Source organism: Chelmon rostratus, chromosome 12 (genome assembly GCF_017976325.1).
Source record: "Chelmon rostratus isolate fCheRos1 chromosome 12, fCheRos1.pri, whole genome shotgun sequence".
In the NCBI taxonomy this organism is placed as follows: domain Eukaryota; kingdom Metazoa; phylum Chordata; class Actinopteri; order Chaetodontiformes; family Chaetodontidae; genus Chelmon; species Chelmon rostratus.
Window position 1 is genome coordinate 7953501 of NC_055669.1, and position 122763 is coordinate 8076263.

The 122763-nt window shown below is 43.6% G+C and overlaps 10 protein-coding genes across 15 annotated transcripts; 4 read left to right on the forward strand and 6 right to left on the reverse strand.

The window, feature by feature from the left end:
• Positions 1-16219: 16219 nt before the first annotated feature.
• On the reverse strand, positions 16220-31897 carry LOC121615334 (SUN domain-containing ossification factor-like). 3 transcript variants are annotated; one of them, XM_041949650.1, is made up of 24 exons: positions 31656-31897; positions 28654-28768; positions 28424-28543; positions 27838-28070; positions 27512-27616; positions 26711-26858; positions 26506-26623; positions 26238-26362; positions 26070-26137; positions 25858-25965; positions 25609-25714; positions 25089-25109; positions 24605-24660; positions 23741-23823; positions 23405-23470; positions 23232-23297; positions 22707-22779; positions 20884-22221; positions 20716-20803; positions 20287-20391; positions 19801-19958; positions 19329-19420; positions 19140-19195; positions 16220-19016 (listed from the first exon to the last, which is right to left on the reverse strand). In XM_041949650.1, exons 1-24 carry the CDS (start codon positions 31718-31720, stop codon positions 18549-18551), a joined length of 3981 nt encoding a protein of 1326 aa, XP_041805584.1. In that variant the 5' UTR covers positions 31721-31897; the 3' UTR covers positions 16220-18548. The 3 variants fall into 3 exon arrangements, with proteins under 3 accessions (XP_041805584.1, XP_041805585.1, XP_041805586.1); XM_041949651.1 differs by lacking the exon at positions 25089-25109; XM_041949652.1 differs by lacking the exons at positions 27512-27616; positions 27838-28070; positions 28424-28543; positions 28654-28768; positions 31656-31897 and adding an exon at positions 26993-27079.
• Positions 31898-33740: 1843 nt separating this feature from the next.
• dnm3b (dynamin 3b) lies at positions 33741-53417 on the reverse strand. Of its 2 annotated transcripts, XM_041949424.1 has the most exons (22): positions 53170-53417; positions 52420-52778; positions 50247-50320; positions 49952-50101; positions 48960-49163; positions 48092-48190; positions 47715-47875; positions 47208-47350; positions 46879-47014; positions 46374-46441; positions 45419-45557; positions 45174-45260; positions 44491-44561; positions 44243-44297; positions 43451-43480; positions 42579-42692; positions 38419-38528; positions 37507-37621; positions 37039-37203; positions 36642-36877; positions 36130-36303; positions 33741-35378 (listed from the first exon to the last, which is right to left on the reverse strand). In XM_041949424.1, exons 2-22 carry the CDS (start codon positions 52578-52580, stop codon positions 35336-35338), a joined length of 2535 nt encoding a protein of 844 aa, XP_041805358.1. In that variant the 5' UTR covers positions 52581-52778; positions 53170-53417; the 3' UTR covers positions 33741-35335. The 2 variants fall into 2 exon arrangements, with proteins under 2 accessions (XP_041805358.1, XP_041805357.1); XM_041949423.1 differs by lacking the exon at positions 43451-43480.
• Positions 53418-62468: 9051 nt separating this feature from the next.
• On the forward strand, positions 62469-65205 carry LOC121615413 (myocilin-like). The gene is made up of 3 exons (XM_041949765.1): positions 62469-63086; positions 63648-63752; positions 63885-65205. Exons 1-3 carry the CDS (start codon positions 62612-62614, stop codon positions 64673-64675), a joined length of 1371 nt encoding a protein of 456 aa, XP_041805699.1. The 5' UTR covers positions 62469-62611; the 3' UTR covers positions 64676-65205.
• A 2050-nt stretch (positions 65206-67255) lies between these two features.
• LOC121614842 (phospholipid phosphatase 6-like) lies at positions 67256-69277 on the reverse strand. The gene is made up of 2 exons (XM_041948930.1): positions 68899-69277; positions 67256-67677 (listed from the first exon to the last, which is right to left on the reverse strand). The coding sequence occupies exons 1-2, from the start codon at positions 69275-69277 to the stop codon at positions 67256-67258; spliced, it is 801 nt and encodes a 266-aa protein (XP_041804864.1).
• A 584-nt stretch (positions 69278-69861) lies between these two features.
• On the forward strand, positions 69862-72546 carry LOC121615231 (peroxiredoxin-6-like). The gene is made up of 5 exons (XM_041949496.1): positions 69862-69996; positions 70609-70765; positions 71167-71316; positions 71454-71600; positions 71738-72546. The coding sequence occupies exons 1-5, from the start codon at positions 69905-69907 to the stop codon at positions 71864-71866; spliced, it is 675 nt and encodes a 224-aa protein (XP_041805430.1). The 5' UTR covers positions 69862-69904; the 3' UTR covers positions 71867-72546.
• A 477-nt stretch (positions 72547-73023) lies between these two features.
• On the reverse strand, positions 73024-82264 carry fggy (FGGY carbohydrate kinase domain containing). The gene is made up of 16 exons (XM_041949440.1): positions 82177-82264; positions 81657-81850; positions 80429-80540; positions 79727-79878; positions 79373-79461; positions 79016-79131; positions 78739-78867; positions 77839-77942; positions 77512-77619; positions 76894-76955; positions 76392-76554; positions 75742-75816; positions 75470-75590; positions 75194-75288; positions 73857-73918; positions 73024-73550 (listed from the first exon to the last, which is right to left on the reverse strand). The coding sequence occupies exons 2-16, from the start codon at positions 81837-81839 to the stop codon at positions 73469-73471; spliced, it is 1653 nt and encodes a 550-aa protein (XP_041805374.1). The 5' UTR covers positions 81840-81850; positions 82177-82264; the 3' UTR covers positions 73024-73468.
• Positions 82265-85802: 3538 nt separating this feature from the next.
• Positions 85803-87825, forward strand: LOC121614891 (transcription factor AP-1-like). Its single transcript, XM_041948986.1, has one exon. The coding sequence runs from the start codon at positions 86106-86108 to the stop codon at positions 87111-87113; it is 1008 nt and encodes a 335-aa protein (XP_041804920.1). The 5' UTR covers positions 85803-86105; the 3' UTR covers positions 87114-87825.
• A 385-nt stretch (positions 87826-88210) lies between these two features.
• tada1 (transcriptional adaptor 1) lies at positions 88211-93313 on the reverse strand. The gene is made up of 8 exons (XM_041949624.1): positions 93223-93313; positions 92505-92596; positions 92335-92400; positions 91816-91910; positions 91414-91626; positions 90473-90624; positions 90072-90228; positions 88211-89371 (listed from the first exon to the last, which is right to left on the reverse strand). The coding sequence occupies exons 1-8, from the start codon at positions 93294-93296 to the stop codon at positions 89219-89221; spliced, it is 1002 nt and encodes a 333-aa protein (XP_041805558.1). The 5' UTR covers positions 93297-93313; the 3' UTR covers positions 88211-89218.
• Positions 93314-101254: 7941 nt separating this feature from the next.
• On the reverse strand, positions 101255-110771 carry angptl1b (angiopoietin-like 1b). The gene is made up of 5 exons (XM_041949162.1): positions 110641-110771; positions 106320-107159; positions 104636-104829; positions 103276-103546; positions 101255-102438 (listed from the first exon to the last, which is right to left on the reverse strand). Exons 2-5 carry the CDS (start codon positions 107119-107121, stop codon positions 102251-102253), a joined length of 1455 nt encoding a protein of 484 aa, XP_041805096.1. The 5' UTR covers positions 107122-107159; positions 110641-110771; the 3' UTR covers positions 101255-102250.
• A 2679-nt stretch (positions 110772-113450) lies between these two features.
• On the forward strand, positions 113451-121688 carry LOC121615045 (protein zyg-11 homolog). 3 transcript variants are annotated; one of them, XM_041949179.1, is made up of 14 exons: positions 113451-113631; positions 114157-114322; positions 114672-115471; positions 115689-115823; positions 117339-117515; positions 117778-117842; positions 118107-118206; positions 118461-118511; positions 118969-119130; positions 119241-119288; positions 119757-119957; positions 120120-120172; positions 120665-120762; positions 121347-121688. In XM_041949179.1, the coding sequence occupies exons 1-14, from the start codon at positions 113629-113631 to the stop codon at positions 121487-121489; spliced, it is 2202 nt and encodes a 733-aa protein (XP_041805113.1). In that variant the 5' UTR covers positions 113451-113628; the 3' UTR covers positions 121490-121688. The 3 variants fall into 3 exon arrangements, with proteins under 3 accessions (XP_041805113.1, XP_041805114.1, XP_041805115.1); XM_041949180.1 differs by having other exon boundaries at positions 118972-119130; XM_041949181.1 differs by lacking the exon at positions 119241-119288.
• Positions 121689-122763: the final 1075 nt, after the last annotated feature.

Consider the following 122763-nt stretch of genomic DNA (forward strand, 5'->3'; position numbering starts at 1 on the left):
TTCCCTCCCCATCACTTCACTCCCGGCATTGATTTGATGTGAACTTGGACCATCTGTCCTGTGTTAATTGCACATGTGCTGCTATGTAGCCTCGTCGGTGGGCTGACTACAGAGGGACCCGTAATAAAAGTCTGTGTTTTCTCTCCCAGCAGGCAGTCCCCTATGTTTTCCTTGATAATGGGTGAATGTGAGTGGCTCATTTACTCCCAAAAACAGTTGGTCAAGCGTCAAGCAGGAACATGAAATTCAACGACCGATCCAAATGAGGAAATGACCGGACAAAAAAGACAATGATTGTTATTCCCATTTTGCAGTCTGTTGCATTTATGGCAGACGATACAGATACAGTAGGAATCAAAGTTCATAATCAATCAAAAAGGTCTAAACCTGTCCTCAGTCTCAGCCTTGCCTTTAAAAGCTTTGTTTGTTGACCGTCTACTAATGCATCCCTCGCATTTCATATGCAGTTTTAGAGCTGCGGTAGAGCAGGGTTTGGACTTTCTGAATAATAATAAGTGGCTAAAGGGGAGATTTAGTCAAAGTGCATTCATCTCGCTGGCTCGGCTGTGGGTGACATCGCTTTCCCCTCTCCTGCTCTTGGTCTTTTTTTCCTCCGCTGCGAACAAGCGCTCATTGAAAACAGCAGGGCGGTCCCCTCTGACTTTAATATTACATGGTCGAGATGAGGGGAACACAGGGCAACAGTGAGGAGAAGATATTTTGATGTCGAATGATCAGGGACAATCCCAGAGCAGCTGAGCTGAGAGGAAGGAGGTGAGGCCGAGCGGGGCAGACAGACAAAGAGGAAGAGAGAGAGAGAGAGAGAGAGAGAGAGAGCAGAGAGCAAAAAGACACAGAAGGCAACAGAGTGCAAGAGACAGCAAAAGCTAGGAAATTAGATAAAAGAGAAAAGGAATGAAAGAGAGATGTGAGAGCGCAAAAGAGAGAGCAAAAGGGCTAAAATAAGACAAGAGAGAGTGTGAATGAAAGAGATGTGAGGAGAGGGAAAGCCTGTGATCTTCTGTCTCTCTACAGTGAGAAAAGGAACAAGGCCATCCTGATGGAGCGGGGGAATTAGAAGACAGAGAACAGCCATTTCCCCGTCTTGACAGGTGTCATGTAGAGTTACACAGTGCATGAGGTTGGCTCTCTGACACATATAGACATTCAGCTGAAGTGAAATGTCAATTCTTCACTTCACTGTACTGAGCCGGGTTTCTGAACAGCATCTAAAGTTGTGGTAGCATATGTACAGTATAGGCCTTCATTACAGTATAATGGATGGCAGTTAAGGTGATAGTGTCGGTTATCCTTGATCTCGAATTACAATCAATCATTCCTTTTTGCTGTCAGTATTCCCTAAGAGCTGTAAACAGACGTTGTTGTGTGAAATCAGTGGATTTCCACTTAAAACAATAGAAAAACTGACAACAACTGACAGCAGCTAGCAGGCTGAGTCCGTACAACAAGTCAGCAAACTCCTGCTGTGAACTGCGGCCGCTGGCAGACAGTGTTATGTTAGCAGTGGTGTTCAAGTGTAAGGACCATACCAGCATCTAAATTGACCAAAATGACATTTTTATGTTGTTTAATGTGCTGCAGCTGAAGGTCATTAGCTAGCTAGCTTGTACACGGACGTTAGCGTAGAGCTTCTCCACTGGTTGGTTTCTCACTCAACAAGCTTAGGAGCAATGGTTGTTTTTTGTCAGTCTGTGGTTTTTGTGTTGTGTGACCAAATAATAGACTGGTGACATTACTGTTTTATGGAGATTTGGTGTAAAAAAGAAAACGCAAAGGCGTCATAATGACGGGTTTTCTTGTCATCATCCCGTTAGCTAGCCCCGCTGTGTCGATGGAGTGATCGCACTCAAAATAACGAGGAGCTCACATTTTTTCACGCACGGCTAAATTTGGCCTGAAGCCTTAGTTGAAACTCATGATGAAAACACTGTCAGTACTTTGTTTGAGAAATTATTTATCTCAAATTGCACTATAGGCTGTTATACTAATAAGTCCTGGAGAGCTAGCTGACACTCGCATTATGGAGGGTGGGTGTGAACCACAATATTAGCATAACGCAGACAGAGCTGAAGGGAGGGGGCTGCCTGCATCCTGAGCAGCATGCCGAGAAAGGGTCAACCAAGACCCGCCAAAGACCTGCCGCCTTGACTACTCAGGGCCTGTGTTGAACTGTAAAGTCACTCTGCATTTAATCGTATTAGTGAAACCGGTGAGCCGTCGTACTGGCTGCCTGCTGGGAGCCAGAAAACCTGCCTTCACTCCGCCGCTGCCGGCCTGGATATTTCTTGCTGGCTGGGTAATGGGCGCGATCATGAAACCAAAAGTATGAAATATAAATGTTTTTTTTTCTGTCAAAGCGGAGCAAAGGACATGATTTTCAGAGTAGACATGAACGCTGTAGGAGGGAAAAACATGCATTTAATTTCAGTTGGACTCTAAGGTTTGGAAGACTCCTGCCAGTCACTTCAGAAAATTCACTACGACCCATCTCTTTAATGTTAAAAAGCACTGGGGGGGCCTGTCTAATACAGCCTTCTATACAGTTCTTCCTGTGCATGTCTGACAACACAGCATGCAACACCATCTCTGTTTCCACAGCAGGGGCAGCAGAGGATGGCAGACACCTCTCCTGAGAAACAATTAGCCATGAACTTCAGAGGAGAACAATGATTAGCATGTGTGCACACAGATGGGTGAGGGGGGGCTTGACTTCTCTTACAGTTACACTATTGATCCCTTACATAACCAAGCAATGAATTACATAACATTTTGTGCTCTGAGGATACCCAACCTCCACCGCTGCCCCACATCACCTCATTCACACACACACACACACACACACACACCGTTTCGCTCTCCCTGCTCTTTTTCATTAGATTTTTCCTTCCTTCACTGCAGTAACCTCATTTGGACCGCTGGGCTAATTAAAGGGTCCACAAAGCAGAGAAAGAGCCCGCCATATGCTTTAGCCAACAGTAAGTCTCACAACCTGGAGCATCAGACATACTGTAGCTGTTAGAGCAGAACTAAAATACATTACAGCCTTCTGCTCACCTCAACCAAATCATAAACCCCTTCACTTTCCTTTAACTAATATTAATTTAATGTGCGTCATATTGTGCTTTTATGGCACATAAAGATAACTGTGCATCTGTGCATCACACATATATACAAAGAATGATGATACACTTATACTTTATGGAATAGCACTTTTCAAAACAAAGGGCATAAATATATGAAAAAGGAAATTTAAGATTAAATTTTTAATCATGATTAAATGGAACTTATGAGAGTAAAACTTTTTTTTGACAAGATTTCAAAATGGTATCCCCATAAAACACAGTGTAAAAGTGATATAAAGTGATACTGACTCTGGCAGCGTGAGCCCCTCAGGTGAAGAAGACTTTAGGGACCTGGAAGCAAAAGCACCGGTCACCTTTAACCTCCAGTCTTGATTAAGGAAAAGCAAGAAAGGTTTCAGCTGAGACTTGCAGAGAGCTCACAGGCTCATAAGAGAGCAAAAGGCTGAGCAATAACTAGAGACCAGGTCATACAAGTCACACAGATAGTTCAATATGGCCACATGTAACATGTAACTTGGTAAAATAGACTAAAAAAAATCTAAATATTGGAGAAATGTTTAAGAGGCTCAAATTTTTCAAACATTAAAACACACACACACGGGTTCTTCATCATGTGGATTAATACACAGCATGTGAGAACACTTATTATATCCACATGTGTGGCTCCACATTAACCCAAGTGATGTGAGTGATCAGACACAGTAACAGCTAATTAGCATACAGATGGGGAGAGCAGCCGAAGACGACCCAGATCTTACTATCCGTCGTTAAAGAATGACTCTAAAGCTGCTATGACTACCTGTATGTGAAAGGATTGGCAACTTTGCAGCACTACGGAGAGTTTTTGCGTCCACATAGTGGATCATTTAGCTGCTAAAGAGACAGATATTTCCCTCAGTAGTCGGTTGGCTCAGCCTCGTCACATTATGTATGGAAGGTAACTTGTTTGCCCTCAGTCTTAAAGGCTGGTATGTGTCTCAGAGGACAAGCATAGTGCTGTATGCAATTCTATATTCAGGTTAATTCAGATTTCACAGACATAGATCTTATCACCTCAGAGCCAAACATGCTCACCTCTAAATATTTAGTGGTGTTATATGAAGGAATTGCACTATGGTGATTTTTTAAAAACGTGCATACTGCAGAAACGTCATGTGAAAATACAAATGACGAATCTCCACTGTACTAAAATAAAAGGCAATGAACAAAAATAAGACTAGAATTAGAGATTTTTTTTAAATATATCATTACTTTTTAAAAGATGCTGGAGTAGAAAAGCTGGAGGCGTTCAGGAACACAGAAGGCAGTTAAGATCAAACAGAAAGCTCCATTTTATAATATCTCAGACTTAGAAAAGAAATTTAGCTCGTACGATTCAGACTTCCAACAGAGCAAGTGTGGCTCTGGTTTAATCGCATATACTTTAATGCACACATCATGAACTACACAGTGATTAATGACACTTAACTTTTAATCTTATATAACCTCCAGACCTCCTCATAACCTATTTAACACCCTGTCAGCACGGAGCGCCACCCTGTCAGTGCTCGGCAGGGGGGTTATTGTACAGTGGAGACTCAGGAGAAAATAAATAGGAAAAAAAATGAAGGGCAAATAAAGAGACGTGGAGGCTTTTCTCTCATATGTACAACTCATGTAATGAGGGTCAGAGTGCCCTGGGCTACTCAACTGTACAGACAGGAAAAATAATTTAATTCATGAAGGAGGGAGGGAGGGAGGGAGGGAGGAGTGGTAGCTTTCCATATCAAAGAGGGTTGGGAGCATTTTGTTTGAGAGGCACATTTTCAAGTTCTACAAATTCAATATTCTCTTTTTGATTAAAATTCCGAGCGTCTGCCCTGCCTCTTTGCCTGATTGGTGTGTCAAGGGGGTTTCAGACAAAGGCACTGGCTTCAACTCCTGGAGGCAATTGCCGCCTTCGAGTGTTAAACGCAGAGGGAATCTGTGGGGGTGCACTCTGCAAAAATCTTCAGACAGCAAATCCCAAATGCATAGCGGGGTTCATGTTCCCCGTACAGCCCAGAGACACGGTGTCAGACGGAAGGCTCGTGCTTTAAGTTTGATCCTTTCTGTGTCACGGCGCCAGCCTCATAGGCTGCGACGGCCTTAGCGTGGCGGCGCTCACTCCTCCACGGGAGCTCCGCTCACCAGAGCAAACGTCTATCAGATCAGACACATTAAGAAGCTAATTGTCCCCCTTGGGTTGGACCGTTCGTTATCTGAGCCAGTGCACAGAATTCAGTGAAGCAGGAGCAGAAATGGAGGCCACGGCAGGCTGACACATACAAGCATGGTCAGTGGCTCCGTGCACCACGAACAGGCATCAGCACAGACAGCCTGTGGTCGTTCTGAGCTCTCAAGCTGCGCGTGGTAGCCCTCTGTAAACAGGAAATCCCTCTGTGAAATTGTCGGATACAGTATTGCAATTACCGGCTCCGGTTTTGGACTTTTTTTTTTACCCCGAGCAAATAACCTGCTAGCGAAAATATTCTAATTCACTTTTGTCTGTCTCTTCAATAACACATTTTGCAGAAGGCTAGACCGGATAAAAGGCTCTTTCACCCTGAGCAAAGCCCGTGGTTGCCATGTGAGGTGTATTGTTAGCCTTACACCATGCACATTAGTCTGTATTTTCCAAAAATTCCAATTCTTTGAAAAGAGTGACACGTTCTTTTCATGGTGTAAAACCCTTTCCCACTCCGCTAGCAGCAGCGGGAGCCACGCTGGATCCCATCCAAGTGGAGACGTATTGGCAGGTGAACATTTAATACTATTCACCCATCCCCAGTGAACGCACAACAACAGACCCTGTTCCCTTTGAGCTCTAACAAATAACTCTCCTCTCCATAGCCAACGTGTGTCTTTATTTCCACACACAATTGAGTCATGATGGGATTACCCATTGTGTGCACAGCTGCAGTCACAGGATTAGGGATGACGAGGGATGATGGCAGAGGAAACACCGTTCTAACCAACTGCACAGCGCCAGGCACTGGCTCCACAAATGCCAGCTTAGAAAGTCGTCCCAAGACCCGAGATCATGCCACGTGTATTATCAACAGATGATAACTTTGTTTCTGTTTTTGTGACGGATACATGCTCGAAAGATATCGCAGGAAAGAGGCTGAGGAAGGACTTGCACTCGCACTTCACACTGTGGCTTCAATATGTTCAAGATATTCCTAAATATCCAAAGCCATGTGCGTGTGAGTTCTGTGTCTTGCATGAGAAGGCAACACGACTCCTCATCACAACCTGTCAGCCTTCTCCTTTCTGTTGTTCGTACCTTTGTGACAACAATCACATATTTGTGACGGCTGGTGCGTGTGTGAGAGTGGAGGGGGGCGAGCAATGACTGTCAGAAGTGACACGTGATGACTGGGTTTGCAAGACACACCATTATCACGACTCTCACACCTCAGGCATGCACGCTTGTGTGTGTGTGTGTGTGTGAGCGGGACGTGATAACAGGGTGCGCCTCATGTTCACGCACGCCTTGTAAGACAGAGCTGCACATCTCTGCCAGCAGATGGGCCTCATGTGAGTGAGGCAGCGCAGCCGGCGTCATGGGAACAATGACTAGCAATGCTGTTATTACACCTCCCTACAAACTGGTAATTTAGTGTAATTCTAGTCAGTGTCACAACAGCGCCGATGTGCATTTCAAACGCTGTCATGTTTTTCAGAGGATGAAAGCCGGCGGATCCACGGCTGAGGAGGCACCCAGTTTTTTTGGGGGGGGGGCAGCGTGCCAGTGTGACACCCCCGACCCCTGTGAACTCGAGTCACGCTGAGAGGCAGAGATGTCAGACGTGGTGGGTGATCAGCGGGGACAGTGTCCAGCCGTCCCGTGCCAGCACAAAACTGTCATTGGAGAGTGTGTGTGTGTGTGTGTGTGTGTGTGTGTGTGTCTCTACATCCGCTTTGGAGAGTGGCGGGGGCGCCGAGGGAGACACAGTGACTCACACGGTAGATGAGGAGTTGGGGGGGAGAGAGGCGGTTTGAGAGTCACTCATCATCGCGCATGTGCCCACACCACCCCCCTTCCCTCATTACAACCCACACCACCCACAGAACTAAGAGCATGTTCACACCGAGTTTTACGCACACACTCTCTCTCTCTCTCACACACACACACACACACACACATGTGACAGCATATGAAAGGAGAAGCCTCTGCATCAGTGTGTCAGAGGAGCTTATCCATAATGGGCAAAGCAGGCTGTAGCAGTGAATCAAGCACTTATCCCGAGCATCCATCCTGTATAATACAGTACTCACAGTTAGAACAGGCATTCAGAGAAAGTGGTTAAAAGCTTGTGCAAATTATCATGTTTCAGTGTCTACATCCTGACGCAGGCTTTCTCGCCCTGACAGGTCTCAGCGTGCAATATTCTGCAATCTGGATTTCACAGATTGAATAGAAAATGTCTATTTTCGGCCGGCTTTGATTGGGTCGGTCACTTATTTGCCTGTGCGAGAGATGTTATGAGCGGACCAGTGCGGCGCCGAAAGCGTGATAATAAACCTGTGTTGCAGAGTGAGCATGAGCGCTGTTTTCCCAAACATCTAACCTGCCTGCAGTATGGCGGCAGTGTGATGCAGCTTATCCTCCACACAGATAAAAAAGCTTTGGCGTGCAATTACTAAATTAGTCGAGAAATTAATTTCAACCCAGTGAACTGACACAGAAACGCACTGAACTGCTAATCTGGGAGCAGGAGGGCTAAAAATCCTCTGGAATTTAAAGTTTAATGGATTAATGATGTTGAGGCTCTCATGTGGATAGGACTGGAGCACAAAGTAACTCTGGAGGAATTAAATTGCTTATGGGGTTTGTCAGAAAGCAATCCTAAGGAGTCCGCCAGTACAGTAGCCGCTTCAATGTGGAGCAACCCATTTCTGCTGATGGCTGTGCAGTCTGAACTACCCATGATGCACCGCAGCTATTGTTGTGAGTCTTGTATTTCTCTTTCTTCCTCACAGGGTCTATGAATGGCCACACAACTCAGTGAAACAAGCTTTTCTCAACTTGTGACCTGGCCAAATGTTATATGGTTTGTGAGACAGTTCACTACATTGTCTTCAAGCACAGTTCACATGTAAACTTTAGCACAAATGTCTCGTCGTGAAAATTGTTATCCCGGCTCTGATTGGTGGACAAAAAGTGTCAGAGCACTTGGCCCAACAGACTGAGGGTCTCTGTGGAGGTGAATACATGCACATGTGCGACCTCAGACACGCACACACACACCACAAATGTACACATACAATCATATGCACGAAGAGGAGACCATGTGGTTCACGAGACTCCAGAGACCACGTAAAGGTTTATCAGATGGAATGGATTTGGACTCATGCGAGCTCAGAGCACTGAATTTGTAGAACAAGACTGAGGAGCCTACATCCATGCTGGAGGCTGCGTGAGACCGGATTCATGCCGTGTTCACGTCATATGGGATGGACTGCAGAGCTCGGAGAGATTGGTTGTATGATTGCAGAGTTGGTCATGTGAGTTAAAATACTGAGCATTGACCACATAGCACCATATGCGTTAAAGTTGTGTTTGAGTTGATTTGATTTGTAAAAAGTGGAAGTTGGATCTATCTATCCTGGAAGTTGATGTTAAAGCGATTTACAAGTTGGAAGCTGGTAATTAATCTAACTCCTATATGACATGAACAGGTTTGAGCTAAATGCTAATGTCAGAATGCTAACGTGCTCACAATGCCAGTACTAAATTATGTCGTGGTTTAACAGGTGATGTTGACCATGTTAAACTTTACCTGCAGCACTGTTAACTGCAGTATTACCTACAGATCTGGACTGAGATGGGATTTGAGGTTTTGTCCTGATGATGGAAACATCAACCTTATGGTGACCCTGCAGGAGAGGTCAGAGGGTCATCCAAGTCAGTAGGATTCATGAATGTCTGAACAAAATTAATGGCAATCAAACAGTTGTTATTATTGTTGTTATCACATATATTGGTCAAAAATGAAATCAAAATAATAAGGGAAGTGTTGATAGGAGATCTGTCTTGTCTTATTCCAGGGAAATGAAACCAGACTTGCTGTGTAATTGGGTAACTTAAGAAGACACGTGTCTGTGTTTACCCATTAGAAAAACCTGCAGGGACGTACTCTCCTCCACCACCTTCTTGTAGCCTCAAACCGAATAATCACCCTTCATTACACTATGTATGAGCCGAGGGCCGACATGGCATCAACATGATCCCATACAAGAGGAGTGGATGTGAACCTGAGAACGACATCTTTCTGCATAGCCCAAAACTACAGAGGGAGGTTTAATTAAGATGGTCTCAGAGAGCACTGTGGGGCTCTGTTTCACTCTAGATACATATCAACTAGGTATTTTTAGTCAGGTTGCTGCTCCTTAATGCAATTCTCTCTCCTTTGTAACCCTTACAGAGAAAAAAAGGATTCACTTGGGATGATTTTGTGAGCTTGAAAAAGTTCACTTCTGGTGTGTGAACATTACCATCTCAAAGCGGTGATGGGCCATCGCGAGAAAGTCTTGGAGTTGTTCCACTGACAAAAGAGGCTGCCAGCATGGATGTGCAGCAGTATCCCAAGGTGACTTCCTGGGCAAGTTTTCTGGTTTATAACAGTCAGCATCAGAAGAAAACTTTGGATGGAAAAGCTCCAGTGAACATATGAGGGCAGCCGCTGGTTGTGACGTTCGATGGTGGCACATCGGTTCTTTCTTTAAAGCTGCACCATATTTTTATGTATCGACGGGGTCAAATGACTCCTCGTCATGATGAATCCACAGGTAATCATTGTCCAACTCTGTAGTTTCCTCACACCATCTTTCATCTTTCTTTTTATCAGATTTAGCATCCCTCTCGCTGCCCCTCCCTTCCCCTCCCTCCCCTGTGCACGAGCATGAATGCCACCTGTTGCTGATTGGCTGGAGTAGCGTTGTTTGGAAAATGTAGAAAAAAAAATTTAATTAATCAAATTTAGTTTGAGTTCCAGAAAACACTGATTTTTCTCCAAGCTCAAACACCATGCAGTTGGTTCAAAGTTGAAGTTAACTAATGCCATTAAGAGCAGCTCCATTCTGCTACCGGCATGTGCATCCCCCATTCCTGCTGTAGTTGGAAGAAAATAACCTGCCTTGTATTTATAAAATGAGCGAAGAGGACAGACATATCAGCCAAACACAACCTTGCTCGGGGGAGCCCGCATACAGTCGACCAGGTCCTTCTAATTCCTGTTGCGTGCTTTTCTCACCTGGCAAGTGTCCCCCCAGGGTAGGTGACAGGGGTCACGAGCGGAGGATGGTGGGCGTGATGTGAAAGCAGAAGCCCTGGGGACAAACTATGACAACCAGCACCATCATCATCACCATAATCATCACATCTTCATCTGCAGGACCCCCCATTGTGTGTAACCATGGCGACAATCGGGGCGAGAGGTGGGGGGCACTCGCCCTGGAGGTTGGTGCAGTGTCAGGGTCAGTGAAGTGGCCTTTAAACTGCCTGTCTACACTGCTTTAGAAGGAAAACTACTATGTAATATTACTACTTGAACATATTGTTCTTTCGCTGTATAGTTTATGTATCTGAGTCTGGGGGCTTAGTGTTCCATGTAGATCTACAGGAGGTGAACTGAATACCACAAACGTTTTCCAGTCTTGAAGTCTCGTTTGTTCCAAGCACCATAAATCACAATTAAAAAGGCTGTTACATGAGCGACTGATGCTAATTTAAAGACTAATTAGCACATGACAGAAGCACATGAGACAGTGCAGGCGTTTTCTAGATTTCTAGTGATTTAGGCTTGTGTCAGAGTCAGAACTGATCACTGAGTTGATTCAGTTCACCACTGATAATATTCAGTAAAATGGCATTTTACTGCATGGCTCTTATATATTATATAAGATTTTTCCATTATTTTGTCCTCTCTGGTACATTTCATCTTTTCAGCCCACTCAAAGCAGTGGTTCCTGAACTCTGAAACAATGACTGTGTTGTGGGTAACGATAGTTGCTTTATTGACAAACCTGCATCTATGGATTACTTCTTTGATATCTGTGTATCTGCACACTCGCTTCTCAATCTTTGCCAATTTGAATCAGCTGCTAGATGGCAGAAATCCAGTACTGTGCACACTGGTACCTACTTTGGAGCCCTGTCCATCAAAGCTGAGCATCAGGCTTACTGTATGTCCACACTATTCCAGGTTAAATTTGAAAAAGCTTTTTTCTCTCCCTTTCGGCCCTCTCACATTCTTGAATGAACTTTTACAGTCTCCAAACGGGATAAATCGTAGTGCTGGCAGTGGATCTTAGTGTGGAAAGAGAAAACTGAGCTTTTGGAAAGCAAGAATACAAACCTGGTTTGTACAGTTAAGAAGACAGATTTCTGTCACCTGTAACCAGTGTTGGACAAGTTACATGAAAACTATATCATTACGCGCTGAAAAACTAGTTACTAATCAGCAGTAAAAGTAATGTGTTATATTACTGCGTTCTGGACTTTTTTTACTTTTATTACTTAGTCCAGCTCTGTCAAGGTGTCCTCAAACAAGTCCAAATCCTCCACACCCAGATGCTACATCTTTTGTATTGAATGTAGGCAACTCTGCGATTTAGAGGGATTTACTGGCCATCCGGCAGCAGCTAGTTCAGCCTTCAGTGACTGCACACAGCTCTGGAGAAGTCCTGACTCCTCTCTACAAGCCAGGTCTGCTTTCCCCTCCCTAATCTGTGCTCAGGGCGATGAAGGCAGCGGGTGCCTGCGACTGCCCAGAAAACACAGGGCGTTTCCCATCGATGGCAAAGCGACCCTCAGACAGGAGGGTGTGTGACCAGCCCTCCAAACTGTTCACACACCCTCCAAACAAAACCAGGTGACTCCGGAATGTAGGCCGAGGCGATCGTGGCTAATGTTAGCGAGACAACTAAGAACACACAACTGCTAACCTGACCTCCCAGTAAGACACAAAACCTGTTGACCCCAGATGTTAATGGGATGTGCTGAGATTCATCTAAATAGCTCATGTATCAAGGTCATGTATGGCCAATCATAGATTTGTCGGCTGTATCAATATGCATGTGTTGCCATTGCATATGTTTCCTCAGATAGTTTTGCAATTACAAAGTAGTGACTTACACGGCAAGAGAAACAGAAAAAAGTAAGCAAGAACAACTAAATTGTATGTGAAGCTGCATTAAACACACGCTGATTTTACAGCCAAACGATTTCCCATCAACTCTGGATGGGGTGACGTGCAGGAATGCGCCATTATTTCACGATTACATTACCGTTACCTACCATTTTGTGGGCTGTCATGTTAAGTGGAGCAGTCTCTTAATTTTAACTAGGAGTCCAGTATTAATTCATGAATGACAAAAGCCATTAACATTAATATTCAGGTCCATACTGTGAGTTATATAATGAGTTAACATATTGGCGCTAGATGTGTGTTAAATGGTGCAGTTAGGATGTGTCAAGATTGAAGTTTGTGTGCTGCGATATGTACAATTCTTCTCGATCTTTTTTAGAAAGGGAACAAATTAGTAAATGTGACAAACAATGAACAAAGATGTGAGATATGTTTGCAAAAGTCTGGAGAGGTGGTGCTGGAGACTTTGATTTTGGCTCCAGTCAGAGGCATGTACTGAGTCAGCTCACCTTTGGCATCTGGGTTGTGATTCATTCATCAGCGGGGGAAAGGTTAGGCTACATGCTTCTGTGAAAGTGCACGTCATGCATGATCATTCTTTACTCCAGGCTGAGTGGTGTGCATCCCATCCTGTATTTAGTCAACATGTCACATCTCATCTGTGTGTGTTTGTGTGCCTCAGCTGTGCCTCATCCATGTGAGCTTCGCGTGACCCAGAGAATGTGTGCTCAATATGTTATGTCCACGTCTGCGCCCCGTGCCACATGAACGCAGGGTGTGCGAGTGTGTACGTGAAAGTATATCCGTTATTACCCCTCACACACCTCGGGCTTCTGTGTGAGAGGAGCCGCGATCACAGGGAGCGCCTCATGTTTCTGTGTGTCGCATCAGACAGCAGCAAATCTCAGATGACAGAGAGGCACAGAGGAAATAAGTCCATGAAACATTAAGCAGAAGCTTCCCTGGAGGAGACTGTTATTCATATACATACATCTCCAAGCAAAGGCTTATCAAATGTGGCATGTCTGCTGCAGCTTTTTGAATGTCTCCTTCAGCCCTACGCACCGGGCTTAATCACAAGCACATGGGAGCGGGACTTCTGCGACTGTGGGCTTACTGAGGGTAAGGCATGGCCGAATTGATTCCAAGTGGCTGCCAACGTCTTATCGGCCTCTCGCTAAGCACCCTGCTAAACGGCCCTGTCAGAATGCCATTGTAGCTCAACCATGAAGAAGATTTAACTGCTCCTAAATCACAACTACAAGAGTGTTTATTGTGATGTCCAACGTTGAGCGGAAGTGCAGGAAATTGGGTCGCGGGGATATAATGAGGGGTGCAATTTAAAGAAAAAGGAGGAAATGAGCAATAACACTTGTGAAGCCGGCGGAGGGAGGGGACGGGAGGATATATGACAGAAATTGTAAAGCCGCATTTAATGCCGTGGTCTCAAATGGTATCCGCAGAACATCAAAGAACCCCTTCTACTCCCCTCTCACAAAAATCTAAGAAAGCAAAGCACCCAGAGGATTATTCTCCTCCAATCGCATACGCTCACACTGACGGGATCCTCCACTCCTCGCTAACAGACCCCCTCCCACACCAACTAGAGAGAGAGAGAGAAGAAAAGAGGAGAGCTAAAGGAGGGTAAGAGCACTGGGGGAATAAGAAATATACAGCACATCTAAAGGTGTGAGTCGAACCATAAAGAGATGTGTGAAGAGAAAGTGAAGTAATGAGGAAGCGAGATGGAAACAGAGAGTGAGGGTTAGAGTTTTTGCTCTTTTAAAGGACAGACGAGCATCCAGGCCCAAAGAGAGCTGGCACTTGAAAAGCTTTACCTCCCTACACACACACACACACACACACACACACACACAGGCTGTGTTTCCATTGCCCCTAGAAATGCGCAAATCCTAAATATCGCAATAAAAAACTGGTAATGGAAACACCTATATTTCGAAAATCCTCTCAAATATCGCTAAAACATTTTTACGCTCTCATGAGCTGGTATTTTAGACGTGTCGATATAAAAGTGTATCGCAAAAGTGTAATGGAAACACTTTTTCCACATTTACACGTCACAGAGGTCAGCGGACGCATAACACATTCGGCCATCTTCCTCAAAATTAAATCTCGTGGGACGTCAGAGAATTTACGAGAATTTCGGCTGGTTGGCAAAACACTGTTCAATGGAAACACCTGCAAGTAGCATTTGAACTTTGCCGAAATTTCAGAAATATCGCTTTTTGTCATGTTTCCATGACTTTTGGACATAGCCCATACCCAACCCTTCTTAATCATAACGTTAACCTGAACCTAACCTTAACTCAAGTCCTCGACCGAAAATGTTATGATTTACAGTCAGGAAGGCAAGTCCCCACAAGTGACTGTGTAAACTATGTCCCCACGAGTAATACATGTCCACACACACACACACACACACACGTGGGTGAACCTTGTCTTCTCTTGATGGTGACCAGTCTTATGACACCTGAAACAGCATTATTTTTACAGAGATACGTGCTGTGAATGCCAGATTGTTCAGATTTACAGAAAAGCTTTCAAGGGGTCACTTAAAAACATCACAGTGGTGCTTTGAATTAAATGCTAAGGCTAGCGTGGCTACATGCTCACCATGAAAACACTACAATGCAGATGTTTAGCGAGTGTATTGTTTATATCTGCTCAACATCAGCATGATATCACTGATATCTGGAAAGAATTTCATGGCAATCCATTCAATAATTGTTGAGATGTTTCAGTGTGGACCAAAGTGGTGGACTGACCGACTCTCTAATATTGATCATTAAAAAAAAAATCTTATTAGTACTGATTTAGCACTTCCATGGAGTTGGGGGGGGGGGGGATTCACGAGAGTGAAGAGAGGAGAATCAACAGTCAAGAAAAGATGTGCTGGAGCCAGCTGAAAACGTTTTAACTTGAGAAAAAAAAAGGAGCTTTTCCTGGGGCTTTATGAATTTAGTGTTAGATCATCAATGAACAGAGATGAGAGGAAATAGGAGAGCGACAGAAATAATAGAGTGAACCGGAGTTCCTGGTGAGTTTTGGGATCAGTGAGAGGCTGAGCAGCGCACTCCATGCTGGCGGCTGGCTTTCAGCTAACGTCGGCACAGGTGGTACAGGTGGAGGCAAATAAACAGACTGCAGAGACAGTCCGGCAGTTGAATCTGAGTGAATTTTGCTTTGCTCCGGAGAAACAGAGGACATCACACAACTGTTTTCACACGTTAAGTAGTTCTTCTCATGACAAGTAAACTGACCTTTGTCTGTAAATCAGTATTTAGAGTGTTAGAAAAGCATTTCTGCCAAAAGTCAGGACTTCATTTTCTCCATTTTTGACAGGAATCACGCAGGAGAGTGAGCTAGCTGACGGTAAGTATTGCGGACACCTGTACACCGAAATGAAAACATACAGATACAACAGCCTACTGAAAATATTCAGTGTATAACAGACCTCGGATGAAAACAGAGTGCCCGGGAAAAGAGGATTGCAGCCCTGCATTTACAGATAATCTTTGGAACGAGGCAGGGCAAAGAGAAACCGAGGAACTCTGTCAACAAAATGAAGGGGAAAAAGAGCATCAGGCACGCTTATCTCTGAAAGGCTCCTGCTACCCAACCAGGTCAGATAAATAAAGAGGTTTTAACCTAATTTCTCACATCCAGCACTGCTCTGACCGTGCCTGACCACAGCCAGCGAGACACTGTGTGTAAAAGTAATGGAATTAATCCAGTTTTTTTTTTTTCAGACTTGAAAAACACAGCTGGAGCCACGCAGTAAATGCTGATGGTTGAGGCTGCACATCAAAAGATGCTGTCTTCACACACATTTTCAGCCAGCGCTCCGTTTGCCACAAAACACTCGAAATGTACGCTACAAAACAGCAAACACATTTGGCCTGATTAGTCCTTGTTCAGAGTCAAACGGGTGCATTTTAATAACAGAACACAGCCGGGATAAGAAGGACAGCAGTTTCACTGGCTCCATGGTGGCAAAAGCAAAATGAGTTGGCATAGCGGAGCGCAGTATTAGCCCTTGAACTAATTTACTTCCATCCTGTGTAATGACTCATCACATGGAAAATGATGGTGATGGTAGATCAAAATCATGCAGTGGTTTATCCAAAGATTACACTGCCCCCTGCTGGACACAGCAACAAGACACTTACATAAGAGAGGTCACTGTGGTTCACATTTATATTACCTGCAGAAACCGAACCAGGGTCAGCAGGTGTGTGTTCTCACTGCTCCATCTCAGCTGTGTGTACAGCTTCAACTGGCTTTGAATTTTCACCTTGTTAAAGGTTGTGAGGATTTGGAAAAATGAACCAATGCTAAATAGAAAAAAAAGTCAGTGTATAAACATCATGGAAATATATCTGCTGGTCAGTCACATTAAAGATGTTACACCATATTCTGTGACCTTTTTCCCCGTAGTTGACCTTGTAGTCTTTCAGATTTTTATATAACACCACCCTCTTCACTGTAATCAACTGCGGCACTCTTATTCCTGTAAGTCCTGCATCTGGTGCTCATCGGCACACAAACAACACAAGCACCAAACACAGACAAATACTATCTGATTAACACCAGTCAGCAACAATCTTGAACTGTTGCCTTTACCTTTCAGTAACACTGTGTTATCTCACAGAGGAAATTCTCTCCTGAGGGTGGGAGGGAGATATTATTCTCCTCCAGTGCTCGGGGCTCAGGGTCAGTTACCGAACAGCACTCCTGAGGCCGGGAGGAGGGGCTCACTGGCCTGCTCAAGATACTTCAGTGAAGCGGATACTTGCGAGATCTGAGCTCAAATCTGTTTTCCCTTGATAGCATTTGCAGCATCATTTGGAATTAGACTTAAGCTTCATTCTGCTGTAGAACAAGTGGAAAGGTCAAATTTCACATGTGTAAAATTATTGTGCAATTCCAACAAAAAATTGTGGGCCAGATTACGGAGCAATGCACCAACATGAGGGGAGAACTTGTAGGCGAGGCATGTCAGAGACTGAGTGTAGAACCAGAAATTACATTTTCATATGACCTTTTTTTTTCATACAATCCGTACATGTTTTTTTCAGCCTCTTCCTGTTTTTCCATCTTAACCCATTGGCTCAAATCTTTCATACACTGCTACATAGTAGAAATGACAATCATGACTGATTTTTTCTAAAAACTGTTGCACTACTTAAAACTTAACACCACGTATTGACCTTGACCAGGTCTCAGTTATTTAATGACCAAAATCTGAGTCCAGAAAATGCAAAGTAGCTCACTGAAACTGAACATTTTAGTGGAGAGAAGAGCGGAGTGGATGATGTTGCAATGATGCTCAGATGCCATATAGAATGGTTCACGTTCATGTAACATGATGCATTAAATTGCATTGTATGCTACTATAAGCACAAGAATCCACTAATACTAAGTTCCTGTTTTTTTTTCCTCTAACAACTGTGTGACTGGACTGTGAGTGCAGTTGATGATGGACTAATCTCTTTTGTTAGGAATATCTGAAGTATCATTTCAAGGTGGACCTTAAATTTGATCTTAGTCCAGGACCAGTTGTTATGTAAAGTATTGTTAAAACAAGTACATTTTTCACTGAAGTCCTTTCACGTTGTGTGCTGTCTTTCTTCTCTTTCAGCTTCACTGGATCAATAACTAATGATAGCATGATACAGCGTCTTTTCTTTGAGTTTTATAGCTCTATTTGTCCACTTTGAGTCTAAAGATTTCCACATACTTTGACAAGTTTTATGTGCTTTATACTTTGTTAGTGCTTCTGTGCTTCTGTTTTGAAGGTGAACTGATTAAGAAAAGTCCTGTGTGTGAACTTGTTTCCTCGGAGGTGAGAACTGAATTTTTATGAAATAAACGGTACGGATAGAAAAGAAGACATTTTAAAAACAAGAATTTCTTGTTGTTTGCAGGCTGAGTGCGATACAACTCCATTGAATCATTGAGTTGAATTTGTAGGATGACTAGTCACAGTCAGTACCTTGAAACAAAAGAGAAAAGCTTTAATGGAAAGCTGGGAAGACAATTCTCTGATCTGAAGTATCGCAAATACTGCAGTATAACCATCTGACAAGAACTAAACAGGGAACGTGAACAGAAAAGAAAACTTAAGTAAGATTGAAGAGATTGTTTCATGTCAAAGCTTCAAGCTGCCTGTGGCTACAGAAATGAACATCCATCCTCTTTTGAAAAGAGTCAAGTAGTCAGTGGGATGTAGTGTGGATGTCAAATGTCAAACAGGACCTGAGAGGGCAACATTTACCCCAAATGTCTCAGAGCTTTGCTCCGTTTTCCTGTTCATGATGTCATGTATGGTAGAGATGGGCAGTGGTTCGCTCTTGTCCCTCCTTGGGGCCTGAAGCAAGTCCACTACAGCGCAAGTGGACTTAGGACGCCTGCGTCTCAATGCCCGTTTCTCCGCCCGGGTCTTGGGTGGAGGGTGCCCGTCACAGATTCGGGTGCAAGCTGTGGTGATGCCACAGAAGGAGGGGTCGTCTGAATGAGAAGATCCCTCCGAGCTGCCCTCTGACGGTGAGTCTCTAAAGAGAGGTTGGAGTAACCTTTTTGTAATGGGTGTAGGGTTTGTGGTGACCGGTGCGCCGTTGCAAACAACACCTCCGTTACACAGTTCTGGAGCAGCGTGAAAAGAGGGTTTCAGAGTCTCCACTTTCTCCAGGGGTTTCATTTTACGGCGTCTCCTCTGTGTGGGACAAGGTTAGGGAGAAGTAACAACTGTTAACTACTGTTGATCAGTTACCACCCGTATTTAAAGCGCATATTTTACACCGATATTCTGCACAGCAATAAATTTGTCTTTACACACCTTTCTGTTAGCTGCACAAAGACTCTGTGTGTCCTCTGCGTGCAGCATTTCTGGGCCTGCGAGCCAAAGACTGAAGTTAATTTCTACAGAGAAGGAATGTTTCAATTCTGGATTGAGCAGCTACTACTCAACATATTCGAGAAAAAACTTGAAACACATTAGCATTACCCTGATGGCACTTGTGCTTACCTTCAGTGGTGGCTAACTGCAGTGACTCAGAGTGTATGAGAGGATAGGATGCACTCCTCTTCAGGCCCGTCTCATCACAGGCAGAGAACCGCCTATTAAGGAAACGGTAAAAATTGATGGAAAAGGCTGCATGTAGCACCTTTATTAAGACATGAGTCACGGCTGTGATCACTTAAGATTCCAGCTGCGATGTTCTTGATGAATAATTGTATCAATAAACCGGCTTAATGAGCAGGAGCCATTCATGGCTGTAACCTCCACCCATAAGCTGTAATAGCCCATTTGGAGATGCCACTCAGAGCTTATTCACATGTACCCTCTCCACTAAAGCTCTTTCTTTGCCATCATGGATGTAAAGATACATCTTAGCATTTCATTTTTATTCTAATTCTTGTTTTAAAGACAGTATTTGTACATGGCAGTATTCATCATGATATAATCTTTTCAGCAGAATATTAAACTGCACACTTACCTTTCAGAACAGCAGTAGGTGTAGCTCTTAGCGATGGGTGGCTCTGGTTCTGCGGTCGGAGGAATAGTGGTGATGCGGCAGTGGTTGACACACAGCAGCAGGCCGAGACTCAGGCACAACACCAGAGACAGCAGCAGGTAGTTCTGCCTGTCTGACACCTGTGAGACAGACCATTGACTATATTAGCACAACAACAGCAGTGTCTGATGTGAGAAAGTGAGAGACAGAAACATGCAGTGAAGAAAATGGGAGAATAACTGCAACAATCACACAAATACACATTTGGACGTGCAGTTGAATCAGTAAGCTACCAAGACATTTAAAAGCCTGTTTCTTAAACAATGCATCAGGATCTGATGTGAAAGAGTAACAGAACATCGTACTAACTTGGTCCTGGGAAAAGACTAAATGTACTCAGTTTGATATCAGGCTGAAAAACCCTCCTGATTACAGATGAAGGCTTTGTGTCTGGAGCATTGTGTTTACCTCAATCTGCAGCTGGCTGACTCTGACAGACAGGTTGAGAACCAGCTGAGTCACATTCTCCAGCTGGCCCTGCAGCAACTGAATGGACTCGGTCTGACGCTGGTCCTGTTGGAGAGAAAGGACAACAAATTAGGCGACTGCAGGCATGTTCACATCACTGAAATGGTACATAAAGGTGTTATGAATCATTATCGTGAGGTACAGTGTTTCAAGCAGCATTACTGGAGGTGGGGCGGTGGCCACTTGGGGGCAGTGCAACAAGCTTTAAACAAAACATTCCCAGATTAGCACCTCAAATCAAGATTTTCAGTTGCATTTTGATTTCATACAATGAAACGATTTTGACACATCTATCTCAAAGTCAGACAAAAAGCACGTGCCTCTCCATCTCACCATCTGGCCTTACGTTTGTGCCCTTTCACTGCTCACCTGCTCCTCTGCTATTCTTGAGGTGTTCTGGAGTTTAATGATGGTTTTGTTGAAAGCCTTCTGCATCTCCTCCATCTGCTTCCGATACCTTGATTCAAAACAGAGAGGAAAAAGTCTTAATATGATTTTCTACTCTGTTTCTCTGTGATGTGTGTCCCTGTTTCTCACCTCTGGCTTAGCTGCTCCAGGTAGCGTCCGCTGAGTGACATGTTCATCTCCAGGGCCTTGATGCGGTTGTTGAGTCTCATGAAAACAGACTCTTTCTGGCTGGAGCCATGCACCGGGTTCCCGTTCTGCTCCGTGCCGTTGGGGGGATCTGCATAGATGTCTGAGAGGGACGGTGAGGAAGAAGGAGCCAAAGGAGAGGGGGACGATGCAGTAATGTCTTCTGCAAAATCCTCCAGTTTAGCTTCTGCGATGGCTGGGGGTCCACCAGAGGGCTCACGTTCAGTGACGATATCTGGAGCAGGATGAGCTACTTCAGTGGAGGGTATACCACTTTCAGGTGCAGCAGGTGGGTCAGGGTGAACTTCTAAATTAGGGGAGGTGGTGGGATGGAGAATTTGAGATTGATCTGTCTTATCCGAGGTTTGTATGGGGGTGTTTATCTCTGGTTGAGAAACATCAATATCAGATTTCTCTTCAGTTAGTTCCACTGAGGCATCCTCCACTGTAGCAACAACATCAGGTTGTACATAGTTGGAGCTACTGAGAGAGGCTGAGGGTTCAATGTGCTTCTCTTTATCCAGCACGTCCTGGCTCATTTCTGCCGTTAGCTCCTTTGCTGGCTCCTCAGAAGACAGCTGCGGCGTCTCCACAATAGGGGTAGGTTTGGCAGAGGATGAGTCAGTGGCAGTGGGTTTGGGGAGGTTCGCGGTTTGACTGGGCTCCAGCAGAGGAGGTTCTGACATGGACTCGCTATGAGACTCTGCTGTGTTCCCTGTAGGCTGTGGTGTTTCTGACGGTCTGGCACTGCTCTCTGGCTCCTGTTCAGAAGCTTGTTCTTTTTCATGGGGCTGATGTACCTCACTGTGGTGCTGCTGAGGTTCGGGGCAGGCAGTGGGGGACAGGGGTTGGAGCCAAACGGGTGTTTGGATGGGAGGAATCATTTGCTTTTTGCCCATAGTTTGGCATTTCCTTTTTTTGGACAGCAGGGCTGAACACTGCCGATGGAGATATTCCTGGAGGGACGCCGCGCAGGAGCAGGAGGAAGAGAATGAAGGAAGTAGTGAACAGTAGTTCTGGATTTCTTGTTTTCGCTTATGATGATCCCTTTTCTCTTTTTCCTCGTCCAACTCCTCCTCCTTATCCAAAAGGGTGATTGTCGAGCTGATGGGTTCTTCCTCATCTTTCGCTAAAGGAATCACAATTTGTTCCTCCACTAAGGGGAGCTCTTGATTGCTTGTATCGGCGGTCGGTGTCTCTGACACAGGGGTCTCTGAGGAGGGGACTGCAGTTGCAGGAATATCAGGGTCTGGTAGAATCACTTCCTCCTCAGAGTCGAGACTAGAGAGTGAGAAGAACAATATAGTACATAGTAAGTACAGTAAAGGAACAGCACCATACAACAGCCATGTCAAAAAAGCAGGTTTTCTAGACATGAGACACTACTTAAAGATAGTAGATAATAACTAAAGATTAGTTATTAAACCACTGTCAGCTGCACAGATATTCCAACCTACATACACATAGACTTGTTAATTGTGTATGAGATTCTAGGAAAATTAAAAGGATGTCTAATTACACTTAGTGAAACACAATACAAGATACTTTACACAGGTTTTCATGTAGACTTCACATCAAAAAGCATTCAAGAGACTAGATCATATTTACCACTTTTACTCTGTTCCAGTATAAATAACTTTTAAATCTGTTAATAATACGAAACAACGCCAGTTCCCTTTTTTGTTCAACTCTGGAGAAACAATAAGTTAAGGTTTATTGAAGGTCAGTTTACAGTTCTGAAAGATGTTATACGACAATGTACTCACGCTGACGAAAGGTCTGTAGTGTTAGCTTGAGCAGTGGGCTCAGTCGTGTTTACTTCCTGTGATGAAAGGTTGCCTACAAAATGTAAATAAGAAAATAAATTGTTATTACAGAAGTCATCACCAACATATTGCCAATAAGTGAACAGTTGGGAAAGTAAAACTGTGATGATGGTGCTGAATAACGGCCAGAAAAAGGGTTTTTGCTGAACATTATGACGTCACAGTGAAGAACCTTTGAACCTGTCAGTACTTTATCATTCGATCCTATGAGAAATTTTGTCATAATTAGCATAGAAATTCCTGAGTCATGGTCAAAACAGTGTTTTGTGTGGTCACAATGATGTTTGACCACCAAAATCTTATCAGGTGGAAATTTGTGCTAAATTTGAAGAAACTCTCTCAAGGTGTTGATGAGAATAGGATGGACGGATAACCTGAAAACATACTGACTCCAGCCATGGCTGTCACCAGACACAGAGGCTGTGGGACAAAACTGGATGCTAGAACTGATTGTGTTGGTCATACCTTGCATCTCTGGGCCTCCTCCGAGGACATTGACGGCAATATTATTTACCATGTTCAAAATGACATCTGAAGAGAAAATGTAAACATCAGAGTAATAAGTTAATATAGTAGTCCAGCGTTGGGATCACTGTGGTCATCTTTATACAGTGGAAATCCATGTTGGCTATAATTACCTTTTGCTGATCCAATCAGATTCTTGGATAACTTGACTTCACCAGGTGCATATCCAGTAGGATAATCTGTAGGGAGCAACAACCTTAATAACACACATCAATCTCATAACAAAACAATGATGAATGTGACGGCAAGACCATGTTCACATAAAAAATAATGCTCAAACACACAAATAAAATTTCAGTGTGATTAGTTTGTTATATTACCCTCACACATGATACAAACTGTACCAATAAGGCTGTTCTGAGTGTATCTTCATGATGCAATGCTTCAATTTATCACATGTAGAGAAAAATTCAAACTGAATTATTGTATATGTTATTCTCAGTTGTTACCCAAGTCATCATCCTGATCATCTGGTCTTTCTGAGGGATCGGCTATCTCCTCGTACTCCTCCACCATACTTGTGCCAAACACCCTGGGCAAAAATATTACAAGAAGAGTCAACATCAACAACAGTCACACACAACAGATTTGATTTCTTGTGATAGGGCACAAAAAATAACAGGTTTGCCACTTCCTTATATCTATCATAGACAATAGTGGTAGCATGTTGTGATATGTGTGTTGTTTTAACTATTTTTGCCATCTGTTTCGTGCACAAGCTTCAGCCAAGATTCAAGAACAGCTGCTAACACAGGGCTGGATTAAGAATTTTTCTAAATCAGGGGCTACAAAGGGACCATACTTGACACAGCAGGGTGTGGTATTATGCAGGGGGTCTAGAGGTCATCCCCCAGAAAAATCTGAGTGTTTGACACACATTTCCTTCATTCTGGTGACGTTCTATGCTTAATGCAACAACCACAGAACCTACCTATCATCACCTTGGGGCAGAATTGTGTTTGAAAAGGTGAGAACAATTCAGGCAGCCGAAAACAATGTTATATATTGGAGAGGACAAGTACACATCCACCCCCAATCCCAATGAAGAGCCAATGAAGTGACCTGAAGCAAACAGGGGCACTTCAGGGGCCAATCAGATTTCAGTTGGGGCCAATGCCCTTGTGACTCCACTCCTGGATCTGTCCAAGTGCCATGCACTAGGTCACAATGTCCCCACCAAAGGCTTAATAGTGACATCCATAATAATGCATGTCACTCTCTCATCAAATAGGTCACAAAAGTAAAATCTGACATGTCATATAGTATTGTAAGTGTATGTTAGAAAAACCTGTCATTGCCTGAATATTCCATACCTTATGAGACTGAGAGGACAGAAATGTTCAGAACCAAAGTGAGACACCAGCTCTACCTGAAAAATGCAAAAAACATTCAGATATTATAATGGAAATGAGTGCTGTATAATACCCCACGCCAATCAAATCAACACCCTCAACAGCGGTTGAGTTACTTAAAAATTGCAAAGCTGTGATTTTGTTTTGTTGTAAGATCAATGTGGCAATGTGAGTAAATCTGACAGGATGAAGATCGTTTGACATACTTGATTCTTTGAGTGACTACTTGTGGGCATCAAATGTTCATTATGTGTGACATGTATTCACAGAGTAATGATTGGGGTTACAGATTGGTTAGCAGATGGCACAGCAAGTTAGACCTGATTCAGTTTAGAGTTGTTCACACCACTTAAAACAAACAAAAAAAGCCACAAAACACATCTGCCCTCCATGTTTACTACTCAGCTCACTCAAACACAGACCTCTACAAGAAAAGCAGGCTAACCTTTATGTACTTGGTGAACATCTGAAGCAAGAGACAGAAAAAAGAGAAACAAAATTAAAGAGATGCACACATGCATTCAAAACAGGATGTTGGTTGCATGTTGGTTCTCATTTGAGTCACTTCAGACGCAAAAGAACCGTTATGCAATCATTTCTGTGACTCAGCCACATCCAAATCCAGAATATAAAACAATGGCTCCAAATGGGCCAAGTCAAATGTTACATTACAGGAATTTGCTGGAGCTCTTATCCAGAATAATGAATATGAGCAACACTGAAACCATTACATGAGCTCAGAATAATCTTATCATTCTACAGGCAATAAACCTTGTGACTGTAAGGAAAAGGAAGAAAAAGCCAAGACTTTCATTCAAAGAGTTCCAGAGAGAAAGTGTACAGAAGGTTGACCAGTTAAAGGCTCACCTGCGTTAAGAGCTTAATGCAATTCCTCTGTACTACTTAAGCATAGAATAGAGACAGATGCGATGGTAATGTGACAAGAAAAAAAATATTGTCCTCACCTTCACATATTTAGCATAAAGCTGTTCATCTAAGGGGAAGCTCTGGACAGTGCGTTCATCCCGGCCGTGAAAGGTTCCCAGCTTCAGCCACTTGTTTGTTGGATATCTACACAACCATCCATAACAAACCACCAATAAAATTCCAATAAAATGCCTTTAGTTTTCGTAGAAATAATTCTGAATATTACCTTTAGTAAATTCATATTTCCATATTGTTTTAAAAACATGTCTGGTAGCTGCAGTGCATACCTATCACTAATGGAGACAAGGAAGTCTTTGGGAGTAGAAGAGAAGAGCTCAAAGTTAGCGATGTCCAGCTGCTTCACCTGGATGGGCTCACAGAGCTCAATGATGAACCTGCGCGAGAACAAGAAAAAAAGCTTAAAAATGGCTTCAGGTGGAGATGAACAGCAGTCTTTAATCTGTGGGGACAGACCAGGGGGTGAACGCACACTACCTACCAGATTTTGTTACTGCAGGGGTTTAGCATGTATAAGTCCATGTTCTCCTTCAATATGGCCGAAGTGCTCTGTAGGGAGCATATTCACAAATCAGTAAGTGCTTGTATGTGTCATCATGTGAACATGGAACAGATTCCTCAGTAGGATGTAGTATCATGTTTATAGTACCTTTGCCTCTGGGTTAGCACCAAGGATCTTGGCTCCACACTCCACTGAGGCGTAGTTATTGAAGTTCTTCTGGACCTTCTTCACCGTATGAGATGCCCCATTGTTAGCAGTATGAGTAGACTGAGCTATGGAGAGGAAGAATATAACAAAGAATTACAGGGGAGTCTCAAAATCCAGTCCTTGGTTTCATACATATATCAGACTGTGTTACATTCTGGATCATCAAGCTTAACACAACATTACAAGCAGAATAAACTTGTAATCTTACTCTTTTCTTTCTCCACCTCCATCACTTTACGCTTCCACTCATCAAAAGTGGGGATGTCCTCGGGGTCTTTGCTGCTCACACTGGAATCTGTGTCTGTGGTAACAGGGGATCTCAGATCCTGTCAAAGATAATGAGAAAATGAGAGGTGGGACACCTCCTTTGGTAGAGAGAGGAAAATAATTCACACAGTATCCGAGTTCCTTACTTGCTCTTCCAGCATGTGTGACGTGTTGGCCTCCAGATCCAGATGCTGTGTACCGTGACCTGCCGGAGAACTCAGAGGAGGGTCTGTGTGGGTTTTAGTTCCCGCGGTGTGAACATTGGAAGTGTTCTCCAGAACTATTGGAGGACTGCTGTGGGAACAAAAAAGCATTGTTGTCAGGGTCATACTGGTATCTTAAATTGAAGTATAGCCATATTCTACTCACAACTGTATTAAGACCTGCTGCTAAATGTGCATGCTTATAAAAATCAAGGTTTCCCGTACCAATATAATCATTTTTTCGCAGTGCCTCTAAGAAAGAGAGAGAGAGACAACAACTCTCGGAGGTGCAACCACATCAGTAGATAGTAGACTTGGTGGTTGGAAGCAAGGAGTCAGTTATTCTGATGGAAAAAATGAAAAAGCTAGATCCAATTCCGGTCAAGCATTGTAAACAAGGAGGAGCGTTGTCTGAATGTGAAAGCAGCCTCTGCAGAGCCATTTACCCAGTGTGCTCGAGCTGCTTATGGAGGCTGTCCTGCAGAAAATCTGTTTGATAAAAATCTGTGCACTGTTACATCAGATTCACTGATATTCATTGCATTTTGCATATTTTTTTTATTGAACTGTTGAAATATTTTCATCCACCACGAGACTCTACACTCTTTTTGATGACAAAATGCACTTCAATCATAAAACACAGATTTTAAAAAAAATGGAAAAAAATGGAATCTAGAATAAATTAAAAAGCATTTCATAGGGCCCTAGTCTCACTAAGTAGGGCAAAATATGAAGTGTTCCCACCTGTCACTGTCATATGGGTTGCTCTCATCTTCTTCACATTCAGCTGGAAGCAGGTCAACATCAGTGAGCTCAGGTGCAGCTACGTCAGGTGCGTCATTTGAAACACTAAAATGAAACAATTCATGTTACATTTTTGCAGCCCTTTGCTTTCCAAGAAAACATCAAAGAAAAACTGAATAATTAAAGAAACTTGCTCTCATATGGTGCTGTAACCCTAAGCTATGCAAATCACATTTTCTGAAACACCAGAATAATGAGATACAGAAAAGCAACTGAACAGCTTGAGTGAAAAAAGGGAAAAAAGCCTGGGGGTAATAATATCTTGCCTATTAGGGATGTTGTCTTGAATGTTAAGGATGTTGAGGGCGTCTTTCAGCTCAGCAGCAGAATCAGTGAGAGGGTCAGGTGAAGGCAGCAGGGAGGCTGAGTCCTGGTCTTGAGTGATGGAGGCTGAAGGATGTTGACTCTCTGAGCTTTGCTCAGGTTCTGGCTCAGGTTGTAAAGTTCCTTTTTCTGCCTCCAAATCTAGCTCCACAGCATGCTCCTCCACTTCTAAGGCCTGATGGATAAACGGAGAGAGATATTTGAGCTGTCGAGGGAAATGATAATACGGCTGGCCCATTAGCCGGGGCTGCAATGATCAAACACTTAAAGCTTCAAATGTACAAAAGGTACGATCAATAAAAAGAACGGGATGGTACACTGGTTATCCAAGTCTGAAACTGCTGTGCTTCTGGAAGAAACCAAAAGGTAAACCTTTCGAAATCTTATCTTAAACATGCCTTTGAAGTGATTATTCTAATGCATTAAGCAAATGTCATAGCACACAATCCATCTATAGCATTAAGTTTGTTTTGGGGGATGTGACAAATATAAGTTTTCATTTACATAAATGCAAGAACTATAATATACCTCTGAATATTGTTTTTTGTCCAACTCTTGTGTTGTCTGCTCCACTTTTTGCTGATGATCCTCTATCAACTGCTCATTTTCAGACTGAGGCTGGGAGGGTAACAACCGGCTTTCCTCAACCTAGACACACACAAACACACACTTCACTATTTTCTGACACTTTTCAGGCCAAACGACTAATTGCAACCTGTGAGGTGGGTTGTAGTATTGTCGTAAACAGTTGACGCTACCTTGTGATGATGAATGTTTTCCCCTGACTCTTCCTCCGAACTGACGTCCTGTGAGGACAAGGGCCTCTGGGCCTCTTGGTCCGACTCCGTGCAACCAACATAGCAGCTAGAGTACCTGTGAGACAAAGGGAAAGACAATCAGTGTCATAACACCATTGAGTTAATTTTTCTAAATGTGGGTCACTTGTTAATGCACTGGTGAAAATGCCCTGGTTTCTGGAAAAGAAGCATAAGAACAGGGGGTACTCATGAACACTGTTCACTCACTGTACAAACTGCAGTGAGTCATAGATAGAGGAAACTGCAGGCCAATGTCCCAGTGTGACGCACTGACAAAATCCCAGTGGCCTGTACCCCAATGTAGGCAATTTATCTTATCTGTATGCAGAGTCAGGGAAAGTTGTCAAGAGACACGCCTCAAAAAAGTTGCATATTGCTCAACCTGACTGGAGGGCTTTGAAAAATAAACGAGAAATCGAGAAGTTTCTGTGTGTCCTTCAATTAAAACCCTTTTTGTTTCTTTTAAAAAACACAGTTTTTTTGGGCTACACTAGCAGCAATAACTAGCAGTAACAAGGCCTTAAATAATTGCAATAACAAGGGCACGTTGCTGTGGGGAAAATGGTCATCCTGGTCAGTCTCAAAGGGCCACACTCCAACAGCAACTACATGCTGTCAACAATCCAAGCCATTATCTGGATTTCATTCTGGATTCCAGGTCAAGTACTTTATTTGACCACTGGGCTGGCTGGTGCAACTGCTTTGTTGATCTAACTTGAGACGCTAGACTAGTCACAAACACTTTAGTGAACAACACAGCTTTTGTTTTCTAATTGGAAGCCAGCTGGCTGCTGTTAATGTAAATCCCAATGGAGCAAGAGTGGTGTTAAGGCATGACTTGCCAAATAACTAAACAACAGGTTACAGACAAGGAGTTAAAGCAGTAGACAAAAAATGCTGAAAAGGCAAGAGATTTTTAGCTCTATCATTCATTGTAAAATTGAATTTCCGGTGTGGGTGAGCCTAATGTGTTGTATATATAAACTACTGTGTTTTTCATTATTCAAGAGTACCTTGAAAGTAAAATTCAAGAATGTTCAATACATAAAAAGAGAGTGTTTCCGGGATAGCAGATGCTATGCGATACCTAAAAACAGAGCTTTAACAGAGCAGGTTAAGCATGAAGGACTGACCTGCCCACTATGCAACAAATGAAATGAACACGTTTCTCACAAGTGCAAAGATCATGTGCATGTGTCTACAACAGTGACCTGAGTTTTTCCTTCGTCTGTCACGGGACATGATCACTGATTACTACAACTCATACTCTGATATGATTAGCACATGCTGATAGATGATATGTCGTCACCCATATGGTGAGTGAGATTTCAGGCACTAACTGAAATGGAATAAGAGGCAGAGCAAATAATTGATATTTTGACAAACAGTATCATGATGCGGCTACTTTAAAGACATCGATATTGAGGCAGCAGCATACTGCGTGAATTACTTGTGCTATGATAGTATTTTTATTGTGGGCAAAATACTGTCATAGTATGGCACCATGAGTTACCCTTTGACTCCCAGCCCTTGTTTAAATCCTCTACATTTTGGCACACTAAAATCTAATATTGCCATTAAAACCAACCTAACAATCTTCTAATACAACCAGTTATAATAAGGGATAGCTACTGTGGTATGAAAACTAACACATAATCTGCAACGGAGGACAAAAAAATATTTTCTCACAGTGAATATCGGCCGACCCAATTTTTTAGCAACAATCGAAAAAAACCCAGTCTTTGTTAGAATCTGTCTTCAACAACATCAGCCAGACCTTTTCACAGCAGACATTAAACCATGAAATAGCAAGAAAAGCTCAGATGTGATTAATAAATTTAATGAAAACTCAGGTGCTCCATTAAGTCCCAGCATGCCATTCCAGTTAGCTAGCATGCTCAGTAACAGGGCCCTGGAGCTGATTAACCTAAATGTAATACAGCTGTTAATTATGTAATTCATTACACCTGTGTTTCTCGTGGTATGACATGTCTGAGTTCTGTGAAAAAGTCAGTTAACATTTATGAACTACAACAAGGCATCTTTCCATTTCATTGAAATGCACTGTGTGCAGAGTATAGATAACATACCTTAAAAGGTCAAAAAGACTATCGCTCACAGCTTCAGTTTAAAAATGAAAGCTAGAGCAATGCTGATGAAAGTAGGTCAGGTCAACATCACTAACATAGATCTTAATACCATATTACATCATATCCTCTCTTCCCTGTCTATCCTAAGTACAGTAGTCAGTGCGTGTTATGTTTTGATAACTGTTCTGTAACATCATGGCCAGAGCTTGTGATCATCCTACATAATCTCCCTCTCTGCTGGCTTTACTGTGCTCCGTCAGATTTACATAGACCACAATCTCCTGCTTTCAAGGGGACTGACGTGAAGACCTTTAATCCTGTCAAGAGCTGATGATCCGAATCTGTGTAACGCCGTGACAGTACGAGTAGTGGCCATCGGCAGCTGTTGACGTAGACTCAGCAAATTCATCTGTGTCTAAAAGGGATCTTGTAGTTGTTTAAGTTAAAAGTCTTTCATAAAGGTTAATGTATATGCGGCTGATTAAACTTCTACAATTCTGCCAAATCACAACAATGTCATGAAGAGGTGGAGGGGTAACTTTTAACGTTATATGTGCTTAATAGATAACTTAGGAACGACTTGTTTATCAGCTAGCTGAGATAAACGTAGCTAACGAGCTAATGCTTGGGGTCAGCAAACAAGCTAACTCGTACTGTCAAGTCAGAAGTCAGCCAGGTGCCACATCACAGTATAATGTTAACGCTAGCTAGCTAGCTAATGCAATGCGTTTACTAATTTGACGCAACCTTGGGTATATTTTGTCACACAGTTTGTTAGTTTTCACGGCAATGTCTGTCAATAACACAATAATAATACGTCCAGTTCAAATGGGTCAAATTTAATTAACTTACCAACAGACTACAGCTATACATAGCCACACTGAGACAACTCGCCATAACAGTGGTGTCATCTTCATCCCTGTCCTGCCGGAACAGACATCCTCGCCGTACTCAAAAATAGCGTTTTATTATTTTAGCTAGCAGTCTCTTGAACTATGTAGAACATAAATTCACCCACAGGTTCCTGCTAAACTTAGCTACCGTTCGCTGTCTCACGGGTGAAGTGTGATGCTAACTGCTGTCATCCACTCACAACCTGCTGCTAACTGTCATTCCGTGTCAGCGTTCAGCTGACCAATGAGATGCCACGGAGGCTGTTGCGCAGTTCAAACCGAGCGTATGTTGGGAGCGCTTGTTTCGTAGCCTCCGTCCGCCTGTGCGGGTGGAGCTTCTCCCAGACAGGTATTTGAGCAGGGTAGGGGAGGCCAATTGTGCCTTCAAACGTTATTATAATTCTGACAGTTTGACTCACGATGACACAAGTAGTCTCTCAAAATGGAAAATATGACTGATACACGAGTCACCGAGATGTGGTGTTTAGTGGGTGATTAACAGACCGTGTCCCGTCAACAGCTGACGGCAGTAAATGCAACCTTACAAACACTCCCAAAAAATATGAATGAAAAATCATAACTGACCACTTTTTACAAACGATCGTTATACAGTCCAGTTTGAATGTTTACATCGCGTGACATACTGCACATCAATGCTCGATAAGAGGACCTTACTGAGTAATAGAATTTGATGCAATAATTTGCAAAACGAAATACATTGTGCAAAATAAAAAAAACAGGTCGTTGCAATAACGGTAGCAATTGTCCTTTAGCGTTCCACTTTTCTGAGCAGGGATCCTACAGCACAGGCTTCCAAGCTTAGAAACAGCACATGCATGTTCATATCACGGTCACTAGAGGGAGCCCTCTGCTCAACTCATTTGACAGGCGCCAAAAAATGATTTGAACCCACTTTGCTCAGGGCAAAGGACGAAACACTGACTCTGCAGCGCTAAATGAAAGGGGGCACCTCCTACATGAGCAGGGCAGGGCTGTGCCCCAAGGTCACACCGTCATGCATGATCACACTGGAGCAGCACTTCAGCTCCTGCAACCACAGGCCCTGCGAGTGGTCATAACAGAAGAGACATTAGGACATTCAGGACACAAACACACCACATCATTTAACACACCATCTGTTATTTTGCTTTGTTTTGCTTTGTTTTTTTTTTGGATCAATTTATTTTGGACTTTGTTTACCCGTTTTTTTACATAGTGGGTAGTTTTTGAGCTCATAGGCCACATATACATTACATGTTTCCCCATGAAGCAATGCAGACTGCATACAATCAAATACATTTAGCCAAGCAGCCTGATTCGACCACTGGCAGATAACAAATCCAGATTCTTGGGATAAGAGAGCGTAGAGGTGCCTGCCGCCAACTGCCTTTTTGCATTGAGCTATGAATTGCTATAGGCAAAGGTTTTAGGTTGTAAGGTCTTAATACTGTTTCATCTTTGATACAGATACACAATAAACTACAGTACCACTTGTAGCCTACAGTCACTGAACGTGTTTCTAGATAAAAGTCATTTCTGTTCATTTTCTCGTCGTGTATTCATCATCTTCTTGGAGTTGAACCTCTGCTTCTCAGTTTTATGTCATGAAAGCCAGTCCTGCTTTAATTATATACCTAATGCCTCATAGTCATGAAGATGAAGCGTTAGCACCATCTTCTGGCTAAAAGACAATCCCACAGCACGGAAACACCAGCAGTGACATAGTCTTGAGATTCAATGAGTTTGTCAAGTTAAAGAAGTCAGTGAGCTCTTAAGCCGGCACAGTGTTCCACAGCTTTGCTGTAATATTTGTGCAGAAGGCTATCGCAGAATTTGCTGTCAAATTATTTGTAGAGTTATTTGTCTTGTAGACAATTTACCCACCGAGAATAAATGAAGCATCAGTAAGGAAGCAAGCAAGCCGTGGGCGACATATTAATTTGAGGTGTTCATATATATGCTGTCTCCAAAACCCAGTGGCCCAAACAATAAAGACTCTGTTGACAAAATGAGACATTATGAGGAAGAAGTTTATTGAGGAGCGATACAGAGACACAGAAAATAACAACCGATGCAATTCCCCTGCTTAACATTATGCCCTCTGCTAAACAATGCCATCTCACTACAACTGGAAACATTTCGTTGTTGGTCTTCAGCAGATTTTTTTTTCAACTTCCCAATTCTCTTTTTACATTTAGCTTTGGCAATATAGAATTGTAATTTATGCCGTTAAGGCAGTCTAAATTAGAGAGAAGAGAGCATTTAGTAGAGACACAGAGAACGATTAAAGCGCTAGGATCCTTGATGAGGTCTTTATAGTCCACAGGTACAGTATCTCCTTATCATTACCTATATACATCAGAACACAGTTTAGGCCCAAATACACAATAACAAACCGACAGAGAAGCACTTGAACATTGACAACAGCACCTTAAGCTCTGGCGCAGACGCTGACTGGCTCCAGTGGTTGTGAGAGTAAAGGAAATAAGAGCTTAGAAGAGCTTAGAGAAGAGAAAGGTTCCTAGTTTGTGATGTGCATGGAGTTGCATGTTTCAAACCTGAGAAAAAGGCTAAATGGCAACATGTTAATACACGTTCTTTGTTCATTCAAGAAGGAACTTTCGCCGAGTTACTTTTTTTTTCTGAGGGGCAAGTTCCATCTCACGAGTCAGCGTCTGGATCGGAGCTTGAGGCTGCAAGGGTCACAACTTGACCACTGATACAGCACAGGTGGACACCTATGACAGGGTTAAATGCATTATTGAGGCTGTTTCCATATAGAGAATACTGAAGGTGCTCCTCAGCCTTGCTATGTGTGTATGGCTGCTACTACAACACAGGAACAACTCACAAAAGTCCAACATTAAATTTACCCCTGAGGGTTTTATGATTCATCATTAACAGCTTTGACCATGAAAACAAATACAACTGAAACGCCAACAAACGTGCAGACAGACAGCACATGCTCACGTGTCCTCACACACTCTTACACACACATACACGGGTTTACTCGCACACAAACACGCACTTACACACACATACTAAGATACAACTTCTGTTCCTAAGAGAACATTAAGCTGATAATTAACACTTAATGGGGCATTATACAATAAATTAATACAATACTAAATCAAACTCAGCCTACATATAGGCAAATTAGTCCCTCCCCTGTATACATACACACAAAAACACACGCACACACACTCTACATACACACACTCCCATGCAATAAAAGCAGCTTATGTGCCATGCTGCATTTTGGAATGAGTAGGGCAGTACGACTGCTGAGCGTATTTTCATGTAGAAGCAGCAAGTGGGGGTGGTGGCCGACTCGGTGAGGGGTTTGTGTGGTGTGGGGGCAGAGGTTCCAGGGACTGATACCGGGTAGTGGATCTGCTAAAGCAAACCTGGACCACAGGCGAGCAACAAGCGCACATACACATACACCACAAGACAAGTACCATACTGTACATAGATATATGGACATCGTCACCTGGCAGGAAATTGAGGGTCAAAGGGTCAAAGACGTCAGTGTCTGCACTAAGGAGAGACCAGGACAGCAGAGCCATGGCTAAGAGAGGAGGGATGGAGTGGATGAGGGAGGGAGATAACGGGGGTATGAGGAACCCCATCAGATGTTTATGGTGGGGCTTGTCTTGTAGGAGATGGCGGGGGTCGCCGGCTTGAGTAGAGCGTGTGCGTGAGGAGAAGTGGCAGAGAACAGGAAAGATGAGAGATGACAAAAAAGAATGAGAGAGGTAGAATGAGAAGGGAAAAGTGAAAAGGACAAAAGAAAAGGAAAGGAAAGAAAAGAAAAGGAAGGAAAAGAAGAAATTAGTCTTCAGTCTTCACACAAGTTTAACAGATGCCTCAGACTGTCTCCCTGTTTCCAGTCTTTGTGCTAAGCTAATTGTCTACTTGCTGTTGCTTCACATTTGCCACAGCAAGCAAGAAAAGTGGTCTCAATCTTCTCATCTAAATGTTAGAAATATGAAGTCCTCCCCAAAACTTCCAACTACATTTAAAAACAAAAATGCGAGGCCGTGTAAAACATTGACATCTCTCTACGCAAACGCAACTGTGCCTCTTTATGAGCAAGCAATCTAATTCTGCAAGTAACCTGTTTAGCATTTCATTCTGTCACTAAAAAGTACAAACAAACACACCTAATGTTTTATTTTTACCTGAATATTAACCATACTGTTACAGAACTTAGAGGAGAACCAGCGCTGCTGCTACATGCCATCAGGGTCACCTGCTCAATTGTTGTTAGCTGACTTTAGAAAAGTAAATCAATTTCATGACTGGAATAGTATTAATTCTTGACGCAGTGGCCGATATGGGATGGCTGAGATTAAGTCTGACTGTGCGAGATCGATAATGTTTCATATTGGCAAAGAATTCTCTGTGTTCTTCGGAGTTTTTGCGTTTACCTGGGGATGCTAGGAGGAGCCCTGTTAGGGCGGCTGGGAGCCTGAGGGCTGTCAGCACTGTTATTGAAGGGCCCCAGGGGTCCTGGGCGGTTTGGTGGTGGCGGGGCCCCTCTGGGAGCCGGGCGCTGGCCTGAAGACATCCTCCTGGGGGCGGTGGGGCTGGGTGGAGGAGACCTGCCGAAAGGAAAGATTGTACGATTGAATGGTTCAGGAAAGAAAGAGCGCAGGTGGAAACAGGATGCAGACATACGCAAACAAGCTGTAGTAACATCCTTTATCCAATCATGTGTTCACAAAGTGGTGACCCTCGCTCCATCCCTGCTTGTGAACGATGTTGCTGCATCAAATTCAGAATAAGCAGATATTTACTAAAATCTATGAAGCTGATGAGGTCAAACATTAGATATATTGTCTTTGTGCTGTTTTCAGTTACGTTTCACACAGCGTCCCGACTTTTTGGAATCAGGGTTCTATTTAAAATACATGATCCATTTAACTCCGGTAACTTTTACCTGCGACCACCACTGGATCCTCCCATCCACGAGGTGTCAACAGGCGGAGGCATGGGGACAGTGATGGTGGAGGTGGAGATATCACCGATGATGTTCAGGGCCTCCTTCAGGGCCTGGTGGGTCCTCAGCACCTCATCCCTCCTCTGGGCCTGTTCCTGGGACTCGTCCATCAGGGCATTCTGGTCACCTGCAGAGTACAGCTGGGCCAACAGCTCTGCATTGATGAAGTCCTTCACCTAGTGTCAGGAAGTGGTAGTGCAGGAGAATGACAACGTTTTTCATTCATGTCACTGTTAACATCATTATAGCAGTAGTATCTCTACTTTAATACAGTAACAACAAACTAAAGCTGTCTTCACAGTCCATATATATGAACATTCGAGTATGTTTTTTTTACATTATTGATCATGAGATGCATGATGGTCTTGGGCATGAGGTCCCGAATGCACTTGTTGACAATAGCCATGTAGGAATCCACCAGGTTGCGGATGGTCTCCACTTTACGCTCCAGCTGAGGGTCCATGGAGAAGTTATCTGAGGTGGTGGTGGTTTCACTCTCCACCTATACACATAGAACGGAGAAATGTAATGAGACAGGAAGTGCATAAGAAAAGAAGGGCAAGCATGTACAAAAAATGTTGGGATTGTATTTAGTGCAGGATGCTTAAATTCTTTCTGAAATAATAGCATTCTTGTAAAGTATAAATGTTGGAGAACTAAGGCAAAAAAGGCAAAGTATTGCCCTGCAAAATGTGTTCAAAAATGGAGAGGGAAAGGTAAGTCAAAATGAGTATCATGGAAGGTAAAGGGAACCAAAGCGAAGACACCGTCAGCAACTGAATGAAGAATGAATGAGTTGGCTAACCGTGGTGGTCTTCTCAGGGTAGACCCCAGCCCGTAGGAGAGATGACTTCCAGCTGTCCACATCATCCTGAGAGTCACAGGCCAACTCCAGGGTGCGATTATCCTTGTACACATTCCTGAGTGCCATGACACAGGACGACATGCATTCATGGGAGGTCAAAGAAAGAGCTAGAATTTCACATCATATATGTAAATCTTCTAGATAATATTCAAGTAGAGGAGAGTATTCAGAGAAATAAACATTTTGATAACTTATGCAAAAATGCCCCTTGTTACAAAAGGAGTTTAATGAAAGATATAAACTCTCGCATCTGGAAGTGTTGACAGTATTAGGCTATGTGCCTCCTTCCATGGGGGATATTTTGTTTTTTAACCCTTTTTTAGGTTTCGAGCCAAGACATCCTTCAAGTGGATGAAGAAACTGAACGGCCATAAAACTTTTTACAAGACGTTCTTCACCAATGACTAAAAGCTCCGGCCTGATACAAAACATTTCACACAGATTCACCGTGTTACGGATAAGTTACAGTCCTGTCGCGGCTCCTTGTTTTCCTCCATATCATCATCATCAACAACTTCATCTACCTGCTTAAACCTGGTATTTTAAAAGGTTGTTTTACACAAATTGTGTGATTCTTTAACACAAAATGAAAATGGCAAACTACATGAACTGACTTGTAAATCTAAAAATTTAGATCTTTAGAAATTCCAGTTCGTCCCAGACATACATGCGTGCATACGTACTGTACAAAACACATAATCCAAAACACATTGCAGCCGCTGCAGCAGCGCGCAGGCCTTCAACTCTCTATCTCCATGTGCGGCATGTGATTGCTTGTCAAACTTTTCATTTGCAGCTGCAACTAAAAAAACAAAACAGCAGAAATGAGAACTTGAAGCTCTCTCGGCTGACCTTGACTCTGTATTGAAAATACAGAATATGTGCTTGCTGGACATGAAACTCTTCTCCACATCGCGGACCTTCAGGTTGTCCAGAGGGAGCATGTACTTCTTCTCCTTCTCCTGTGGATGAGGAAAACAGAAGGTATGGATCATGAGCACTTTGTGACTCATGCAGTTTGCTCCGTTTGTGATTTTCTGAATCATTGTGCAACAAAATTGGCGCAAACAGTCGTACAAGATTACGTCCATGAGAGAAAGGTGAAATCAGGTTTTTAAGAAGAGGGGGGGTGCTAGCAAAGAGAAAGGGGGTGACAGGAGGGAGGAGGAATGGGGGAGAAATGAGAGTGGGAGGTGGGGGGTGGGTGGAGAAGGGGGAAGCAGAAACAGAGGGAGAAAAGGGAGAAGGAGAGCACATGTGGAAGTCATTACAGTGTGGGTCAAGACACAGTCGTTCTTCACGGCGCGTTTTGCCGGGGAGAGCTGGTAGCTACAGGCTGAGTAAACTCTCCGGCTGTGGTAAAGAACGCAGATACGTGTGAGCGCCGGAGGTCCAGAGAGCGAGCAGCTCAAACACAGCGTTCATCTCCTGAGGTAGAAGCTGAGGCACGGCCGCGACACGCTCAAAGAGAGGCCGCGACGGACGCTCGGGCCGAAGCAGCTCTGCTCTTCATTTTTACACTCCCTCCATCTTTCTTAACTCTCTGTCTTTCTTTTTCTTTTATCCCTCCCCCTCTATATTTTTTCAATATTTTTTCTTTCCATTCCAGAGGGGCCCACTTCCTGCCTGATTTTTTTTTTTTTTTTTTTTTTTTGAAGAAGGAGGGAGAGAGATTAAATGACAGCCTGGCGTTAAAACTCAACATCTGGTAGTGCTTAGCAGCACACAGAGAACCAGGGAAGGAGGGAGAAGTTAAAGAGACGGCGGGCGAGGGAGGAGGAGAGACCGAGAAGAAGCTACACAAAAGTGGATTTGCGAAAGATTTGCTGGAGAAAGCCCACATCTGGTCTGAAGGTCCGGAAAGTGGCGGTAGATGGTCGCAGGTAAGAATTAAAGAGGATGAGGCGAGAGGAAAAAGGAGAAGACAAGGAAAGTCTGCACACTCTTCTGTGTTGTATTCCCCAAGGGGTCACTACAGCCCATATATGGTCACAGGGGTCCCCTCCCTCTTCCTCTCTCTTCCTCTCCCTTTCTCACTCACTCCCCCCCCCTCGTCTCTCTCTTTCCCTCTTTTTTGTAATATCCCCTCCCTGAACGTGCAGCCAGTCTGTCCCAGTCGTCTGAGCGAATATGCCACGTCAAGGCTGGATACTCTTCATGGCCGGCGTGACCAAAACGGACCACGAGGGGACCCAGGGCTCCGACGTCTACCAAAACAAATAAACAGGCCGAGAGACGTGCACCAGAGAGTGGCAAACACGGATGAGACCGATCGCAGTTTTCGGGGGATTTCAATAGACGGGATCCTCGCTGCCAAAGCGGAGAGAGGCGAAGGGAGGGCACAGACGACAGAGCCGCGAGCATCTGGAATGGCAGAAAACAGCACGCAAGGCCTGGCTCTTAACTCCGGCTCCGTCCACCCAGTGTTCAGACTACCTGTTCATTGTCATACTGGTGTACAGTAGTCTGCACATTGGTTAGACTGGGCATGGACCCTCGTCTGTCAGTCTGTCTTTCTGTGTCGCTCTCTCTGTCTCTCTATTGGCATTTCAGGTGTCCAAGATGTGTGTGGGTTTTTTTTTTTTTTTTGCATCTGTTCCTTCCTTCTCACCTTTGCTATTTTTAATCTGTATGTGATCTACATTCCTCTGTATTTTGTCCTAAGTGCATTCTAACACTCATCACTTACCTTTTCACTTCTTTTTGGAATAAACATACATCACCAGTTTTCAACACTAACTGCAGATTTGACAACTTGCTGTGAAAAGGTGTACAAAAGAAAATCTGAATTTTTGAGCCAGAATGAGAAAAGGTTTGAAGCCAAAGCTCGCTAAAATAGTGAGCTCACATAATTTATAGCATGAATGAGTGAGTGTGCAGGCTGCTAGCCTGGTGCTCTGATGAAGATGTGGTCCACTGGAAGGGGGAGGAGCGAGTGTGGCTGCAAAGCATCTAACACAGGCCAAAGGAACGAGGGCCAATCAATCAAGTGGAGCTTGAAAGTACAGTCAGACACCTCCAGTGAAGTTATTTCAGTGGGTGGCCAAAATGGACTTGGAAGACTTCAGGCAAAGGACACTGGTGTATATTAGATTGCTGTGGTGTCAAATGACTACAAAAAGCTGGTTGGGAAAAAGTGTTTTGCAGATGGTGCAAGAAAGCAAAAGCCTCAGTGCACAAAGAATACATGTACACACATGTTTAACATCTGACCAGTCAGCTAAATGAGTGTTAGTCCATTCAGGTGAGCTTTTATGTTGTTGGTTTGAGGTGAAAATGTGCAACTTTTTCACTGTTGCATATGGAATATTACGCATTGTATGGGGCCAAAACAGTGACTCAGTGACATGAAGTGATAGCTGGTTATGAAGTTTAAGGTCAGAAACAGAGGGTGGGGGGGGGGGGGGGGGTGGGGTATTGATATTTAATAGAGGGGTTTCTCTCTGCTGAAACATTGGAGGCTGATGTTTGGATTAAAAACTTGTGATTTTCCTGCCAAGAATGCAAGCCGTTCCAAAGTAACTGCCAACCACACCAAGAGAGGGAGGAGGGTGAATGTGTGTATGTGCATCCGCCAGTGTGCACATACATGCTTAAGTGACTATAGAAAGTTCACAGAGTGTAAAACAGAAATATACAAGGCGAAGCCGCAGAGTCTATAATTTCCTATATTACCACACTAACGTATCAAATGACAATCTGTGGGCCCAGTGCTGTGCAGCCCGTGTGCTGTCTAAGGGCTGAGTATGCTTTCATATATTTTGGGTGTCTGTGAGTGAACATTTGGTCGGGATTGGGACCGTTCCAAATTTGCAAAGAACAGGCGAATGCCTGAACTCCCAGTGGAAAGAGGTGGGGAGAGAAGAAAGAGAGGGAAGAAGGGAAACTCCGAGACAAAGGGAAAGATGAATGGAAAGAACGAGTGAATGACAGAACCAACATACATGATTCGCACAGTAAACTGCTCCATCATGGTGATGGTCCACTCTTTAACAAAGGATATATGCTCACAAACAGTAATACGGCCAAGTTAAGTTGACCTACGTTAAACTGGAACCACATATAAAAATCTATTTTACAATCAAGGCAGGAGAGAACAGTCATGTCTCCATCGATGTGACTATGTGTATCTCTCTTGGAACTGCATCCTGGCAAGAGACTGAGCAGGGGCCAATAAACAACCAACAATGCAGCAACAACACCAACTGGCTGAAGGAGTTGCAGTGTGTCTGCCTATCTACACTTGCTGTGCAGAATATCCTCCAACCTGTACAGCAGGCACAGACAGGCAGATAGACATCAGCCCGCCAAACAAGCCAGCAGGACGGACCAAATGCTGCATCCTGTCGGGTGCAAACTGTGTTTGTGTGTGTGTCATTGTTGGCCTTTCTGATGAATTATCAGTGATAATGTTATTAAAAAAATAATAAAATTTAGCTTTTTAAAAAAAAACATCCAAGAGATCCGAGTCATTTATCCAACAGTTGCTGGATCCGTTTCCTGTCTTTTATAATCTAAATACAATAAAATACAATATTTTTATTGAAAGAAAGTTAAATACAGAAAGAGCATTTCATAAAGAATATTTTTTTCCTGCCCACCTAGACGACATTCAGACAATCTAAACGTTGCAGCCCCAAATATGAATTATAAAACATGAAAAAGTAAAAAAGGGAAAAACCCACAAACCCTCCAGCTCCTGAAGGAAACATCTGTCTCTTTTAGCTGCTGAATACTTGCTAAAGCTGCTAACTTTGTCTGTCTGCTGGTGCTGAGCAGGCAGTGCACAGTGGGCTTTTCAGGGCTTTCATGCTAAAAGAAAAAGCTACCAGTAATGAGACTGACCTGAACAGAACAAAAAGCTGAAAGACACGGAAACTCTCTGTAAAACTGAGGGGAACTGCAGAGTCAGATGATAATTCTCTGTGGGTTTGTTATCACGAGTGACCTCTTCCACGTTGCAAAGAGTCATTTGATCCATTGTCATTATAGAAACACTGATAGCTGCTCACCTCATCATCCTTGAACCAGGAGAGGCTCTCAGCAGTCAGCACAAACCAGTACTCCTTGGCTCCTCCCTTCATGATGCTGATGTTGTTGATGGTCAGCCAGCCTTTGCGAATGACCTGAGGGGAGGGTAAAGGCCAGCAAGTCAGAAACAACTGCACAGAGAAACAAGATAAAAGCAAAAACCTAACAGGAGCTCATCATCCGTAATCATTTTCATTACAAAAACAACTCACTCGCCTCTAAAACAACCAATCCTTACAACACATCGTGGCTAAAGCTAGCCCAAATCGATCTGTGCAAGTGATCGATGCTTGAGTTGCGATGAAATGTGCGAGCAGGTCAGGTTAGGTCGTTGTGTCTTTGTGACTCACTCAGAGCCGAGCATGTGACTGTGTGTCAGTGCAGTCTCATGCAAGGAACCGTGTTCACAATGCCACAAGCAGAGGCCCGTGTTAGCTTGTTAAGTGACCATTGTGTTAAATGCTTCAAGCACACAAGAAAGCGTGTGTGTTCTAACTGTGTTAGGTGTATTAACCCTACGAGCCCTACTAGACAAGCCTGTGGGCACAGTGCCAAGTGATGATTAGGTTAGATTACTGTCAGTCTTGCACCGCCTAAGACTCACTAAGGAGGTTACCCAAATCATTGCAAAGCCTTTCGGTCATAGGCACAAATGAGATGGTTTGTGCCTGGATCCATGGCGGGATACTAAAAGAAATCATATTTCTAACACTTCTCGTCTTAGAGAGGATATCTTAACCGCCAAACCAAGGACATTTTTAATTTCTATTTATTTGGCAACCCCTTGCAGACTGTGGATCTTGGTGGGTGGAGGGGGTGTTAGAGAGTAAACGGTTAGATAGTAAACTCTTACAATCAGGCCTGATGCGGGAGGAGAAGAGGCCTGCAACAGGAAGGAATGTGGGGCATTTAGAAACCTTGTGGCACTAAAAAATGGCAACTTCTCTAGTGCACGTTAAAGAAAATGCCTCTGTCCAACACTAGCTTACACAGCCAATTTGCCATTCTTGACCTGTCAGAGTGGAAAAGGAGAAAATGACAGGCTCTTATGCAGCGGTGCTGGAGAGCACCACACAATGGGCAGAAGTGTTACTGCAGGCACAAATGACATTGCAAACCATAACCCACAATGAGCGATACTCACCAACAGACACCCATAAGAGGGCAGCTGAGATTCTCACTAAGGGATGGGGATGAAATGCAAAGTGGCACCTTGATGACACAGGAAGGGTTCAAACAAAGGGAAATGTCTCAACAACAACACCAGTGATGACGGTGGCAGAAAGTAACAGAACCCAGTGTGATTCTCTTACTGACATAAAATCATAAAACCAGAGAAGCAAACAAACCACTGTACACAACTGGTGCCCCACTTAACATAATACAGCATGCATGACTTAAATATGAAATAATAATAAGAAAATCTAAAAAGAAAACACAAGGCTAAAATGTACATAACATAAAACGGGTGCAAAGCAGAAGATTGACTGAGCTGAATGAGCGTCTCGGGTCAGATCTCTTTCGCTTCAGCGTCCCACTCTTTTCATCCTCTCTGCAGCAGCCATCCTGCTGTCGTGTGGGTGCACGGCCCTCCCTTGACCTTGTGCTGTTTGTGTGTGACGGACAAGACGTGACAAATGCTCACCTGATTTCCTGCTGAACTCTGGCTCTTATTAGTCTGACTGCTCCTCTGCTGCGCACTGCGGCGGGGAAACAACGGCGCGGAGGCGGCAGGAAAGACGGGATGATCGGGAGGAAAGAGGAAAGACGAGGGGGAGGAGAACATAACAGGGGGTTAGAGGGGGTCTTCTAAACATTTGTTTTCACCGGCCTGGCATGTCTAGTCATAAATAATTCATCATGATGGATGGAGCTAATAAATGGAGTCTTTACTTAGCAAAGCCAATGAAGTCTTCGTGGTTGGTGTTGATGTAAGAGAGCTGGACGTCTATCAACAGCAGAACCTGTAACAACACAACATTTCCTCAAAGGAATGCAGTAGCTTCATATTCTGGGATGGACGTAGTTTTCTTGCATAGAGTTGGATGAGAAAATTGATACCGCTCTCATGTCTGTACAACAAATATGTATCTTTAGCCAGCAGACAGTTTGCTTATTTGCATAAAGACTTGTCTCTGTCTGTCACATAAAACGGCAAAGTGTCATTTCCCCACTTTGCTTTTTCTGCAGATTAAACAAACACAACATAAAATGATCCCCAATGAGGGTTATAGGTGCTGTTTTTGGACATATCCAGGCTAGCTGTTTCCCCCTGTTTGCAGTCTTTGTGCTAAGCTAAGCTAACCAGCTGCTGATGGGAGCTTTATGTTTACTGTGCAGACATGAGAGTGCATTGATCTTCTTCAAATAAGCTCATTTTCCAAAAATATCTATTTCTTTAAATGTATTACATGTTATACAGTATGTATTTTAGTAGTAATCGAGTTGGATAAACGGTACCTTGTTTGTAATTCGTAACATTACAGTGACAGATGTGGATATGTGTGTACACATGTGACGGATTTTCTCTCTACGACAAGCATGTATGTCCACAACTACAAACTGAGGAGTCTTACCTGGTCCTTGGCCCGACTCTCTCTGTCTCGGATATGAGAAGTCACAATCCTCTCAGTTTCCTCACGCAGCCTGGGGAAGCATTCCAGCTGAAAACACATGAGCGCACAGCTTATCGCTCATTCCACATAACAAGGAATGTGGAATAAGAGATCGCCATTTTTAAACTCAGGTTTGTTTCTTTAATCCGCCCTTGACCAACTCTCTTCCCCTCCTTCCCTTCAAGCTTCCAAACCCACACAGTTACCTTGTTAGAGCACTGGCGCACGGTGTTAATCAGCTCCTGGATGACCATGTCCACGCACTTGACGCAGGGCCCCTTCAGCTTTATGATCTGCTTCTTCACAATGGCCTCAAACGCCATGTCTGGGGTGAAAAGTCCAGTCCTGAAACCCACCGAGAGGAAGAGAAAAAGGATACAACTGTGATGAAAAGCTGTTTCCCTTTTCGATGAAATTTTTATCTGGACACCTGGCCTGATGTGGTTGGTCAGTTGCTATGGAGACACAAAGCCAGTAAAATTAAGCAAATTAAAATCACGTATAGCATCGATAAGTAGATTATCTGGATTTTGGTGCAACTGTTACTAAATATAGCCTTTATACTGTACAGTCTGTGGTTGCAATCATAATAAAAAATATAAATTTTATTGATGGGATTAAAAAAAACGCCATGGCAGATAGTGGACCTGCTATTTTTTTTGGAGGGAATTCAGGCTAAATGTGGCGTTTCTTTAATGTCAGATTCTCTTTCGCTTGGGTGGCAATTTTTTTGGTCACGGTGGTTAACCGCTGCTGAGTCAATATAGAAACACACAGAGAGGCTGGACTGGACATAAAAAAAGAAAGAAAGAAAGGCAACATGCTCCTCCCTTCTTCAGAACACCATGCAAACTGGGTATTTTTAGGCTGCTGGCAAACCAAATTCAAACATCTGTATTTTTACTTGTTATGCTGTTTTCCACATCACCATTAATACAAATGACTGTCTTCAGGTTATGAATAAATGTTATTCAAACCCTTATAATGTTGACAGGCAGAGATGAGAGTGATAGCATCGCTGGAATGTCTGGAGGACTTGTGAGCCTTTTTTGGGGAAAAAACGGATGAGGCTGTGATACAAGAGAGGGAGGTGGAGAAGATGAGAAATGAATTTTGTATTTCTTCCAATCACGCATTTTAGCTTGGTCGCCAAATTCCTACCTGATACCGTGAATGTTCTTGATGGCATAGCTGATCTCCCGACGCATCTCCTTCTCATCACACTCCATCTGAGGGGAGCAGAGAGGAAGGGAGCAGACAGCGGATACAGTGAGAAGGGTTGTTAAACTGGAAAAGATGAGCGGCAGCGTGAAGAGAGACAACACAGCTGACATAAAAAGATTATAAGATTACAAAAAGAGAGGGAAAATAGCACCAAAGGCTGTATTTGGACTATGAGTGTGAACATTAATTGATAACAGTTATTTTGGGATCATTCAAGAGAACATCATTATCTTGAAACAAGGCAGAATAAGGCAGGTGATTCAGTGTCATAGCTATCACTGAGGCCATGAACTCAAATGTTTGGGTTTTAGCATCGTGGGGGGTTAAATTTGCACAATTAATGAGCTACACATGTGGGATTCCAGTAGAGACTGAACAAATGTATTTAGATGCTTTCTGTTCTTTTTTCTTTCTTTCTACCTTCTTTTATGCAACATATCACCTTGACCAGTTCAAAGGGGAAACGCTCATGAAAGATGCGGTTGATTTTCGCTCCACCAGACAGCTCCACCGTGTCCACCTGATCCCCCGAACCCTCAATCCTTTTCTCAAAGTCCACAGAGAACTGCTGTACCATCCTGAAACCACGGAAAAAATAGAATAAATAAAAGAGCGGCAATGACGTCTGACCTGCAGCATACATGCTGATGAGCAATGGGTGCCATGGAAGAATAACTAATTCTTCAGAGGTAAGGTATTTTGCAGGATACTTAGCTGTGTGAACTAAATCTAACATAAATGCTCTTGTGTTGAGAAAACAGGGGTACTGACTGCAACAGCTGCTTGGTTTTGCGGGACGGGTCATCGGGTCGGTATCCCCGGTATTCCTCGGCCTCCTTGTCCAGAGCCAACAGCTGGGACTGCAGCTTGCTGCGGAAAGCTGGCAGCGTGTCCCGGATGTGGTTGGTCAGTTGCTATGGAGACACAAAGCCAGCAAAATGAAACAAACATATAGCATCGACCAATAAATCATGTTATTGGCATTATGGCTCTACTGGCTGGAGTGGTTTACCGTCAAGACTGTATATTTCAGTGTAATCTAAGATGATCCAATTTCCATATAATAGCAATAACAACATAGAAAAAATGTGGACGCCTGCCTGAGCAGAATTACAAATCATAAGGAGCTGAAGTAGAAAGAGCGAGTGCATTTTCCACCTACTAACAATCTTGTATCACCCACACTGGTGTGCAGTACAATGGAAGTTAAAACAGAAACGTCCGCCCTCTCATTTAAAGTGCACTGTGGGAGAGCACCGGGAGTAAATCTATGATCACCTCATTGAGCACTTTCTGCAGGCGTGGGGTGCCCATTTTTTCAGCCATGTGCCTGTAGGATGGATGGGAGAAGAAGAACTTCCTCTCAGCCTCCAAAGCCGCCTTGATATCTTTCTTCCCGTCTATGTCCTTCTGACTGCGATTCACCACTCCAATATAACCTGGGAATGAATAAAACCAGCGCGCAAAATGAGAGAGAAACAATGAACGGCAATCCCAGGAGACAAAGGATGAAACGGCAGCAGAGAGATCGACAGAAAGGCAAGCAGTGGGAGTGAGAGAAGGTAGAGCGAGGAAGGAGTTACTGTGGTTCAGGACAGAGGCAGAGAGAAAGGTTACAACAGAAAGAGCAAGAGCCAAATATGTATAACACACACCTCGTCGCAGGGGCAGCAGCTTGTTCTCCAGCACATCTCGAGCATCTGTGCCCTCGTCCATCAAATCCAGTTTGGTGATCACGCCGATAGTCCTCAGACCTAGAAAAAGGGGTCAGACAGAGCGAGGAAGGATTAATTTGGGTCACTATTTTTAAGCAAAAACGCAGCATTTGCTCATAGCAGCTTCTAAAACATGAGCATTTTCTGCTTTTTCCAGTTTTATATTATTGTAAATTGAATGTGTTTGGATTTTGGACTTTCGTATTTGAATCTGTTTCTGCCATCTCATCCTTCTCTCCCTGTCCCTCTTGTAGTCCTCAACCTCAACGTCCTTGTCTGATGTCATTCATCCCATCCCACCATGTTATTTCGTCCAAGTCCTCCTCTTCCTAGCTAATTCTGTCCTCCTCTCCTCTCCTGTGTCCTCCTCTCCTGTCTGAAGGTCGAACTCTTTGGCCATTAAATTAATTTGATTCCTTTCTCCTTTCTTGCCCTTCCTATTTATCCCACTCGTAGCGTCTCTTTTTCATTAGGCTTGCCTCTTTTCTTTTTCCTTTACTTACTTCTTATATATCTCTGAGGCCCTCCTTATCATCCATTTTCTGCTCCTCTGAGCCTCTTGTTTCTAATAATGATGTGACACTTGATCGATCTCTGTGGGGATATTTTGTTTCCACAGAGGTCAAAGGACAAGGTCGGACACTGAGCACCATCCCTACAGCCGGTAGAGATCTGATGTGTTCTTCAGGTCCATGACCATAAGGCCACCTTTTCAGTGCTTCGTTTACCTCCATTCCTCTTTCTACGTGGCTCCTACAGCCTCCTTTATTCCCAGTATTCTTTCCATGCCCTCACACCGTCTCCTTACCTTGTGGATCGACGTCCTTTGCCAGTTTGAGAGCGTCAGAGTTGGCCAGGTCGGTGTTGGCCGGAGTGACGGCCAGGATCAAGCAGCTCTCTCTGGTGATGAACTGCATAATCATTTCCCTGATCTGCTGCTCAATGTCGGCAGGCTGGTCTCCAACCGGCACCTTAGTGATCCCCGGCAGGTCGATGAGAGTCAAGTTCAGCACTGCACAGTGAGAGGAATTCATTATAACAAGAACTGGACATACTTATGTGACAGTTTGTTCGTCAAAGGGGGATTTTGTTTCCTTTATGTTGTTTTTGCCCTCTATACAGGAAAGCAGGAAAAAAAAGACCATAAAACTAAATATTTTGGCCATATTTCTCAATTACAGCTGTAACAGGTAATCTTTGTAAATGTAGATAGTAGTCTGCTTGATGTTTTCTCAGAGTTTGTAGTATTAATGCAGTTTAGTAGGACTGAAAAATATTACAATGTTCTAGGATGTCTACTGTTCCATGCTATCAGTTTAAAACCAGAGTATGCAAAAATATAAGCTAATAGCAGCGAGCTAATGGCAAACAATTCACATCATCAGTTGAGTGGAGTGGAGCTTACGTGTCGGAAGATCACATGGTAGAAAGCTCAATGAATTAATCCACGCATTTTCACTTCATTTCAAGGCTCTGGTTAAACAGTGTAAACAATCTGAGGACATCAGTGAAGCATCAGCATACTGCAGCTTCAGTGTAGTGTGTATGAAAAGGCTATATTCAGCCATATTAACAGGAAGATTCTGTTTCGCTGCCTCCTTTTAACATTGAAAGTCATTCATTTCTAATGATTTAACATGTTCTTTGTTTCTAATGACCCAGTTTTAAAATCGTTTTCCTCTAGGTTAAAGTACAAAGAGCTAATGTGTGATGACTCACAGCTTGTCACAGTCTACTTTTTGTCTAAAGTGTTGCATGACGTTACTTGACAATGAAAGCAGCGGAGTTAAGGCTTCGCACCATGAGGGGAGTAAACCCGCAGGTTGATGGGGACGGGAGAGATGCCTTTGTTGGCCCCCGTGACGCGGTCCGTCTCTGCCTCGATCTCTTGGCGAACCTCGTCGAAGTCTGTGAACTTCTTCCCTTTGCAATGGAGGAATTCAGCCCATTCTGAGAGGAGGACAATGGAGAATACATGAGATCAGAGGTGGAGCTGCATGTGCATGAGAGGGGAAAAAACAGTAGCATTTTAAAAGCGGAGGGGGGAGGTGGCATTTGTGTGTGTATTAGCATGTGTAAATGTGTGCGTGCCCACCTGCAGTGGCACTGATAAGCTGCAGAACCAGGGGTCTGCGGGTGACAATACCAGATCCACGGGGCAGAAAGTCCCTGACGAAAGACAAAACACATTATACTAAAGCATATCCAGTGTAAACATTGATCAAAGAGTGCAGGCGTGCTATAATCTTCATCTTGAGGCTTTTTTTTCCATCTGAACTCTTGAAGGGCACATTTCTTCTAATTGCACCCTATATAATGGAATGCCAGCCACTGTAGCGCCTTCGGTGTCACTCATCTGGTCTGATATAAGACAGCTGAATGCAGTCTGAGTGGAGTAAGGGTCACTTCACAACACAACAGCTCCTGTAGCTTTCAGCTGCTGCTGCCGCTGCTGCTCCGCCAAAGTGCTCCAACAGAACAGGACAATCTGACCTGATAAACAACGGGTCAGAATGAAGAGCTGCATTGCTGACAAGGAGCTCTCTCAGTTAAAAACGATGACTTCACCATTGCCTCAGAGCTTCCCAACCCACTGTGAGAATGTGCGTCCACTTGTGTGTGCGCATGCACGCGTGAGCATGCCACGAACCTGATAGCCATCGTGAAAAACCCCTGCCCCAAAAGGCCTGCCCCAAGAAACCTTATTAACACGTATCGACCCTCGGAACTCCCTCAAGCGGGATGAGTTAAAAAAAGACGAGCCCACTGCTTGTCCATTCAGCGCTGTGCAGAGCCAGTTCTGGACAGATGGACCATTACTCAGCATCACGACTCTCAATGAGGCTGGAACAGGACAAAATCAATGCGTCCATCTGGAACTACAAACGTGCATGCTGAAGCTGCACGAGAAAATAACTATTTGGTCAAACTGCAGACAATCTAGTTGACGGCACGTGACCGTGGAGACGCGCTCCAGTGATGTGGCACTTCCACAGAGTTGAGAGACTGAATAAAGGGTGATCAAAACTGAGGTAGCAGAGGCATTCTGACTTTTAGTCTACCAAAAACACTACATTTCCCATGATACATCTCAACAGTGTCGTTCATTGGACCTTTCCTGCTCTCATCTTTCAAGCTCAACAACACTCCCAATTTATAACACGTTTTCTGTCAAAAATTTGGAGCCTTAAGCCAAACGCGAATAATCCAGATGACATCCTACTAAATAACCCTGAAGACATCACCAGCATCAGCCATTCAGACACTGGAAATGTCCCCCCAGAGCCTCAGAGGACATAAACTGCTCTCACAGGCAGAGTAGTGCTCTCAATGACCAATAAACTGACCTTTATGTGTAAAATCAGTGCGAGTGACCCTTTGAATTTGCTACATATGGCATTGTATCAACGAGCACAGTCACAGCAACAGAAATGATACAATAAATTAATCCATTTAGAGAGGTAATGCTTCAGTGATTAGCACTTCTTTATATTATTAGAAAATCTGACGGGCCCTCGGTTAAAAGCTCCATCTCTTTGAAATGCAGCGCCATGAAACAGAATGGCGGCAGAAAATAAGGTTCCTGGAGCAGACAAAAGCACATCACAGTAGCTGCTGGGCAGTTGTTGCGGGTCGTGGATGCATTTAAACACTTGTCACTAGCAGAATCCCACTCCGGCTGGTGAGTGGCCTGAGCCTTGTTGTTTTTAATGCATTCAAATGCAGCTGCTCATAATTTATTTGTTGTGAGTGACCAAAATCCAGGACGAGATGATGAATATTCATGTGTGTTTTCAGGAGTGGGAGCTGACACTGCTGCATGTGCAGTCAGGATGAAGACTTGGTTACACGCGGCCTCCGGGACCTGTGCTTTACACAGCACAGAACATGGCAGTGTCACTTTTCTACTCAGCGGCATATTAATGCCTGTGAAGGGCTGCTCGGAAACTGAAAAAGCGGTGGATATTTCTAGGACTGTGAAGGAGTCTGACTGCAGTTGGTGCTGATTGGGCTGAAATCCCTCAGGTGCTGCTGTAACCCAAATACCGCTCCCTCCTCTGCCAGTGGCCAAGGCTGTTGTTATGTGTTTAAAAATATATACCACACATGCAGCATAACGGGATGTTTCTGCTCATCACGAGGTGCAACAGCGGTGCCTCAGCGACGGGGAGAGATGGTTTGAGCTCTGCACAGAGAGATAGGCCTCTTATGTCATCCTCAAGGTTAACGGGAGAAGGGATTATCCTATTTGTGGTGGTCAATTTTACCTGCCTACAAAGTTCTCCAGCACGGAGCTTTTCCCTGCGCTCTGGCCGCCGACCACCGCGATCTGCGGCAGGTCCAGGTTGCAGGCCTGACCGATGGCGCTGAAGGCATCCTGCAGCCGGTTGACCAGCGGGATCAGATCCTCCATGCCACGGTTTCCCATGGTGCCTTTAGACGGAGGGACTCGGGATCAGCGAATGGAGAGAGAGAGAGAGAGAAAGAGAGAGAGAGAAAGAGAGAGAGAGAGAGAGAGGGAGGGGGATGTGGCGCTGCTATATTAGTCCAGGATACCGCGGTGCTTGTTGATGTAGTGAAGTCATCTAGCCTCGCATTGCCCCGAGCCAAGCGAGGGTCGGACCGACTGTGGAAGCAGAGGAGAGAGAGAGAGGTGCAGAGAGGAGAGACATGAACAGACAGGGACAGACAATTGCGCAGTTGCTTACCACCATAACCCCCCTCACACTCTCTCTCTTTCTCCCCCTCTCTTGCACAAACATGCACGCTGACAGAGAGAGAGAAAGAGAGAGAGACGCACGAAAAAGCCTATAGTTTCAAGGGCATCTGGTGGGCATCTCCATGGAGTCACATTGAACAGACCCGTGCGCTCCAGGCTCCACAAATCACACCGTTCCCTCCTGAAATAAAGGCAACACAAAGCGTCGCCCGCCGCGCGCAGACATAGTCTAGAAAATGGAGCCCGGTGAAAACATGTCATACTCGCACACGGTGGCGCTGAGCCGTCGTGAGCCTACCCCGCCTCAGGTTTCCCTCGGTGTTTTCAGCGTCCGATGGTCCCGGTCGCTGTCCAGTGCTGAAGCGACGCGCAGATCAGGCAGCAAAGACGAGTGACAAGACCCCGGACGATTATACAAGCACCACCTGCCACGGCGGTGCATCGGCCCCAGCTCAGATTCCTGTGCATCAACGGTGTTCGCCTGTGGGCTTGGTTCCGGTCGGCTGAATGTCAGAGCGGTCTCATCCCGAACACAAATTCGCCTTTGACAGATTAATCATTTTTCGCCCTCTCCTCCGTTCCGCGGTGTAATTGCGAAGCTGCGCCTCGCTCCCTGCACCGTATCGACGCGGCGGAGGACCAATGGAAAGAGCGGGATTGGAGACGAAAGCGGAGGAGCGCGGCGCCCCATTGGCTGGGCAGGTACAGGTTAGGCCTACCTGAGCCCGCCCCCTGTTTACATCCGTGCCATTTCAGCCGTTGTGAGTCATGCGGCACGGCTGCGCATCGCTGCAACAGCAGAGGCGGCTGCGCTCCTTCAGATCCCTGCAGTAGGAGCAGAAACCAGCTGTCGTAAATTACATGCGCTCCCACTTCATACATGGAACAGGCCGTGGCACTCATTTTATGCCGCTGCGCGTTGTGCATATTAAATCACGACTGTGATGAGCCGCTTCCTTCATGACGCTGACATTATAGGCCCACGTTTGAACGCATAAAGCCCAGAAGGGTTTGCTGTAACTGGACAAAAAAAAAAAAAAAGTGTGACGCTGGGTCCCAGATTGTCACAGCAGGCCCAGGCTGGTGGAGGCGGTCATGCGGAAAGGACGCTGCCATTGTGCCTTAACCTCTCTCAGGACAACCTCTGTGTCAGATAACTCGTGTCTCCCTGCCACTGGATGTGAACATCCGCCTGTCGTGAGATGATCTAAGACGACAGATCTAATTCACTCTGCAGGCTCCTCTGCAAAGACGTTGAAGAGAGATGCGATATGCATTGAGGAGATAACAGGTGAAGCTCTGTGCGCCATCCCCCATTTGGCTGTGACAGTAAGGTCTTATCGATTTATGTTTTATCTGGCCTTTTCATTATGGTCAGGCCTCTGGAGAGGGGTTTAGTTGGTACATCGTGTTGCAGTGAGCTTGAATATCACTAGGTGGCAGTAGCGACCTAACCAGTGCAGCTCTGTGTTTGGGCCCAGTTGGTATTTGCCATCTTTTGAGGTTTACAAAGGTTATGACACCAGAACTGAATCCTTTCAAAATATTTAGTGGCATAAATAGAATATAATCATGTCAGATGAAATACAGTCACAACCATGGGGAAAACTCAAGTAGGCCTTGAAATGTCTGGTGGTCTTTATATTTCTGGTGTTTTCAGAAAACAGCAGTGGAAGAACTGAATATGTTGTTTGGATATTATCGATTATGAGTTATACTGACAGAAGCCCTTTCACCTTCTGCCAGAGATCCTGTGTCCTGAGGTATCTAGGCTGTCAGGAGAGTTGGTCTCCAGGGCAGTAGTTAAGGCTTACAAATATAGGTGAGCCTGTTTTTAGACCTGGACCTGGTGGAGGCCTGTCTACCTACAGCAGGGACAACATTAAAATGAGGCCCTAGATGAGTCAGGGGCTTCGCAACTGAAGAGGGTCCAAGCTCATTCCATGGCTGTCTGCAAATTTAACTGAAAGCATCTAAATTTCAAGCAGATGAATAAGATGTTTTATTTTCAGAGGTTTGCTTGACATGGCATGGCCTCCTATGTTATATATATATTAATACACTGCTCTACATATAATATGGTATAGCATCGTACTGCATTGCTATGCAGTATATATATAAAGCAATACAGTTTAGCTTATTATAATATACTATGTAGCACTGTATAGTTTTGCCCTAGATCATGGTATTGCATGTAACATGTAAAACACCTACTTTTATATAATTTAACTACCTGTTTAGTATGACCCCTGAAAGTGTTAGACTCAAGGAAAGTACCTGAAAAATGCTACACTACAGTACTGGAGTACATGCACTTAGTTACTTTCCACCACTACCAGTATGAACACTGTATAACACAGCCTGTGTTTAATATCTTTGAATTTGCAAATTGATTCCCACTGGGGTGTAAAATAATGCTGCAGTAGTTTTTACAGGAGCGTCTGCCATGCAGACATAAATGCACAAATGATTCAGGATGTATTTGATGCTTCGAAAACATATTCATGACTGACAAATCTACTAATTGTTTTTTAACCGCTGAGTGCTGCAAGCGTTCGTAATTGTGAATAAATAAAGAAGAGGAAGTACTATGTGGTGTTCATATTATTTTGTCTATTTTGGCCATTGTACAGTACAGCAGATCATACAATATTACAGATGTGCAATCTATCAGGAGGATGGATCAGCTTCACAATGAACTCCAACAGCAGTACACAGTTCTGTTTAAATGAAATACAGGACATCATGCTGGTGTGTGTGTGTGTGTGCGTGTGTGTCTGTCATTGTACATATAGTATGTTTTGAATAGGAGACAGATGGTGGAGTGCTGGTGGAAAACAAATTATTGGCCTCAGGTCAAAGTGAGGCCAGGGAGCGAAATCAACGTGTTGGTCCCCATGCACCACTCCACCATTGCCCTGACTGAATCATCCATTACCCATGCTTCATTGCAGCACTGTGTTTGGACAAAATGGAGCTGCCTGCTCACCATGTCTGAGCCCACTAAATGACCTTTACTGTGTCCGGTGCGAGCGGTACCAGAACACGAGCTGCTGCTGCACATGAGAGCACTACAGGAAGTTACAGCCAGTACTGCAGGCGCAGCTGTTGAATGTGATACAGCCTTCGACTTAAATCTGCTTAAAGGGAGAGAATTCAGATGGCCTTGATCTTTCTTCCTTTCTCAAATGAGATTACAATGTCTCTGAGATGAGCTAAGGAGAGGTACATTTCAAGATGAAAACAGACCAGTGTTTGTGTTATGCAAGGTTACAAACTATTCATGGCTCAACTGTTGAAGGAAAATTTTTAAATGAACAGACTCAAAGTCTTGTAAATTTTCCTCTTTTTAGCCAGTTTGCGCCATAGTTGCTGAGTTGCATCACAGAAGAAGGGCTCTGTTGTTAAACTGTCATCAATGGAGGAAAAACAGTGGCCCCATTACATAACATACACCTTTAAACAGCCCATACACATACTGCACAACGCACACACGCACACACACACACACACACACACACAGATGGAACGACAGTTTGTGTTGTAAGTAGGAAAAGAGGAATTTAACGAAACGGTTGGATGTGCGTATTTGAGCCAGTGGAATCCTGTAAACCCATACTTATAAAAACAAAACAACGTGCCTGGAGGGCGATGCTCTGACAGATATTACTGGAACTGCAATGAGCAGCAATTCCATCAGTTTCACACTGTGTATTTAGATGACGTAATGTCACAAAAGACAGACACACGAACGTTAGCTATTTACAAGGCAATGCTTGAGACACAGAGATATGAAATATTGGCGTTCTCAGCTGAATATCAGTTAGACTGTGTCTAACTGTACGTACACTCTCGGCCTCAGGTAGAAGACAAACTGTACTCATTGCTAGTCAAGCTAGCGCCAATGTGGTCCAGACTGAAGTATCTCTGCTTGGCTATATGTAGGCTATATCCATTAAATCTGATGTCCTCTTTAAGATGATGCAATGGTCACCTGATGTTTCATCTAGCGCCATCATAAAGTCAAACTTTCACCTGGTCCAAATTTTGATTTATGACCAAATACCTGAAAAGCTAATAACATTCCCGTCTGCCTCAGCTGCACTTTGTGTTTAGTGCTATATAGCAAGAATGTTAGCATGCTATGCTAACATTCTAACTTAAGATGGTGAACACGGTAAACATCAGCGTGTTAGCTTTGTCATTGTGAGCGTGTTAGCATGTCGTTGTTAGCATGTAGTCCAAACACCAACGTGCCCAAGCAGCCTCAAAGAGTTGCTAGCATGACTTTTGTTACACCGCCGATCAGTTGTAATTAGTGTAATCATTCCTATTACATTGATTTTTCTGTGCATATGAAGTTTCTGTGGGTGATACTGACTTATTTGTCACCTCATGTATGGTGGCTGTCTCTTTTTTAATCATCGAGTTTTGCTATTAACATGAACTTCCTGGAAACTGCTACATCCTGGGCAGTAAATCTAAGGCTGCAGTGGAAGGCATCACTGGAACGTCCAACCAATAAATTCACAGATGAACATCTATCTTTTTTATTCAGCAACCAAAGTATAAAAACGAGAAGTCTTTAAAACCGGTGACCAACAAGTTATAATGGGTTAATTGGCGAACATTAGACTGCTGATGAGCAGTTGTTTCCCAATTCCCAATCTTCCCATCTAACTCAGAAAACAAATATGCCTAATGCCATATGCCATTTCCCAAAATCTCAAGCTATATAAGAATCCAGTGTTTCTGCATATCCCAGCAAATCAAATTGATTTCCACTCAGTAACAAATAGCCCATTTGTTTATGCTGAAGGCTTAGCCCTGACTGTCTCAACCACAACATCCTGGAAATCTGGTTAAGGAAGTGATGTCACTATTATTTCCTGAGACTTCTAAGACCCAAATCTCTTCCTGCATGGCAGAGGACTCCTAGAAAAGACCTGCAAAAGTGTTAAATAGGAAGCATCACTGCTGTATTATACGGGTTGCATCTGATCTGTTCGTATGTGCGACTGTCTGTGTTTTCACCGAGGACACTGGTGCCATGTCTGCATCAGTAATGAGAACCTCTGGTGTAACACCTGTACTGAGCTGTCAAAGACCAAACAACACCTACTGTGCTGCTGCGAGGCTGAGCTTTCGTGTGTGGAGGCGTGCGATCCACTGTGATTATACCCTCACAGTCCCAGCAGACACCGGGCCGTTTTTAATGCTTTTCTCAGAAACACCTCACACACGCACACCCCCTGTGGGCCCAGTTACTGAACACTATAGAGCTATAAACACTAATCACCATTCTGCCCCATCAATGGCTCGCTATGAATCAAACATGACTCATTTGAGGCTCTGCAGCTCACATCACAACATGTGCAAAGCCTCAAGACCGCCTCGCTCTCTGCCTCTCGCTCCGTCCGATAAACTCGAGCACACGCAGACATTCAGAGGAGCACAGCTCAGGCTCAGACTACTTCCAGCCCGACTACTGCTAATACATTGTCACCTACGTGTTGAGGTGGGAGGTTGTGTTCAAGGGTGTTAAAGCGGCTGAGTGCTCAACGCTGTTCTTGTGAGGGAATGCTTCATGTCTGCACTGCATCGCACATCAACAAGGCAGTCTGGCACCCATGTAAATGCACGTTATGCAACACCTCACGCCTGTAAATGCACGTCTGGTGAGCCAGCGATGGTTCTGTGACGGTGTTGCTCAAATTTGCTATTCGTCAGTCACTGGAAAATGATGTTGTCATTAAGACACGTCATCTAAATTATTACAAAGGTCACTTTCCCACTCTTACAATCCCTTATGTCTGACTTCCTCTGAATCACTTTGTGGCGGATTCTCTGTAAACAGTTCTGATTGTGACTATTTCATTTTCCACATGTCTGTCTTGATTCAGCAGTCACAATGTTTCTCTCATCTGTTTGGTTTTTACTCTCTGAGGCCGATGTCCCAAACAGCCCTCTCCGCTGTTTCCTGCATTATGTAATTCATATTCAAACAAACGCAGCAGTAAAATGTCCCTTCAGGATTAAACAGTGGAAATCCCATACTGCCAAGAATTCTGGGATTGTGCTTTGAGAGGGTTTTTGAAATTACTTCCAAAATAAATACAATGCGTACTATTTTTTACTCTTTTCTCCAACTGGCTGTATTTCTGATCATCTACTAACAACTGAAACTCTGTCTTCTTTTTCTGAGAACAGTATGCATGTGTAGCTGCTGTCTGTGAGAACTGTTTCTTTTTTGTGGTCTTCAAGATGGTGGTTCCTCACCTGGGGGTCAAGACCACAAAGGGGTTCCTAGGCAAATCCAAAGGGTCACAATCAAGACTTAAGAGATGGGAAAGAAAGGGGATATTTCTTTTGCCCATAATTGTCCTATGTTTGTTTGGTCTTCTCTTTAATTTTCTTTTCTTATGAACTACCTTCACATTTTGGGCCTTTAAAAAACCTTCAGATAACAAACTCTAAATTACGGCCATAACTGTGATGAGGGGATGAACGTAGCCTACAAATTGATTTACTGCCAACACTTCTGATTTTCCAGTGTCCCTATCGTGTTTCAAAGCCATCTCCCAGCGCTCTCCTGTTTAGATGTTTCTCCTGGAAAAGCTCCCACATGCATGGCCTTCACACTTTTCAACCCATCTGTCACTGCAAACTAACAACCCACAACCTGATTCAACATTAACTGTTGTTGAAATGTCAGAAGAGCATTGCACCTAAAAAAAAATCTTTATACTATAATATACTATATGAAGGTTTTACATTCATCCCTTGGCCAGAAGCAAGACTGCAAATAAATGAGAATTTCTCTGCAACTGCTGGATGTTTAACTAAGCAACTGTTAGCTGTTAAGTCCACCACATCAACAAAAACAAAAAGGTTTATAGACAGCTAGCCACTACAAGCTTTGTCCTTGTGCAGCCAAACATTGTTTCAAACCTAAAAAACTTTATTTTAAATTGTCGTGAGGAACACAAAGTTTTCAAATATATCATTAATATTATTGTATATTTATATCGGACTCAAGTTTGGTTAAATGCATCTAAATTATGTCCAAGACATGTAGACTAGTTCAATCTGATGGAATGATGTAAAACCATGGCATGATATCAAGTTTTGGTTTTAAATATTTAATTCAGTGAAAACATGAGCAGCCAGCTGATTCTGAATATGATGCTATCAGACAGTGTGGAATAGAGCAACTCCAGGAGAAGCAAAGGAGAAATGATGGTTGAGCAAAAAGCTAAGCAACAATCCTGCACACTAGAAAATGTGGCGCATATGAACGCAGCCACAGAAAAGCACGAGTGATGAGCTCTGTGACACGCTGTGAGAACCATCATGCATGTTGAGCATTTCAACAGACTGACAGTGAGTCCTGTCTCCCAGCAGAGCTACTTCAGCAATGCATGTGTGATCCCCTGCTCCCTTTTCACAGGTTGCCTGAGTCATTATGTTACATAAGAAAAACACACCTCAGTGGTAAAAACCTCATGGAGCACTGGTGACTTTCCGTGGCCGTAAAACGGACAGGTTAACTAGGCAGCAGACGGGTAAACCGGTTTATTGCTGCTTGTATTTGTATTAAATATTTTGTCACAGAGGGTAGTGGAGAAGAACTGAGACTAATGGCCTTCACCCCCTCAGACACCAGAACGCCATTATATTTTCCTTTGCACACTTACAATGGGTCCACTTGTGTTGGTGGTAGATCTGCCCTTTCCTCTCTGTGTTCAGACGTATCACATGTAGACAGCTGGCCCACAGGTGGGCCTCGTGTAAAGAGAGAAAAGAAAGGGGATGATTCTGATAATAAAAAGATTTAGTTTCCAGTATAATGTGTCAAATAAAAGTCCGTCTTTTTAAGCCATGTTTTAAGCCGTGCTTGTGGCGTGGCTCCAGGGGATTGGCATGTTGGTTTATGTTTCTGGCTGGTCAATCAGTCAGTCCAGCACTTTGGTCCAGACTGAAACATCTCAACAATCAATGGATGAGTTGCTATGAACTTTTGTGCAGACATTCATGGCTGCCGGAAGATGATGTCTACTGACTCTGTGTTGATCGCCTGACCGTTCCCATAGTGCCACCATGAAGCTGACTTTATTGGTGCATCAACTGCCATGAAATTCGGCACATATTTTTATGTTGCCCTGACGACTTTTCTTGTAGTTCCATCAGCAGGTCAAAGTTTTTATTGATGCTGTGAAATATCTCAACATCTACTTGATGGATTGATGCAACATTTTGTGCAGACATTCCCAGATGAACCCTCTAGCACCTCGAGGTTGTATTTTTGTGAAATGTGGGATGGGAATTGAAATGAAATGAAATTTGATACGGACATTCATGTTCTCCTCAGGGTGAACCGTGATGCCTTTTGCCTCAGGTGTACTTTCTTTTAAGCTCTAATTAGCAAATGTCAGCATGCCAACACGGGCATTTAGGTGAAAGCACCACTATGCCTAGTGCTAGCTTCTAGCATGTCTGTAGACTCTCAGCTGTGTCTAAAATCACTCTCATTGATGCATTTCCTGCTTCTATTGTAAGCAGTTTCAGACATTTGAATCCATCATTTTGTGCCATCACTGACTGCAGAGTCACATGTTTAAACTGAATGCAGAAAGAAAAATAAATGCCATGCACAACATTGTGGAGGCAGTGGCAATTCAGACTCTCAAGTAAAATGGCTGACAGTGAACATGATGCACTGTATAATTAAATGCTGTTTCCTCATGTGAAGATGTCAGCGTGTGGAGAAGAGTAACCACATGATGGGTGCTTTTCATAATGCCAACATGACTTACATCGCTTCCCTCAGTCTCTTCCTCGTGCAAGGGGGCACCTATGTTTCTCGCTCTAAGCTCCTCCAGCTGCCTCCTCTCTCCTCCTTCCTCGTCTCTTCGAGGTGTGTTTAAGAGATGGCGAACCCTCCATGGCAACAATGTCTGGGTCACAGGAGGAGAGAGGATGTGAGGAAGCATAAGTTAAGCATTATTAAAAGTGTCTCCATTCCCAGCCAGAACGCCAGCCTATCCTCCTGTACCAGACATCCTCTCCAGATGCAGACAGGTCTCAGGTCCTCTGAAGGACCCAGTTGCCCTGCTGTTGAACCTGGTTGGTAAATGCTGGCTTCAGAATCCCAGATTCCCACATCTTTACTCTCAAACCCCAGATTTCACCCCATACCCAGGTCATAAACTGAGTTTACGGTTAATCACAGGGTGGTTTAATAGCGAAACCATCAGTTACGGAGGAAGTACAGCAGAGCAGCCAGTAGACACATAAAGAGATGCCGTCCAGTCTAAACAACCTGCAGAGACATACCAAGTGCTGAGACGCAATGAAGAATTCTCCACAGGAAAAAACAAACATCAAATGTTGTATTTTTCCACTGTTACTGTGTGGTTTTCACATTGTTTGTCACTTTCAGAGCACCTCACACACGGACCTCTACACACTGCACACCCCCTTAGATATTTCCCTCCCTGCCACACTCCTCGTCCCCTCCCACTCTCTGACAGTTAACTGTATAAATATCCTACTCTCAGCATTGCTGGGATTCAGACACTGACCTGCACTGACCAGGGATACCCAGGTGGGAAGAGAGCAGCTAAAGAAAGAGAGAAAAAACATAAATCTGGTGGAGACACTCCCTGCTAAACAGAGAAGGATAAACAGTTGCATTCCTGCAAAGTTCCCCAAACCAGATTCGACGGTCACCCTCCAGAATGTGGCTCCAGGTGTTTTTCTTGTGTCTGTGCTGCTTAGCTCTGTCCAACCAAAGCCAGGCCCAAGACCAAGCCTCCCTCCGCCGCAGCAACGACCACGCCGGACGCTGCCACTACACCTTCACCGTGGCCAGTCCAGAGGAGTCCAGCTGCCCCGGAAGCAGCATGAAACCAGAGATGGATGAAGTCTCGTCCCGACTCTCTTTGCTGGAGGCTTTGGTCAGCCGGCTCATGGCAGGAGTGGACGGAGGCGCCAACGGGGCTAACGGTGGAGAGGCTCTCCAGGAAGCTTACGCCCAGGTTACGGGCGAAAGAAACCAGCTGCAGCAGGACAAGGAGCGTCTGAACAGGCAGGTCCAGGAGCTGCAGAGGAGGCTGGACGAGCTGAGTCAGGAGGCAGAGAGCCTCAGGCAGAAACCCTGCCAGCAGACACACTCCTCAGGAGGAACCCGGCGTGAAAACAGACCTGCCAGTGGTACGTACATCAGTGGGCAAAAGGAAAACACACACCAGAAGACACCCTCAAATATTTAATCACAAGACTTATGTGGCCAGAAGAGCACATTTTCTCCTTACAACAAAAATGTGCAAAGTCATCCAACAAGTCCTGATTGAAAATGAAGATATTTTCCTGCAAACTTGGATGGATGTTTTTGTGGTTGACTTGAGGCTTTGAAGAGTCTCTTGGGACAACAGGTCAGGTTGCAGTTAGCTGTCCCAGGATGAGTAAGGGGATTGGAATTTACAACACAGACTCTTCTTTTATGGCTTCGTCACTCGTGCGTGTCTGTTTATGTGCGTGTGATCATTTTCGGGAGAGCAGCAGCAGGGGAGCAGAGGGAACCTGCTGTGCTCTGAGGCAAATAAATACAACACTTAGACCTTGATGTTGTCTGTGTGTTGGGCCTGACTATGGTTTTACTGTAGCTTAATAGGATTATATATACAGAAATTGTCTTGTTTTTTCAAAATACCCTCCCAGTCTGTACTTTTTCTGACACTTTTCTTATTTCCTCCTTCACTCTGCCCCTCTTAGACCCTGCATATGATTTTGGGAATGGTGCGTACCAGGAGATGAAGGCCGAGGTTACGGAGGTTCCAGCATCCCACCTCATTCCTGAAAGACATCACAACTTCACAGGTACAGTCTGGGTTTTCCTGATGCTGATGTAGCTGCTCTAACTGGCCTCATGGTGGGGTGTTGATGCGAATGATTGCACTCAAAAGCTTTGTGAATGCATAAGAAATAGCACGAAATCTCTTCTCTCTCCAGGCTGTGGAGAACTGCAGTCAGTGGGCGATCCTGTGCTGCACAGGAAGGCTGACAGCATCACAGGAAAGTATGGAATGTGGCTGCAGGATCCCGAGCCCCAGGGCCCTAATTACACCAACAAGACGGTGTGGAGGATCGACACAGTGGGTAAAGATGTCCGTCAGCTCTTCGCATATGAAGATATGGAGCAATTCTCCCGAGGTTTCCCTATGAAGGTCCTGGTCCTGCCAGAGCCTGTGGAGAGCACCGGCGCAACCGTGTACCGCGGCTCCCTCTACTACCAACGCAGACGCAGCCGTACCCTGATCCGTTACGACCTGGCCTCTGAGAGCCTGGCATCGCGTCTTGACTTGCCTCATGCTGGCTTCCATGGCCAGCACCCTTACTCCTGGGGCGGCTACACTGACATCGACCTGGCGGCGGACGAACAGGGCCTCTGGGCCATCTACAGCACGAGCAAGGCAAAGGGCGCAATCGTTATTTCCCTGCTGGACCCCAAGAGCCTGGAGGTGAAGAAGAGCTGGGAGACCAACATCAGGAAGAACACGGTTGCCAATGCTTTCATGGCGTGCGGACGTCTGTACACGGTGGCCAGCTACACCGCGCCCAACTCCACCATCAACTATGTGTTTGACACGACCACCGGCGTGGGGCGGGCTGCTGCTGTGCCCTTCAAGAACAAGTATCATTACAACAGCATGGTGGACTACAACCACGCCCAGAGGAAGCTGTACGCCTGGGACAACTTCCACATGGTCACCTATGACATCAGACTGGGCAGGAGCAGCTGAAGAGGGCACACAGAGAGACACTGCTGTTTACTGGACTCTGCTGATGCGAGAGCAAGGGAATGAGATGAAACATATAATCATTTGCTTTGTCCTGGGGTCATCTATGTGTTTTGCATCATTAAAATCTATTTTTTCCTATTACTATTGTGAATAAGATCTATAATGGCAACAGAAATATATTCGAAAAGCTGATTAACGTAGCTATGATAGAGCCACTGATGATCTCAGTGATCAATACAAACAGTAATCATGGATTTTTTTTAAAAAATCTGTCAATAAATGTTAATGTTATTTAAGTTCTCAATAAAACATTTATAAAATGACACTCTTGCTTGTTTGTGTTATCATTTGGTTTGCATTTTAGTCTTTGCAGTTACCTAGTTCTGGTATTTGTTTAAATATATCCAGCTGTTACTAAAACAGAAATTCTTCATCTTACATAATGCTTCTTCTTTTTCTTAACTTAGTCTAACTGATGAATTAATTGTATGAATGTGACGTATTATAAATTATGCACATGCAACACGAGAAACTAGCCTAACTAATAAAACTGTTTGGGCATTTTGTGCACTGCAATTAAAGCTTTACAACAGTCGTAACATTAGCGCACACTCCACTGATGGCGTGAACATTGTGATATAATGGTGACTGTACATACCACAGGTGTATCAAGTGTGTGCAGTATCTTGTATGCTTGTATATGTATTAAATATACAAAATATGTAGAAATGTTTGTTTCTTGTGTTTTATTAAAGGTTCTTAGATGGTTTCACATGGTCTCAGTCACCTACATGAGGGCACCAAACAGAGCGACAGTATAACGTTACTGAACTGACAGTATGTTCTGCTCTGGCTCTGGTATGAGTGTTTTACAGTTTGTAATAAGTTAGCACCTTAATGCCTGTTTTTGGTGGTAAGCTAATTAGCCTATGCTAATTATAACTGAGGCTAGAGAGCCTTGTTGAACGCTAACTAGGATTTATGCTAGTATGCTAGCTAGTTTTCATAAACTAGTCGTTGATGGGAGATTTCGGTATCCTTCAGGAAAAAATGAGAAAACAGGGTATAAAGTTATTGCAGTTAAATTAGTTCTAGTATCACCTAATCTATTTTAAAATAATGATGCTCTTGCAAAATATTCTTTGGATTGTTAAATGTGGAGAACTTTCTATTATGAATACAGTGGACATTGTAATGGCTGCTGGAGAATAACACATTTGGCTAAACTTTGGAGGGGGGGTGAGCCTCTGCACCTTAAGCTATAAAATATTATGTGCATGTTTTCGACATGATAATGAAATCCTGCGGAAGAGTAGATGTCCATCTGACATTCAAAGTAGGATCCATCCACTCTTAACTACAGAAAGTTTGTTGCCACTTCAGTCCTTACTGTCCAAGGATGTATTTCTGGATTGTATTTCTTGTTTACTGGATTAACAAGGACTCCAGTCTTCAGTCCACAGACACAAACACACCTCACCTGCATTTTGACTGACGGTGCACAGCTTGTGCCTATGTACCTGACGCCATAAGCCTCAGCATAAACACATGTCCAGTCTCTCCGTCCTGACCCGACACCCCGTATTGGTGAAAAACTAAACCTGCCACATCCATCTGCACAAGCCCCCACATTGTCATTAGCAATCATTTCCTTGATATGCACTGCCCTCTGTAGACAACTGTTTGCACCTGCATTATGCATACACAGTTTAAACTACTTCAATCATGCACTGGCAAAAGGACTTGTCCGATCTCTGGTTGATCAGTTAAAACGCGAAAACACACACAAAAAAACACCTTGTGTTAACATCGTTTACTCTGGAATTTGCACTGGTATGTTAAAGATGGTGGCCGGCAGCACAGATTATCAACGCTGTAAGGGGAGATGGGCTGTATTATAATAATAGTCAGGAGACTCAGAAGCAGCAGCTGATGGAAACTTGGGTGAGTGTGAGTTGACTTCCCCCCACCAGTGTTCACACAAACGCAGTGAACCCACTGTGGATTGTTTCAGCCTGCTACGAAACCACAGACCTCCTATGTGACACTGTGCCACCACATGCTGAGGTGAAATTCTAACTTTACCAGGAAGCAATGTGCCAGCGCCATTTACATACAGTAGACAACTTTTCACACTCGACCACAAGCACACTCTCAGTCCCAGCAAGATGCAAAACTACAGCTGTAAATGGTTAACAGGTTCTTTTAATGGGCTTTTTATTTAAAAAAAAAAAAAAAAGGTTTTAATTAAATTCAACTGGTTTCAGCACTGTAAGATTAAGTCCATGCATGAGCGACACCATTGTGCAAACAAGCTGCATGTGAATTTTAATAGGATGTGTTACAACCCACCTGTGACTACCCAAGTCATTCATTTCAATATTTCCTCCATTCTTTAAAAAAAATGAAATAGAACACAAACAAATACACATAAAAACAGATAAACAAAATATAAGCATACTGAAGTAACTTTGATATAATCTAATAAATAATAAAGTTCACTTTTTATAACAGCAGGGAATTTCTGTATTAAACACACTCATGCTACACATTTTCCCCACACACACAGTTCCATCAAACCTAGAGTTTCCAATCAGCCATCCAGAGTCCACCATAAACCCTGCTGAGTCTCTCTCTCAGCCGCATGAGCAGTAGGTCCTGCAGGCAGTCCCAGGTCACCCACAACCTTTCCACTAGACTGTAGTGGCAGTAGCCCATTGCCAAGCCAAAGCCCACATCCGTCACATAGTGTCTGGCGAGCAGCAGCCGGGACAGGCTCACCAGGGCGGCCCAACCAACCACCAGGACGCGCATGGAGGCCGTGTCCACCAGCTGGGCTAGGAGGAACCTGGCGCACATGGCCGCCCGTGTGGCGTGGCCCGAGGGGAAGGAGTAGCGCTCCACAAAGAAGGTGGAGAAGATGTCGGAGCGGTTCTGGGCAGGCCTGCGACGTCTGACCAGAGTCTTCACAACTCTGACCAACAGCAGGTCCAACAACAGAGCTGTGTGGAGGAAAGAGACACACACACTGGTTTCACTGGTTGGTGGTAGGTTATCCAGGAATAAAAGATCATGAGTTTCTCACTCTGGAATATTCCATCAAATCTGCAGTTACAAAAGTATATAAGTCAATGATAAAGTGTTTTTACAAAATCAATTTTGCTGAAAGAGCAAAAAGTGATTTTTACAACCTGGCAAACTCACAGTTGGTCGTATTAATAGATTATGACTGACCTGTAAAGCATTAGTAAATCATTTGTTAACCATTAACACCACTAATTACTACTTATAAACATTTTTAAAGGATGTCTTAAGAAGGTGTTTAATTAAGGATCTTGAAGTTATTGTTGAACTCTTTATGTGTGACTTTGGACAAGAGCAAAACAAATGTAAACATTGACTCATTGTTCTAAGAAGTTCTCCACTATGAAACTGAATGAACCTCTTGACCTCATTAATGTCTCTTTGGTGTGTAGCACATCAGGCCGGTTATACTTGTCCAACATTTCAAAAACACAGTGGCATCCTATAGGCTATTATGTGCCAAAAATAACTCCACAGCACTATGGCACAGCACAGGACTTGATCTCAGAGCTGTCAGTCATCAAATATAATCTACAGATGCAAATAAAGCATCAGCCATGTCGCGTGCATGTCTCTCAGTGGCCACAGATGCCATCAGCTGCGCTAAGAGGAGAAAACTTTCCATGGCCGGTCCTGTTTCTCGCTCGGTCACGGGGACGCACAGACAGTCTGTATTTAATGCTAATGCATTATTTGACACTTGGGTGGACTGATGCGGCTTTAGCCTGTTATGCTGCGCTATTTCAACAGCCATTAACATTAAGCAGCTCAGCAAAGCTACTTGTATGCACTGCCAAGGGTTTCACGTTGGCGTTGGCACAAACGTGCGTAAAAACGCATCGGTTTAACCCGCATCTAATGTGATAAATGTGAAGGTGCGTACACAACGGACATCTAAATGATAGCAGGCTGACATACCATCATATATTTGTATTCCAAATTTCCAAAAATGCTGGAAATGTTGTAAATGCAGGCTACACCAAGTAAATAATTAACTATTGATCATGGAACATTTACTTGACCGAATGAAGCATAAAATGAATTATTTGCAGGAATCTCAAGCAGTAATGACATCTGTAACCCTGCTTGACTTGACCTTGATAGCCTAATTTCAGAACAATCGACACACATTCGCTCACCCAGAGCCAAGTTCAGCATGACCTCCTGCTCCGCCGCGCTCTCTCCCCGGAGCAGAGTGTACACGGTGCCGATGAGCCAGGGGATGACATGCCCAGAGAACTCCACCAGCCGCACCAGCGGCCGTATGCTGCCCCATGGAGACTCCTCGCAGGCGCACACTCCGAGCCGCTTGGACAGCCACAGATCTATCGCCAGCAAAAAGCGGAGCGTTATGGTGAACATCGGCTGGCTCAGACTGACAGGAAACTCTTCAGTTTGCGCTCCAGAGGAAAAGTAAGAGCAGCTGGAGCCCCGGCGCCGGACGTGGCCCTCAGATGATGCCCGGTTTCCACACACAACTGCACGGCAACTATTTCGTCTGGACGTCGGTGAGGACATTTTCGTTTGACGAAGTAATCTATCCGCCCTTCTTTAGCGACCACCTGCGGCCAGCAAACACTTTAATCCTGCTGCGCTCAGACGCAAAACATCCTGCAAACTGGACTCCAGATACACCGGTTCAGAACTGGGCTGCTGTGGTCACGTGACTACATTTTGCTTCTCATTAACTTGGTATTAAACTAGAGCTGAGTTTTAAATCTGTGGTGAGGTGGAACTTGTGGAACAAATGGACTGCTTCTATACTGTAAATGCATCATCAACTCTATGATTAAATCGCTTAATAATACACATTATTCAAGTTTTTCAGTGCTGCACTTTGATAATGTATACATAATAATGTATATTGTTTTTTTGTTTGTTTGTTTGTTTTTGGCAAGGTGTCTGAACGGAATTTACGCACGTGTGCGTAAATTGGCAATTTGGAAACCTTGCGTCAACTGCGCCATTCGATCAAAACGCGCCCTGAACGCAGCGCACCTTGGGAGCCAGAGAGCACAGAGACTTGTTTGCTGTGCTGTGCAATTTACAGTCATGTAGAGCAGAGTGAAAGTTCCGCCTCCTCTTATTCTGACGTTGCCGTCGAAGCCGCCGCTGCAGACGAACACCTTCACGGTCACACCGAATATGCCGGGACTGCTGCTCGGGGACGTGTTTCCTGACTTCGAGGCAGACACCACCACGGGCAAAATTAAACTCCACGAATTTCTCGGTGAATCGTAAGTAGGTTTATTGAATATGGTTATTGCTCTTGGTTATTTCTCCGCAGCCTTATCGGAATCCAGTTCACAGCGAGAGAGGGACAGAGAGCTTTCGGCCAGTTCCTGCTTTTTCACTTCTGCTTAACACCTTTGACGATGCTACATACATCATTTAACCTTTAAACCTATAATAGTGGCATTTTGGCATACAAGTACACGTCAAACAATCTAATCTACTCTGACAGTTATTAGATTTAAAGCTGTTTATGATTAGAAATGTCTTGATCAGACAGTGAGATGATCAAATCAGAGAAATTGAAAGCAGCAGTAAGATGAACAGGTCAGGTCAGACCTAAAATCCCTCCACCTTGCTGATGGTGCACAATCACATTGTTGAGCTCCTGAGAAAAGTCCACATCATCATTTTTGAAACACTGAAGCAGCACAGAGGGCACATCCTGTCAGTTCAGTGTTAGACACCAATTCAGCTTCATCCTATTGTGCAATAACCACAACACTAAGAGGCGAACGTCTGATGAGAGGAAAGGGAGTCAGACTGAAACCTCAGATTGCATCTCCTTACAGACGCAATGACCCTGACACAGCCCCGCTAACCTCTCTTCATTCCAGATGGGGAATCCTGTTCTCCCACCCCAGAGACTACACCCCTGTATGCACCACGGAGCTGGGTCGAGCTGCCAGGCTGAGCAGCGAGTTCAGCAAACGGGACGTCAAGATGATCGCCCTGTCCATCGACTGCCTGGAGGATCACCACGGCTGGACCAAGGTGTGGCAGCTGCAGCAACTGTCTACTGACAACACACCTGGACCTAAGAAACTTCTTTTCAAGCATTTTTAAGTGAACATGGGCATCTTGGCTTCCTGTGAACTGCACATATCAAATTTTAAGGTTTTATGTGACATAAAATCTTAGAATTTAATTATATTGAATATTTCACCCATTTTAGGAGCAATCTTTAAGCCAAATCCTGTTTTATTTTCTTCCCATCTTTTTTTTTTATCATTTTCCTATTTGCTGTGTGTGCTGCACTGCATGTTTCCTTTAAATATTTTTTTTTTATCAATATATCATTTAATATAGATGTTTCTATAAGACAGTAGAGCTCCATCTGTGTAGCATCATACTGGTCATAAGTAACTGAGGGCTTGTGTCTTTGTACTAACCAGGACATCCTGGCCTACAACTGTGAGGAGTCTGCTTGCTGCTTGCTGCCCTTTCCCATCATAGCGGACAGTAAACGGGAGCTGGCAGTGGCCCTGGGCATGCTGGACCCTGATGAGAAGGACAAAGATGGCATGCCGCTCACTGCCCGCTGCGTGAGTCCTCACAATCAGCATCCACTTCTCTAATTTTAGGAGGCAGCGTTCAAGCTTAACCTGTTAACAGCCCTCATGCCTACAGAGAGTAAGGATCAACCCTCTCAGGCTCCATCTCTGTGTCTGTTTGTGTGCAGGTGTTTATCATTGGCCCTGACAAAAGGCTGAAACTGTCACTCCTCTACCCTGCCACCACCGGACGCAACTTTGATGAGATTTTAAGAGTGGTGGACTCACTCCAGATCACAGCAGGGAAACGAGTGGCCACGCCTGCTGACTGGGTGGTAAGTCACACATTCGGAAGCCACCTCAGTTATTTATCAGTAACCATTCAGCAGCTGACTGCTGATGGTGGAAACATGAACTGAGCCGCTGCAACGTAGAACAACCTCGTGTCTTTCCTGCGTCTGTCTTCCTCCAGCCTGGCGACTGCGTGATGGTCCCTCCCAGCATGTCTGAGGAGGAGGCGGCATCTTTGTTCCCAGGTGGCATCTACACCAAAGACCTGCCCTCTGGCAGGAAGTACCTGCGCTACACGCCCCAGCCATGAACACGGGCAGAGACAGCACTGATGTTCAACACTCGCTTATTGTACGGCTGGTTTTTGTCCTCACCAGGTAGATAAACAAGTCAGCGGGCATACCAGCTGTGAATCAGCACCTGACACAACGTATGGAATGAAAAGCAATGCCTTAAAGAACACGAGGGACTCTTCTAATGTGACATTGTACAGTATGCACAGCTCCAGTAATAAAGCCTGCACTAATCAGCTTACTTTTCCAAAGGGGGATCATTTTGGGAGTTTGGAGTTTGGACCCTTTTTTATATTGATGATAAAACATATAGTATATATGGTATAGCAGTTTCTAGTTTTGGTATAGTGAAACTGTCAGGGTTAGAGTATTTTGGATCATATGTGTATTGTTTACCCTTGACATCTTTTTTTGACCAACGCCAGAGGAAGTGGCTTAAGGTGCAATTTGCACAAAGCACAACCTTATGAGAGCATATGATACTATTTCTATTTTATCTGAAGAACTTACTTCATTAAACACAGTTAGTTGCAGCTTTTTTGTACTTGTACTTACTTGTGGAATTGATGACTTCCACATAATTGATTGCAATAACGTTGCATTAGTTTTGCCAGGACAAAGTAATTTCACTGAAAGTCTTGTGGATTTACTGGATCTGTACTCTAATGGCTGACTGTTTGACCTGCGTGGGACAATAAAAGCATAAATGTTGCTAATTTTTGTCCATAAATTATAGACTAAAGACTTATGTTCAGCAAACAATGAGCTATAGCAATGAAACTGCTCTGTCATGACTTCTCGACAACACCGTTAGTTCTGTTTGAAGGTGGCTGTTAACTCAGCTGTGCAGGATTCCCCCCCCCCCCTCCGCCACCGGGTCGGCAGCATCAGTGAGGAGCTTATCAAGTTTGATCCTAGAGGCTCCTCTCTGTGACCAGCAGACAGGAGAATTTAAGGACAGTGGAGGCGATACAAACAGGAAATTGAATAATATGATCAAATACAGTGAAGAGAGACAAAAGACAAGTTGTTTAAAAATGGATGAGTGTCTCTATTAAGTTGAAGCGCAGTAAATTATGTATCACAAGAGGAAGTGGTAGGTTGAAGTGACAGTGAAAGGCGTGAGCATAGTTCTGTCATTTTAATTATTTATTAGGAACGCATTTAAAGGTGACAGTAATTGATGGTATTTGACTGTGGATGGAGCAGAGGGACCTCTAAGCCGATCACTGTAAAATCTGTTGATGTTCTCTCCTGCTGCAGCCTCCTCTTCGTTTTAGGTAGAGCTGCAGCAGCGGATCTACAAGACAGACAGCCATAGAAAGCTCCAGCAGCTTGTCCCTATAAAGGTCTCCCCTATTTTTATTTGCAAGGTGGATTGAAATCCTGCTTGTATGAAGTTTAAACCGTGCCAGCAGTCATGCATTCAGAACCAACTAAACGCCCTCAGACTGGTTTTCCTTCAGCTTATTGAGAAAATTTAAAAAAACTAGACCACTGATAAAATCAGGAGAAGCAGCCAGGTTGAGACGTCTGTTCTTGTTTCGAGTGAGTGGATTCGTCAGCACCGTTACGTCAGAGAGAGTCAGTTCCAGCACAGCCGCCTCCCACCGGCACTGTCATCTCTGGTTCATGAGGGCCTGGTACTCCCTCTGGTGGGCGAACAGTCGCAGGAACACCTTGTACTTCCTCTCATAGAAGCTGGAAAAAGCATGAAATGCAGAAAAGTATTACAGAAATTTGATGCACAGTTCTGTGTACCTTAGTTGTCATTGCAATAAAACATGGAGACTTCATACAACATGAAGTTCTCTCACAAATAATTCAACAGGAAAATACATCACTCTTTATCTCTAAGGGCCGTTTTGCACATTTAAAAGCAATTCAATTTTTCTTGATTGAGCATCATATATATTTGATGCATTTACGCTACTATTCCACAGACTATGACAGCAACCATGACGTTCAAAAAGTGTAAAAAAAAAGAAAGAACGCTCTTTCTCTCACCTCTGGAGTTCATGGTCGGGCTGAACAACTCTCCCCACTTTAGCCATTTTCTCCATCGCCTCCTAAAACAAAAAGTGCAAAGACAAATATCACTCAATAAATCATGTTGTGCACGTTCAGTTTCATGCTAGCCATGACCCAGTTATGGCATTAACACAAGCCAACTGCAGCGGTTTCAGTGTGGTTGAGTTTATGACTAATGCAGTGCAGGGCCTCTCTGCTGTCTAAACCTACAAAATCCAGCCAGTTGACTGAGTGCAGCTCAGAGGATCAGACGTAACAACTGCCTGCTGCAGTTACGGCTGAAAATGGGTTGACAGGTGCAGCCTAGTCCAAACAATAATGTCTTATTTTTAGTATATCTGGCTTAAAGGCTTGCCATTCTCATGTGCTGCGAACTCTGGTACTGAGACACCAAAGGAGGAGAGCTTGACCTGGCAAAAGATTAATCCTCGCTTTATATCTGACATGCATTGTGCACAAATCTTCTCTGTGCCTGAAGCAAGCCGAGCCATGCGTTTTATACTTTGTTTTGTAGTTCCACCCAGCAGATGGAGGCATTGGGTCAGTGATTATGAGATCTGTGCTGCGTGCACATGGCTTGACATATAAAGTTTTTGAGGTCAATTTTATTGGACTACAAATTGAGAAAATTAGATTGCAAACTGCTAAATGCATTGCAAAATAAACACGCTTTTTGAAAAGGGGAACAACACAGATTATAGCCACGAAGTTCAGTTTACTCATCACGAGGAGCGCTACTCAGCCTGCGGAAATATTTGTATGATGTCCTCTGTGCCTATGGTCAGAGATTTCTTGACTTAAAAAAAAATCTGCTATTTTGGATTTTGCTTGAGACTTGAGGGGCCTGCATTAGTAACTGCGTGTGTGGTTTGAAAGAAATGGGCATTTACAAAGCAGAGTGACTAAAGATGCTATTCAGTTAGGAAATGTAGGATGGAGTGTATTTGAAGCTTTCAGGAACACTGAATCTCTACTACATGTACAACAGATTCCCAAATTAGTTATCACTTAACAGTACACAATGAGACAACTACATGGTTTTGAGTGACTTTGTGTGATGTTTTTGGAAGAAAAAAAACTCTAGTCCAAATTTCCATAACATTGAATCCCTGCAGTGGCCCATGTGCTGTGGGCAATAGTTTCATTCGCATATGAATGAACACACTAAAACTAAAACTCTAAAACTTATTAAAAACGTGTGTTTGAAAGAACACAAGGATACTTTTAACTGAAAAAGCACTGCATAAAGCCTTTTCTGCCAGCTCCCATCAACTTTATGACCTTAGTTTCCATGCGTCTTTGTGTCACTCCACCTGTATGCTGCTGTAGTCCTGTGACGCACATGCACCCAGGACTGCTGCTCCTATTAACACAGCCTCCATCTGGTCAGGCAACACCACGGGCAATCCTGAAGGGGACACACTGTTTAACAATAGTTTTCATAATAATGTGTACGGTTTATTAGAAATTGTAGAGAATCTAAAGTTTTAGCGCTAAGATTATTTAACATTTTTGGATGAAATGTCTATTTAGCTAAATTGTCATTCACAATATCAAAACTGACACTGTCCCTTGCTAGTATCTGATACCTGTAGCGTTGGCGTGAATCTGTACAAACAGGGCATTTTTGCTCAAACCGCCACACAGGAAGAGGGTTCTGATGTCATGTCCTGCTTCTTTCATGGCCTCCAGAATGTGAAGCGTACCAAGCTGAAACCAAAGAAGAAGACACAAGAGGAATCAGGTTACAAGTAAACAAAGGCAACCTTCCTTCATACTGTTAAGGTACTAGGATATCAGACTGAGCCTCAGAGGAGTCATCTGAAACTTTGAAACAAACCAAACAACCCAATGGACTCACAGCGAGGGCTTGTACCGTGGCCAAATAGAGCAGGGCCAAGTCATCCAAGGTTTGGGAGAGTGAAAGTCCGATAACCTGCAAAACCATAATGAGTAACTCGTGCAAAAATGTCTCAGTGCTGTATGGTCAGAGTCACCAAAGGGGCAGTGAAAGCAAATATGTCGCTGATGGACCTATTATCTGAAATCACAAATGAGTCAGTCAAAAACAACATTCACCAGTTCTCTGCTCCCTGCTTCCTGAAACCACAGATATGACCTTGAAACTGTAGTTAGCCTAATGGACACACTTTCATTCGAAGCACCAAGGTTATACTTTGCACTGACTAAATGAATATAAACTGCCGTCACTGCAATATTACAAAAATGAAAGGTGATACTTGCAAACCAAGAAAAATCTAACTCTAATATACTGTTAAGCAGTGAGAATAGACCCAGAGCCTGACTGCGTATAGCATATGGTATAGTTAGCTTGTATTTATTTACCAAAATGCTAGGCTGTAACTAAACTGGACCACTTAATAATACTTTAACATTATAGGACCACTTCACCTCTGTAGGTCTGTGTAGGAAAATAAACTCAAAACCAAACATTTATCAATAATAGATTATGTCATAAGTCATGTGAGGAATAGACTTCTGTTCCCTCACCATGCCCTTCAAGGTGGGGTCAGCCAGGGGGGACCTGTTCCCGTGGAAGTCCGGCCACATGTGCAGACTGGAGCCCAGCAGGTCCACGGCAGAATGAGAGTCAGCCATTACACTCAGGTGGCTGTTCAGGTAGCTGTAGATGTTCTCGCCAGTGAAGGGAAGTCTGGGAAAAGTAACAGTAAGTAAATGAAGAATTGAGTCTGATGAAAGAATATAAAAGTTGTTGTTGTATGCACACAGACAATCCGTTTAGAAAATGCTACAGACCATTTTGACAAGAACAGCACAGGTGTTACTACTACCATGTTAGAGTCAGAAGCGGAAAGAAAAAAATGACTTTATTAGTAACTGCCACAGAATAGTTGAGCTGCATAAAACGCACAACCTTACTATGCATCTAATCTTGCCAAAGCTCACTTAATTTTACTAATCGCCAGCTGAACAGGGATAACAGCTGTGCTAGAACGGTTTGGGAGGTGCAGCACTGAATGCATCAGCTGACCTCTGCCGGGCCTGTTCCTGGAGCTGGGCGTAGGCAGCATGGCCCTTCACCATGTGGTCGATCTGAGAGAGGAGAGACAGAGCAACACGGTTTAACAGAGAGAACGACACATGACACAGCTGATGACAAAAAGGCTTGTGCAGCTGCAACTGCTGATGATTTTCATATAATTAATGAGTTATGATTGGTTAAACATTTCAACAATAAAATGTCAAGAATTTAGTTTAAAATGATGTTAGAAAATATGTTATTCTGTCAAACCAGCTATAAAAAATAACAGGCATTCAGTTTACAAGGACGTGAAACAGAAAAGCATCAGATCACCTGAACGTCACATTTGAGACTTCAGAAACAAGGAAGTCTGTTCATTGTTTATAACCCCTCAATTATTTTTATTTAAACTATTATTTATTTCTCTGCTACTGAAAAAACTGAAAGTACTGTGTTGAAATGATTGTGTTACTGTGGCTCATCTCTTGGGCCACGTGTCTGACGAGACTCAGCTGTATTATATTAACTATATATAATCTGCACATTACTATTGCTACTTTTTCATCAGATCGCCATTGAAATAAATTCATTTAAAAATGCGCTACTAGAGCCTGACAGCGGACCCACCAGCCTTCCTGTTGCACTCTGTCCTCCCTCGTTGAGCCACATGCCAGGCACCATGGCAGACAGGCAGGGCCCCCACACTCCAGGCACAAACAGAGGCCGCTCGCTGATCTGACGCACACAAAGGCGACAAATCAAATGGTTTAGTTAAGGTTGCATATCACACTAACAAGGATCTACAAAGAGATGCGTATAGAATCAGAAATACTTTGCATGTTTTAGATTGCAATGATCCAGTGTTGTTTTAGTCATGCTGTGACGTTCTGACGTGTGTCAGAAAGGTCATCATGGAGTTCAAACCATATCTGTGTGTAAACATGAAATGCTCACAGCCATGTGACAGGTTGATGTCCCACAGATCATTGCCATGCGTGAGGTGATTGGCTGGTCCTCACAGGGCAAGTGAAAGCCTTTTACATCTGCACCGATCACGCCTGGAAAGAGCACAATTACAGATTTGAGTCATAATTTATCAACATCAGAATTTCTATTTTGCAGGGGGGGGGGGCTACATGTGTGAGCCACGTCAAGGACTAATCACAATGATTTGCAGATCAAAAGATTTGAATCCGTTTGATGTGGTTTTCTAACCTTCACGTGATGTTCAGCAGTGACACTAACTGCTGGAATAATGTTTGTCAAGCTGGTTTGAGTTTAAGGTGGAAGGTTCATCGGTGCACGGGGGCAGGGGGTGTACATCACTGTGACATGCATGACAACTAAAAGTACAGAGCATTTTAACCTCTGACTGATGCCAACAATGTGCGATAGGCAGAGGTCACAGCCCAAGGTCAGAGGGCAGAGTTCACGAGCGGTTTATCTCCAAGAACAAAACCAGATGGTTAGGATTTCTGAACCAGAGGAAAGATCTACTGCTGCTCTGAAACAAAGAAAGTGCTCACAGATACAGTATGCAGCACTATTAATAAGCAACTGTTCACACAGACACACATTTGTGGTATGCAATTTAATGCTTTTCCCAGAATATTAAAGCTGGGAGAGGTTTGTTGGGTTCTAATAGGCATATCAGTTACCAGTTACTGTACATCATCCCTCGCTTACACCACTACTGCTGTTTGCTATAGAACAAGGCATTTTTGACTGTTTCTATAGCTAAACGACCTTTTTGGGTTTGGGTCTTAACTGCAAAGTTAAGTAATGCACTGAGAAAAAAAAAGATATATTTGACAGAAGAAGACTGGTTCAATAAACAGGTTCAGGGTGGAATACCGAGGCCTCCAGCATGAGCATCAATGAGAGAAGCACCAACTGCAGTTCCTGGGTCCAAACCCATATCTGCTGCTGCCTCCTGGGTGAGACCGTCTCCCAACGGGCTCCCTGGAGGACACGTCACACTGCCTGGATGGCAGAAAACAGCACAGCTTAAATAATAGATGAGGTGCGTGAAAAGACCATAACATGAGTGCTCTTGGAAGTTTCTTGGCAATATTTTCTGAAGTCTTATAATATACAATCAATTTAGAGCTTGTTTGCTCATTTCTTTTACCTATTTTGGAAAAGTTGTTTTCCAGGAGATCCTCCAGTCCAATACTAGACCAAAAAGTAGCATCCCATCCTTCTGGAGGGCAATATGTCCATTTACACACCAGAGTACATAAAGACCTGTAAAACATCACAGAACAGTACTGTAACAAGTCTCCTGATATATTAGGAACATACACTAAGTACAGCGTGAGGTCACATTAACAGTATCTGAAGGCCACAGTATCAAAAACTGTCTGTGATAAGAGGCACATTTCTTGGAATTACCCCTGCTACAGAGGACAAGCCTTTCTTTAAAACAGACATTCAATACAAGGATAATGTATCACAGTCACAATGACCGTCATCCAACAAAGCTCACCGTGTCAAAGAGCCTGTTGCCTTCCAAGACAGGAAGTCTGGAAGGTCGAAAAAGTGAGCAGCTTTGTTCCAGCAGACTTCTTTTAGATTCTGATGAAAAGACAAGAGAAGTGTGTGCTGATGATCAGTAAGTAACAACATGTGCACATACTGACAGACCCTGACAGCAAACCACTTTCAGGGATCTCTAACGAGATTTGAAGCTTCCACAATCCATCAGATACCTCCCAAGAAAGAGGTGTGTGGGGCTGAAAGACTTAAACAACACGAGGCACATGCTGACCAGCCAATGCAGAGAGCGACAATAAAACATATAGAGATCAGTGGTCCTGTGGTGACCTTGCTCACCTCTCACCTCTTTGAGCCAGAGCAGCTTAGGGGGTTGCATCTCTGGTGACATGACCCCGCCCACCCTGCTCAGGACCCTGTGGCCGGTGTTTGTTATCCGAGCGGCCTGCTCTTCAGCACGATGGTCCATCCACATCACCACGTTCCTTTGTCTGTCACCTGTGAAAGCCAGATAAAAATAAAATGTAACTAATAATATGCCAGAAAGCTGATACTGCAAGGACTGAATATCCAAGGTGTAATTCTAAGATTAAATCGGCCTAATAGGAGAAGATAAACAAAACTGTTGTGATGGATATGTAATATCTCACAGCATATAATCAGACATTTAACCTGAGTATCTAGGCCTCAGCCCCGGTGTCCACCTTGCTTAACTGCAAAAAAAAAACATTAATCCCAACCATCTCCGGGGGTTCTGCTCTGTAGCTGGCCCTCACCTCTGAACTGGTTGTGGAGGAGGGGTTTTTGCCTTCAGGGATCAATAAAGTATCTCATTATATTAGACTAAAGCAACCTGTCCAAGCAAAAACTCAACTGAAAGGTGCGATGGAAAAATACTACGAAATATCACTTTCTTCAAATTTTTTCACAAACATAATTACTTCTATCCATAACGTGCAGTAAGGTGTACATAAATGATGCTCAGAAGCAAAAAGTGATGTGTGAGGTTCAATGGCCAGATTATAGAGGAAATAAATGTTTGACTTACCATCCTGACTGACTGGCACAGGCTGGAAGCTTTGGTCCAAAACCACTAGAGAGCAAGTGGCGTCAAAGCCGATCCCGCGTACCTGACTCCTGTCCACACTTTGGGTAACTCTCTGGAACGGATATAAAATGCAGTCTGAAAAATCACATTGGGTCAGTGCTTTTACACATTAGTAACATCTGTGTTGTGATTATGAGAGGGTGTGTGTGAATACATGAGCAGACTGCATCATAGTTCAACATAAAATGTGTGCAACAGTGACATGATCACAACAACTGGACCCTTATTTATTTTCAATAATGAACAACATGTTTGACTGACACAGATGCATGTTTTTGTCCTCTTAGCCAGTAATTTCCAGCCAGCAGAAAAATAAACACCCAAACTGAATTGTGATGCTAATGTTTAGCTGAAATAGTTAGCTAAAAGTATCGCAGAAATAGTTGAAAGAGCAAAATTTACTTAAAAATAGCTGAAATAATTAGCTTAAAGTAATAGTAGTAGTAGTAGTAGTAGCAGTTGGAATATTAGTTAAATGTAATGAGAGGGTTTGGGTTAGGGTTCAAAATGTAATTAGCGAGTACAAGTAATTAGTTAAAATAAACAGTTAAAACAGTTAGCATTAGCTAGCTAGAAGTAAAGGATAAACAGTTGAAATATTAGCTAGACATAGCTTATGGATATACAATTGATATAATTAGCCAAAATGATTTGTAAAAAAATGTAATATTAGCTAAATGTATTAAACAAGCAGTTGAAAAAAAACTTAGATATAAAAAAAAAAACAGACAAACAATTGAATTATTAGCTAACAGTCAGGTTAATGGAAAAAACAGTTGAAGTAGTCAGCTAAAAGTAATGGGTGAAAAGTTGAAATAGCTAGTTAAGAGTAATGGATAAACAGTTTAACTATTAGCTAAAAGTAACGGCTAAATGTTTGAAGGGTCCTGCATCTGCTATTCCCTACTGGCATTAGTGTCAGTTCAAACCTGACCAAACCAACCTAAACAGTGACAATTCAATTATTTGGGAAAAAAAATAAAAAATAATGCAACAATATCCACTTCTGTGTTGTGTAACTTGTAACTTAGCTAACAGCTTCTTTAAAGTCATTAGAAATAAAGACAGTTGGAAGATGTGGAGCGGGGTCTGTGGTGGGTTTTATCTGACTGGACTGCGGTGGTATGCTCAGAAAAGGGGACCACCCACTGCTCTGAGGTCAGCTTACCTTGACGAGTGTGCAGCATTTCTCCCAGATCTCAGTGGAGGACTGAACGTAATGGTCAGCTTGTGGCTCCCAGATGCTGATGGGCTCCTCTGCAGTGCTCTTCAGCAGACCCGCCCTGGTCACCAGCGCCGCCCTGACGCTGGCGGTGCCCACGTCCACTCCAACATAGTAGACCTCTGCCATGAGGAGAGCAGCTGAATGTGGGGGGAGCAGAGGGTCCAGAGGTTGATTATTAACCAGGTTACACTGTCTGTGTCAACATTTAATAGACTGTTTCCAGATACACGTAAGTTAATACAGATATTAGCACATATATATATTTGCTTATGATTGATGATTTCTTTTCTGTGTCTTTTGAGACACTCAAACCGTCCTCAAGTGAGCATGATAACACAACAGTGCAGCAACGGGAAAGATAAAAGATTTTCCGCCAATGATTTGCATCTGAAATGCACACAACAGACATTATCAAACATAGAGGACATTTGTAAATCTGCTAGAACAATATCGCTGAACTTACCAGCAGATCAAAATCCTATTTCAGGGCAGTAAACATCACTTCAGAGTTTCTGTTAAGCGTACTTTGAGCTGGATACGGTGGTTGCGACGGAACGCGAAAGCGGCCAAAAAGGGCAAAGCCGAATATTCCTGTTGAACCGTATAAATCTTGAAACAAGACAAGACGGCACCCGGAATATGTTATTTTAAACTCTCGCTCTGTATTTTCTTCCTTATCTTCATTTTGAAGCCCATTAGGTCATGGAAACATCAATGTAACACAAAAATAACCTGTCCTTCATAGAGAGTACATTACTTTGAGACATGGGAGTATTCAGAAACTTTAATGGCCAGCTCAAAGGGTCCTGGGGTTTATATGACGTTTTTTAAACGAGCAAAGTGGGATCTAGGGTCCCAAAAGCCACATTTTTATTGTGTACTGACATGTGCATGATTATAGGAATTTTTAATACTAAATAACAACAGGAACTAAGACAGGTTGTGCTTCATTTATCTAATCTAGCCTGTCTTGTAGAGTGTCCCTGTGTGAAAATCATTTATTATAGAGTTTATATTATTCCCTTGTAATGTATATTGCTAAATAAAACTCTGTTCAATTACAATTGTGTTGCCACAAACTGACACACACACAGGGCAACAATAAGTATAATTCCAGCAATGATTTTCTAGGAAAGTACTAACTCATCTGATTAATATATAGAACCCTGTTTTGTTTGCATCTTGTCTTCTCGAGGTAAAACAATGTAAACAAAATCATGAAGGATAATGCAGCATGTGAGAATGGTAAAACTCAAACAGAAGAAATTAAAACTAGTCAGACAAGGCCTCAGGATTAACCAGTAGTGACAACTCTGTTCCATATAAGGGTTACAGTAAGTCACGCCGCTATCTGGCGTGCCGGGGTCTGGAACTGGCAAAACTAAACAGTATGCAGCCATCGTTAAGTACGGCTCTGCTGTTTCTGCACTACAGCCAAAACGTCTCCTGTGACAAAGGTCTATGAAATATGGAACTACATGAGTTCAGACAGTTTACATGAATTACTGACCATTCTTGTGTGAGCTGAATAGAATTTACTGTAATAGATAATCATCTGTTTTTGTAGTGTACTGCCAGGGCTGAACAATAGCCTGTCTGAGACAATAACCTGCCATCAAAAACATCTGACATGTCAAACTTTCTAGTCTGCGTCCCACCTTGTCTCTTTGCTCTATTGTGTTCTCTTGTTAGAGGGGATCAACAGCTGTCTACAGGAAGTGGGGCTGGCTGTGACCAGCATGTTTGGACCAAGAATGATCAGCAGAGATGGAGTACAGAGAAAAACCGAGCAGCAGGACAGGAAGAGACAGATGGTCTTCAACAAACACTGTACAGACAGTGTTTGAAATCTCATCTGTCTCTCTCTCACTGCTTCTTGTGTACGTGTGTGTCTGTGTGTGTGTGTGTCCCTCTGGTCAGTGGCTGAAGGTAATCAAAACTTTGCTCTGTTGATACAAATACACATGCAAATAGTCTTTCTCTGCGTTTTGCTCTCATGAAAGGCGGGAGATTCCATGGACCCTGGACTGTCCCACCTCTGTGCAACAAAAGCAGGCCTGTTGGGAGGCAGGCAGGACCAGCTCCTGATGAGAAAACTTCATGCAGTGGAAACAGCTGGCCCGGGCAGGGAGGAGGAAAGCACTGTTATCTAAAAGCGACCCCGTCAGGCCAGCAGAGGGGAAAAGCTGACAGGGAAACAGGAAGCATGGCCCGGGCACAGCGGTAGTTTGATAGGAAAATACTACTCGGTGGGGTTTAACACAGGTGTGCAGAGAGAGACTAAGGTGACTGGGAATGTTATTGGTACATTGGAAGCTGTTCAGAAAGAAAAAAATACGGCAAAATCTGAGGCCTTGTTTGCCTTCATTACCATGGTGGTATTAGACACATATGTTTCTAAGGCATCCCAGCGCTGGATTTCCACTTCAGGGTGTCAAATACTTCCAAATGGGTGTTGCACAGCCGTGTTGTGAGGACAACATGTCATCTCAAGAGTGTTGACCTCAGGCAGCTCTGGTTCTCCCAGGCTGTCTGGGGCTGTTAACTTATTTATAGTTGGCTTGAGGAGAACATGTTGAATAATACAACGGGGGAGGCCAGACAGACTGGACTGCAGCTGTACAGAGCCTTCAGTCACGGCTGCAGCTTCACATTTACCTACGAGGCCTAGGAGCAATGAAGCACAGAACATAATGAATATATTTCCTGCACAGGAAGGTTATCATCCAACATGCACACAAAGCAAAGATCAGGTGGCTAAATGATAAGCATGAATGGCCTGTGTGTTGTAGGGCTATAGCTATATCATCATACATTTACTTTGATAACAGTAAATGCAATGACCTTTTTAATTCATCAGTGCATTATATTTACTTCCATGTGTTACATGATCCAGGTGTTTGCTCAGTTCTGATGTTTGTCCATATTACAGATAAAACCAGTTTAGTATAGTACATGTACTGTATGTATGTACCTATATATGCACGGTAAAATAACAAATAGAGAAAATATATGATAGATATATAGAAAAGATGTAGGTGCAAATTACAATTAGAATATATAATAAGAAATGACAAAACAAACATCTACAATAATTGGTTGTTGAAGCTTTGATTATACAAGATTTGAACAGTATATTAGGATCTGCAATGTAATATAAATTCATAATGTCAAGTTATTTAGATTCAGTTTGTTTAGCTCTGTAAATCAGTTCTAATTAACTGTACTGCTGACAGCACCAAATATACCACTACTTGATACACACAGCTTACAGTAACAATTAGATTTGTATGTGGATAGTGTCCACATGTACATCTATTATCATACCAGCTGATGTCTGTGCATAAAGGCTGTACATTATGTTTATATTGCTTTGCTGTCTATATATACCTATTTTTGTATTGTATTTTTGTGTGTCCAACAGGGCTAATAAAGTTGATTGTGTTTGTGAGAGCACAGTTCCTCCTCTTCTCCCTGCAGGAACCAAGAAAGACTTTTGAAGACTTTTAAAATGTGTTTTTCTTCACAACAAAGGACCTCGTGGCGCAGGTATGACCTCATTTTCTCTCTTCTATCTTTAACCCTTTTAAGCACTTCACCAGCCATCAGCACGCACTTTCTGAACTGTTCACACCACATTTACAGACACGGAAGATGAAACGTCTCTGCGTTTGGGGAACAAGGTCATCATCTGAATGCGCTTTCATGTAGTGATGTGTGCAACTTGTGAATCATATGTTTCTGATCATAAACAATAATGGCGGACTATTGGCTCGCTGCTGTGTGTTAATCAAGGTTAAACTCTTCAGAGAATCTGGGGCAGCCAGCTCTTTAAGATGGGTAACTAATAATTGAGCGGGTAACTAAATATTCAAAAACACTACGTAATCCCAGAGTACATCGCTCCACTGTCTGCATTACCTAATCCCATAAACCATCGCGGGGGGGCGGGGATATGGCTAGTTGTCAGAGCAACCTGCATGTCATTAGACATACCCCGCCCTCCAAATCATCTCCAGCCAATCGGAGGCCGTAAAAATGACATCATTGTTATTTTCAGTCGAGCTGCAGCTTAGAGGTGGATAAAGTTCGTCTCCACGTTGGAAGTGATAGAAAGTATTATCCCTATTCGGGCTCCGTTTCTGTTTTTTGGGGGAAGGAGGATACACCGAAGCGGATACTTCAGGTGTAAAAACACTGAGGATCGGCGCCGGCGGAACTACGTTTTTTGTTGATGATCGCTCGGTTCACAAGAGAAAAGTTTTCTCAGGACGCCAAGTTGTCAAGTGAGTTGAACTTCAACAATTGGCGGACTCACTCTGTCCCAAGACAGTTGAGAGGCAGAGAGACACGGGACATATGTAACCAGTCGATCTTGGACTTTTTTTTTTTATGAGAATAGACCTCCGTCAAGGTGATCAAAAACTTTATATGTCCAGAAAAATGGAAGCGACATTCTACGACGAAGCCGTGAATGGCTCCAACTCTCAACACGAAGGGCCGACAGTGTACGGGTTCAACCCTAAAACCCTCAAACAGACTATGACCCTGAACCTTAACGACCCGAAGAACTTCAAACCCCAGCTGAGCTCCAAGGCCCTGGACATCCTGACGTCCCCTGATGTCGGGTTGCTGAAGCTAGCCTCGCCTGAACTGGAGAGACTGATCATCCAGTCCTGCACCGGGCTGACGACCCCCACCCCGACCCAGTTCGTCTGTCCCAAGAACATCACCGATGAGCAGGAGGGCTTTGCCGAAGGGTTCGTGAGAGCTCTGGCTGAGCTCCACTACCACCAGCAGGGACCAGCCGTCCATCCTGACGCACAGGCCGGCGCGAACAACAGCATGGCATCCGGCTCCGCCGCGTCCGAGAGCGGCGGGATTCCCTACAGCTGCACGGTGCGCACCGACCCGCCGGAGTACACAAACTTGGGCACTTTCAACCGGGCTGTGGGATCTGCGTCTGCACCTGCCAACGAGAGGCACCCACCCATGAGTTACCCAGCCGCCCCACAGCCGTCCCACAACCACATGGACCACCAGCTGGCGGCAGCGCAGCACCCGCGGCTACACGCGCTCAAAGAGGAGCCGCAGACGGTGCCCGAGATGTCCGGCGACACTCCGCCGCTCTCCCCCATCGACATGGAGAACCAGGAGCGCATCAAAGCTGAGAGGAAGCGCATGAGGAACAGAGTGGCCGCGTCCAAATGCCGGAAAAGGAAGCTGGAGAGGATCTCCCGGCTGGAGGATAGGGTCAAAAACCTGAAGAGCCAAAACACGGAGTTGGTTTCCTCTGCCAACGTCCTCCGGGACGAGCTGGCTCTGCTCAAACAAAAGGTCATGGACCACGTTAACAGCGGCTGCCAGCTCATTTTGACGCAGCAGCTCCAAGCTTTCTAGACTGCCAAGAGAAAAGAACTAAGGGACATTTCTTGGGGACCAAATGCGGGGTTGGGGGTGGGGTCTGCTGCGTCTCATGTCATTTTTCCACCAAATTATGCGCTCAGGCTGTGAATGGAGACTGACAAGATACTTGCAATTGGCCAGTATGATGAAATATTCCAGAGCAGAGGCCTCCAAATATGACTGATATTTCTGGCTTTTTTTTTCATTCAAAACTACAAGATCACATTTGCATTCAGTCAAGTCGAGGTAATATGGCAAGTGTCCGCACCTTCAGATCATCCCGTGCAGTCCTGCTTCCTGACAAGACAGCCAGAGCCTGTGTGGGATCAGATTGCAAATGGACAACAAAGTGTGAACATTGCCTTGCAAATCCCCCACTGTCAATTATCAATGTATGCATATAGACTTGAGTCAAGCACTGCGCATCCCACCAGCGACTATACAGTATCTACAGAGTAACACTAACGAAAAAAAAAAAAAAACATGTTTCACACCTTTTACGCAAGGACTCTTACAGGTGTGTGCGTGTGTGTGTAGCGTTTACTGACAAAAAACTGCCTTACTTTCTTAACCCTTCTGTTCATACACGTTTGCGATATAGGTGTAACTAATGTTAGACCTGAAATAACACTTTGTAATAATATTTGTACGCTGTATTTTGAGCACTTCAGAACTGTACATATGGCAAAATAAAATGTTGGACACGCGTGATGTGTGTGTGTGTGTTGTCGTGCCCGCTGGATGCAGGCTTACAGCGCGTTACATGGAGTGTTTGTTATTGAAGGAACTGGGACGGACGGGATATTGAGTCACCAGTGTAGTGAGCGGCGCTTGTAATGGTCGGTGAGTCTACGCGGCCTCCCATTGGACAGCGCCGTGTCGGAAGTGAGCCGCACGCAGCCAAATATGGCAAGAGGTCCTGAATGCGCACTGGGACGGGTGTGTGCGCGAGTGAATCACCGTCCTCCCACTACAGCTGGTGACTCCTAGAAGAAACCGATGAGGCATAAGCAGATCTGTTTACACAATTAGGGAGAAGAAACATTTTGATGAAAGGATTATTTTTCATCTATTAACTAGTGAACAAGTTGTACAAAAAAAGCCTTTTTATTTACTTTTTGAACTACTGTTTGTGATATAAATTACAAACAAGCTTTGTGTAGAAAAAAAAGATACAAATTTATATACATTTCGACCTGAACTGGATGCTGCACACAAGCACAGCAAACAGATATTCAAGTGCAGTGAGACATTAAAAATTCAGCTTCGTCTGTAAACACACTCTGGACCGCCGATGCTGATGGACTCATTGGCCATGAAGCAGACGTCGGTAAATGGTTTAGGAACACTTCAGACAATGTCGAGATATGTTTAAGAGGGGTGTGGTGACACAGCTGTCAGACAGATTTTATAGAGCCTTCACACCCACAGTAAACCAGCACAGGTGTCTTCACTTGCTGCTTGAATGGACCTCGTGTCAGGATCCTGCACAGATATCACTTCTTTGACGTTTCTGTTGCACCTGTAAAGGCCGGACAATTTCCATCTTTATCATTCTTATTGATGCGTTCAGTTCGATGGCCGTACGTAATTCTATGCTGCGACCCGGTCTTGTACACAATGCCAATAAGATTAAACTGTTCTGTATTAGGATATTTTTTATATCTAACAACATGAACAAGCTTTTTCCTTTCAGGTGCTCGCAAGCTGCCGATATATCCTAAACATTTTAATTTTTTTTTTCACCAAATTAGACTCTCGCTATATAACAGAAGTTCCACATGACGGTTGGTTGCCTGCCAAAATGGCTGGTGGAACTGACAAAAATAAAGCAGCAACGGTGCTAATTTGCCAGCTATTGGCTTGTGGCTGGAGTTGACTGCCCACTCGATGTCCACTGTCCAACTGCTTTTGTTTCATCTTGCTCCATTCACGCTTTGTCTTTTTGTGCAGCGGGCCTGTGATTTTCCATGTATTATTAAAGAGGAATTCAGTTTTTTGGACACACTGTTCACCAGCACATTTCCATGTGGGGATTATCTTTGTGTTTGGTTCCTGATGATATCCACACTTCACACTTGTTCCTGTGTCGGTGGTTCTCAGCTGACGAGCATGCTGTCTTTCGCAGCGAGGCGCTGCCGGTGTACGTGGTCCTGCTCTAGTTCTTCGTGGCTGGGGTGCCAGAGGCGGGACAGGATGCGCTCCATGTTCAGGGCATACATCGTGTGGGAAGGCATTACACCGTGGTGAACCTACATCAGACACATTTTTCAGAATATAACCATTTAAATCTGTGATGGTTAAGTGAGGGCAGGGCAGAAGGTCTGATATGACCAATGAAAACATTAGACAATATCTGACAACAAGAACATACCTACTGAAGTGTAAATACAATCATTTTCTGTGTGACCATCAATGAAGTACCATGTCATTACCAATAGAAAAGGTTATTAATTCTCACTGACTTGTACACACTGGCTCTGTGATGCTCTTTGACATATTACTCATTATTCATTATTATCTCTTCAAATAGTTCATTTTGCCCAAGCAACAGTCCAAAATCCCAAAAAATATTAACCTACTGTTACTCAAGACAAACAAAAGCACAAAACTTGTACGAATGAGAGGTTAAAACTAGGGAATGTCTGCTTGAATATGACCAATAATGAATCGCCTGACCATTTTCAATCTTCAGCATCCAAATCCAAGGTAGACATGGCATCACATTTTACAGGGTTTGAGTCGAGTTAGCCCACGACCAGGTTCATCAAATCGGTCCACTGTCATGAGTAATGATCATCTTTGACCAATTTTGAAATTATATATTTTCCCTCATGCTTGGGAATATCAAAGCGCCATTTGCTAAGTTTCATCTGGGTTGTTCCAGGTTCTAGGTGCTCAGTTTGTTCTGGGTCCCAGGACCAGGAACATACGTGAGCACATTTCTCTCACCTGTAAGGCCTCCAGGAGATCAAACATGCTGATAGGAGGGAGGGGCGCGGGGAGCATGTGAGCAGAACAAGCCAGCAAGTGAACAGCTTGTTGCTCTGCCTCATCAGGAGACACTTGGGGTGGTGGGCCAGCAGGGAGGGAAGCACTTGGAGGGGGACTAAAAAACAGAAACAGTAAAATGGACTGAAAGTGTGATCAGCATAGCTACTGCCCTTTAATTACAGCAACAGAAATGATGATTCACTGTAGGGATGACTGCATGGAGAGCAAAGCTAAGTGACATTAACAAAATATTACCTTTCTGAGCAGCAAGAGTATCTAACACCACATTATCTTCTTCTCTTATATTAATAACTGCATGATGTTTATCAGCTAATAAGAGCAATCACAGTTGTCCCTACCATTCAGTGACACTGTGGTAAGCAGCCAGGCTGTTCTTCAGATAAGGCTGCGGCGTGACATCACTCCCAAAGGCATAGGGGAAATGACCATCTCGTAGCCGATACGCCTTTCTCCGAGTGATTACAGCAGTCAGGACGTCTTTCAAGTGGTGCTGAAATAAATCAGGGCAGTAAGTCAAGCTTTGCTCCACCTCCAGGGTAAACACAGCCATCAGTCATACGTAATAAGCGGTACAGAAAATAAATCTCCCCATTCACTTTGGATGTTAAAATACATAATGTCAATGAAAAGTTATGTCCAGCATTCTCTCATATTTTTGAGTTTGTACCAAAGTCAGATCATTAAGAAACATTTATGAAACGATTCATTTCTTGAGGACAGAGTCAATTATAGTGATACATGGCATTTTGGAGGGGACCCTGTTCAGTGCATCTTCTTAATGTTATTCTCTAAATTATTTCTTAATTCCTTTTTCTATTTTATTAGTGTTTCACAATGAGAGCCAATTTTCCCCTTCACGAGCAATATGAGATATTTCTGTGTGAGTGATATTTTTCTTTTTTAAACAAATCTATATTTTTGCCACAACATAAAAAAAACATTTCATAGAATTGTATGTACAAATTAAGGGAAGTCAGTATGGTCCAGTAATGTCAACAACACTAGACCATGCACAGTAGTGAATCATAGATCAACTATGACCAGCATTATTAACTGTGGATCCACTGAACTGTTACAAAGCCATATGTGTGCCAACACACAGTCATCAAATCTCCCCTGCACAAAACCATTTACACACAATTAGTCATATTCATACTCTGAGAGAGAGTAGAACATGCTGTTCAGACTGTAAAGCCCTTTGAGGCGAATATGTAATTTCTGATTTTGGGCTGTATAAGTAAAACTGACTTAGAAGTCCTGGTGGACAGCTGCTACAAACCTCAACAGCATAGATCATGGTGCTGACAGCATCTTCTGTGATGTTATCCAGGCCCAGCTCAAAGGCCGTCACCATCATGCGGGCCTCCAGCTGGCCCCGCGTGGGCAGCAGCAGAGTGTGGGCGCTGAGACGCAGCTCCTCCTCCTCACCTCCCACCTCCCGTGGGCTGAAAGGCTGGGCGGCGCTCAGAGGGTTCTGAGGCTGGAAACGATGCTTAGGGCAAACAGGACACACAAATATCTATACAACGCAGTCAACTGTTCCAGCACCTGGTGATAAGATGTTGCTAACCTTAACGTATATTTACACCAGCCATTAGCTCATTTGAGAATGTCAGCAGGGTTGGTGTTAACTTGAACATACCCAGGCTCTGCAAGGATGAATGTGAGAACAAGTACTTACATCAAATTTCTGTCTTGAGGAACACTTCTTCTTGCCTTTTGGTTTGCCAGGCTTTGAGGCAGAGCCACCTTGCCACTGTAATGGCCCTGTGCCCTCTAGTGGACAGTACAAGAACACAAAACGACAGATGCATCAAAGAAACAAAAATGGAGAGGCTTTGTAAAAAAAATTCTGCCTTGTGGTTAAATAGTAAGAATTTTCTAATTTGATACCACATATCTGGTTCTTGAGAAATTAATGTACTTATATGTAGTAGGTGGGCATTGACAGTCATTGATCACATGCAATTTTCCAACTTTGTCACACACCCTTTCAAATAAGTCAATTAAATTACCATACTCATTATTTAAAATATGCCTGAAAATGACACTGCAATACGTAATACAATATAATCAAACTCACAAATAAACATAGCTAATTAGATTAATTGTGGTGCTGCATGTTTGAATAAAACATAGCTTTAACATAAACAGAAGTTCACAGGCAATTTCAGAGAAAATAAATGTTAAAAAGTCGTACCTGGTGTGGAGACGATGATCTGGCATCGTGTGAGAATGGCCAGGAGAAAATCATTGTGAACGTGGACTTTAGAGGAAGAAGGAGAAAAATACAAAATAAGCAACACCTCTCAATACTGCATCCATTTTTCAGCATAAACAATAGTAAGTGTTTTTTTCTTGCTGACTAACCATTCTCCTGTGCCAACAGACGACGAGCCTCAATGTCAAACTCCTCCTTGCTGATCTTTTGTTTGAACCATAGCTTCAGGTTTGCCCAATAACTGCATGGAGAGACAAACAGAAAACATCAATCATGGACAAACCTCACTCCATCACTGTGCATTTACAGCATCTTCTCATGTCAGAAACAACCCTGTGTCAGACATAATGTAACCTTCTCATCGCTTCATGTCTTCAAGAGCTTTGACTTAACTATAAGAGCAACAACAGCTTAAATCAAGTAACTCATGAAGATCAAAGAAAATGTTTTGCTTTTTTTTAATGTCTCTAATCCTCTTTTCTTTTCAGTTGAAGCTAACTACAGTTACACATGCAATCATATTTAAGCTCTGCTCACACAAAGTTACAAACACGTTATAATAGACGCAGCTAGCTCTATTGAAGAGGTGTGGAGATCACAAAGTTATAATTCACATTCTCGATTTGTTTCACGTCCTCGTGGGAGCACGTAACAAATACCGAATAACTGCAAAAATACTAGCTCACTGATAACATTAACTGTTGCTGAGGAGAAATGCTGCAAACATTATCAAGTGCTATCGAGCTGCTAACAAGCACATAGCTAGTTCAAGGAAAGAAATACTTCGTATTTTAGCGGCAAATCAACAAATAGCGAAGAAAAACAACATCACTAACAGTGAACACACACAAACAATGTTTCACTTACTGCTTGACATTATCACCAATTGCGTCAGTTAAATTTTTCTTTGCAATCTCAAGCTCGCTAGCATGAGCTGCCATGGTGTTTGTCGCGTTCATAAAGTCCTACCGTGACGTCATCATCCGGCGACACCGAGCAATGTTTCCCATTTCAATCTATAAATTCTATTGTAGCAAGTAGGTTCATTAACATGATTAATATTAAGCGACAGGTAATATAAATAGCAATGTTATCATTACTTTTACCTGACAAGCACTTAAATACGCGTTTAATTAAAAAAAATCTACATATAAAAGAATAATAGATAAATAATACATGTAGGGGGCGCAGTAAAACTGAAACGGTGGATTTGTTTTTCAGAAAACGTTAATTTCGATTAAATCTTCACACAACTAAATGGCGGATATATGTTTATTAGCAAACATGCATTTTAATTACAGGTGGATCTATCCTGAGTATTTGTTGCACCTCTTTGCTTTGTCCACATCACAGCACATTTGTTTTTGAGAGTGAAATGCGTATAAAGACTGTCAGACATGTGTTCAGGTGTTTTCTCACCTTTGACAAAGCACCAATCATTTGAAGGGTTGCCTGTTTTACCTGTCCTGCCATCTGCCATCTGCCACTGAATGAAGCCCACGCTATGGTGAGGTAGTAAACCTATTCCACCACTAGATGGTATCAAAGTATGATTTAGACTATGCAAGGTCCAGTCAATTTACATCTTTGTGCAGAAGAGCTGAGTAAAATTAGGATTAAGCCCGGTGCATTTTAATTTGGCATGCTTTAACAAGGTTTCCATGCACATCACAGTAGCAAGGTAAAGATGCATCTAACCCCAAAAATGCAGCATAGTGACAAGTTCCATTCCAAGGCAGAAAGTACCCTTTTGTCTTTTGCAAGAAACTCAGCATGTGTTTTCAAGACAGAATCGTTCGTTTTGTTGCTCATTATTTTTTATATTTAGCATTTTCAGTTCCAATGATATGAGCTGATATGGCCCAATGGGTTCACTGAACCCTGACCTGAGATGTGTATAAAGTGGCTGTGTAGTCATTGTGCAAATCTGATCAATGCCAAGAATGTCACAGGGGAAACAAATATGATCTCATAGACATGAAGCTGAGTTGCAAAAAAAAGTGTAAATTTGGCATCTCAGAATGAATTATTGATGTTGATTTTTAATGATGTCCCAACTTTTTACTGCTCAGTAAAGTAAACGCAGGAGATTGTTTTGGTCCACTAACTCCAGAAATGCTACTTTTAATGATCTCAGTAAGCTCATTCCAAAACAAAGCCAGCTGCCAGAATCTGAGTAGTTTTAGTAAAATTGGAGAAAGCTGTCATTAGAAAAAAGAATTGTAGCCCATCCAATTTTAACCACTGAAATTCCTGCTCCATTCAAAAGTCGCTCACATCTGCAGCTACTTTAGAATGCAGCAGCTGAAATGTGAACTACTGCAAAATGAAGAGATCAGACAGGATATTTCCTGTTCTATCACCTAAACGCCATCGTAGAGTTACCACTTCAATTCAGAACGGGTGGAAAAATGTGCTAATCACATGCAGGGTTGGCCATAGCAGGGCTTTAATTTCATTTTCATCCCTTGGTGTTGACTTAATTTAGTTCGAGAAATAAAGTCCTCAGTAGTTTTCTCAAAAAAATCTTGCAATCTTTAATTTATGTAAAGATTTGCTATCTCACTTCTTTCTGTATAATTTTTGGTGCTATTACTTCAAACCCTTCTTTCTGCTGTTTTCTGTTTTATTCTTTATTCCAATGCTACAAACTATTTTTAGTTCTAAGCAGAATTATTGTCAGCAGCTAAAAGAAAAAGCCAGCGTTGGTGCTGCTGCTATAAGTCTTTTTTCTGCTCTGCACTGGAGGGGATGTAAAACATTTCTGTGGTTCCTTCTGTTGTCCTTTGTGGCTCTTTGGCTCATGCCTCTCTTGAGCAGGTTTAGGCTGGGAGGCCCTTTTGTTTTTCCCTCTTTTAACTATGGTTTAAAAACAGTTGAGTAGTCAGGGCGATGGCTCATTTGGCTCTGTCTCCCCGGGCGGTCATGAAACCTTAAACAGACCTCCATGACTCACTCCATTCATCACAATAAGTGAAATCGTATATCCAGAATACATTAACAGTCACACTATGGACTATTAGCGTGCCCTCCAGTTCAGTGACTAATGCTGACTCCACAGTGCTCCGAGGTCGTACCTCTTGACAAAGGAGATCCATTTGATAAAAGGGGTTTCAAGGCTCGAGTCTAGAATAAACAAGCTTCTCATGCCAAACACATGAACGATGAAAACCATCTGAATTTCTGGTCACTAATAGATGTATTTAACAGCCTGCATATCTGTCAGCTGAAACAGGAGCTCACTTCTCATGGCTCAAACTTGCCTTTGTTTGTTGTCTCTGGGTTGTGATCGACACTTAGATTGACTTCTTTCTGTCAAAAAAAAAAAACTAATTAAAATAAATCTCATTTTCAGAACCTCAGCACTCACTTTGCTTTGCAGCTAGATTAAATCTCATCCTACTGCGTGTTTCAGACTAATAAGGGAGAGTGGAAAGCTGTCTGCAGCTCAGTGAGCCTTCCCAGACCCCTCCAGATGATGGACCATCTTAAACAAGTGTCTGTTAAGATTTAAATCGAAAGGGCACTTAGAAACAGACTTAGTTATGGAGTTGTTTATCTGTCCCAGTTAGGGCAAAGTTAGTCATGGTGCTTATTTTCAGAGAAAACAGCTCCACATCCTGTCTGTTGATTTGCCGGTTGACACTGACTGAGGGCTAATGAGTCACTCTCACGGACATTTCCCCCAACAGCAGATGTCTTTCAGCAAACGGCAGCACAGCCAGCTTCTTCCAGAAATCTTCCGAGCCTGGTGCCACTTTGGTGCTGAAAAGCAGAGACAGTGAAGCTTCACTCAGCGACAAAGAGGGCTTTCACTTCTGAGACCTGCAGCGGTTCTCGGTGGACCACACCGCAGCAGCGCTCGGCCATCCCATCAGGTGGTAAAGGCCCGAGTGTGGTCCCCTCACCAGAGCCAAGGATGTCACCTTCTCTGTTTCCAACGTGTGACTGCGCAGGAGTTCGGTTTCTGCGGCCTAATCATGCATTTCCATACCCCCACGAGGCTGGAGAAAATGTGAGGGTGCAGTGTGTGGCAAGCAGAGTTATTGGAAGACTTCAGTTACAGCTCCTGTGGTGATGGAGCGTCCCATGCTGGCAGTCTGCAGGGTGGTTAGCAGTGGTGGAATGGAACTAAGTATGTTTACTCGAGTACTGTACTTAAGTACAGAGGTATATATTTATTTTCTGCTACTTTAAACTTCTCCACTACATCACATTTTCATACCATTCTTGTCCAGTGAAAACCATCTATCTCCAACTTTGCTGCATATTTGAATGTTTGTGATAAACTGAAGGATTTAGTGTTCCTTTATGGGTTGAGAAGATTTTCCTACTTCCTACTTTCCTACTTCTTAAGACAAACCCCTCTTGGATTAGCTGTACACAGCCTTGTCACACAACTGAAAACAGTTGTTGCAACAGCTGCTGTTTTTCTGAGCTCATGAAAAGTTGACTTTTTAGAGATACGTGGGTCATCATCATATGACAACAAACATGATGATCTCATTGAATGTGATGCACTGCTGTAGAATAAACTACCCAACAGTATATAAAGTTGTTAAAATGAACTCAAACAAGACTCAACAGTCGGCTGCCACTTTCACAGCCGATAGCTCAATATTCCTATATTCTAGTGTCAAAATGCACTTGAGGACTTGATGTGGACACATGAAGCACGTTTCCTTTTACAACGTTCTGCATCCAATGAGATTTGGTCTAAATAGCACTGTATCAGCTCTAATTTCAGGTCATGGCTGACAGGTTTCCTTGGGGCCACAGTAGAAATCCATCGTCCATATACCAAGCTATCAAGCTGTGAAAATGAGCCCTGATTATAAGGTGACGCACTCCACTATGTGCAGGTAGACGACATGTCCGTGCTAGAAAAACAGGGAGGAACCTAAGAAATGTACATCTGTAGGTAAAGTCTAGCCACAGCCAAAGCACTGAAGACTTAGTTAAGACTGAGTTTATGACATCTTTGAACTCAGCCTCATTTTGATCCAAACTACACACCTGTACAGTTTCATGACTGCATCTTCCACGCTTGTGACAAAATCTGTCCAAAGAGAGAGAGACAGAGAGACACTTAAACAGCTCTGAAGCACTGAAAATCGCCTCACTGGTAGTACCAGAATAGGTGTCTCCAAAACCACATTTTCCCATGATGATACACACACACACACACACTCACACACACACACTGCCAGAAACCTGAATGTTGGCAATTATGAGAGCGATGAAAACGTTGCAGAGACATCTTGGTAACACATTTCTGTGGAAGGACAAGTCATCAATTCAAGCCTGGCTCACAACCTGAACTACATGACGTGTTTTCCACTGTCTCTTCTTATTGTTTCACTGTCCAACAAAGCAAAATGAATACCTTTGGCATATGCTGCAAATTATCACATCATCTCAACATCTGTTTCCTGAGGGTGCTGACAGTGATTGAGTTAGTGTCTACATGTATGTCTGTGCTATTCTTGATTTTAAAGGAAAAGTTTGACACTTTGGGTAATCTTATGATTAAACGATTTCTGGAGAGAGTGAGAAGAGCGGATCCGTATTCACCTGATCTTTGTAATGTAAATATAAAGCTACACCCCCAAGGCAATTAGCTTAGCTTAGCACAAAAACTCTAAAAGTTATTTACGCTCATATGCTAACATGAAACTGGATTTGTACTTGAAGGAATAGTTTGAAGTAAAAATCGGAGACAGATAAATCGTAAAATTGGATAATTAATCACGCTCATGTCTGCATGTTAAATATGAGGCTTGAGCCAGCAGGCAGTTAGCTTATGTTAGTTTACAGAAACAGACCCAGCAAGCCTGGCTCTGTCTGTACAGTTTTAAAAAAACACCATACCAGCACCTGTAAAGCTCCCAAATGAACATATCTGGTTAGTTTCATCCATTCTGAAAACAATGTAAAAACAGCAAGTTGTGGTTTTATGGATTTCATTTATTTACATGCTGGAACTACAGACCTACGTGCTCCCAAGAAATACTCCAACATATAAAACCCCCCAAGACCACAAACTGGTAGTTGCCAGTTCAGTTTTTGTGTGGATTAAACAAAGGAGATTTAGTGTTTTAATTACCGAACTGGCACTGAAGCAGCATTGATCTTTTCAGCCCACTCTTGGCACGAAAGCAAATAAGCACATTTCCTACAATTTTAAACAATTAAAACCTTATTGGACGCTGTGCTGCTTCACGCCACAGCTGAAGTGTGCAGATAGCATGCCAGAAGGAAAAGGCTCGAAAGGAGAGAGTAGGAGTTACACAGCTAAGGTTTGATTTGGCACTTAAACCCACCAGCACAGAAGAAGCAGATTGGAACAACATCCTCTGTGATGGTCGGGTTGGGGCTTTGGACATTTTGGACATACAAGATTAAGACTTGCAGGAGACTTTTGTTAACGTCATTAAATATTAACTCACCTTTGTCTGGTATTACCTTCTACACCTTTTAATGGAAAATACATAACATTACAACAGAGTCAGATTAATAACCTCGAAACTGTTAAATAAGTGAAACTAAAAATTAAAAGACCAAAGAGGTCTGATTGCCATCAGCATCGTCTTCAATGTCCTCTTCATCCTCATGCACGGAGTCATACCCAGAATCGTCACTGACCCCGATACCAATCTCAACCTCACCTTCCTCATCAGAAGAGATACAGACTGGGAGAACTTCTTCATCATTGTGGATAATTCTTAATATATCAGGGAGGCCAATACACACAGTGAACCACAGGTACATCAATTAAATCACACGCAACCAACAACAGAGCTTCTGCAAAACAGCCTCATTAACCTCTGTGCAGACCAGACTAGTATGTTAAAACTTATCGTTCTCCCAGTTTATGAGCTGCATATCACTGGGCAGGCAGGGGATGGTGGCATCCTGAGGCACGTGTGCGGCGTGCACATGCAGTCCCATAGAGCTGCATGACCAATGGCTGCATTATCCCTCCAAAATTAAACACCAGACTAACGATGTCACTGTTATGGCAAGACCAACATATTAAGCTCAAGCTGTGTGACGACTGAACAGACAGATCAGGGTGAAGGTCCAAAAACAGTCAGACATCCTTCATTGTTCACAATCAAATCGAAATAAACCAGGTCCAAAATAACCCGCAGCAGCTGACTGATTGAGAGCAAAAGGAGCAAAACGAGCAAAATGAAGGCCGAGTTCAAAGATGGGTGTGATCCGAGCAAGGGCGTAGGGAAGGGGCCACTGGCCCACGTTTGTTTTAAGTTACATATGACTGTATCCCAGTTTCAATCATTCCTGTCAACTCAAAGACATTAAGCCAAACTAGAGACCATTGTGTGTGTGTGTGTGTGTGTGTGTGTGCGCCTGCCACAAAGTGTCCTTGCAAGGACAGAAGTACAAGTGTGTGTGTGTATTTCTTAAGTGGGAATCGGTCCTGACAGCTTGACAACAGCTTAAGTGAAGTTAGCGGGCCTGTCTGCACACACCTCTCGAGTCGGGTTGTGGGTTGTCAGGCTGCAGTGACAAGTTGTGGAAAATGTATGTAGTGTGTGGATTGCGTATGTGGGTTGCGTTTCATAGACGATCTGGCAACTTTGGTGGCATCAGGCACACATGCAAATGTATGGATATGACGATATGGTATGATGATTATTAATAATAAAGTTTGATGGCCATGCAAATGACGGGAGTTTCCTGGGAGAAACAAGGAAACGAGGGCGCTGGGAGATGGTCTTGAAATATGGGAGAAACCCTGGAAAAACAGGAGTGTTGGCAGGTGTGATCTGTCTCCTCACAGCTTTTTCATGCCAACACAAAGCACACACAGCCATGTATATTTTGGAGAGCTGTTATTACTGTTTAACACAATTGTGCTCAATAATTTCAGTCGGAAAAACATACTTTGGTACCTCCTTCAAAAAGGACTTACAAAAATCAAACAACGGCGTTTCATCGACATGACTCCTACCCACAAGATAAGTTTGGATTGTGGATGTAATCTTAACAAAGTCTGAAAAATAACAAGTCATGCACTATTTATGACTTGGTTAACAGTATAAATCAGCATGGCACATGAAAGGAGTTCCTCTGAATACGAATGAACAAGCATGTCCTCTGATGTGACCCTAAATGTTCTGAACTTATTGACTGTAAGTTGTGTAATATTGTTCTGCCAAGCATTGTGACTCACTGGTTTCAGCCTTTATTGCTGTTTAATTTTAACATTATAATGCCGTTTTTATTAGACGCCGCTTTTTTCCATGTTCATAAACATGTTTCCATGTCCAGCTGGGTTTGACCGGTGTCCCGGCTCTGTGTTTTGTTGCTCTGTAAAAGTTTGTTAAAGAGATGGGTGTGAGGGCCATTGTGGTCAATAAGAAAAAAAAAAACAAAAGCACAATATGAGAGTCTATTTTTGGGCTCAGAAACCAAAAGGCTGTTGGATGCAAAGCTGTTGTTCGAAGCAGGCCCACCACTTCAAACCCCCTGGCCCCCGTCTCCTCTGGGATGGTTTCCGCAAAAAGATGCCGCTTTCCTTCCATTCTGGTGATTACAGAGTGCAGGCACCCATGACTTTGTCAATGAAAGATATTTTTACAAAAACATACAGTTGAAGCACTTTTGCATGGAAAGAATGTACATTTCTCAGTATTTAAAAGGAAAGGGGGGGGGATACTTGGAAATTTGGACCGATTCCATCCCAGTTCATCTCCTCCCCTCTCTCCTCTCTTTTTCTCTCTCCATCCTGTCTGGATTTCAGCAATGTGTTTCTCGTTGTCTGTCTCATCGCCTCTAACTCTCAACGCGCTTGGTCGGCATATTTTTCGTGCTCAAAAACCGCTAAAACAAAAAAAAATGTAATTCCATCTTTTTTTTTTCTTCCCAACAATGCTTATTTTTCCCAGAGTCGTACTGAAATTTAATCAACAGCCAAATGAGAAAAACATATAACAGCATTTTCCATACGTGCAAGCACACTTTGAGAATGATTGTCATATACACAGCGGAGGAAATTAGTTCTGTTTTCTGTAGGATCATTTACTGCTCCCTCAGGACACCTGGCCCTTTCCACTGTTATGATAACTTAATTGTACACATAAATTATGGTTTCTGGTCATCTGCACTTGGACAAAGTAGTTTAACATACAGTATAATGATGATTCTAAGTGTAGGGAGAAATAGTAAAATCAGTACTGTATTTGTGTAATCAAATGTACATAAAATATTATTAAAACCGGTGTCCTTTTTCCAGCTCCTTCAGGTGTTGGTCATTTCAGATCAGAGTCTAAATAGATCTATATAGGTCTTAACAAAATGTATTTTCCAGCTCCCAGCAAATCTAGCATGAGTTAAAAACCATGTATGAATGCCACCCCCCCACCCACACATGTTTATCTTGGCGAGGTAGGAAGAGCTACATTTAGACCCTGTGACAGTAAAGCTTATGAATGAAATCAAAACCAAAGTCCTGTTTGGATGTGCCGCCTCCTCTCCACGGGGTGACATAGTAATGAGGAAAACACTGCGGTCTCTCTATCAGAGAGGCAGCTTGCATTATTTAGCTGGAAAATTTTGGCAGTGATTCTTAATTTCCCTTTACTGTCATATGTATGTGGTGGTTAAAAGAGCTGTATAGTTTACTATAAATAGTCATGTCCCCTAAATCCCTCTATGTGTGCATCTATTATGATACAAAAACAACAATGTTCACGCCAAGTCCATGTCTGTTACAGGAGGCAGTTCAAGTCAGGACTGATGGCTGGTAGTCTCCGATGGTTTAGTTCTTAGGATCAACCAGTTGTGTACAGTCACAATTTAGAATAAGGTTCAAGTGTGCCCCGGCCTCCATAGTTACCCCTGGACCAGCCTGGCTTACAGTATCTCCTCAGTCTATGGGCCTGATCAGCATACGGACAGCCTTCATAGAGTAGAAGCCGCCGCCGTAGTCGGCCCAGAAGATCCCGTCTTGGAATTTGCTGCGGTAAACGCCGCCGGTGTACCAGACACCGTTGAGATTGGCTTGGCCGCAGGCGTTGTACCACCAGCCTCCTTTATGGAAATGGGCGCAGTTACCTGTCGCGGGGAAGCAGAAAGGGTGGTGATTAGCTCTGTGAGGAAGTGCGTTTCTCACAGAGAAAAACGATGAAATGAAGAAACACATTTGATGTTGTCTTTAGAAAACAAGTATATGTTGGCAGTATCTTTCCAGAAAACAGTTGCTTTTCTGTGTTGCAGTCATCACCTCTGCCATCTCTTGCTCGTTGCGCTGAGCGCTCAGATGCTACCGGGTAGCTTGCTCATTGCGTAAAAAAGCCAACATACCACATTCTCCAACAGTTTATTTGACAATGTGTCAAGCTACATTTTGATTTGTTTGTCTCCGTAAAGAGGAATCACAGAAACTGCTAAATGAATCTACACCTCCACAGCCGGGGTACGTCTTCTGGCAAATTACGATGAGGCTTTCACCCTAATTTGCCTTAAGTTAAAAATGTCTATGTCTCTAACATTACTTACACTAACAAAAACGGAGTGCCTGTTGGCAAAGTCGCATCAATTTTGGAGAAAGTGGTTGGTTGCTAATTTAAAAGTGTTTGCTAATAAAAAAGCTACTCGCTAGCTTAGGAGCGCTGCTATACCCCCAGAAATGAAGAGAATGGCAGAGGCATTTTTTTTCACTTCCAGTTGATCATCGCCTTTATCTGTTTTCTATGGGATGTGAGTGAATTGCTTCGTAAGACATTGTGGGTTTCTAGGCGATGTAGGACTGATCTGTGATCAACCAGTTTTTGGAAATAAAACTCCAAAGCTTAACATCAGGTAGAAGCTCAGGCTTGAAATTTTAAATAAAACATTGTGATGCATTTCCTTTGTGCTAGGAGAGCACAAATAGACTGCATGTTCATCTACCTGAGAAGGCATCCTTGTCTCGATCCAGAGTAGTGAACTGTTTGCCATTGTGACTGGTTAGGGAGTCCCCGGCGTTGCCCTGGTAGGTGCCCAGCCGCAGGCGGTAACCCTCGCTCTCAGGCTCCAGATGGAAGCTGCTGTACTGAGCGTAGACCTTCTTGCCCATCCAGTCTTCCAGTTCCACCAGCAGCTTGTAGTCCCCCTGCCTCCCCAAGTTGTAGATGCCTTCCAGGCCGAGCCAGTATTCCCCGTCTATGTTGCCAAAGCCGCTCTGCATGAGAAAAATTAAAAGGAAAGTTACAGAAAATAATGCGCATTGTTTTTAATGTGGTAGCCCGAGGAGTTTAGAAACATGAGAATTGTTTAGGAACATCAACCTTCTCGTGGACGAGGCGGTGGGATTGTAACACAAATGAGAATTTTCTTTTTGATGTCATTTTGGTCATGGTTCTGTAGCTAAGACAAACAACAAAACTTCAAAAGAGGAAAAAACACTGTGGCAAAAGAATGGCAGACTGTCTTTGAAATCCCTATGTTGTAGAGTTCATGTGGGAAAATAAGCATCCAGCTTCAGAGAGCTGGTTTATCACTCAAACCCCATAGATCTCTTGGATCATGGCAAATGGCGAGATTGGCCTGGGCACTTGTGTCGAATAACCGCAAGCAATCTACATCTGGCCACGTGCCTCCAGAACACTCCGCTTGGTGGAGGAGGTTGAGGTTTGTGATTGTGGATTAGCTGGGTGAGCCAGCAGATGATGAATGATGTAGGATTTCAGTCCGCGGCCTCCTCTCTGGTGCTGTGTGTGTGTACACGCCGTGGCTTTGTGGGAGAGCGCAGAGGCAAATCAATGTTGAAGAGAGCAATTTAGCTTCCAGTTACACATGCACAAGCCTGGCCGGGCTGAGTGGAACACTGGATCGTCGGGGCTGCCAGCAGCGGTATACTCCATCTCATTTTCACAGAGCTTTGATGAGGGGGTCTGTATGGTGTAGTGTAGTAAGCCAACCAGCCATCCATCCAGGAAGGCACCATAGTAGCAGCGGTTTTGGAAAGAAATGCCTGCAGATTGAGCTGTGGAACATACCTTCCTAGTGGGCCATCTACTGTTTCATAATGGGAATCTCAAACCAAATGACCTTGGACAAATAGTGCCGCTGACAGGGCATTATATTACAGTGAGTGAAAACACAAGGATTCTGACCCAGGAAATAGTCCCAAAGACCCCAGATGGTTCCTCTAGATGGGTCATATAACGCCATCACTGCTGTCTCTGGATGAGCCAAATACTCTGGTTGGCTCAGAGGAAGAGAGAGAAAAATAAGACAGGCAGGACAGGGGGAGTGTTATTGTCATCACCTTGTAGTTATCCCAGTTCCTGAAGAAGTTAATGGATCCATCTCTCCTGGTCTGGATCACGGTCCAGCCCCCGTTGTCAATATCCTGTTCACACCAGACCTGCACTGGCCTCTCGGCTTCATCTGGTTTGATCAGGTACATACCGCTGGTGCTGTGGCCGGCTTCCTGCGCCTCGAGACAGTCTCTGAACGGGCCTGAAGGAAAGAGGAAAGATCAATAAGAGAGACAGATAAGTGGTAAGAAAGACCGGCTGGAAACAAGAGAGGAAAAAATGTCTGGAATATGTAAACAGCCCCTAAGCTAGGCTTGTTAGCCTTTAGCAGGACTACTTCATCTGGTGCTACTTCTTTCCCCGTTACGATTTGGCTTCTGCCACATACATTATGTTGTATAACAATCTAAATTACTGAGATGCTCAACCATCACAACTGTTCAATGACAGGAAACAGGTCAGAAATAGCCTGAAAATTAGCATTAGCTTAGGCTAGCTGTGGCTGCCCTTTGGCTAGCCAAGCAAGGGTGCAGTCGCTGCTGTCTGGTTTTTACCTCTGTTTTGTAGTTACTAAAAATATTTCATGTTTGCTTTTTTCTATGTTTCACATACAGCATAGGAATGTATACAGTTTTCTTAAAATGTCTGATTCTCGTCTTAACTTGACTCTGTTTTGGCTTTGTCGGGCAGTTGTGGCTACTTTTCGTGCCGGATCGCTGAGACAACAACATGAGCGCAGTACATGTGTTTACATGATGAGAAACACTGAAGTCACTGTCTGACAAAGGATGAAATAAGTGGGAAAACCCAGTAAACATGACCAAAATCAGACCAGCAGACAGAGTAATAGAGAACACATTTGTCGAGGGCTGTGAAGATAAACTTGTTTGCTCTGTTCTCCCGAGACAGCAGAGGAGAATGGGCCAAATTAAGTCATTTTAATAAGAAATTGCTTGCCTTCATTTGAGGTTAAAAAGCCAAAACAGGCCTTGTTAACTTACTGTATGGTAGTTCAGCATTCCCATGACTAGATTTTTAATTAATAGCATATGTAGCGGTGAGTTTATTGAAAGGGCGGTTGACACTGTCCCCACTAATAATAATAATAATAATAATAATAATATAAAGGTATAGTCCATTCACTTCATGAAGTATACCAGAAATGCCTGTACTTTGTGGTTTGCAGGAGCCTATCATGCCAGCCTGGGTTTTGTCTGTGTCTCACATGCAATGGAACAGTCTTGTAAAGGATCATTTTCACACACAGCTGCACTGAAATCCTACGCACTTTATTATTCTTGGGCGAGGGCAATCTAAATGTGTCAGGAATTTCTGTTGATGAGCAAAATCGCACTGGTTAGGTCTTTCTTTGCTTTGCTTTAAGTCCCCTGCCTCAATTGAGACGTTACAACATTTTTATTTCCACCCTGGTTTGTGTTCTTTCTGTTGAGAGGGGGAGCAGAGTTCCAGCTGAATTTGCAAATCTTTAACCTTTGAGAATGAGGCCACTGGCCCACCTGCAGCTGTATTCAAAGTCAGTGATTATTGTTTTGTTATTGTTGGCCATGACTGTCATACATTTTACCATGACTGTTGGTTGTCTGAGACTGAGTCAAGAAATAAAATGCAATGAATGGAAATTAATGAAAGATAGATTAATGCATGGATGGACTCATTCTTCCACTTGCTCACCTTCAGCACTGAAGTTTCTCTGTGGAGGTTTCTGAACTTCCAGGGTGCCGCTTGTGGGTGATGGCCCGGAGCGAGAACCCCTCTCACGGGCAAACCCTCGGGTGTTGTCCCTCTGGATCTCATTGGTAAAACGCGGCACATTAACAGGAATGTTCTCGGGCACTACCTGCACAAGTGGAGGTCCCAAGGGTGGCTGCTCATGCCTTCGGCTGTAAACCTGCATGCAACGTTCCTCCAGTGTCCCAATCAGCACTGACTGGTTGTTCACTACTGCAGACAGGGCTGCGTATTTGGCTTCCAGTTCCCTGTACCTGGAGGCCAAGCGCAGGGACTCGGTGGTGGCGTTGAGGATACGTGTCTCCAGCTGTGCTAGCTCAAGCGAGTTGTCCCTCTTCCTGATGATCTCGTGCAGCAGCTGCATGTAGAGCTGGGTCACTCTGGAGTTCATGTTCCTGCTCTCTTTCCTCAACAGCTTCATTTCATTCACCAAGTTGCCGTCCACATCCACCACCAGCTTCAGAGTTTCCATCTCCCGACGCTGCTTTGACAGGAGGTCGCGCACCGCAGCCACATCCAGACGTGTCACTCGGTCCTTGTCAGTTGAATAACCTCGGGCGGCACAGATGGGTCCTGTGATCTTCTGCTCAGGGACCAGGAACGTGTAGGAGCACTTCTTCGCTTCTCCGTTGGCCTCTGGAGCTCTTCGTATCCGGGAGAGGATGGTGTTCTTGGTGAGGGCTTGGCTGTTGCTCCAGAATGACAGACCCAACAGAATAAACAGGCTCCATGTTTCAGGTCCCATGGTTCCTCCTCTTGTTATCACCAAAAAAAGCTACAGATCTAGGAAAAGGAATGGAAAGTGCAGACCATTTTACTTAAAGAAAAAGGGTTTTGTTATTTATTATCACACTTATTGTCAATAAATCCTATAAAAAGACCAAAGCCAAGAATGTATTAGTCTGTCTCTTAGTACTTTCAGCCCCAAGTTCATTGATTCCTAATGAATTCATGAATCTTCAAAATGATTCACATATAATTGAAATTGTAGCCAAGACTGCAAAGTTGCTCCAGTGCTTCCATGACTTTGGTCCAGAATAAAATATGTCTACAACGACTGGATGGATTGCCATGAAATTTTCAAATGGCACCATCATGAGATCAAAATCTTAATTTGTCCCATTCTTTGGTGTATAACTAAATACTTGCACTACCAATGATATTCAGCCTCAGGTGTACATTGTCTTAATTAGCAAATGTTAGCATGCGAATACTGTCTGCTAAATATGCTACCATAGTGAACATGGCAAACATTATACCTGCTAAACATCAGCATGCCAACAATGTTAACATGCATGCTGAAATTAGTATTTAGCTCAAAAGCGCTGCTTTTGTTTGAAAGTCCAGCTTTGCAGCGCTGCTAGGTTTTTAGTTGTTTTTGAACAACAGCAGGGGTGTACTGTTTTGGCACAGAGGATTATACCGTGGCTAACAGACAATACTTGTTAGTAGGATGAGTTAATTGTTGGCTATAGTCTCTTCATTGGCTGTGTTGACAATAAGAAAAATATTGAATGTCACCAGACCTATACTTTAATTTGATCCTAGTATTAACAGACGTTTTCCTTTTTATTAGCACTCCGTTTGTACTTTTGGTTCAATTTCCTACCAGATGTTTTCTTTTCTCCACTAATCCAATATAATCCAATACAACCACTGTGCCTGCAAATCTTTAACCATCAAGGGGCCTCTATTGGCTTGATATAGGAACAAGCCTCCAGTCTGGACTCAACACAAGAATCTTGCTTAATTATGTAACAAGTGATCATTAAAATGTGAAAACTAGCTGATGGTGACAAAGGCACAGCTGGTTTCACACATCCAGTACTACAGCCCTGCCCTTGGCAGGATAAGCCTTCTGGTACTCTTGTGGTGGAGTAACAGCGGTGCCACCCACCCACCACAAATCTGTTATCTTGACTCATATTTTCAATATATTCCTTCATGGCTCTGGTTTCATTATAGCTCTTACCACCTCTGTATCAGGTGTCTGGGTGGGATCGAGTGCTGGGATCTGTTTTTCATATTTCTGCAGATCTCTTGGCTCAGATCTTCTATGAAACTCTCAGTGTACCTGCCCATGTGGAGAATTAGTATGTTAAAAATGTCTGATAAGATTTGACTTGCAGTGAAAATGTTTGGCAGAGAATGGAGTTAATGCCACCGTGGACGGCCCTGAAAATATAACTTTAGTGGGATAACATCCTCTAACAGTCTTTGATGGATTCAGAGATGTAGAAGAGCGCATATCAATAATGAGCAAAATGTTAGAGGGTGGCAGGTGGTTATCACAAGTTCTCACTGGCTCATTTCTGCTGCATTTTTTGCCTGGCTGCAACAAGAAGACACACTTGGACCTGGTGATGAATAAAAGAAACTGATGTGTTTGAGGAGCAGCAGGGGGAGCAGGAATCCTATTAGTAATGTTTTCTGGAGTCTATTTATGGAAGGGAAGCTTTTGTTTTGATCTTATTGGTCTTGACAGCACAACGAATGGAGCAGGGGTGGGTGACGTTCAGAAATGCATGCAAAGTTAAAGATCCCTCCTTCCATATTCAATAGCGAGGCTTGGATCTGCAAGCGGAGCCGATGGTGAGCCAACTTCAGGCTGAGTTTGGCAGTCGGGCCAAATCCAGCCAGAAGGCAGTCTGGTGGATATGGCCAGTGAGGTGTGAGTAATCTTCATCTAACACTTGTGAGGAGCTCCACTTCTCAGCGGAGCTCATCAAAACAAATTTGAAGGAAGGGTCTAATAGATGCCAAAGAAGCAGAAAAAATGAATCCAAGACAGAGACAGCAGGGGCTTTGAATCATTTCTGTGGTCTCCTCTTGATGTTTAGTTGCGCTGAAGAGTCCTGACCACAGTTAATGGGACAGATCCCAGAGCATTACCTAAGTTCAAACTGCTGCTGTAGCAGAATAGTACTCTTTTATCATTGTTGAAGGAAAAAACATGCTCGTCTCAAAGGAAATATAACATCAAGTTTCTGTGTTTTCATTAGGCACAATGACTTATTGACTGAAAGAAAGTGTCTCAGCCAACATTAATTTCTAATAGCTGGCTTAAAAGTTCAGCAGCAGAAGAAAATTCCCCACAGCCTGCATTTGAACATATGGAAGAAGCTGAATTTTGTTTTGTCACAGATTATAAACCATCTGAGGGCAAAGGAAAAGGCACTTTAAGGAAAATGGGCCATGTGTCACAGCTCAGAAACACCTTGGCACCGTCAGTCAGTTATTATTATCCGGAGAGGACTTTTTCCTGTCTTTCCGTAATCACAGGTCATCCCCTTCAATAGCTCGCTCTCAGCAATTGGCTCCAACCCCACAATATGAATCTCACAGGCCCTTGCCTGACAGGAGTGACAGTGTTTACACAGAGGCTCCTCGGCCACGGCTGTGAATCTCATCGGCAGTTATTACCACCAGGTTTCTCTCTGACGTTCACACCCTGCTGGCCTTCATCAAGTCAGCCTCAGCAGCCATGTTTTTTTGTTGACTTATTAAACGGATATTTTCTCCTCTCCTCCCTCGGAGCCAAACCTGACCAGATCCAGCCACCTCATCTATATTAATGCAGTCCTCGCAACCAGACAGGTCAAACTTTGCGGTGGCTGGTTTTCCTCAGCCCAGACGGACGTGAGGACGCTGCCAATCGTCCCACTGACTCTAAGTGGTGCCACTGAGCTCTAACTGTCTCCTGTAAGCCCCCCAATTAAAAGATTTTCTTTTACTTAAAGCCCTCCAAAAGCTTATCCCTGAGAATACCGCGTTTGCATCCCATATTTTCTCTCCAGCATGCAGCGTGTTCTGTATATAATGCAAATCAGAAAGTCTAAATTTTCCACTGCATCTTTGTTGTGGCTTTTGTCCCCGGCCAGCATATTTATAGAGCTGTGCCAATTAACCCACAAGTTATTCTGATGGTGCCGCTGATTAGGTCTGTCTGCTGAGGGGACGACATGATGGGGACTTACACCAGATGTACGCATGGAATTTAGAAACAAAAACAAGTTGCTTCAAAATGCTCAAATGGTTTTTTTAATTTCAGCAACTTACAGTCATTCCACTGTGTTTTTATGAGAGGTCAGAGGACTCCAATCTAACTTCCACTGTTCTCTATTACCTATACTGATTTATTCATAGTGATGACTGGGAAAATCTAAAGTTTCAGCAGTTTCAGAATACTTTTCCAAAGCATGCCAAACACATAAATGTCATGTTAATTTCAGAAATATCCTAAAAAACCAAAAAAAAATTGTACCTGTGTCAGAGAGTTCAGTCAGCGGTCCAGGAGGTGCAGGTAAGCCCCAGCTTGGTGTCTCAGTTGTGTTTCCTCTGCAGGTTCATGCTCTCCATTCTCCTCCACTCACTCTCAGTCTCCCTCTGTCTTCGCTCTCATGGAGAATGCAGGCCTGCATACAGCTGTGGCATGAGCCAGCACTGTCCGCTAGGAGAACAGTAGAGGGTGGTCCATGCACAGAAAGAGGGAGGCTGATGGTGTGATTTTCTCTGTAGCTTGAGCAGAGCGAAGGCTTGGCCCTGCCTTCCTCCTCTGATGTAAAGTTTAGGGAGAAAAGAAAGACTCCTCCTAATATAAGGTTTCACCACAAAGTGAAAAACTAAGCGGTGAATCAGACTGGCACTGAGTCAGCACAAGTCGAGAAGACACTCAAAATCCATCTAGCTGTCGTCATTTAACTCCGGTTTAGTAGGTCACATTGTCTCCCACACGAACTACTTGTCTTGTAGAAGCTGACGACACGCACATAAACTCTCTTTTCTTTCTTACACACGCACATCTGTCAGCTTCATTCATATAACTATTTCTCAGTCTACTTATGCCTCCCCACAAAGCTGTTTCCTATCAGCTCTAATGTAATGACTGAGTGATTCTGGAGATCCAGTAGCTTTAGTGTATAAAATAGGTCTGTTTTGAATATGAGCGTTTCTCTTGCGTTTGCTCCGTACATGGGATGTGTGTGTCTCTTGCGGCAATACAAGAGCTATTGGCAGCTGTGTTTATTTGCTTATGAGGACAATATGCAGAGGGCTTTGCAGACAAAAAGAACGCCCCTCAGCTAAATGTTTTGGACTGAGGAGGAAGCCCGGGCTTTGATGCATGGGGATTCTCTGCGTGGGGAAAAATACTTCAGCATGTGGGAGGACAGATTTGCTTATGAGCAACTGAGACAGGACATTCATAATGTAACAGTGTGTGTGCGCATGTGTGTGTGTGCGCACGCGTGTGACCCGTACACGTATGAGAACATTGCCCGTGTGTGCGATTAAGAGTGTCCTAGGTGGTTGGTTATATATAATAGAGGCTGTCCAATTTAAATGAATTATATACAGAAGAACATGTGTTTGGAGGAAGCTGTTGAAAGAAAGCACAAAGAACACATTTTGTGCTAATTCGATCCATGCCTGGAAAATCTTTACACGCATCTGAATAACAAGACATTCAAAGTAGTGGTTCTCAACCTGGGTGTCAGGCACACCTAAAGGATCCAGAAAAAAGAGGATGAAAATATTGAGAAGGAAAAAATATACTTCTCTTTGACAAACTTGTGATATGTGGGAACATTTCTCCTCTTCAACCGTCTAAAACTTATAGTGGAAACTGAAACTTTTTCTGTTCTGACTGCTGATTGTGTCTTTTTTTGTTTTTAACTTAAACTTAACTTAAACAGGACTACCATGCTACACTTGTGCCCCACACATCAGCAAGGGTGTAATCAGGTGAGATTCCCCCTTTTCATTTCTTGCCTTGCTCTTAGAAAATCTGTTCACGTCCCTGCCAATAGAAAGGTGAAGCCAAATAATGTGAGACACTTTTTGGTAGATTATCAAGAAAACCACTTTAACTTCTGAAGACAAACTTAACTATGGATTAACTTAACCAAATAAGAACATGCACAAATTTTAGCCATATATTATTCTAAACCGATACCCTCTTAAACACACTCTCTGCAAACACAGCCGGCATCATCCAGGACCCTGCTGTCTTCACCACAGCTCTTGTGGAACCATGCCCTGTTCTACACAGGAGCTCCAGTCTTCTGTGGCCTTTGGGTCACTTTTGTCCTTATAAGACCTTTTGCAGGATTTGCAGGGATGCTCCTTTGTTTGTTTTCCAGTGAACTTTTTTTTTTTTTTTTTTTTTTGCTGGGGGCTTTAGTCTGCTAAACCCTGCAGATCTCTTTGGTATTTGAATGAGGTCCCCGCATGACATGAGTGGCTTTGTGGACTTAATGATAGGAACAAACATTTGGGAATAAAGGACAGAGAGAGAATGTTGATTGGGGCCACAACTCACATAAAATTAATAGCAATGAATATTCTTGACAAAAGACATGACATAATTATTGACATGATCTCTAAACATTACCCCCACTGATTACTTCCCTACTTTTCCTTCATGCTTTCCCTGTTCTTCTGCTGCCTGTTTCCTCGATGCCATATTTAGAAAAGTGACAAAAATACTACAGATGTCTGTCATATGTCAGGGCAGCACACAATAGCATTGTATTGTATGGCACCTGGTAGCCTAGAAACATGTCCGTTTAAATTCAGAAAAGTGTCCCATTTTACCCTATGTGTTCATGTAAAAAGGGACATTCGCTCACAAACCTTTGTTTTAGCTCCACCCATTCACTGCTTCAGACCAATCAAAATGATTGTTTCATGTAAAGGACATTTGTAGGAACAATTCAATATTTTCATGATCTCATAGGATGTCACACTGGTGAAATGTCAAAATCCATCTCTCTCTGTGAGCCCCTCCTTGTGGCTAAATGAGTTTATTACCACCTCCACCCTCACACTGGCTGCACATTGATCCATTGGCTCAATCAATCAATAGAAACACTGCCAGTTTGACTGGGGGAGATAGATAGATAGATAGATAGATAGATAGATAGATAGATAGATAGATAGATAGATAGATAAAGCAGGGATTGAAACTGTAGGATCAGTTAGCATGAATGAAACAAGCTAACGCACGTTCCTTTAAAAATCCTCGGTGACGTAACGCGCGCTGACCAATCAGCAGCCTGTGACAGTTGACGGGCCCAGCGTCAACTCGACGGTCGGCAGCAGACTGTCATCAAAAGGGAAGAAATCACAACTTTTCTTAGATTTAAATGGAAGACGCGGTTTAAAAACAATGGCGTCTGTCACGTTAAGTATTAGCTGAACGACGCGTTACTGTTAATCTTTGTATTTTCCTGTCGGCTCTTTACTTTCCAGCATGGTGAGTTTGACCCCGTCCCCTTCGTCACAGCGCTGCTAATGTTTTCTTGTCGTTAACTTCACCTGTGCACTACACCGCGCTGTAGGACTTGCCAGGAAACGCTTTCGTCCACCGTGGTCTGCAGAGGCCCGGTGGATTAGGTGAATTAAACGGGCTTTACTTGTGTGCGGTGTCTCATCTGTGGCGGATAAAATTAGACTCCTGCAGCGTTAGAGATCCCGTGTCACTGTGGATCTGCTGAGCCCCTGTGGAAGAAGCCTGGGAGACAACTGTCAGGGCTTGAGATGTGAACTAAGAATAAACAAAAGTCATATTTAGGATGTTACTGCGCAGATATATTACACCCTGTAGGCTTCAATACAGAATTATTAAATTGTCATTTATTATAGAAAAGTTAACATAGTTTCAACCAATTTGCCTTTAATATATAATTTAATGTTTTGTCTGTAATCCGCCTAAACTGACAACACTTGCCTACATTATAATAATTATCCTTATTCTGACTCTTCTGATGACCTGTTGCAGGATGCCGAGGGCCCCCAGGCCCTGAGTGACCTCTGCCTGGCTCAGGTGTGCTGCAGCCTGGACGCTCTGTGCAGCAGGCGTGCAGACGGCTCCATGTGCCTCAGCTGGGCCCCACTCTTCCCGCAGGAGATGGTTGACCAGTTACTGCGTAAGATGGCAACTAAAGGTAGGTCAGAGGGAAAAGGCTCTCAAATCATCAGTATCAACACCTGAGAGCAGCTGCAGCCACTAAGTTATCATAATTGTAGAAAAGGGACATATAATTTACACCAGGATAAATATGACTTACCTATGACCTTCAGTTAGTTATAATTCTTCAAACACACAACTTCCAGTGGAAACAAAAAAAAATATTATGTCAAAATATCATTAACTTACCCTGTCATCATATGATTTATTAGTTGAGTGTACTATGCCAGCCTAAAATAGTGGAAAAATCTATTCCATAAACATAAATGTGGCCAAACTGATGCTACTTTTCCTACAGCTTCCCTCTGTTTGCTTCTCTCTATAAGGGATACTGAATGACACAACTGTTGGGATTTTCCGAAACTGCAAAGAGCTCCGCCTGCGCCGGGCCTCCATCAGCTGCTGTCCAGTGTCTGCAGAGGCTTTTCTCCTGGCCCTCTGCCCTCACCGGCTCCAGGAACTAGATGCCTCCTGGGTCTCTGGGGGCCTCACTGTGGCTAACATTGTCTCAGGCCTGGCCTCCAACCCGGAGTGCAGATCCAGCCTGCAGAGGCTGTCCCTCAGTGGCCTACGTCTGGGCTGGGAGTCTCTGGAGGAGGATGGAGGGACCCGTGTTGGCTTCAGCTCCCTGCAGGGCTTGAGGACTCTCAACCTCGCCAACACAGACCTGACTGATGCTGTCCTTGAGGATGTCTGCTCTCTCCCTCAGCTGGAGACCCTGGATATCTCCTGCAGTGCCGTCTCAGAGCTTACTGCACTCCTTGATTGCAAGAACACCTTGAGGTCTTTGATTGCCCACCAGCTGCAGCAGCTGGATATGTCACCTGCCAGGTTGCTCTTTGTCCTCAGCCAGCTTCACGCTCTCAGGCATCTAGACTTTTCGGATGACCACATCGCTGTGGAAGACAGTGACGAGAGAGATGGGGACGAGACTGTGCGGCAGCTTCTGGAGGGTAGTCCCCAGGTCCTCCCTTCCCTTGTTTCTCTAGATATCTCTGGACGGAAGAGAATCACTGAAGCAGGAGTCAGAGCGTTTGTGGAGGCCAGGAGTGGACTGGTCTTCTTGGGCCTGCTAGCCACCGGGGTTAGCTCCTGTGAGTTCCTGTCTTCACGGAAAAACCTAAAAGTAAGGACCTAGTGCAAGCATCAGGTACGGAGTTGATGCCAAGCTATGGTTTGTGTCATCTCAGGACATCAGAGAACATTACGGGTAGACACATGAGTGTGACTCTCGCATAAGTTTCTCATTTGGCTTTGACTCAAGGCTCTGTTTGTGGATCTGCTGATTACGCCCGCTGCATTTCCTGCCTGTCTGACGGTACTGATCTGCTCTGTGTGTTCAGGTAACAGGCGAGGCTAATGAGAACCAGGTGTGCGAGGCCCTGAGAAGGTACAGAGACCGAGAGTGTTTCATATTAGAGGCCCTCGTCCATCTCTACAATCTAATCACTGACAAACCACGACCAGACATTCTAAAGGTTAGTGTTGTGTTTGCTCCTTGAAGCATGATTCCAGTTTATTTCAACACAGGTCTTACTTTTGTCAAGGTAAAACTGAAGGTGAGCACACTTTTCCTTCCAAGCAAGTACCTGAGGGATTGTTAAAAACCTGTATGATTGGAGGACTGCTCATGTTTCTTTCCCTTAAGGAGCTTTTTTTTAGCAGTGTGACTAGACAGATGACGGCCAAAACTGCGATAATAAGACCCAGATTGTACGATACTAGAATTATACTTTACTTTTTTTGCATTGTACCATAACTTAAATAGTTAATTTAAACACAAGATACTTGTGCTCAAAAAGAGGATTCATTCTCAGTGAAGAACCTTGGAGCCCTAATCTGCCTCTATACATGCCAAAGAGCAGTGATTCCTTTCACGTCTCTGGGGGTCATCAGGTGGAAACCTCCCTTCAACAGTGTTTCGCCTACTTAGTCCCACTACACCTCCAGGAGGCTAGGCGGTGAACTCCGGCGTCCCAGAGTCACCCCCCCTAGTGCCAGTTCACACTGCTCCTACACAATCCAAACAGCACTGCCATGTTCAACTGACCCAGAGATGCTCCAGGTAGTGGCCAGTACCGATGCTACCATTTAACTAATGCTAATGCTTACTGCTAAGAAGAACAGAAGAAGACAATACAGTTCCGATGCTACCATTTAGCTAATGTTAAGTGCTAACTGCTACCTGCTAAGAGGAACAGAAGAAGACAATAAAGCTAGAGTCACCTATACTGTTAATGTTAACTGCTAGCTGCCAATACTAACTGCTAAGATACTATCATACTACCACCGCTTTAGCTATTGTTAGCTGCTACAATGCTACCACAGGCCTAGATGCCACATGTAACTGCCGATTGCCACACTACCCCTGCCTCTCACCAACTGCACCAATAAAAGCGGGGTGGGAATACAGAAATTCACAACATGCATTCACAATAGATTATTATTCCCACAGTAAAGGAAGTAGCTTCAAGTAGCTTTCAGAAAATGTTTTGAAATCTAAAAAAGGAATGAGCTATAAAGATAAATGAGGCATTTGGATTTCAGTGTGTCTGTTACTCCTTCCCTTTGTAAGGAGCAGCTTTTTTGGAGCTCAGTTTGAACACACTGCTTTACAGCTGAGGTTGAATCGCTCTTCGACCTGACATTATAATTACTGTATTTAGAGGTGATCGTATAGAGGAGGTAAAGTGGCAGTTTCTAGTGGAGCCTTGCAGATAAAGAGTACAATGCAGCTCCACAGCTGGCTTAGTGAACAGTTTTAGGAGGTGGGAGGGTTACACACTAATAATATCTGGGCGATGCCTCTTCCCATCACTGTCCTCTGCTGATGGAGTTTCAGTGAAGCAGCTGATTGGTAAAAAAACCCACCCAGATGGTCGTTGCAGACGGAGAACACGCATCATTCCTCTCACCCCCCATATGTAGCCTTTTCTGAACAGTTTAAAATCCTGAAGCACACATGATCATAAACTTGTGCTGTACTTCTCTAGCTGGTGCTGAGTGGGATGCAGAACCACCCCACCTCCCTGCACATCCACCTGGTGGCCACAACGTGTGTGCTCAGCCTGACCTCTCGGGACCTGGTCGAGGCCATGCCCGTCGGCCTGCTCAGCTCCACTGTCACCCAGCTGCTGTACGCCATGAAGACCTTCCCCAGCCACCAGCAGGTTCGAGGACACGCTCGCTGTCTCCAGTTACAGATCCACCATGATATCATGTCGTTACACAACAGCAAGCTGTGGCACAGGATGGTTCTGTTGCTACCAGCTGGCTTTCATCAGATTCTGAGCTCATATTGGGTGGATTTGGTTGCAGCCAAGCTTCAGACACTATTCTAGTTACTTTATAATACCTCATACAGACACAGACTCACATATTTTCTGACGTTCATATGGTTCTTCAATTCATAAATTGTTTCCATCCCTCCAGGTGCAAAGGAATTGCCTGCTGGCGCTCTGCAGTGACTACATCCTTCAGGAAGTCCCTTTTGACAAGTTCGTTTACTTTCTCTCAGTTCTGACGTATGAGCCCAAGGCCACGGAGTAGCCAAGATAATCAGAGTAGCATTGACGTGTTTTTCCAACCAATTGTGATCCAGCTAAGATATAATTTTTCATGAAATGTAACCGCCAAAAGAAATAGTCCCTCCAGATGTAGAAATGCAGAACTGAGCTCAGTTTCCCAAGGCTTGTCTGTACATTAGCGGCATATTTTTGTTCTACTGTGTTCCTTACATCCACGCTGTGGTCATGGTTCAGGTATTTAGCAGCCATGCTGGTGATTAACTGCCTGAGCAGCCACGAGGATCCTACCCTTCAGAGGATGGCCGTGGCTGTCATCTCCATTCTGGTGGCCAAGGTCAAGACACCGCTCGCTTACTGCATTAGTGTGCCGCAGGAAACTAGTGTGGCACCTGTTAGTCCCGCCTGTTGAGTCCCGCTCCTCAGTCACCTCCTGCACCTCTGTGACACTAGTTTCAGCTGCCAGCTTTATGCTTTCATTTAGTCCAGATAAGTGGGGCCAGTTCCCCTGTGCGATAAAAGCATTGTTTGTTCTAGTCTGACATTTAGGAAAAATGGTTAGAAGCACTCATCTGTTTGTTTCATTCGCAGCTGTCCACAGAGGAGACCGCTCTGCTCAGCAAGGACGTCTTCATTATGAAGGTACATTTACATTTTTAGAGTATTTAGTTTCCAGCTTACACAACGTCCCTGGCTTAGCACTAGATATGCATGAGTGTATTTCTAGTTCTCTCTCTCTCTGTGTCTGCCTCACCTGCTATGTTTTCCATTACCTACCCACTGTTTGCACTCATTTACTCACTGTCACCCCGTTGCTCCACACACCAGTCCATCTCACCTTCCTGTTACTCCATTATTCAATCACCTCTCTCTTTCTGTCTTTGTGTATGTAATCAAGCTTCTCTGGACGCTTCAGTTATTTTCGCCTATTGTACGTCTGGCGGCACTTATTAATATGTAAATTATTCAATCCAACTGTTGAATTCAGAACTGCAAAAGGATGTATCTCCACACGTATTTACAAAAACTGATTTTCTCCTGTGATTTTTGGCTGTCTTACACTCCTGGTCCCTCTCTATCATCCCTCTCTGTCTCGCAGCAGCTGCTGGCCATAGTGCAGCAGAAAGCCATGGTGGGAGTGGTGGACGCCACTCTCAAGTTTGCCCTGAGTGCTCTGTGGAACCTGACAGATGAGATGCCCGCCGCTGCTCGCAATTTCATCGAGTGCCAGGGCCTGGAGCTGTACGAGGAGGTTCTGGAGGTAGAGGAGCGAAAACACACTTATGGGAACACAGAAATGAACCCACGCAGAGGGTCACACACACACAAGCATTTTTCCTCTCATGCTGTCCTCTTTTCTCTGTGTTGCAGTCCTATTACACTGAACCCTCCATTCAGCAGAAACTTCTTGGCCTCCTGGTGTGTGTGTGTGTGTGTGTGTGTGTGTGTGTGTGTGTGTGTGTGTGTGTGTGTGTGTGTGTGTGTGTGTGTGTGTGTGTGTGTGTGTGTGTGTGTGTGTGTGTGTGTGTGTCTGCTGTTATTAGGTCAGAATGTGTGTTTTGATTGTGTGCCACAGTACTGCATGTTTAGAGCTGGTTTAAACTAAACAGTGATTGCAGTGTTTACAGCTTATGCTCACTTTCTTCTTCAATCATTCCCACATCCAGGGCATCGTGCTGTGACATCAGGCAGCATGTGGGGCTTCTGTCAGATCTTTCCATCTTGCCCCCAAATGTTAAAAATCATTTAACCAATAGGAATAAAATTAAATTCATCTGTAGGCAGTCTGACATAAGACACGTCCTGCATCCCGTCTGGCCCTGACACCTTCCTCCCAACATTGTTATTGCTGTCATTCCTCCTATCATTTGTACGTCTGTATTGCAGAACAACATAGCAGAGGTGGAGGTGTTACAGGCCGACCTGCAGGAGGAGGACCTGCTGGAGCACATCCTCAGCCTGCTGCAGGACTCCGAGGTGGAGGTGGGGGTCCGTTACTTTGCAGGAGGGATTTTGGCACAGCTCGCCTCCAGACCTGAGGCCTGGACCCTGGGTGACGAGCTCCACAGCACCATACTGAAGCAGCTGGTGTGTGTGTGTGTGTGTGTGTGTGTGTGTGTGTGTGTGTGTGTGTGTGTGTGTGTGTGTGTGAGAGTGAGAGAGAGGCAAACATTTCAGATTCAGGGTTGCATTTGACAGACAGTTAAATTCACCTTTGGCTCTTTTCAAAGTGTCCCTCTATCTTTGCAGCATGCTTCCATAATGACGTGGACCCCCGTGGAGAGAGAAATGGTCTCCTACAGGTGAGAGAACCGCAGGCTGGACAAAACCCAAAGGAAACTCTTTAAAAGTAGAGTCACGTATGGTGCATTTACTCATCCTGTCTGTTTGATTTAACATCAAATGTGAGCTACATGTTGCGTAACACTTTATTTAAATTATTTCCCATCAGTCCCCTCTTACGTAACATTTTGCCCCGTTGTTGCTGATTTCATGTATGCAATGCCCGCATGGATTGAAACACTGTGTACATTTCACACAATTGTAAATAGATTCATTTATGCAGACACCATGAGTGCTAGAGAAAACTCAGACAATCACAAGAAAGCACTTTAAGCTGTACTGGGAATCATTTTCTACGAGTGATACCTCAGTTTAAATTCCCTGGATGGCATGGACGCCAAAGAAAACTGACTGTCTGGTCATTCAAGCATAAAACCAACAAACAAAGGAAAATCTCAGAATTGCATTTTTTAAGAGTCTCAGTGCACTCTCCCCTTGTGTCCACATTTCAGGTCGTTCCATCCCTTTTGCCCTCTGCTTCAGACTTGTCAGCCCTCAGGAGTGCAGCTGTGGGCAGTCTGGGCCATACATCTGGTCTGCAGTCAAAACAGTAAGACACAAACTGACTCCTGTATGGACTTACAGAGGTCAGCATATTTAAATGAATTTATCAGAACAAATCTGTCTGTATTTCAGTACTGTAATGATTAGTAGGCTAATCTATTAGTGGATCAACAAAAAATAAATCATTTTGATAATCAAGGTCAATTTTCATGCAAACATGGAAGAAAAAGCTGTTTTCAGCCTCTCAAATATGACGATTTCCTGCTCCTCTCTGGGTTTGTCAAACAAAACAAGACATTTAAAGACGTCACCTTGGACTGTGAGAAACTGATAGATGTTTTTCATTATTTTCTGACATTTTAGTGACAAATTATTTAATTCTTCTAGAAAATAATCATCACATTAATCAATTATAACTGTTAGTTGTAGCCCTATACTATAAACTATTCATTTTGATGTAAAGTATAGATTATTATAGATTATTCACTTCTTTTCCATTTGCCACAAATATTATACCATAATGCAGTGCTAAATAGATTAATATAGACACACTTCAGGTGGTGGTGGGGCTGATCACTGTAAGCTTCCGTTCCTCTCATGTTCTTATCTCTTCTTCAATCCATCCTCTAGCTTCGCATTACAGCAGCATGCTGGAGGAGGAGGGCGTGACTGAACTTCTGAAGGCTTTGGTCGCACATCCCGACACACACAGCGACATTAAAGGACTATCGCACCGCATCTTGCAGATGGTAGAGCAGCACCAGAGTCGCTGAGGGCCCTTCAGCCGCCAGCCTCCTGACAATGAGCAAAGAAATGGATTTGATTTGTTGTTTTTGAGCCGTTCCTAAAATGTGCGTAGTGAAGTATAGACAGTTTACGTCAATCCTCTTGGAATTAAAGTTTAATGGAATAAATTAAGTGTTGTATATTTTATATAGAGAGTATGATCACTGTGAAAAGTCATTTATGTCACTGTCCTGCTTAATATTTGCATCATTCTGAGGTGCAGTTTGAAAGTCTTTGACCTCAATAAAGTTTTCCAAAGAAGCGTGTGTTGTAAATCATGCATAGAACCAAAACCTGTCACTAGAGGGTGCTTTGGTACTGTATCTTCAGAATTGCTCTGCCCTCAGTGTGTGTAAAATATTCAGTCATTAGATGTTCAGATTCAAGATCATACTTGATAAATGGCAAAAAACACCAGAGCGACCTGAATCTGCTGTGTTTATCTGGCTGTACAGAGGGCCTCATTATAAAGCAGCCATGTTCTAAAATAAGTTATCCCTCCTCACCCTCTCTCTCTCTCCCTCCTCCCCTGATATCCTAGATGCTGAATTCATTATATTTTATGTAACACAGCTGGAAGACAGAACTGCTCGTAGGCATCTACAGAGTCAACTCTCAGTTGGTCTATTAATAATTCCTTTTAAAAAGTGGATTAAAAACTGCATGAATATTTGAGCTGCACCACCATGTTCAACTTTTAAGTGTCACATCCCATTGATTCACATCTTTAAATCCCCCAAAGGAATTCAAAGGGGTCTACTAAATAGGATGTGGCTTTGCATGCTTGTGATTCAGCCAGGTTAGTCATCTTCTTACCAGTGCTAGGCTGTTAGAAAAGAGCTAAGTCAACTGATCCAGGGTCAGCACTTAACAACCGCTTCAACCCCTTAACATTAATCTCGCAGTGGCAGCGCTGTGGGATCAAAGGTCAGGCCCTCCGGAGTGAACGCTGTGTGACACTCCCGTGAGAAGTTCAAGGCCCGAGAAGTGTGGGAAAATGCCACCGCCCTCCGGGGGCTGCGGGTTGCTCTATAGCGTGTGTGGTGATGGTGGAAAACGAAGCATGTAAGGAGGTCAGGTGAATGGAGGAGCCAAAAGGAAGCGAGACAGGCGGATAGTTGTGTGCGTTGATCAGGCCTTAAGTTTCTGTCTCAAGTTCAAAGAGCTTATCAATATTCAAGTGACAGATGAGGCCGAGATAGACGGAAGAGGAGAGACAAAGAGACGAGAAGGAAATTAATGAGAGTGGTTCAACAGTCAG

Coding starts and splice junctions, on each gene's coding strand:
- LOC121615413 (XM_041949765.1), top strand. CDS start 62,612: ATGTGGCTCCAGGTGTTTTTCTTGTGTCTGTGCTGCTTAGCTCTGTCC. Junction 63,087..63,647: donor TGAAAACAGACCTGCCAGTG/GTACGTACATCA, acceptor TGCCCCTCTTAG/ACCCTGCATATGATTTTGGG. Junction 63,753..63,884: donor AAGACATCACAACTTCACAG/GTACAGTCTGGG, acceptor TTCTCTCTCCAG/GCTGTGGAGAACTGCAGTCA.
- LOC121615045 (XM_041949179.1), top strand. Junction 117,843..118,106: donor CAGGAAGTCCCTTTTGACAA/GTTCGTTTACTT, acceptor GTCATGGTTCAG/GTATTTAGCAGCCATGCTGG. Junction 119,289..119,756: donor AGAAACTTCTTGGCCTCCTG/GTGTGTGTGTGT, acceptor TCTGTATTGCAG/AACAACATAGCAGAGGTGGA.
- angptl1b (XM_041949162.1), bottom strand. CDS start 107,121: ATGGGACCTGAAACATGGAGCCTGTTTATTCTGTTGGGTCTGTCATTC. Junction 104,830..106,319: donor GAGAAACTTCAGTGCTGAAG/GTGAGCAAGTGG, acceptor TCTTTCCTTCAG/GCCCGTTCAGAGACTGTCTC. Junction 103,547..104,635: donor GGAACTGGGATAACTACAAG/GTGATGACAATA, acceptor TTTCTCATGCAG/AGCGGCTTTGGCAACATAGA.
- LOC121614842 (XM_041948930.1), bottom strand. CDS start 69,277: ATGTCCTCACCGACGTCCAGACGAAATAGTTGCCGTGCAGTTGTGTGT. Junction 67,678..68,898: donor CATGCTGAACTTGGCTCTGG/GTGAGCGAATGT, acceptor TCCTCCACACAG/CTCTGTTGTTGGACCTGCTG.
- LOC121615334 (XM_041949650.1), bottom strand. CDS start 31,720: ATGAAGATGACACCACTGTTATGGCGAGTTGTCTCAGTGTGGCTATGT. Junction 26,138..26,237: donor GTGCTAACCCAGAGGCAAAG/GTACTATAAACA, acceptor TGCTCCCTACAG/AGCACTTCGGCCATATTGAA. Junction 23,298..23,404: donor TCTGATTGGATCAGCAAAAG/GTAATTATAGCC, acceptor TTTTCTCTTCAG/ATGTCATTTTGAACATGGTA.
- fggy (XM_041949440.1), bottom strand. CDS start 81,839: ATGGCAGAGGTCTACTATGTTGGAGTGGACGTGGGCACCGCCAGCGTC. Junction 79,879..80,428: donor TGTGCCAGTCAGTCAGGATG/GTAAGTCAAACA, acceptor TGGCTTTCACAG/GTGACAGACAAAGGAACGTG. Junction 76,956..77,511: donor AGAGTGCAACAGGAAGGCTG/GTGGGTCCGCTG, acceptor CTCCTCTCTCAG/ATCGACCACATGGTGAAGGG.
- tada1 (XM_041949624.1), bottom strand. CDS start 93,296: ATGGCAGCTCATGCTAGCGAGCTTGAGATTGCAAAGAAAAATTTAACT. Junction 91,627..91,815: donor CCTCAAGACAGAAATTTGAT/GTAAGTACTTGT, acceptor GTTTGCCCTAAG/CATCGTTTCCAGCCTCAGAA. Junction 89,372..90,071: donor ATCTCCTGGAGGCCTTACAG/GTGAGAGAAATG, acceptor TGTCTGATGTAG/GTTCACCACGGTGTAATGCC.
- dnm3b (XM_041949424.1), bottom strand. CDS start 52,580: ATGGGAAACCGTGGCATGGAGGATCTGATCCCGCTGGTCAACCGGCTG. Junction 47,876..48,091: donor GCTGCTGCCCCTGCGACGAG/GTGTGTGTTATA, acceptor ATTCATTCCCAG/GTTATATTGGAGTGGTGAAT. Junction 47,015..47,207: donor AAAACCAAGCAGCTGTTGCA/GTCAGTACCCCT, acceptor CCGTGGTTTCAG/GATGGTACAGCAGTTCTCTG.
- LOC121614891 (XM_041948986.1), top strand. CDS start 86,106: ATGAGAATAGACCTCCGTCAAGGTGATCAAAAACTTTATATGTCCAGA.
- LOC121615231 (XM_041949496.1), top strand. CDS start 69,905: ATGCCGGGACTGCTGCTCGGGGACGTGTTTCCTGACTTCGAGGCAGAC. Junction 69,997..70,608: donor CACGAATTTCTCGGTGAATC/GTAAGTAGGTTT, acceptor TCTTCATTCCAG/ATGGGGAATCCTGTTCTCCC. Junction 71,601..71,737: donor CCACGCCTGCTGACTGGGTG/GTAAGTCACACA, acceptor GTCTTCCTCCAG/CCTGGCGACTGCGTGATGGT.